At 35.4% G+C, this 144,179-nt stretch overlaps 10 protein-coding genes across 16 annotated transcripts in view; 5 read left to right on the top strand and 5 right to left on the bottom strand.

Annotated features, from left to right (window-relative positions):
• The window catches only part of LOC124535524, a 113,818-nt gene extending 78,428 nt beyond the window's left edge, over nucleotides 1-35,390 (top strand). For all 3 annotated transcript variants that reach the window (XM_047111739.1, XM_047111741.1, XM_047111740.1), the window contains 2 exons: nucleotides 32,267-32,357; nucleotides 32,437-35,390. In XM_047111739.1, the coding sequence (XP_046967695.1) occupies nucleotides 32,267-32,357; nucleotides 32,437-35,103 (2,758 nt within the window). In that variant the 3' untranslated portion in view covers nucleotides 35,104-35,390. The remainder of the gene's footprint in view (nucleotides 1-32,266; nucleotides 32,358-32,436) is intronic.
• LOC124535526 (interferon regulatory factor 2-binding protein 1) lies at nucleotides 23,915-30,182 on the top strand. Its single transcript, XM_047111745.1, has 4 exons — nucleotides 23,915-24,785; nucleotides 27,014-27,247; nucleotides 27,621-27,862; nucleotides 27,974-30,182. The coding sequence occupies exons 1-4, from the start codon at nucleotides 24,119-24,121 to the stop codon at nucleotides 28,097-28,099; spliced, it is 1,269 nt and encodes a 422-aa protein (XP_046967701.1). The 5' UTR covers nucleotides 23,915-24,118; the 3' UTR covers nucleotides 28,100-30,182.
• A 764-nt stretch (nucleotides 35,391-36,154) lies between the features above and the next one.
• LOC124535525 (acid phosphatase type 7) lies at nucleotides 36,155-47,028 on the top strand. 2 transcript variants are annotated; one of them, XM_047111744.1, is made up of 10 exons: nucleotides 36,155-36,510; nucleotides 37,760-37,954; nucleotides 39,182-39,303; nucleotides 39,594-39,778; nucleotides 40,788-40,988; nucleotides 41,363-41,481; nucleotides 42,493-42,628; nucleotides 45,525-45,586; nucleotides 45,986-46,077; nucleotides 46,797-47,028. In XM_047111744.1, the coding sequence occupies exons 1-10, from the start codon at nucleotides 36,390-36,392 to the stop codon at nucleotides 46,866-46,868; spliced, it is 1,305 nt and encodes a 434-aa protein (XP_046967700.1). In that variant the 5' UTR covers nucleotides 36,155-36,389; the 3' UTR covers nucleotides 46,869-47,028. The 2 variants fall into 2 exon arrangements, with proteins under 2 accessions (XP_046967700.1, XP_046967699.1); XM_047111743.1 differs by lacking the exons at nucleotides 45,525-45,586; nucleotides 45,986-46,077; nucleotides 46,797-47,028 and adding exons at nucleotides 43,123-43,184; nucleotides 43,869-43,960; nucleotides 44,116-44,377 and having other exon boundaries at nucleotides 36,158-36,510.
• Nucleotides 47,029-48,011: 983 nt separating this feature from the next.
• LOC124535800 (juvenile hormone esterase-like) lies at nucleotides 48,012-50,703 on the bottom strand. Its single transcript, XM_047112155.1, has 3 exons — nucleotides 50,450-50,703; nucleotides 48,352-49,643; nucleotides 48,012-48,227 (listed from the first exon to the last, which is right to left on the bottom strand). The coding sequence occupies exons 1-3, from the start codon at nucleotides 50,627-50,629 to the stop codon at nucleotides 48,032-48,034; spliced, it is 1,668 nt and encodes a 555-aa protein (XP_046968111.1). The 5' UTR covers nucleotides 50,630-50,703; the 3' UTR covers nucleotides 48,012-48,031.
• A 6,679-nt stretch (nucleotides 50,704-57,382) lies between these two features.
• Nucleotides 57,383-59,282, bottom strand: LOC124535765 (terminal uridylyltransferase Tailor-like). Its single transcript, XM_047112088.1, has 3 exons — nucleotides 59,066-59,282; nucleotides 58,682-58,837; nucleotides 57,383-58,586 (listed from the first exon to the last, which is right to left on the bottom strand). The coding sequence occupies exons 1-3, from the start codon at nucleotides 59,076-59,078 to the stop codon at nucleotides 57,544-57,546; spliced, it is 1,212 nt and encodes a 403-aa protein (XP_046968044.1). The 5' UTR covers nucleotides 59,079-59,282; the 3' UTR covers nucleotides 57,383-57,543.
• Nucleotides 59,283-60,698: 1,416 nt separating this feature from the next.
• Nucleotides 60,699-68,211, bottom strand: LOC124535604 (speckle targeted PIP5K1A-regulated poly(A) polymerase-like). 2 transcript variants are annotated; one of them, XM_047111870.1, is made up of 6 exons: nucleotides 68,058-68,211; nucleotides 66,996-67,155; nucleotides 66,076-66,144; nucleotides 65,300-65,545; nucleotides 64,246-64,404; nucleotides 60,699-62,546 (listed from the first exon to the last, which is right to left on the bottom strand). In XM_047111870.1, the coding sequence occupies exons 3-6, from the start codon at nucleotides 66,122-66,124 to the stop codon at nucleotides 60,862-60,864; spliced, it is 2,139 nt and encodes a 712-aa protein (XP_046967826.1). In that variant the 5' UTR covers nucleotides 66,125-66,144; nucleotides 66,996-67,155; nucleotides 68,058-68,211; the 3' UTR covers nucleotides 60,699-60,861. The 2 variants fall into 2 exon arrangements, with proteins under 2 accessions (XP_046967826.1, XP_046967825.1); XM_047111869.1 differs by having other exon boundaries at nucleotides 67,850-68,181.
• Nucleotides 68,212-69,735: 1,524 nt separating this feature from the next.
• LOC124535559 (V-type proton ATPase catalytic subunit A) lies at nucleotides 69,736-77,077 on the top strand. 3 transcript variants are annotated; one of them, XM_047111799.1, is made up of 10 exons: nucleotides 69,736-69,885; nucleotides 71,797-71,897; nucleotides 73,064-73,176; nucleotides 73,339-73,566; nucleotides 73,695-73,832; nucleotides 74,097-74,248; nucleotides 74,391-75,108; nucleotides 75,218-75,354; nucleotides 76,098-76,287; nucleotides 76,361-77,077. In XM_047111799.1, exons 2-10 carry the CDS (start codon nucleotides 71,816-71,818, stop codon nucleotides 76,451-76,453), a joined length of 1,851 nt encoding a protein of 616 aa, XP_046967755.1. In that variant the 5' UTR covers nucleotides 69,736-69,885; nucleotides 71,797-71,815; the 3' UTR covers nucleotides 76,454-77,077. The 3 variants fall into 3 exon arrangements, with proteins under 3 accessions (XP_046967755.1, XP_046967756.1, XP_046967757.1); XM_047111800.1 differs by having other exon boundaries at nucleotides 69,843-69,993; XM_047111801.1 differs by lacking the exon at nucleotides 69,736-69,885 and adding an exon at nucleotides 71,416-71,474.
• Nucleotides 77,078-78,570: 1,493 nt separating this feature from the next.
• On the top strand, nucleotides 78,571-90,638 carry LOC124535878 (girdin-like). Its single transcript, XM_047112278.1, has 18 exons — nucleotides 78,571-78,738; nucleotides 78,917-79,354; nucleotides 79,497-79,599; nucleotides 79,669-79,701; nucleotides 79,806-79,832; nucleotides 79,945-80,129; nucleotides 80,257-80,418; nucleotides 80,887-81,095; nucleotides 82,279-82,385; nucleotides 83,448-83,560; nucleotides 83,948-84,044; nucleotides 84,459-84,571; nucleotides 86,104-86,181; nucleotides 86,496-86,618; nucleotides 87,000-87,143; nucleotides 87,815-88,026; nucleotides 88,804-88,936; nucleotides 89,803-90,638. The coding sequence occupies exons 1-18, from the start codon at nucleotides 78,637-78,639 to the stop codon at nucleotides 89,896-89,898; spliced, it is 2,475 nt and encodes an 824-aa protein (XP_046968234.1). The 5' UTR covers nucleotides 78,571-78,636; the 3' UTR covers nucleotides 89,899-90,638.
• A 1,529-nt stretch (nucleotides 90,639-92,167) lies between these two features.
• Nucleotides 92,168-118,788, bottom strand: LOC124535741. Its single transcript, XM_047112053.1, has 3 exons — nucleotides 118,440-118,788; nucleotides 97,967-100,536; nucleotides 92,168-92,327 (listed from the first exon to the last, which is right to left on the bottom strand). The coding sequence occupies exons 2-3, from the start codon at nucleotides 100,534-100,536 to the stop codon at nucleotides 92,213-92,215; spliced, it is 2,685 nt and encodes an 894-aa protein (XP_046968009.1). The 5' UTR covers nucleotides 118,440-118,788; the 3' UTR covers nucleotides 92,168-92,212.
• Nucleotides 118,704-134,016, bottom strand: LOC124535877. Its single transcript, XM_047112277.1, has 6 exons — nucleotides 133,580-134,016; nucleotides 132,754-133,038; nucleotides 130,767-130,883; nucleotides 125,476-125,592; nucleotides 124,893-125,029; nucleotides 118,704-118,822 (listed from the first exon to the last, which is right to left on the bottom strand). The coding sequence occupies exons 1-6, from the start codon at nucleotides 134,014-134,016 to the stop codon at nucleotides 118,704-118,706; spliced, it is 1,212 nt and encodes a 403-aa protein (XP_046968233.1).
• Nucleotides 134,017-144,179: the final 10,163 nt, after the last annotated feature.

Below are 144,179 nucleotides of genomic sequence, written 5' to 3'. Positions count from 1 at the left end.
TGATCGTTTTAGAATATCATATGAAAAGTTGAACTCCAGCGGTCAAAAGAGCTTAGGTTAATTGCCGTACACCTCGTGTGTGAGCTCACAATTAGCTGTGGTGACTCGTCATGTCTTTCAAAATAATTGTACCTATTTATAGATGACATAGTACATAGTAAAAAACAAAGTCGCTTACCACTGTCTGTCCCTATGTATGCTTAAATCTTTAAAATTACAAAACGGATTTGATGCGGTTTTTTTAACAGATAAAATTATTCGAGTGGAAGGTTTTTGTATATAATACGTGGACAATATAGTAAAGAAACGCTGTCAATTTTAGAAGTTTCTACTGTGATGTCGTAATTAAACAAATTCTGTAATATATTTAGTAACAGTATTGCAACCATGCCAAGCCATGGTGGGTCGCTAGTAGACGATAAAAGACGTAGAATTTTTTCCTTCTAGGAAAGATAAAATTATCCGCTTTTTTTACTATTACTCTATTGATTGATGGAAACCATGTTAAATACCATAGCTCTAAGTGTACCAACGGCAGGAAGTAACTTTGTTTTAGATTATGTATAGATGTATTCCATTACGTATCACTATTATCCTTTTATTTTAAAATAAAATTAGTTGTCACCTATACTGGGGTTTCTAGCATAATGCTTACGATTCACCTCGTGCTTTGCAGTGAAGGAAATCTTCACGAGGAAACTTGCTCATATGAATATCTGAAATGTAAGTATAGCATTTGTATTCACCAATCCGCGCTCGGGGGGCGCGCTGAATCTAACTCTTGGTATTACTTAACAGTGCAAATGTCCCACGTAGTCTATTGGTGATAGGATTCTCAAGACTAACTTTTCTGAATTTATTACTATAGATTTCGATTTGAAGCTTTAATAGCAGGTTCGAGAGATATAAGTAATTCCTTTACTAACAGTGTGGAAGTCGTAGTACCATCAGGTGACCTAAATACTAGTCTGCCCCTCTATTACAAACGCAATCGAAGAATAAGAATATTATATGAATCCAATATTCATGAATGTACCCAGTTCTGTACGTCTATATCTAATCAAAATTGATTTAAGATAGTAAAATTCATACAAAATTATCCCTTCCACTTTCTCCGTTGAAGTTGAAACTTTTAAAAATAATTTCTCGTGCCTACATCGGGAGTTAGTTAATTAATTGGATAATTGGTAGTTTCAGAGATCTCACGATGAGTCAGTCGCAGGTATACCGCTAGATTTATTTATTACTAGTTGTTACGATGTGTTAGACAAAAAAGTAGCCCATATCCTTCCTTGGAGTTCAAGCTTGCTTCACGCTTAATTTCATCAATTTCGGTTTATTAGTTTTGTCATATGAGAGCGACAGACAGACAGACACACAGACAGAAATACTTTCACATTTATAATATTAGTACAGATTATCATCAAGATCGTTCAGACAGTACCAAACTGTTATTAAATAATTAGAATCGTGACTTACACTTATAATTACTTATTTGTTTATGATTGTCTGTCTGCGGGTATTTATCGTCTGAGACAGACGAGCAAAGCACACTCACAATGATATTTCAATGTAATTCTATTATAAAGCAGTACACAATATAAATAACCTACATTGTGTTCAGAGTAATGTTAGTGTCCAATATTTATTTAAAAATAAATAAAGTAACAGCCTCGTCTATTAATATAATTTAAAGAAAAGCACAAAACTGTGTCATCAATTACAAGATCCCTTTTGCGTGTAATTACATTGGCTCACTCACTGTTCACCGAAATACAACAATACCAAGTATTACTGTATTATAAGATGACTGGTAAGTGCGCTAAATCTAACCAGAAGCACAAAGCTCCACTACCAGAAGCAAATGTATCCTGGGACTTATACAGTCGAGCGCAGGCTTATCGAGGTAATCCAAGGCTTTATCGGGAATGTTATCTCAATGAGACCTTTAGTATTCCAAGTGAATTCGAATAAATCAGATGAGGCCACTCGTTACATATAAAGCTTCTTATGGATTTAATCTCTTGTCTTATTTATTAAACGATTGGAGTGACACTAATCCGTTCGTGTATTCGTCTACGTGAGTTATTTATTGTTTCCTTGACTGTGATGGACAAACAGCTAACGATGTAGGACAAAAGGATTTTTGAAGTGCTTGATTTATATGTTAAAGATTAAGTTAAATATATGTAAGTCGTTCTTATAGATAAATTCCAGGCTTTGTTAATTCTTTGCTTTGGTTTAACAACTGCATAGTTTAGTATACGCTAATGAAGTCGATACTATTATAAATAAAGGTCGAACTTACGATTAATGAGAAACGAAACAGGTTTTAAGACCTCTATTGTCTGTACTGTTTCATTAGTCTATTGGTTAGCCTAAAAAGATTTAGATCAAGACGTTTGTGTTCAATCCTTGGGTTGGGTCAGTAACGAGCTACTGAGTTTTTTGTCCGGAAAATTATCAACCCAAAATTAGTAAGACATTAGCGATTTTCCTAATACTAAACGTCGGTTAATAATTGCTAATAGCTCATATTGGTTCGGTTTGCCTAGTTTGTAAGTCCACTAAAACTGTTGAGATTGGGTGTTGCATTCAAATTTCAGTGAGAACGGTAACCCTTCAGTATGTTTATTTCTACATCAAATCTACTCGTTATTTCTATATCGTAAATAAATTTAGATAATGAAACGACTTCTTCAATACATTATTTATAAAGTAATTATCTGCAACCGTCGACTAGCCTAGCCCTAATACTCAAAATGTTGAAACGTTTCGATTGTTGAACATTTGGCAAAATTTACATAAAAAACCGATTAATATAATTCCCAATGTCGTTTAATTCTTTGTACAATGCGGTTGCCGCAAACGTCACGGCCAGAAACCGGTCACGATTAGTGTTCGCGTAGCCAAAAACAGATGGCTTGTTACCGAAACTGGTCTGCAGAAGGTCATCTACTTACCCGCTATTATCGTTTACTTCGTGTTTTGAATTCTCGTTTCCCGTTCAAACTTTATAAAAACACTATCTGTTTATAAGCTACCTCGTTCGACACAACTGTAGCCAGTGGTGGTAGAATAATGGAAATATCTGCACAGGGACAAGAGTCCTGTGCCCAGCAGCAAATCATCATATATCATATAGAGCATATGCAAGCGTTCTCAGGAAGTTTTCCGTGATAAATTATAAGATAAATTATTGACACACATGTGAAAACGCATGTGGAGCTCCTCCGAAATGTAACCCGCCATCTTTGTTTACACTATTATCATTGGAAATTTTCAGTTCATTAATAATGAATATAAATGACGGCAAAAACTGTAAAAGTAAACCATTAACTATTGTGGTATTTGTAAACAAATTTAGTAACGACTGGTACTAAAATACCTATAAAGTATTGTGGTATTATTCTTTTGTATTCAATTGTCTCTCGTTTTTGGAAGTTTAGGTATAAAAATTACCCTTAATCCTTCCTTGAGTTTCAATCTTGCTTAATACCAAAATTCCTCAAAATCTGTTTAGTTTGACATGTATAATATTACTATGGACTATGAACTAATCATACTTAACCATCGTTACCAGTGCGTATCTATAACAATTTCAGCTCAAAAATTTGTAAAACTGTGGTCATCGGTCAAGCGGTCTCGAATCATTTCAATTTAACATATGTAACAACACCCGTATTAATAATAGTTGTAATTAAGTGATGTATACATAATATATTAACATTAATAAAATGTTGATCCTATGATATTGTAACTATGAATATAAATGACAAACCGGTACCTCGGAATTTAAAACAAGTTCGCTGGAGCGCGTTTGGTCACATGCTCTCGTAAGGAAATATTAAAGTATATACATATAAGTATTATATAAAGTGATTTGCTTACTGTGTGAAATAAAACTGGGTTAAATGATATTTAAATCATTTTTTTTTTTGGACGACAATTATTTATTATAAGATCCAAAGATAAAGTATAGGCCGTTTCCTGAGAACCTTCTGATTCCAAGGTTTGTGAGAAGTAAATATACTCCTTGAAATTTTTCATCGTAATTTTGATTATTTTGTAAATTGGTGTTGAAAATTGTTTTGTAACAATTTTTAAGAGAAAATGCCCAAATAGAGATAATACAAAATGCAAGTTCTATTCCCTATTTTATACTGGATTTCCGGGATTTTTGCCTTAAAACTCCTGGAAATATAGGAAAAATATTTATAGAAACCGAATCAGATACAATTTATATTTATATGGCCTGACTTGTCTAGTGACTAAGCTAGCTACGTGACCTTTAATCTATATGTATAACAATACCGTCTGAAATTCTTAATATAAAACATAATTATATAATTACTAAATAAAAACATCTTTCAAATATTAAAATCAAAGTAAATTTAATAATACCACTGATAAAAAGATTAATATCCTATCTGAAGGCACCCAAATACCTGACGGTTCGTTAGTTACACGGTTAATACATTATACATTATTAATATATGAATTTATTCAATTACAAGACCCGAGACCGGTCGTTGGCTCACAAAAACAGTGGTGAGAAAGTGGTGATGGCTACGGTGGGAGCATTCCCACGGACTTCGACGAACTGGCACGACCCGGCGTTCAGTTTTTGCCGAGAACGATGATGATGAAATTGTGTGCACCCGTACAACATGAGTCGTGGTTCGAACGAGTGCGTGTTTTTCTTATGTAATAAATAATATTGCTTTATATACCGAAGGGTATTAACAATTAAAAACAGCTATAATTTTTTTTAAATATATTTTTAATTATAGATAGTAGGACTGGTCTTCGAACCTACTCATATTCTTTTAGTTTTACATTATTTAAGTTATAATCTAAAAATATCACATGATTCAATCTAAATACAATAATAAAAAAATACACGTATAAGCGTTACATCTATTTGAAATCAGGCATAGAAGGCTTTGTCTTATTAAGAATCGCCGGCTCCGTTTTGGACGCTAATTGGAGTAAGATTTTCCAGTCAGTTTGTTCCGCACAATGGCACGGGAACTATTTAACATTTAAGACAATCGGCGCTCACGCAAGCAACGCACGTGAGAATTCCTCTAGTTAGCACGTATTTTGTTGATGTGAAATTGTAGTCAATTCTGTGAAAAGAATACCTTCACATTTATATATCGACCTTGCAACATTAACATAATTATCATTTCGCAAATAGTGTTCAACTTTAACGCAAACTCGTTCGAGCGATAAAAATAACCGGTCCCACTATCCTTAGCGAAGCTTCGCAGCGTTCGACTACTAGTATCGGCAATATTATTCGAACCAGCTGTTATTTAACGGCATTCACAAAGTATGTAGGCGAAATTAAACACGAGATACGAAGGCGCGCGAAGCGAGTATTCATACAGTTCTAATTATGCAACGCGCGTCGCGGACGAGCGGCCGCGTCGACACGTTCGAGAATCAAATCTAAATGTCAAGGTGAAGGCGGCGCGAAAGGAAACGCACGGTGACGTCAGCGCCGCCATCTTGGACAACGACAGTTCGGTACAGCCGCGTGTACAGATCTCTAGTTTTATTTAGGACGGTAGACAATCAATGCGAATCTTCATTCATTGTTCGAGCGCTAAATATAAATGTTACGATACGTTAATTTTCACGCCGTTCGTGCGAAAATTTGTGCAAGACGTTACCAGCTCGAATTGCCAAAGTTATCTAGCCTCAATCAGTGATACGTTGAGCTCTGGCCCAATTACCCTGCTGCGTCTGAGGCGCTGCCTTATCGCTTGCTTTGTTTTAGTTTTCGAATGTAACAGAAATCACTAAACGTATAATTATATTCAAGGTATTTCGTTAATTATATTTTTGCTCAGCATTCCAAATACGATCGCGCGTTCAATAAAAAACCATTCACTTCAATAACAACAGAGTTCGGCCTTGGACTTGAATAACCTATACAATCGTTAAAAGAAACAAGGAAAACAGTCGACGTGGACTTTATAAGTCACGAAGATGTCACTATTAAATAAATAGTTTACATTAATCTCGATACAAAAGGAACGCTCAGAGAAAAGAAATTCTTTTGAATATTTTAAACAAGTTGTTATAAATGAAAGCAGAAAAAGTTATCATCATCACAATAACTCTAGAGGTTCCATAGAATTATGTTATTATTATTATTTTAGTTATAATATGACAAAATCTTAGCTTCCTATGTTGGTGGCGCATTGGTGATGTAAGGGATGGTAAATGTTTCTTACAGTGCGAATGTATCAAACCACCAGGCAGTCAATATTTAAATTATAATGAATGTGGATTTGATCATAATATGACTTATTTCATCAACACATGTTCAAAAGTATTCTTTATATTTCGTATGATGGTTTAATTTCAAAACACACACCGTTGCATAGATACGGTAGGAGTATTGCAATACAACAAACACAGTAGGACCCCTCGAGCACGTGCCTCCTGAGCGATAGTTTCAAGAGGCGAGCTGATGTTCCGCTGTCACGTTTTTAAGGTCACGTTTCAGATTATGAAGTCACCGCCGTTGTGTAAGTCCTTTCATCATCATTATCTTTTATTTATGTACCGTCGTTGCTAGTGTTATACTTATCTTTATTTACTTAATTATATGCTTATTATTCATCATTTTAATTGGTTTCGAGACGAAATTCGATAATTACTGTTATTTTATCGACGAAAAGCTGAGGCTGCTGTGTTCCGGTTTAAAGGTGAAAGTTGAGTGAACCATCATAATTACAGACCATAGACCATAGACCAGGGCCATAATACCTAGGTCCCTGTGGATATTCAAAGAGTTTATACAACTAAAATTGTGAGAATCTTTGGGTCATTCTGGATATTAAATGTGCTATTATGTATCACATGGGATTGTTAGAGTCGTCAGATTAATTTTCCTGGTAAATATAAAGTTTGTGAAATGTATCTTATCATTGATGATTGAATTTCTGTTATCATTTTTAATTCAATAAGCCCCATAGTAGTTTCCTGTGTAAATGAGTCAACAGTAACAGTTTCTTTGTCTGAACTCAAAAGTATTTGAGCACGACATCATAATATTGTGTATAAGTGTAGCGAACGCTTTTATCAAATCGTTTCACAATCAGCGGCGTGTGGAATTAAGTATTCTTAACACGATTCGATATGGCAGCGAACGATAACTAAAATATGTACCAAAAAAAGGTCTCTGACATCAACAAGATCAGATAGCGCGCGATAAAATCGTACTGTGTGCGATGGATTGACGCAAATGATGATTATCTTATCGATAACGATACATTCGGTGATAGCGAGATCACGAGTTATTTCCTAATACGAATAGCGACAGTGGTATACAACAACCTAAAAATAACTCAAGAAAAAGCGGCTAGTGCTGTGCCTAGATGATATGTTAAATACATCGATTTGTATAAATTAACAGAAGCCAAAACTAACAATCGATCCATAAACTAGTTTGCCAATGATTTACATAAATAAATAACATATATTGATTGTGTACAAGTAAAACCAATCTTGTATTTGGTATTGATTTAGTTGTAATATGACGTCATCTCCTTTTTAATATATAATAATACTAATAATATATGCGAAAGTAACCATATGTCTGTCTGTTGTACTTTAAACTGCTGTAAACAAGAAATCGAATTTGATGCTGAAATTTTATATAGAGCTAGTTTAATTTCTAAGAGAGGACATAATTTTTTTATATCTAAAAGTAACGACAGATCACTAGAACGCGAACGAAGCCACAGGCAACAGCTATAGTTGTATGTAAATTATAAAAACAAAATGAAAAATGATTAATGTTAAATAAGGTCACTTAATTAACTTCGATACAACAACAGATAAGGGTATTGCAATGTTTTTCGCTCTTATCTAAAGTACCGGTAACTATAAATACACTGTTATAGTGTGGTGATACTCTTGTAATCGATGTCACGTAACGTACAGACGTAATCGTTAACCTTATATCGTGAGGCGGTGGCGTCAGACGATGTTCAAGAACTTGTCGTCTTCAAGTGTGTAGAGTCCCTATTGCGTTACTGTCATTGTATCAAATGCCGCTTTGTCTATACATATAATAAAATTGGAACGTCTGTTTGTAATATTAAAATAGCCCTTTTTACTCAATGCATACACGATATATATAGCAAAATAACATTTTTTACAATTTTTGTGTGTCTTTGTTTGTTCCGGTTAATCTCGGGAACGGCTTGACCGATTTTGGTGGGACTTTTATTAACAGATAACTGATATAATAAGGAGTAACTTAGGCTACAATATTTTTTTTTGTTAAATTCAAACGCGTACAAGGTTTCGGGCACAGCTAGTATTATAATATAACTTTATAATAGAATTCTTATATCCGGGATACGTACGAACTTACGCCTGACTGACTGAATTACTGCTACTGCGGGAGATCGTACAAGATTGGGTGCGTTAATAGATCTTATATTCCCTTATTGTCACAATTACTTTTTGCTTCAAGTAATTTTCAAAACTATTTACGGTCTCACGGAACAATGGCTTTAGCTGTAATTTAACGAAAGTGTATCAAATCTGGACAACATTCTACCATAGAACTGTTAAAGTTGTATTTTGTTTTCAAATGTTGAAAATGTCGATTAAATATATAAGGAGATCGTTTTCCACTGTCCAAAACATTTGACACACGTCACATTTATCTGAGCTGATATCATCGTATCCCGTTATCAACTATTTGTAGAAGAAATACCTACGTATTGCGTCGATCTGTACATAAGAATATTTCAATTAAAATTAAGTGTTATTGTCTTGAGCTTGTAACGTGATTCCCTTTACAATGTTATTTATGAATCCATTTAAGTTACATCTTACAACGAAAGATCAATTCATTACGTCATATAAAATACTAGTTATTAATACGATAAAATAATATGTATATATATTATATTAATTTAAAAATCAACTTTATAAATTGCATTATTATTGTGACTTTACTTGTCATCACAGAATAAATAATCTAAACAATCCGAATTTAGTTCAGCTGATAATGATTTTATTAACGTTTATTGTTGGGTCTTACCAAAATCGTAAAGAAAACTTGCATCAGAATCGAAATTCAAATATCCATTTAAAGTTGTAAGTAGCATCGCAGCTTAAGACGTAGGCGATAAGGACGGCAGGAGTAAGACGATGTACGATTGGCTGCAATTCGTGTGAAGTCGGGGCAGGTCGCTACCAAGTCGACGAGAGCTTGTATTGCATACATCGTCACAGCACGGCGTGTCCGCGTGCCTGATAACGTATCAACCGGGAACTTTCCATTCGCGTATCGCAGCCGTCCGACGTAGTGACTTAACGGTTTGTGTATTTGCATACTTGGCGTTTCGTCTAACCGGATGTTTATAAGACGTGATAGTGTAATCGATATCACGATGTCTTTCGATTGATTAAATGTGGGAGTGTGCAATAATACTTATTATATCTGCAAAGCATTTTCCTTGTTTAATCTTTGAATACGTTGTTCGATATTTGCTCGTATTACGTTTTCAATAAATCTTAATCTGTTTAGTTATGCTTGTACCTATGTGCTTATATATTTAAGGCGTAAAGGTACCGAGCTGTAGAAAACCTGAGAGATTACGCTCTCCTTTTAGGGTATACATTGTTTAAACCATAAGCAACGCGGGTAGAGATTAAGAAGTATATATTTATAATACACTAGTTGCCTTCTTCGACTTTGCTCGCGTTTTAAGGGTTTGATCGTCAGGTAAAGTCAAAAATTTGTCATAGAGTTCAAGCTTGCTTTACCTAATTTCATCAATATCGATCCAGTGGTTCGCCTTGCCGTAAAAAATCGAAAACAACATTTCTTTAGCTGTAAATATTAATAAAGATTGTTACCGAAATTGTTAAATCGAAATATTCCTCCATTTGGTTAGAAGTCTTGTTATACTTTCGTTGTGTGGTAAAAATATAAGAATAAACTACAGCGACCTCGAGAATTGCAGTGTCGCGACTTGGTTAACCTGGCTCTAGCTGGAATAAGATACTGTTTGATAATTTGAGAGGGTTTTTTATGCTATTGGTTGGTGGACGAGCATATGGGCTACCTGATGGTAAGTCTTACCTGGTGGTCACTATCGCCAATGCTCCACCAACCTTGGAAACTATGATGTTATGTTCCTTGTGCCCGTAGTTACACTGGCTCACTCACCCTTCAAACCGGAACACAAAAATACTGCGTACTGTTGTTTTGCGGTAGAATATCTGATGAGTGGGTGGTACCTACCCAGACGGTCTCGCACAGAGCCTTCCATCAAGTAGAGTATAAGTAGTTTTAACATATTAAATTGTATTTTAATTAATCGATTATAATTCACGTTTTCTATGCACTGAGTCGTCACGGCTCTATACAATGTAAATATATAAATAAAATAGACCATACATCAATGCGACTGACGTCTGCCTGTCCGAGTATTATCAAACTCACGTGTTTCTATATTCGCTCATTTCAAGGGCGAACGAATCGAGGACACAGCAGGGGACACGCCAAATTGCTTGCGTTAGATAACGACGTGACATAACTTTAATGAACAACACTTCTCACGTGACAAGTCACGCTGTAAACCGTCTTCGGAATAAAGCATTCATCAGCTATTGACAACTTTCATGTCACGATTCCCTGAGATATGTTTTGGCGGGAAGAAAGGATTGACGGTGTGAAAAGTAACTTTACTACAACTAAAGTAATAAAATAACTATCTACTACAAGTTACTCGTTGATGGCTATGAACTTCATTAAACAAGAAAATGTATAAATGAGCCCTTATCCCAGAATTTGTAAAAAAGGACAGCCAATATATCTATATTATCGTTTATTTTACATCTGTAAAATCCAAACTAATATTGAGTTTAATTGCATAGCACACATAGTATATGCACGTAATATTTACGTAATCGTAAAAAAAATTCGTTAGGTTTTTGCATTTATTGATATTCTGGTTACATAATGAGTCGATTAATTCTCCATCGCAAACACAAAGAGGTAAATCCACACGTAGCTATGAGTTCATCGTTTATTTTCCTTGAGGAAAGCCATCGACACTTGCCAAGTTCTTGAAACGTTACCTACTATTTACATTTTAATATTAAAGACTATGAAATTAGTGAAATGCATTATAATTTAAACGATAGTAAATTATCTTTTTTTAATTCGTTTTATGAGTTACTCTTATTAATATCAATTTGTTATTTGGTTATTATTAGATACTCGATGTGGTTTGGTTACAGATTCGTTCAGGCACGTGCAGTACTGTCCACTCACTGCCAAACAACCGTATTCTGTGTTGAATGAGTCGATCTTATTTGTAGATCCCGCTGCTAGTGACTCATCTATGCCATAGAATGTAAGAACTCTTCTAGATCTGATATCAACGAGAAAAAGTCAACATAGCATCGAGTCGCCCATTTGCTTCTCTGCCTACCTAAATTCAATTAAGAAAATAAAACGTTTGCATAGTTTTGAATACAGAACGCCAAACACACTTACCATATATTCCGGATAGATACGAAGCTACCAACTCGCAAGTATAAGCAAATATATAATGTGTTATTGTGATATCCGTACAAACATCGATTATGTGCATGAAGTTGTTCTATTCTTATTTTTGATCAAATCCAAAATCAATCGATAAAGGTTTCTTTCAAACCTTATAATTCTTGTCAATCAATCAAGGCGAGTCGTTGGAAAGACAATTCAGCCTGCTTGTAGTGGTCACTACAAGGACATTAGGTCAATAAGAAATATTAAATAGTCCTCATATAATAAATGCGCCATCAACCTTGGGAACTAAGATGTTATGTCCCTCGTATACGTAGTAACAAAGACTCGGAACAATAACTTGTACTTAAGTACAATTTTTTTTAGTCTTCATTCCTGATCCAGTAAGAGGATAATATAAAGTCAGAGATAAAATGTAGATTTAAACGTCTCATTTAAAATGTAGATCGGATATTTACAATAACAGTCTCAGCTCGACGTCAAGCTGATCCTCAAAGCAGCTGAACTAATAGCATCTGTAAACAAACGGCATCTTATCTCCGTACCTCGTGTTCGTTAGAGGCACAAAGGATGTGCCTGTTTGCGACGGACGCACCCTTATCGCCGATATTTAACCTCTACGATTGTCAGTGAATATACTAGTCAACATGCTATATTTTCTGGTAGTACGACTAAACTAACATTTTGTGTCCAAATGTAAAACTAATTTGAATTGAATATGGATGTAATTGAATAGTTTTTGAGTTGCAAACTTGTACTTATACTATAAGATCTGTTACACGTTAATACCAATATTGATACCAGTGTTTGTTCAATGGTCTAAATTGGATATATCATTGAAAATGTAAAGTATGTAATATGTTTATGAATTTACTACTCTTATTTAAATTGTGTTTCACTGTTTTTTCTTTGCTTATTATAGATATACATATATATACATCTAGGTACGTTCATATCTGGTACAGTCATGAAGTACAAGTACTTGATAATCTTAACATAATGTATCAAGGTATATATTTTGTCATTTCTATATTTTTTTAGTTTTATATGTCACTTGAAAATGGAAATACTTTGTATATATTCCGGTTTGAAGAGTGAGTGAGCCAGTGTAACATAAAGGACATAACAGCTTAGATTTCTGATTGGCAGCGTTTTACCAGAGCCAGTGAAAAGGCGACTAATCAGCGCCCACTCGCTCATCTGATTACCAAAAAAAATAAAAATAAACAACAACCGTTCGTAACTCGCCCCTTAGATCACACACTGCGCAGGTACAAGGCCCCATTCAGTCTGTTGTGCCTAAACGCTGTTAGTTTGTTTTGCCGCATTCCTTCGACGGCAATCTGATTACCGAGAACTTTGTATCGCTGTTTGCAAAGAAGCATCAGTAACTGATAAGCTTGTTTGCGCATATCTTCTTTTACATGTAACGTAACTACTTTGATTTTTTGAATAGATGTTTGTGCTAATATGATGCTGACATTTTGAACTTAAGTTTACAATAGAAATCTTTTTATTAAAATTGCTATAGAATTCTGAATTTTTGAAGTGACACCAAAAAATGATACCTCATTGGTACGAAGGCAGAACGCATATATTTTATCAGATGCTGATGGCGTCTAATCTGGATTACCACCGTTGAATATTCATATGTTTAATTTGTTTTTAAAATTCATCTCACGCTCGCTAGTGTAGAAAAACATCGTAAGGAAACCTTCACGTGTATAATTTCAATTAAATTCTGCCACATATGTCTATAGTATCCACCTTCTCAAAGAAAGAAGGTTTGAAGCAATTCTAATGCAGCTTGAGAAGCATTAGCCCATCAGTGGGATAGCTTGACCTTTTTTTAAATCTACTACCAGTTTGTCAAAAGATATACCCGAGAAGAACTAGAGAAAGAAATTATAAAGAACTAAATAACAAGTTAAACCACCTCTTTGATTTTCATATAATTTTATTTTATATTCATAATCAGTTTCAATTTGGTTTGCTGACCATATATCGCAAGCGGATACGGCGCACAAGGCCCCACACTGTCTGGCCACACACTGAAAACACTCAATGCTGAATTCTGGGTAATCAGGCCTTTTGGATTATCGCGTTTCCTAGAACTAAATGTTATAATTTTCCAACAAATTCATATGGTAGGTTTATTTACTCTTTAGCACAGTAACGCTTTATACCATTATACCTTATAGTGTTTTGGTTCTAGGAATCTTAGATTTACAGATCAACAGTGAGATTTAATGTTGTCTTAAATTTTCGCGATTATTACACATTTAAATAAAACTAGTTATAACGGATTTTGATCGCGTATATTAATTATTTTGGACATCCCGACGTTTCGAGCACTTTACAGCGTTCGTGGTCACGGGTAGACTGACCTGACTGGTAGTCAAAATAATTAATATACGCGATCAAAATCCGTTATAACTAGTTTTATTTAAAAGGGAGATTTAGTTGAATATAATGATTTTAATTTTAAATAATTTGCACTTATTTAATAAAAACTAATAACTTTAAACGCCTTGCTTTGTGTAAAGGATTTGAAGTATACTCTGGTAGAGTATCTTCAAATCTCCTACAATTCTGGTTGGTGAATACATCCACTTGCACGTTACCTGCAATGTTTTCCTTTATAATAGAACTGGAAATGAATTATAAATAAAAATTAAGCACTTTAACTCAGTGCTTGCCCATGATTCAAGTCTTGTGATTGGGCCATTACGGCTATAAGTGACTGCTATAACTAACATAACATATAATGGCTTGCAAAATATAATAATGATAGATTCAGTAGTCAAGATGTAAAATGTACCCAACCTGTCGTATGTATCTACATTCAACGTAATCCCATAACATGATGATTAAGAAATAACTGTTTTAATAAATAACATTAATATTGATAAATATAATATTTTAATTAACATAAAGATTGAAAAATATATCCGAGTCAAGAAAAGGTATTAGTGTAAATAATTAGTAAATCTACTAATCTATACATAAATAACGAGAGTATTGATTGTTTAAGTTCTAACGACTGGCGAAAATTAATATAATTTAGCTAAAGTGTCAGATAAATAAATTTGAATAACGGACTGTTGACAACGAAAGCAAATTAAATTGATATGATCATGACACAGAAAGATACTAACGACGGAGTATCGAAAAAAAGTATTGACGCTATCTTAAAATCTTTAAATAGTATTTCTAGATTATTTAACGAAAAATTTCCGTTGTTTTTTTATGACCAACCTTTGTACTTTGTACTTACCGATTTAATACAATTTAAATAAATGTTGTATACAATTTTGATTCGTGATTATATTATCATTTAGTATATATAAAGTTATTTAGAATGTATATAATACAACATAAGAGTATTTATTTAAATAAATATTTTCAAATAACAAATCAGTACACCGGCTGTAGTATTACGCTACAACTGAGATGCTACAACCGGGCCAAGGATTCGTTGACCGGGTCGACTGCCGGTTATTGATCCTGCCTCCCGGGTACAGATGACAGCTCGCGACCTCTCAGGTTGCGGCGCAGTGTGCTAAAGGCGGCGCAAACGTCTTGGCACATGTCGCAGTTAAATGTCAAAACGTCTAATATTCTGTGAGAGAGATTCATAATATATGAAACGTACATCTTTATTTTTAAATAGATAAGTATAGCACTAAATGCCGTGTTATGTATCACACCTGTGGCTCGCTTCCAGCTGGTATGCGAGCGAGCGCGCGCTACTAGCATAACGTAAGATTTTTGATAACGCGTATGCTAGTATCATGCTAGAAGATCGCAAGCGGTTTTGATTATCTCCCTTATCAAAATGGAGAGAGTGATTCTCACATAATTTACATTACATCACGAATTTCTAGTAAATTTCGACTGAAAGCGCATGCGTAGAATTCCAGGGAGACTTTATGACGTGTTTCTAGAAGATGACATGCCAACTAAATGCATCTATAATGGTATGATATAGATTACCACAACACACCTGGACACCCAACTTACTGAAAAAATGACAGATTCTGACCAAATTGTTGGCAAGTCAAACAATGACGCAAATTAGAATCACTGAACTGTATGAGATAGAATTACGAGGACACTTTCTTTAAAATTTTAATGTAAAACGTAAAACAGTAATAACGAATATATATTAAGGTGTTAGTGTGTAGAGCTTCAAGTCTGTGGAATGTAAAGAGCCTGAGTTCTTTGAAAGAAACCTCACAAAAGTAGGCCAAGGGTGACCTCACCTGAACTGTGTACGCGAGAGTACTTACCTCTTCCGCACGTGGAAGATTTACTCCTTTGAAAATGTACTCGTACGCTACGAATTGCTCTTTTGTGATCTTATGTTCAGATTCAAAATGTAGTTTCAACTCGTATTCAATCTTACTTGTTTAAATGCAAAAGATAAAGACACATCAATAAATTTTAACTTTTTATAAACTACATAATTTTATACAACTAGTGACACGCCCTGGCTTCTCATGGCTGCAATTTATTTATAAAGGAAATGCTATGATATTATATAGTATTTCGGAATAATGTGCTTTCTACCAGTGTCTTTTGGGATGTAATAACCTCTTTAGAATATTAGTATAGATTATCAAATTGATCTGATATGGACCAGCAGATAGATCCCAAATCATCTTCAAGCTCAATGATGAAAAAATTCTGGAGTATAAATCCGTTCTCCAAAAATTACCCAATTCGCCAGCATAGAATTCAGTTTGCGATGAAAAGACTTAAAAAATTTAAATTATCAGATAGCTGAGTTACAGTAGCTATTGCAAAGTAAAAGGCGTTGTTTTGGTAAAACGTTAATATTGTGGATATCATATTAACAAGACAATTATTACCGTTAAACCAGTAAGAAAGCGCAGAGTTCACACATGATATAAAAGACGTTTTTATTGTTCGATCGTTCTTACATAAGTACCTTTACGTGAACCGGGAGACGGGTGTAAAGACCGGGTCACATCGGGAATCGGGCCAAGGATTCTGCAGCAGATGATATTGATCCGTCGAAAGGAGCTACGGGCCATCTTCGTGCAAACAGTTACATGTCCTATGCTGAAGGGCATAAGAGCGATGATGACGTATTTAATGTTAATACACGTGTAAGCCTGAGAGCATCAACCATATTTTTTGTGTACTTTTATTGTTAGTATCACATTGCCCTTTAAATCATTTTCGAATTTATAATGAAAATAATTGTTGAGCTTATTTCATTGGCCTTAAGATTTAAAATAGCTTGTCACCAAATTAGAAAGTTTTAATATATTATTTGAGCATCAATAATAGGAACGCATTTGTTGTTTTTTTTTTTTATTATTGTATTTTGAAAATTTTCGTTCCATAATTTAAAGTTCAGATTGTACGTAGATGTGTGAATATTTCTCTATTCGCTTGACAAATCTATTATAAAAATATCATTATAATAATATACCTATTCAATATTAAATATATTATTAAATCATCAGTAGAAAATTATAAGGTACTTAGCGTATAAACTATAAGCTAAAACCGTGGTTTCAACAACAGACAACAACAGCAGCCTGTACATTCCCACCGCTGGGCCAAAGACCTCCTCTCCCTTTGAGGAGAAGGTTTGGAACATATTCCACCACGCTGTTCCATTGCGGGTTGGTGGAATTTCTATGAAATTTGTCACATGCAGGTTTCCTCACGATGTTTTCCTTCACCGCTGAGCACGAGATCAATTATAAAGACAAATTAAGCAAATTAACCGTGGTTTCATTCACGAGGAATTCAGCTTGTGACGATAGATGTTCACGCACCTGTAGTTGTTCTACTTATTAGGAATAAGTAGAACAACTACAGGTTAGCATCCTCGAAGGATGACAAAACCTATGTTCTTCCTCAGAGCTCAAGCTTGTTCATATGCAGTTTAATCAAATTTGGTCCAGTAATTTGTTATTGATAGCCGAACAAATGGACATATCGAATCCTTTTCATATTTATAATATTGGTCATTAGCGAAGTGTTTATTCATTCATTTATTACGAAGATTATTTTATAAATACTATATGTAGAAATACCTAATTATTTTTTTATATAAAGTTTGTTAAATGCAATTTGCAAAGTACCACATATATGTCGTGGCTATAACATCGAAAAGGGTTTTTCCATATAACAACATCACACTCAATTGTTTTTTTTCCTATATAATGCACCGACTTCGACATATAGGTAAATAATACAATATAAATACCACGTTTATTATTAAGTTAAACATAGTTTAAGTATGAAGAACTCTCTAGAAAATGCAAATCCAATATATATATCCAATATATATAATAAGAAATCAAAGTGCACTTAAGTTTCAGATATTAAAGAAACATTAACCATTTATAACATCGCCAATGCACCAACCTCGGGAACTAAGATGTTATGCCCTTCCTGTCTGTAGTGACACTGGCTCACTCACCCTTCAAACCGGAACACAACAATGAAAGCTATTTCAAATATGAACATCTAACAGGGTGTAACCGAGGCGTGGAATTTGAGGAAAAAAATCAATAAAACACGCCGTGGCAGGGACGAAACTGCGGATAACCGCAATAACGTAATAGTTTTACTATCGACAGCGACGTAAACTTAAACACGCGAATGATGCAATTATTCATTTAGCTAGATGAAATAATAAAATAGTTCGTCTTTCGTTAATCTCTTATCGAGTAGTTCGACTGCGATATCAGCGCATCGACCGTTGCTCGGCGCCGAATCGATGCGACCGACGCATGCTCAGTGCGGAGGCATCTCCGCTCAATACGTGGGACTACGCGCCACCCCCCATTGCATCGCCCGAGGTAAACGACTCGCGAACGTTATGATAGGTCTAGAACCATACATATTCGACCAAATGTGATGCGTAAGAATAACTCGCAAATCTATTCGGTCAATGTCGTATCCCTGTGATGTTTATATTTCGTCATACTTACCTTAATACTATATAAACCATATACTTTTCATATTTAATGTGACCTCAAATGTGTCCATTTTTATTTGTCTATGTTGTTCATCTCTTATCGAACAAATAACGTTAACTAAGTTCAAATAACCGCTATCGTTATGATTTTTACGTGTTCTAATTAAAGACAATTCTGCGAACAATCTATCAAATACAATCGAACGATACATGTGTTATCAGAGCGTGTTATCGATTGTATTTTGACGTAATGACTGTTGCCGTGCGAGCTTTTCAAATGAAACATCGCCTTTCCATTCATTCATTCGTTTTCAAAATCCATTGCACGAGAATCATATATTACATAATTGGTCTTATCAAGTTTATAAAATTACACATTTCGTAGAAAAATCACTCACAAAGGACTCAACTGTTTTAAATAGTAAATTTTTTTTTAAGTCGCAGGCATTATCTGCTTCGTCATTTTACGAAGCTTTAAAGAGTAATCATCTACTAGTGGTAGCCCACGAGTTCGCTCGCGTTTTTGGGGTGTAAGTTGTCACGTGTTAGGCAAAAAAGTAGCCTTTCTTGAAGTTAATTTTGCTTCATACCAAATTTTATGAAATTAGGTTCAGTGGTTTGGTCGTAAAAGAACATACAGACAGACAGAGTTACTTTGATACTTGATTATAATATTAATATAGACTAAATGAAATCAAAATTTTTTTACTCAAATACTCTGCACTTTTGAATCGCCACATTACATTATTGAGTTGAAGTCACTGGTTCGGAAACCGTAACCGGAAAGAAACTCAGTAGTTACTCTTATCCACCACGTAATTACAGAGTTATTTTCAGAACTGCTACGTTTCTTTTTCTTAAATATCCTATTCTTTTTGGTTATATTGAATGGCTTGCTGTTCATGACCTCATTCCGATAAATATTAAAATGAGTCTGCCAGTAAATTAGTAGCAGCCCTTATTCGAAAGTTGGTTACATTGCCATGCTATGTAAAGCAGTTGGTCCTCTGTTTGTTCTCTCCCCGATCGTGGCGATTGCCTTCCCATCGAACTATGAGTGGGAGAGAGAAGGGAGAAAGTGCACCATTGTTTGCGCGAACACTTGTGCACGAACATCTACTACGTAGTTAGCTAGTCTGAGCTGGTAATCGCCTCCATGTCTCTATGGCTGAATCAAAATCAAACAGTAAAAATTATGGTTAATAACCATAATCATCAAATTCAATCAGCGTTGGCTATTATTTTTACTTGGTCAATCAATAAATGAAAGCATTGAACGAAATATTCCTTATATAAATATGCTCTTAAAAAGACTTTTAAGAGCATCGCCATATTGCAGTAATTAAAATGTTCGAAAAGTATATTATACCGAGAAGAACCAACAGGTTACTCTTTTTCATAATTTTAATTACAGAGAATGTCTGTAAATTACAATCGAATTTTGGTATATCCTAGAAATCAATGCATACAAAGTCCGTGCTTTTTTATATTTAATATCCACAATTATCTAAGTACTTTGAGATTAATATAATAAGATTTTGAATTCTTCTTGTTATTGTTTACATCGGTTTACCCGTATCTCTTTCGGCAGTTCTCGGAATCGTGACGTCACACATCGCTATTCCCCTTATGCCATTCTTAAAGTAACTCGTTTCGAGATCTTCACACCATTGTAACAATGAGTGCATTTCAAGGCTAAGCCGACATGAGTCATAGTTAAATAGGTTTTTTTATGTTATACATATTTCTAGCCGACGTTATTTACTTTTTATATTATCTTTATATATATATATTTTGCAGTATGGCAATACTATTGATATCAAAATATTTAAATATTTTTTAAAAATATATATATTCTAAATTCAAATAGCGACCTAATGAATCAAAATGTACTAGATTACATAGCTATTGATATAAGTAAGGTAAATAAACAGTGACACGTGTTGGGGAGTGGACCCAAGCATGCGCCCTGCGCTCCCATCGATCCGGCGGACCCGAATCGTCTATAGCCACCGGAGACAGCTCTGGTATCGTTGGAACAAAAGAAACTTACACAGATAATCGAGATAGGAAAATGCGTGTAATCGTTACACTTCATTTTGCAAAACCTTTAATATTAAACTAAATGTATTGGAAAAGTATTACAAAATTTGCAAAGCTGATAAAATGATGTTAGAAGTTGTAGTTGCTGGTGACTTCGTTCTCGTTTTACGGGTCGATTGTCAAGTGTTGGACATAAAGAAACCCTTTGAAGTTCAAGCTCGATTGGTATTAAATTTCATTAAATCAGTTTATCGGTTTGGCTGCTAAAGACCAACAGACAAACAAAGTTACTTTCGCATTTATTATAGTATAGATTACAAAATATAAGATTTAATTCTGTCATACTATTTAAAAAAAACACGTTTAAAAAATAACGTTACAGTAAGTTATTTATGTTAGAGTAGCGTTACGTAAGAGTTCATTACTAAATTCTACAGATCGCCAGCTCACGAAAATCAATACCCCAACTGGTAGGGCGTATCGCCCATGTAACGCTCACTCGACGCCAACATATGTATATATATTTTGATCATACCATAACACTCTTTCATCGTTACTTGTAACTTAAAATCACATTCTATAATTGCTGCAACAAATTCAGAATGCATAGTTACGACTAAAGAATTATTATTATATAATGATACCACTGATTATATACATTAAAAGACAGAGTTCTGAATTTTTCAAAAAATATATAATCATAATGTTACGTTTTAAAAAAAACCGTTAGACACAGCTTAGGTCATACTAGTTTTCACATCAATTACAGTTCTGATGTAATCTTCTTAAAAAAATATAAGCACTGCTGTTGAATATTCATAGTTACGTTACAAATAATTGCGTGATCTATATAATAATGTTTTGATATTTACTACTAATGTAAGTAGTAACGTCGCTAATCCGGTTGTGTGTCTGTGCCCTCTCAGTAGATGTAAATAAACATAGCTGGCACGTGCTGCTTTTTAAAACGACAGACAAGCTCCGCGCAGGCGCACTGCCGCAGTGGTTCATTGCACCGATAACTGTTATGATTTAGGTTTAACTAAATGTAAACTAGAATAAATACAAATAAAACACTACCCTACACTTACATATTTTTCTTTTCGTCTTAATTTTATTGTGAAACAAGTTTATTCAATTAACATTAGTATATTTTAATTTGCCAACGTACAAGGGACATATCATCTTAGAGGCCATGGCGATGAACAAGAAAATCCAGTAACACACTGGTCTAGAATTCTCATATAGTTCTGTATGTCTATAGGCAATAATGATATAAAATTAGGTTGACATTTGCTTTGCCTTCAAATTACTTTAGTTGATTAATGAAAAAGTGTCTAAGTAGTCCAAAACTAATCCATATGCCGTATTTGTATGTCACTTCCCCGAAAGTTATTGAGCCATAATATAAAGTACTTTTTTCATCTAATTAACCCATTTATATTATGATGGTTTGCTACATAATCTGTATTCATTTCTTTAATGTGCAGTCATATTAAGTTGTTCAGTTTATATTTTGAATGATCAGATACCGCATAGCGTGTTCAATATTGACCTTTTAACAATTATGACTATACATATTTTGAGTCGTTTACTGAATATCTATCAAGATTATGTTTCGCCGTGCAAACTAATATGTCATATATTTATATTCATGTATGAAATGTATAGCAAGTCAGTACATTGAATTATCCGAAGAAGTCCAGGACTGTGCGTGGAAGACGAAAAATCAAGCGCTATGGCATCTTATGGCAAAGGATCATGTCCAATAGTGAATAGCAGTTGGCTAATAATTATGACATTATATCATACGAAGCAAAGTACGTACGTACGTAAATTAGGTAAATTATTTAGGCGCCCAACTTCATCTGCTCCTTTTAAAGTTCTACATACAAGCGAATTCGCAATCAGCTAATCAGATTCGACTCAGTTTTATTTCATCACAAACAGAAAGGTAACCAAATTTAAGTAAAAGTGAATTAGTTCAATTGACTTTTAGTTAAATTGCTAAAAATGACGGGGTTTTTCAAATCACACAGGATATTTGTAAGTTAGTCATTTCATTTTATTTTATCAAATAATAAAAAGATTATGTTACTTTAAAATCTATAACTATAGGTATTCTAGAAGTGATTAACAAAAGACTTTCATTTTCTCAAATTGTTTTGTTCTTAGGTATATACATTCTTAAGTACATACATATTACACCAATAACGTCCGAAATATGATAAGTTTTCCAATTTCAATATTGATTCAACGAAAAAATCGATGGGTAAAGAATACGTTATAATATTGCAAATTTTAATTGAGCTCGTCTCTTTAGCCGTTTTTACCTTAACGTTTTCGATACCACCGTAGTCTTGATTATACCTGACCGCATAACTGTTTTTCCCGATCTTACGCATACAAAAAGCGATGAGACTTCATTATTATTAAAACACAACATAAATGAGCGGCAACATGATGGCAAATGCGACGTTGCCGCTCTGCACGCTCGGCTGACTCGTCACGTGACGTCACGTCTCAAGATGGCCGCCACGCCGTTCGCGTTACCCCGCTCCCGTCTTCCAGCCGGATCCGATCGTACTGCTTGACTTCAATAATAATAATAATTTAAAACCCAGCCGCCTTAAAGGAAACCGAGTGAGAATAGATTGAAATTTAATGCATCGAGCACGTCGGCTGTACGCTTAGCACTAATTGTTATTCTACAACGGCAGCTGTTTACTTTCGTTGAATAATATCGGTTATCTTAGCGGACTCTATGATTTAGCGATTGAATTAATATTATACTTAATTATTTATTAGTTAGCGCTGGAAGACTTCATTTAATTTAACTTGTAATTTTAAACTTACAAGTTTTCAATATTTCCTTTGTTTTGATATTTTGTTTCTATTTTTATAAAGTACCTACCTAACTGTTGATGCATGAATCACTTTTGTTAGTAAATTGATGTATGATATACATACCTGCTTATGCTGACTAACGTAACAACATTATCTGTTTCCGATTTGATTACAACGTAAACGTCGGTTTTTTTGCGTCGGGTTGTCAGCCTTATTAATAAAAATATGAAATTATGATTCAAATAATTATTCGAATTGTAATACTAACTACTAAATGTAACCCAGTAATGTTACTCCATTTGCTGGTTTGTTGTGCATGCACCGGGTTCGTTATCGCGCGATAAGTACGGTAGGGTTTGGAGGGGTATGGTATGGGGGCAAGAGGGGCGCATCCGCGTCGGGCTAACGGCTCGTCCTCGGCGCGTCGCGGTGCGCGCGCTGACGTCACCGCTCGATAATGGCCGCCGCCGCCCGACCCCCCGCGTACGCCGCACCCGTCGCTGCTCAGCTCAGTCTTTCTCCGACCCGCTAACGAAGCGAGTGCCTCACCGTCGAAAAGCTAACGCGTTACATGTGATTCTAGTGTTCCCGTGTACCATGGTGACAGTGTTTTTCGTTACGAGTAATATAAATCTGTGACAATTTTCAAGGGGAGTGACGACGGCCGATCTCTCGCACACCGTATTCTATCCGGCGGCGAGATGTCGGTGATGCAGAAGCGCCAGCACTGCTACTTATGTGACTTGCCCCGCATGCCGTGGGCGATGTTACATGAATTCTCTGAAGCGGTATGTCGAGGATGTGTTAATTATGAAGGTGCAGATCGGATTGAAGTAGTTTTGGACACAGCGAGACAATTAAAGCGCGCCCACGGCTTCCAAGAGGGCCGTGGTCCCTCGCATGCCAAGGGAGCTCATCGAGCGCCATTAGAAGCACATCAGAATGGAGCCGAAACAACAGCTCGAGGTCAACCTGCTCCACCGGCCCACCACGCACCATCTACTGGATTTACATTACATCATTCGAGACCTGCAAATGCAGGTCTTTTGGCAGAATACGGTGGTCGAAGGGAAGAACACGAAGGCAGGCGACTAGCACATTTGCCGCTTGCTCATCTCCCAACGCACGGTGGAGCTCGACTAGCTCCTGGTCTAACACTTAAAAGGCCAATTGAAGATGATGACCACCAAAATCACCACGAACCTACAAAAAGGCTCTTGGAGGAGCATTCTCGTCCACCACTAACTCGTGGTGACTCCTTGCCTGCGGTTTCATTGGCTGCTCCTTTTGCACCTGACCGCGTTTTCAAGCAAGAAAAACACCCAATGCGGACACCTTCGTTTGATGCATCCTCGTTCAAAACGAATGGTAAGTTTGCCATTAACAACTATATTTTTGTTATTGTTTTAAATAATTCTGCTATTGCGAGTAATTTACAAAAGTCGTTATTACAAATGTAGTGTTGTTGCATATTATCGGTGACATTTTAAATTTTCATGTCCTATTTATTTATTCATTATTTAGATAATTGAAACGAGGTAATGTTAAAATATGGAAGATCTCAGGATAATCATAAAAATTGTCTCGAGAAAGCGAAAAGGTAAACAAAATTTGAAAAAAATAACGAAATTCTCAATAAATTCCAAAATTACTCGCCTGCTACAAACAACTAAGTACGAAAAATCGTAATAAATATATTTTTCTAGTCTTAAAAACAAATACAGGTAAACGATTTTGAGGTGCATAGTATTATTTTTAAGCGTCTTTCTGTGCAAGCAAAACTTATGTCTGATGTAATATAGAAAAAGTTCTAATGTTTATCAATAACAGTAGACGTGAACAATATTTAAATAGCTATTTAAGTCACGCTTCGCGCGATAAGAACGGTGATAGTTATGTGTACGTGTTCCGTGGAGCGATGCTGGGTGTTTTGCGCAAGCGTTCGTTCGCCAAGGGATTCATATCTAGGTAGGTGCATTAACTCGGTCCATAAATACAAAACCGGTCCGACTGGTTGAGCGTTCTCGAAAGCGAGCCCGCGCTCGCGGCCTCTCGCACACAACCGCACTACGCTCAAACACCCACGTAATGTAAACGCGGCACCGCCGGCACCGTGCCGTGAATGCATGCACGACAGCGTTCGGAGCGGCAACGTCGCGTGACGACATTTTCGCTCGCGTACGTATGTAGGTAGGCCGTCGAGCGAAAAAATATAGCGCCTGCCTACGCTTGGCAGAGTCGCTCGACCACATTCCGTTGGCGTGTGTGTAAGGAGCGCGGCGCGCCACGAGCCGCCAGCCAAAAAGGTCACCGCGCGTGACGTCACCACCGCCATATGGGCCGCGCCTGCTGCACTGCCCTCAGCCCGACCATCACTCACGCCCTTTCGCACGTTACTCTAATAAATTATCTGTTTACGTTCCATTTCATTGTGACATTTGAAGCGTTGTGTTTCATTCGCAGTAACATGTCGATACAAAACACCAACACGTACGTTACCCCAGTACGTTTTGCCTGTTACAGTTACCTTTTTTTTCAAGACCTTTGATATTGTAAAAATTGCGGGTAGTATATTACAAAACGTTAGTTTAGCATAAGGTTTTGAAATGGCTTGTTTGATAGATTTCTGTAAAATTTTGCAACATATCCATATTTACAACAATGTTAGAATAAGTAAGGCTAGAATTCGAAGGATAGGCATCAGCTTTTTTATATAAACAAACGTCCAATCCAGAATTTGCAATATTGTCTTATGATTGCTTTTTTCTTGTCTGAACTGCATTCCTCTTGACAATGTAAGAATGTATTCGAATATATAATAGACGAAGTAATTATTACTCTAGTGGGAAATGCACACGTATGGAAATCGCACCGGGAATGCGACGTTTGGCAACGCCGCGCTTGCGATACGAGGGCTGCACATTCAAGTGTGCAACTCGCAAGACACACTTATTACTTACCTACCCGTCTACCGGCTCGGTTGGCCCAAAAAATCCAGCGCTACTCTGTGACCAAGCAATGACACATCGGCGCATGCTACGTAAGCGCGTAATAACACACAGCTATTTATAAGCCCGTATGTGCGTGTGTGTACGTGTGTTTACTATCCGCCGGTCCACCGCAAACGATGTGTCATCCAACATTGAATGTGAGGTTATTCGGACAAATTGAAATGATGTCGTTCGAGCGCGACAGCGCATCGAAAGTGGCGCTGTATACATATTATTGACACGCGCTCCATGCCAAGAATTATTTAAATGTTGCCAAAATAAACGAGCAGAATGACGTTTTCATACGAATGATTAAAGAACGTTTTCGCTTTGTTACCGACAGATTTTATATAAATAACAGTAAGCATGATGCAATACGTCGCTTTGATTTGATAAATGCTTGTAATTGTAACAAAATACGTTTTATGTGTTATTTTCCTTGACATATCCGTTTGTTAGTCGATATAATGATGTTATCTCATGTTTCTGGAACTTTAATAACGACTTTTGTAATATTCGATGCAAATAATCTTGAGTTTTACCTAAATAAAAGCTTTCTTGACATTTTCGAATAGCAAACACTATATGGAATCGGATTTCTTTTAGGATATGCTAACAGCGCTCCAATTACAAACGGCTCGGCGGGATCACCACTTGGACGCACGGCTGGCTCGCCACCAGTTACAGGAGCGGGAGCCGGTCCTTCCCCGATGGCCGCTCTCATGTCTGTGACGGACACACTGCCTCCGGGCTCACCGCGTTCAGCCGGAGGATCACCTCCCCAGCCGCCCCCACAGCGTTCCGCTAGCCGCTCGAGCCAACACTCGCCCAATTCATCAGGTAAGACTTGTGTGAAAAATTATGAAAACAAGTCATGAGAGAGGAAATCGTAGATATCTAACAACGAACTGTCATAAAAGCTAAAAGTCAATGAACCTCGGAACAGAAAATGTTTTTAAATTCAGACAAACTCTTAATCGGTGTTGAATCGTTTGTCACGGCTATCGTTTCGCCGTGACATGGTCGGACTCGGGCGGGCGTCCGATGGCCGCGCCGGCCGAACTCGGCGAGGCGCCCGACGACCGCTCGCACTCAAGCTACAGTCTGCTGACCAAAGCGATACTATAATAATCAAACGTGACCTCTATGACTAGTCGAAAATGATAATATGAATTAGCAGACGGTAGCTAAATATTGTCCTCCGGTCCGGCAGGGTCGAACGGCGGGCGGCGGTCGTCGGGCTCGCGACATGTGTCGTCGACGACCTCGGTATCGTCCACGGAGGCGGGAGAGGGCGCAGAGGCCGCCGCGCCCGCCTCCGCGCCGCTGCTAAAGTGCACGCTCTGCCAGGAGCGTCTCGAGGACACGCACTTCGTACAGTGTCCCAGCCAACCCCACCATAAATTCTGCTTCCCCTGCTCCCGGGACTCCATCAAGCGACAGCAAGGATCAGAGGTGAGTCTGACTTTCGGAGTCGAAATCGTTCGCCACTTGAGCGTTCTATACATTCGTTGGAACCGCTTCCTTCATCGAATGAAATATACTTACAAAAACTTTCGTTTTCAGGTATACTGTCCCAGTGGAGAGAAATGTCCCTTGGCAAACTCGACAGTGCCCTGGGCCTTCATGCAAGGCGAAATCGCCACGATCCTCGGCGAGGAGTTCAAACCGAAGAAGGAGCGTGAGACCTAGGGCCGCGCGACGCAGGCCCGACTGTATCTCTTGTCCCTCCCGCGGCGGCTCTGAGCGCCGGGAGCGGCGCCCGCGGGCGCGTGGCGGACGGCCGCCTGTACATACTGTAAATACGTAGCGGCGGCTATGCACCGTGTTCAGCGTACTGGGCGGCGGCGACATGCAATATTCTGAATATAGTACATATCCGTTTTCGAAGGTTTTATGATTATCGTCCTGATACTTTGGGGGTCGTCGTTTTCGCGAGGGCGAAACGCTTCGTTCTGAAGTCGTTCTCGACGGGCGTGAGCGGCCTCCGCGGACCGCACTTGTGTTGATCGGTGGGATTTCTTCGGATGCCATTTTCTTAGTTACCTTTAGGTTCCGAACCATAGTTGACTTGGCATTTATTTATATTGTGATTCTATACACTATACGAGTATTATGCTATATATGATCATGACATATTTTGTGTAGTCGAATACTGACTGTAAAAATGTAGTTTCTCGGATATTCGAAGCGCATCGCGCCCTGTACAGATATATTAGCTCGATGCGTATTGTATTCGTCACGTTCAGCGCATGGAAATAGTCTTTACGTTATATTACGAAGCGATTTATTCAGAGTGGCTCGAGTTCCGTTACTGCGTTTCATTCGGCGAAAAGATTCGGCCCGGAAGCGACTGTTTCTTTTGTCGTCGCTGTGAGATTGGGAATCATTCAAAATTGTAGTTATTTATGGTTTGCTCCTCGGAGCTCTCGTTTGGGTTGTTTCGTAAGGAGGTGCGCAGACGAGCGCCGGCGGCGGCGTGCTAGTCATGTGGAGTGCGACGCCCATCCGCGAGTGCGCGCCCGTTATAGGAACTCTTAAAACTCGCTGCTGTATTGTATAAAGTGAAGTAATTATCATTATATTATTATTATATATGTCATAATGTTATACCGTTTGTAGTTGTCAATTTCGAAGGCTATCAGACGACGGCCGGCCGGCTTTGCATTCTGCTTTCGCTACGTCGGCCTCGGTCCCGGGCTTATGAAGCCTCGCGCCGAAGCCTCCGGCCCGGTCCTGGGTTCTCGTTTCTCTGTGTCTGTAGTGTCGTATCTGTTGACGAGACGCCTCGTGTCTTTAAATACTGCGTATTTCAGAACATACAATCAAATTGATATGTCCATTATTTATTTTAGTGTTTCTTGTACATATACGTACGTTGTATATACTTTTGTCTACTTGTAAATATTTAAGATAACGTTATGGTACGGCCGCTACGCTGTCCGGTCAGTATTATTAAGTACCGTCAAAATTGTAGTTATTTATAAACATCACATTATTACGTGCTACGAGCTGAATATTCTATTGATATGTAAACATTTCCGCTGTCACCGCGCGGATCTGTGTGTTTATATATTGACTTGTTTTGTATATTTCTATCAGACTCATATCGCATGCATTTTTTTCTCGGGTGCCCGCGCACCTCTTGCTATGTTTAAGAAGATACATAATATTTAATCTTTCTTTTGTACTGTTTGATACGTTCTTTGATGTTCTTAATTATTGCTTTTGAAATTGTCATAACATGAATTAACACGTATAAAATGGAGTTTTTTTTAAAGTTTTCTGATAGATTTCGAAATTGATCGCGATCAATGAATTTTGCCCGTAAACGGGCTTGTGGGAATAAAGTTCGCCAATGAATGGCCAATAATGAAGAATTGTGAGCACAAAGTGTGCGTCTTATTTTGTTTGCCTTTGAAATGTTAAATGTAAGATGTGTAATTATAATAGTTGGTTTAGTTCACGACTAGTAGATGTTACTTTCTCTGATTAAGAATTATATGTTTTGATAATAAAATAAATGTTTAACGATAATGGAACCCTGTCAATGCAAGACTATACTAATACATTTTTAAATATTTCAATAGACTTGCATTTAACATCTCAAGGAATAATAGTCCGCCTTTATGAATAGGCTTGTTTGTAGACGGTGGAAAATCACCAGAAAAATAATATGAGACTTGTATCTTTCTTACTGTAAGCAGCAAATGAAATGCTTCGATTAAGACGTTAATGTACATGTTGGTGAAATACAATTGATGTGATTTTGTAAGATTGACCTTTTATTTATGACACCGCACCAGATCACGAACCTATCCTTTCGTCGCCTGTGTTTCGGGTAATAAACCCTTTGGCAACGCATTGGCATTATAACTAAAACTTTTATAATGCAAATGGGCTTTAAAAAGGATAACCTGTGATATCCCTTCCTTATATATTCTCTTCATTTGATAATAAAGATTATTTTATTTATTATTACAGTAAAACCTATCCCATGTCCTATGAGTATATTCCAGACAACGATGGTGGCCTCGAAATGATCGCTATGTAGCGATAATAAAACTGCCTTTTATTTATTTATTTTCGGCAAACATACAGCATAGCGTTATACACAAACATTTGATACCGAATTAAGAAACATAAGCTCACAAAGTTTCATTAAAACATGAAGCGAGCCTACCAAGAACAAGTAATCAAAGTATATAAAATAAGGCTTTTTAAAAATAAATGCCTCTACTCTTATCAAAGCTGCAACAAAGACAGCTTTATTGGTATTTTTGAGATTTTATTGGATATTGGATATGGGTAATCTGTTCTACGAGTTGTTCCCCCGGAATATATATTGACACCTGCTTGATTTGGTTTTGAATCATTTTTATTTTTGACTTACATTTTCTTTATGTACTGGGTAGTTTTGCATGCTCCATATGCACATATACATATTTTGAAATAACTAAATCGATATAATAGACATAAATTCAGTAATATTTCGACAGAGCCAATGATGTTCTAGTAAACAGATATGTTATTAACGCGCAAAAAGTGAAGACTAGCAAACGTCCCAATTGTAACGTTTGCCTTTAGTCGTTTTACGTAGTAATACGTTTTGTGTAATTAAAACATCTAGTTATCCCTTTTACTTATTGTTTTTATCAAGCTATCCTTTTTACTTGTAACGAAATGTAAAATAAACGGTCCCCGGCGCGGCACACTTTTTTCTGTTGTTTAGTATGGGTATAACATATCTGTTTATTAAAATGTCATTGGACAGAGCCCTCTAGATTTTGATAATAGTTCCAACGACATTATTTAAGAAGAAATGGATTACAACATAAGCCAGGATTCAGTAACTTAATGTGATTTTATTTTTGTTGTACTCCCCATGTGGCCGGTGTACCGTCCGGAAAAGTGCACATAGTCTTTTATTTTGTACGTAATACTTTCTTACTTAAGAAATGACGAAATTCCAAACGAAATTTCACTCTCAAATTTTCTCCCAAAGGGATTAAATTTTGTAAGCTCTTTAACGACTGACCGTTATTTATAAACGAAAGCCTTTATACCAATTTTCATGTTTCTAACTTAAAAAATAACGAACTCCTACCATCCCAAATATTCAACTCCAATTTTACCCTCTTAGGTGAAATTAAAAAAAAGCTTAATACTGATTTCAGTATTTGTAATAACTTAAATAAATGACAAAAAACCACGTTAATTCTTCATAATGATGATGAAGAAGGAATTTCCAAGTCACTCCGTCATTTTCGATTTTTTTTAATAACGTAAATTAAAATCAAAATGTTTTAAAAATAGTAACACATAACAATTTCTCATTACATTTACAGTCATTGTAGAAAGCCACTGCCAAAAAGGACAGCATTAATGTTTTTTTTTTTAATTAAGAAGACACTTTTCTAATGACATTTAATAATTACACTGTTACATTGGATAGCTAAAAAATCTGTAGCTCTTTGTGATTCATAAAATTATTGATCCTCTTTGATCTCACAATGAAATAGGAAGCAGCTAGGTTATTTTCCTGTAAAACTACGAAGATTAAGTAAAACTTCCTATTAAAATATATTTGTAAGGTTTTCATTAATACTGTATACGAAATAATATACTCTTGGCTCAATATTTGATTAAACTTTATCAATCAACTTGTCTCTCTCATCTGTATAAACTCAACAATAATTTAATACCATCAAACATACTGAAAAAATAAACATATTTTGATCTTGCTTGTATTACTTTAACATGTTCGCCTTGGTAGAACTTATTTTTCGATTCGTAATATGTATAATTGAAGAAAGACTAGATGGACCTAAAATAAACGAGTAAATTCCTTGTCGACAGAACGCAGCGGGACAGAGAGGATGCCGGAGCCGCTATGTTTGACCAACAGATGAGACCCGAAGAAACTCGTTATCCAGTCGATCGATATTTGGTAAGCGAAAATAAATATACCGCCCAATACAATTGAATTATGCATTTCAGCTTACTAAGAGTTCCATTTTCGTTTTCAGGTTGAGAGCAGCAAAAAACTTGATATGATTAACATTATAGATGATGATATTTGGAACTCCGAGCCAGCGTTAAAGCCCGAAGACGAAATTATTTTAAGAAAGTTGCATGACATGCTTCAATCGACCGCGGACGACTTAAAGCAGCTTTCGGGAGAATTTTCGAAATATCATGGATTAGATGTTCAAAAGAAAACATTGCCAATGCCTTTAGATGAAGAATTTAATGAAAAAGTTCATATTGAAGAAGTTGTTAATGCTAAATTTCACGGACACAACATAGCTGAAACTAAATCTACACCAAATAGAATGCATAAGGATGTTGTCGATGGAATTATCAAATCGATAGCGAATCAGCGGAACACTAAGCAGTTCGTTAACCACGGTGTTCAAGTTAATGAAGTGCCAATAGTTAAAAAATCATCTATTAAAAAAAAATTGGGTGTATCGCGCACCAATGTAGTTCAAATTAATGAAACCCTCTCTAAACCAATAAATTCGCCTGATTCTTTTATAAATACTAAAAACAAAAATATGAATTCCTATAGTGAAATCGCCTATAAACCTGATAAGTGTAAATCGTTACCAGTTAAAACCCCATTACAAATACAAGAAATGCCAAGTATCAATATAAGAAGTGAATTAAAGGAACAGAAGGTTTTACAACTTGATATAAATCCCGAAAATAAAGACATATGCGAAAATAATTTCACGAAACACAATGCTTTAGTCATCGAAATGAAGCATGAGGACACACCTAAGCCGGTTTCTAGAAATACATTTACTTTTGATCATATTCAGCTCAATGCCGCAAACGATAAGCCAATAACACGGAAAGTCTCCAAAATGTCGACTTACGAAAGTTGTGAATCAGCAAACAACAATAGTTCTGATTCGCAGGATAATTTAAGAAAGCAGAAAATAAAAAGCACGATAACTTTAAGGGCAACTCGTCGTGCAAATCTTCCAACTGGCCCGAAAACTAGAAACGATATCGTGAGTAAAAAAGATATAAAGCGTGACGGTAAAGTTAGTGTACATGAGTGGCAGAAACGGTTAAAAACCGTTTACGGTGAAACATCAAAATTAAAAAAATCTGGAACTAAAGTAACAAAAGTTTCTCCCAAATTGTCCAATAAACAAAAAAATCCATCTAAACATAAAATAACACCAAATGCCTTAAATAATACTGAGTATATACCCTATTCAAAATTAACACTAGGAGGAGTCAACGTAAGTGACATTGAGAGAGAAATTTCTAATATACCTCATAGAGGTGATATAGTTTTGAGTCTCATTTTGGATAAAATATTAAGCAGTCGAGAAAATTCATTTCACATAGATAGTCCTAGAAAACATAAAAATAAAAGCCCAAAAGTCCTCACGACATCTGATGAAAATTTATTGCAAGACGTTCTAAATATTGAAAAGGAAATAACTCGGACCTCTTCCATTAAAAATGGTAACATTGATAATAAAATATCAGATAATGGACAAATTAATCTAAACAATAGTTACAGAAAAGGCGATAGTTACGACGATGATTTCGAAGATGAAAAATCAGATGACTCAAATAAAACCCAAGCAAACGATTTTGAATCATTAGGTAGTAAACCATCTAACAATTCTAAGGAAGATAAAAATAAGGATCCCACTGTCACACCAGAAAACAAAACAAATCAGGATGCTAATGTACACAATAAAACGTTTACGAAGGTATCAAATCTATCCTTTAAAAATACAGTTGATATATTTGAATTTATTCATTCCGTTGACACTCAGGACACGGGTACCCAAAGCAATACAACAAATAAAAGAACAATTCAAGAGACTCAAACTTCTTCTAGTGATGATAAGCCTAACATTCAACCGATTCATAACGATTTATGGCCTTCTTCAATTGATCCACGCGGCGAAGTTGAAAAAATGTTTAAGCTTGAAAAAGAGTTTATTAAAAAGTTAATCATTGATGAATACGGTGACTTATTGGAAAAAGAATTCAATAAACCTTCGACTTCAAAAAACATAGATAACGATAACAGTGACAGAAACGTGTCCTCCTTTCAAAAGAATACGCAGACGTCACCGGCTCACGTTAAAAGCGTAATGACGTCACCGACTAGAACTAAAACAAGGACGACTTCACCCTTTGCGTTATCGTTATCCGTTAATCAGCAAACTAGTCCAATAGTGGTCGTCTCAAATGATGAACAGTTGAAAGTTGAGATAGAAAATGATGAGGATCTTGGCATATCGGTTAATTTGTCGTCACCTAGATTCAGTTTGCGTCTGCCTCAATCTTCTCGAGAGGTTATTTCTAATATTAAATCTGGCCTGTCCAATAACAGAGAACAACCGAACAATTTGCGAAAAGGTATATTAAGCAGTTCTAGTTCTGTTGATGGCGATTACTCTTCATCCGACATAAGCAGCTTAGGGGAAATTCATAAAATGTATAAAAGAAGGCTTAGGAAAAGTAGAATTCCGTCGCTATCTGAAATAAGTTCTTCGTCACCTTCTGTATCTAGAAACTCTAAATATAGTTCGGATTTCTCTAGCGCTGTTAGGCCTTTGAAGAGCGAAGGCGAGGCTAGCATAGACAAGAATAACACCAAAAGATCTAATAAACAAAGTAAAAGTGAAGGAGAAATGAGTTTTGGACAACTTTAGCTGTCATTCGCGCTTGTAATTCTTGTAGGCAGCATCCGACATATTGCATTTTCTTCAGGCCTTATAATTAATTCATTTTTTTTTGTAACGAATCAAGCGTTGCCTGTAATTTTTTTTTATTCACCTAAAGTACAAATCGGTTATCGCATATTTACTTGTGATATTTTTAATTTTAAATAGGATTAAGAATACTTACGCGAGAATATATTTTAATATGCCATTTAGACATAATATATATAGATTTTAAGGATTTTTAAAATATGTGACATAATAAAGAGTTTTTATTACTTTTTTTTTAATTTGACTACGTCATTATTTTAGATTCAAAAATGTAGATATTTTACATGTTGCTTATTTATAGAAGAGTGTTCTACATAATATTTCGTTGGTGATTTGTATCGGCGAAATTTAATGAATTGGAAATAAAAATTAAGTGATATTTTAAAACGAGTAAATTATTACAGCCTTTATTTGTTTCTTACACCTTTAAATACTTCTCTTGATTATACAATTGCCCTAAAGAAGATTTTATGAAAGAGGATGAGTTTTCTTCAGCTTCTTAGTCACGGTATTTTCAACTAAGGTGAAAAGGAAACAAAGGCGTGTCTTACAATGTGTATCGATTATCGACGTATCAAATTACGGGCGATTGAGGGGTGCAATGTTTATTTTCATTACTTAAAAATATCTCATGATAAAAATCACGATATATATGATAATAGCTTAAAAGAAACAGCAAATATAGGAAAGAACCTTTATAGTAAACAAAATTTCATATTTATATGCTATTGACTGTGGAGTAATGCCTTCGCTGCAGCTTAATCAAGTGGAAACTAAAAAAATACTATCATCGGAATTGTAGTAACATATAAAATTTCATTTATATAAGATAAGAGGAAGTGATTCTAATTTAACTTGCAAAATTCGTCCTAAATAAACATAGCGAGTTAAATAAAAAAAAAAAAAAATTTGAAATGGCAGTATAGAATAATACACGTGTCTTGTTGAAGAGAAAAAAAATAATAATTTGACAATTGACATTGACAGATCTAAGTCAATTTAAATACAATAATACGAATTTTACTATTAGAAACGCTTTGTTGTTTTAATACAGACAGTAATTAGTTAGCACTTTTAAAGTAAACAACTACAAATTGGCGTTATTTTCCGTTGTTAGCTATTTTATCAGTTCGCGTTGCTATTTAAAAGTACGCAAATTTAATGTAATTTAATTCTTAAGTGTTCTCAACGTAATGATATTAAGTTGAAGAACTGTAAAATAAATAATGAAGTCTTTTATATTTATTTTATTACTGAAGTTATCGTTAGGAGAAATAACGCCTCGCGCTAGCCCAGGATATGACTGCGAGTACTGCCAGCCAGAGCAAATACATATTTCATTTGGATGTAAGTAATTTAATTAGTAAATAAACATGATAGTTTTGTATTTAATATGTATATGCTACTAGTTTTTCCTTTGGTTATAAAACCATAATTAATATAGAACTAATAAAAATTGAATATAGCTGTTGTTACTTTCCAATTTGATAGTTATTGTTGATCTGAATTTCTTGCCGAGTCTCCTCGGTAGAATCTGCATTCCAAACTAGTGGTAGCTTCACTTAATATGTTTTCTCAAATAACTATTAAAAAGTGCTTGTAAAAGCCTAATTGAATTAAGTATATTTTGATTCTGATGAATTTAATTTTACTAATATAATATAATTTAATTATCTTTAATTTTTTTATCATGATGTTGATCTAAAATATTAAAAACCCTATAAAAACAACAATTGTTTTATTAATAATAGTTGCTATTCAATAAAAGCAGTTCTTTCAGTTTTATTTTTGCGTTATGTTTATAAAGATGTTTTTAGTCACTCAATGCTTAAACAAATATAAATGACCGGATTACAGTGATAACCCCAATATCGAGGCTATCATAATAAGTGATGATAACATAATTATTTATATTTACTACCATTTCCAACAAAGAATGGTATCTAGGATAAATCTATAATTATCTGAATATTAACTTTTTAAATGAAGCTGATTTTTTTTTAGATATAAGCTACAATCTTTATTTTGAAATTGTTGTAGATTAAATATACAACATTTTTTTTTTTTAATATATTGCATAACTATGAACCAATTAACTATGACACTGCCCCTTGCTATTTGTGAAATATTGTTGTATTACAAATGAAGATATATTATTCAAGAACTGTTTGTAGTTAATCTTATAGTGGAATTATCACAAAACACTTGTGATATTGAAAAATACGGTATGTTTTGAATGTTTCCTTTTGTCATTGGAATGGACTATAGGTACCTACATAATACTGTAGGTAATATTACTTATGATCTTTTAGATATCTTAATCAAGGTCATTTCACTAGTTATGGTATATTCATATTACATTGTAAGTTTTAAATGGCAGATTGAAAAAAACTGGTTTTTAAATGATTCAATGAGCATTATGAATCTTGCACATTGTAACTAAATGAAATTGATATTACTTTTATCATGTGAATGCACACATACAACATCAACGCAAACAGACACACACACTTAGCCAAATTAGAATAAACATGTTATAGACACTTTATTGTCTCTAGACGAAATTAAAAATGCGTCAAAAATCTTTTATCGACAGCGAAACCAAATGACATTGTCGTAACATGGACGACGTTTAATAATACTAACGAGTCGCGAGTCCAGTATGGGGAGGGCTCAATGGACCTGGAGGCAGTGGGCACCAGGACCCTCTTTACGGATGGAGGGAAGCAGCGTCGGAAGATGTGGATACATAGGACTCTTCTGCCAGATCTGAAATTTGACACCAGATATGGTAAGTACCGAGGAATCGTTACTTATTCGTCATCTATCTTAATGCCATAATTAAATGCCATTAAAATAGTTTCAATACTTTTCCTTTCTTTTTCCTTTCACAATAGGCTATTTGACAATGCAAAAAATAAATTGTGAGTTATTGTAATCAGTGTATTTTATGAATTAAAAAATGGTCATTTACTAATGAAAGTTGAAAATAATACTTAATTTATTCAAAAATCCATAAATAAAAATGCATTTTTTCAAACGTTTGTCACACAAAGCGACACAAAGCGCTCCTGATTGGCCGGGCTTATGATGAAGTCACTTTCTTGTAAACTTTGCTTTTCAACCGACTTCCAAAAGGAGGAGGTTATCAATTCGTCTGTATTTTTTTTTTTTTCTACTATATGTACCACAGATTAAAATACAGGAAAGTTACGTCACCGACCCCATTGCAGCGCCATATTGTCCAAGTAGCGTTTTTGCGCGCTATTTAAATATGGAATTTTTAATATGATATTTTTCGGCAAATATGTACTAGAAATAAAAAACACAACTTTTACTTAGTTCCTTAACTTCTACTAAATAATATAAAAGGGATTTTAAAGACCAGTCCAATAGACTATTAGAATAGACTTTAATATGTAGACATTACGACTATACTTTATGTTGTAAACCAATACTGTATCACTAATAATGCAATGTTTATAGCATTATAATATATTTTTTATCTGTTACTGTTATTTGTTCTGCTTCTGACTATAAAAATATAATTTGCGAACAATTTAATGTAATAGATAGAAAGAATTAGGACACTTGGTAATAATTTACTTTAATATAAAAACAGCTCGTTTTTTAAACAATCAAACACTTATAAGTCTTTATTTTATTAAACACGTTATTGCCCTACACATGAGTTCATAAGAGAATCCAAAAAATATTGGACAAATTTTGCGCAAGGGCTGCCTTATAAGTTGAAGCGATCTTTGGTGATTTGTGAACAGGCAACCTTTGGTGATGAAGCTCAGAATGAAAACGTAAGTGCAGGTACAAATAGAGAGAGAACATAATAACTATATAATGCACACTTAAGTACATCCTAATAATACATACTTAACTATATAGATTATCAAAATATATCTTCCCGGTAGAAAACATATCGGATTTTTCCATTATATACATTAATGTACTATTGCTGCGTCTGATGGTTGCATGAAAGATGAGTGTAAGTAATCAATTGCAGTGTATCACGCGGGATCGGTATTCGGCTGGTCGGAGCAGTTCTCGTTCAAGACCGTCCCGGCGGGCGAGGACTGGGTGGTGCGCGCCGCCATATACGGTGACATGGGCAATAAGAACGCACACGTAATATTACTCTGGATGTACCTAATTATATTTACTGTCTCAAATTTTATATGACTTTAGGCATCTTTTTAATCGATCTTAGCACACATACAACTGAGAAATATGTACCTTTCTGAATTGTGTATAATTGAATTCATGAGGAATCGTTTTTGAGTGGTTCTCGACTTAATAGAGTAATGGCGTATGAGGCCTTAAATTGCAATTTCATAAGTTTAAAAAGAAGACCTTCTAACTTCCGAAACTGTTTAGTAAAAAAAAGTTGGTTCCAAATAAAAATGGCTATGTTCCAGTCACTATCCTACCTTCAAGACGAGGCTCAACGTGGTCACTTCGACATGATCCTCCACGTGGGGGACTTCGCCTACGACATGGACACGGACGAGGCGCTCGTGGGGGACGAGTTCATGCGGCAGATTCAGCCCCTGGCTGCCGTCCTGCCCTACATGACGTGCCCCGGGAACCACGAATCCAAGTAGTAAGTCCAGTCGTTTATAACATTGTTTTTCTAAGAATAATTAAAAGAGTTACTTTGATTAAAAAGAAAACGAGTCAGATAGAAATCATAGGTGTTTTTTTTCTAATTTGTATCTCACTGAGCAGTCTGGCGGTTAAACTGTTCTAACGAAACGATAATTATGAATCTTCACTTAAGTATACCGGTTTTATTGCATATAAAGGCATTTTGTGCTCAATTTAGTTCATTAGATGCGGGTTCTTTTATATTATTTAAATATCCTCCTTTTTCAATTTATCATAAAGACGGATCTTTATGATAAATTTAAGATGACACAAAAAAAATAAGCGAATACCGTCTCTCTGTTTAAATGCGATAACACCAAAAGTCGCCAATGAATCTCTCTTGCCGTTTTTGAAAACGTAGTCACCAATGGAATGAGTTGATTCGCAGGGAAGGCTCGGCTTTATAATTAATTAACTTGGGAACTTGCTGAAATACTTTTAATGGCGTTTGGCACATTCAATGCACTGATATTCTTAGAAACACTCGAAACAGTATGGTTTGCCACATCTAGATACGCGGCAGCGTGTCAAAGCCGATATATTGTAACCTTCGCACGTTCTAAACCTGTAACTTGTCAGTTTTCATTTTATTATTTCGAAAATTTGTTTGCCCGTGGAAACTATCCATCGCAAGTAATAATTCGTATATGAGAACTAGCCGAGTCAGACCTTAGGCTACAATATATTATCCTAAGATATGGAAATAAATTATGTTTTATGTAGTTATAAATACATTCAGGACTGGCCATTGTACTTGGCACACATTTAGATCTCACTTCTTTTGTCGTTGGAGTCAACAACCGAGGCTTATATCTTAATATTGTACTTGGCTTGCATTTTACATTTATGTTTTTGATGGGATTAAGCTCATATCATTTTATGTAGATCCTCATCTTATTACCCGTGCAAATCCGGAAAGAGTAGCATGTTTTTGTTTAATTCTCGTAATTTTTTCTTCGTTCCAGTAACTTCAGCAACTACCGTAACCGGTTCTCCATGCCGGGGCCCTACGAGAGCATGTTCTACTCCTTCGACCTCGGCCCGATACATTTCATATCGATTTCCACTGAATTTTATTATTTCCTCGAATTCGGCTTTAAGATGGTCGCTAATCAGTTCCAATGGCTCGAGGAAGACCTGTTACAGGCCACGAAACCGGAGAACAGGTAAGAGTTTCAGTACTGACGTTAAGAGAGAACATTTTGTTATATGTTTCTAAAACAGCCGCAAGTTCAAAGCTAGATAGATATATAAAACGACCAGTCTTCGCTGTCATATGTATGTGGGTAGTACTTAAAGAAGCCTCTAAATGCTATCTAAGAGCTCGCAGTCTGTAGCGCTGGAGACACGTTAGATTTTGTGTTAAAATTTATTTTTTACATAAATTCAATTAGGTATATATATTTATTTTATTTATTATATTATGTTCAAGTTGAATAGAAATTTCGTCTGCTCCGAGGACCTAAACGTCCTCGGAGCATAGTGTGCCGGTGGCCTAAGTGGTAGCGTCAACGATATCCGGGTAAATCTGGGTCCGCAGGGCGCGCCGGCCCTGGATAGTGCTGTTCGGCCACCGACCCATGTACTGCAGCAACTCCGACGACATCGACTGCAGCGTCGAGTACACGCGGAAGGGCCTGCCCTTTTTGGGCCTCTACAGTGAGTGCCGACTTCTAATACCTTCTAATATCGTTCATGGTCGCGAGTGTGCTCGTGCTCATGGTTGCGAGTGTGCTCGTGCTCATGTATGGCGAGTGTGCTCGTGCTCATGTATGCCGAGTGTGCTCGTGCTCATGTATCGCAAGTGTGCTCGTGCTCATGTATGCCGAGTGTGCTCGTGCTCATGCTCGCGAGTGTGCTCGTGGTCATGTATGGCGAGTGTGCTCGTGCTCATGTATCGCGAGTGTGCTCGTGCTCATGTATGCCGAGTGTGCTCGTGCTCATGTATCGCAAGTGTGCTCGTGCTCATGTATGCCGAGTGTGCTCGTGCTCATGCTCGCGAGTGTGCTCGTGCTCATGTATGGCGAGTGTGCTCGTGCTCATGTATCGCGAGTGTGCTCGTGCTCATGTATGGCGAGTGTGCTCGTGCTCATGTATCGCGAGTGTGCTCGTGCTCATGCTCGCGAGTGTGCTCGTGCTCATGTATCGCGAGTGTGCTCGTGCTCATGTATGGCGAGTGTGCTCGTGCTCATGTATCGCGAGTGTGCTCGTGCTCATGTATGGCGAGTGTGCTCGTGCTCATGTATCGCGAGTGTGCTCGTGCTCATGCTCGCGAGTGTGCTCGTGCTCATGTATCGCGAGTGTGCTCGTGCTCATGTATGGCGAGTGTGCTCGTGCTCATGTATCGCGAGTGTGCTCGTGCTCATGTATGGCGAGTGTGCTCGTGCTCATGTATCGCGAGTGTGCTCGTGCTCATGCTCGCGAGTGTGCTCGTGCTCATGTATCGCGAGTGTGCTCGTGCTCATGTATGGCGAGTGTGCTCGTGCTCATGTATCGCGAGTGTGCTCGTGCTCATGTATGGCGAGTGTGCTCGTGCTCATGTATCGCGAGTGTGCTCGTGCTCATGCTCGCGAGTGTGCTCGTGCTCATGTATCGCGAGTGTGCTCGTGCTCATGTATGGCGAGTGTGCTCGTGCTCATGGTGACGAGTGTATGTACCTGTGCGGCGCAGGCCTGGAGCCGCTGCTGCAGCGCTTCGGCGTGGACGTGGTGGTGTGGGCGCACGAGCACAGCTACGAGCGCACGTGGCCGCTGTACGACCAGCGCGTGTACAACGGCTCGCTGCGGGAGCCCTACCGCAACCCTCGGTGAGCCCCACACTCGACACACGCGGGTCGTCTCCGCAGCGCCAGTGGGAGTGGTGTAGTCTCGGTTGGGTTAACGAAAACAATCGTTTGGAGTTCTGTGCGGGTTACGCGGGGTTCGGTTTGAGGCTCTGTCGGTTAGTTTGGTGAGTTGATGCAAAACAAAATCGAAACGATATCATTTTGGTGAGTCACGGAGTCCCTATAATTTATTATTTTATCAGTACTCTCTCATCACACATCCGTTACATAGTATTAATACTACGCTAGAGGAATCTCGCGTGATAATTGAACTGAGCATCTTTTAATTTGAAGTTAAAAATATTTAATTTATTCCGTAATGATAATTTGAACATTTCGCTTGAGATTTTAATTACAGGTGTCGCAGTTTCATATTTGTAACTTGAATTTAGTATTGTAATGCATTCATTTCCAATTAAAATGTACAAGAAACACAAACTTAGTCATAAGTTTGGTTGTAACGACTATGTTTGCAGAGCTCCCGTCCACATAATAACTGGCTCGGCGGGCTGTCAGGAGGACACGAACAAATTTAAAAGTAAGGAACCATGATTTTCAATCTGCTTCAATACATTTATAATTTCAAATTGTAGGCAAATAGAAAAACAAGCCATTTGACACTGCCACCTAGATATTTGCAGTGTTAAAAATAATACTAAGTAATAGGTATTCCTATTATACATCAGAACTATGTTGTCATCTCCAGCATTTTAGTGTGAGTTTTGTTACGCATTAACAATGATTTATAGTATCAGTTCCACTAAGAGTAGATGACGCATACTCTCATACATAACATTTGAAATCTAATAACGATATCTGATTTAAGATTTCAGAACTTTGGCCCCATGTATAGTACGACACAACTTAGATGTCGCATCGGTAAAATTCGTAAAACCGATCACATCCGAATTGAGTACGCTATCCCAAATTATCAATATTTATTTCTCATGCGAATATGATCTTTGCACAAACGTAATAATTTGTAATATCATATGACCTAATATATTCGTCAATTTGGAGCGTCGATTTACATACACTTGCTTTCTCTGACGCGTGAATCTATAGCGACGAATAGCGTCGAATGGCGCGATAGGGAGCTTTTTCTATTGGTCGTGTAAATCGGCAGTAATCGGTTTTATTTTCATTCCATTGCATTTTCCGATGCTACATCTAATTTGTGTCGTACTATATTTAATTGTAATCACGTTACGTGTGCCCGCAGAGCACCCGCCGGCGTGGTCTGCGTTCCGCTCCAGCGACTACGGCTACACGCGCCTGCGCGCGCACAACCGCACGCACCTGCACCTCGAGCAGGTTTGGCCCCCCCCTGCACCCGCACCCGCACCCGGGCCATGCCTCGGAGTTACATCATCATCATCTCCTCCCTTTATTTCCAGAAAAGTGCTCATTTACTATTTGCTAGCTCCATGTTAGTGTGCTATATGTAAAGATTGAACGATTCGTTTCAGGTGGACGTCGACCTCAAGGGTCAAGTCGTGGACTCCGTCTGGATAATCAAGGACCATCACCGGCCCTACGACCTCTCTTAGGGAGGCCTCGTGTTGAATCTCTCTGATCTGGCCGACACCCAAAGAACATGTGATAGTAGAGTAGAAGGAAAATCATATCAGATTAAGCGTTAGGATATATCGGGGAATCCTCATTCGGGTTCGATGCTCACTGGAGGAAATAATATGAATATTAGATTATATATTGATACAATTGCCAGTTTAAAACACGTAGATATTTCTTTAGGTTGATAATTAATATAATCAAAATAAGTAATCATATATCATAATTATACTTATAATGTATCATGTACTTTATTATTTTTCAAGAAATATAGCTATTTGAATAAAACCGTTTTTTATTTCGTCATGAGTCGTCGTCCATTATTACTTTATATGATTCAGGATCATGTTTGTGGTTAAAATGTTAAGTTATCGATGTGATGGAAAGAAAGCAGAGGCATCGGTTTTCTTTAGTGCAAAATTCTTTCTGTAACCATCAATTTCGACGTTTCACATCTGAGCGTCTCGTGACGGTTATATTTATTTTAGTGTTAAATGTTCCATTTCATTATAAGTTCTAAAAATAATAACGTTGGTAGAACCGTGTATACCCCGTGTAACCCAATTCATACTCGACCATGTGGACTCCCCAGTCAGTACATACATATAACTATAGTTCTATGAAATTTTAGTCACGTACACCCGAACTGGTAGGGTATAACAAAACAGTAGTCATGAGGAATCCTCTAGTACATACCCAGGGTATCTGATAATAATAATTCAATCCACTTCTTTTCTCAAGCAGATAACTACACAATACAACAATGGGCGGAAAAAAATGTCCGTCTTTATCATAACTATATATCATCATCCTCCTGCCCTTATCCCAATATTATTTGGGGTCGGCGCAGCATGTCTTCTCCTTCCATACTTCTCTGTCAGACGTCATCTCACAAGTAACATTCTTTCTACCCATATCCTCTTTCACACAATCCATCCATCGTTGCCTTGGTCGTCCTTTACCTCTGTATCCGTCCACATCCATGATCAAGGCTTTTCTCACAATATGTTCCTCATTCCTCCGCATTACATGCCCATACCACGATAGCCGCCTTCCACATAACTTCTCGGCTATCGGTGTCACTTTCAAACTTCCTCTTATGTACTCATTCCTTACTTATACATTCGCGTAACACCAAACATTCCTTTTAGCATTCTCATCTCGACAACATGCAATTGTCTTTTAGTCATCCCTTTTGTAACCATAACATAACTATATATATTATACATAATTCACATGTAAACAAATATGCCATGCAAATGATGATATTAGTCATTTCCATTACTGATCAGCAAGTGCGTTGCAGCGCGCCGGTGCACGTGGTGACGGGCTCGGCCGGCTGCCAGGAGGGCCGTGACCACTTCAGGCGTGAGTCCAACTTCTTAGTTCTACCATTTATTTGCAACTACATACCACTCTGAGTAGGGCCACTGTCTACTGTTGTGCGATCTACTGAAATAGATATGATACTTATTACAATGGACAATGTTTTATATTTTGAATTGCGTGCGAATGGGCCAGTTTAATTACAAACATAATAACAATGTGTAAAATAATGTTTCTTTAAGTGGACTAAGACTTTTAACTGACTATGGCTATCAGTTAAAAGTCGTCCAGGCCTTTCAAATAGAGATAAAATCTTTGAAGATAATACAGGTGAAGCAAAATAAATTTTGTTTTTCTTTCCGAACCGGTGATAGTAATTTAACAATTAATAAGTAATTACGGTAGTGTACCTTGAAATAAATATTAAACGAAACGTTGCAGGTGAACCGTTCGGATGGTCAGCGTTCCGGTCGCAGGACTACGGGTACACGAGGTTCAAGGCCTACAACAAAACACACATCAACTTCGAACAAGTCAGTACTGCAACTAACATATTATTCATAAGGGCCCTGCGCACACATGGGGGCACTAGCCTGGGGCCCTTCTTGTGAAGGAGCCGCGAGAGGCTTAAACTGTATTGTCTGTACTAGCTGCACCTGAAACTTCTAACCCCTTTATACCCCCTTAGGGGTACAGTTTTGTAATATCCGTTCTAAGCAGATGATTTATTTATCTGTAATAAATCTCCCTGTCAAATTTCAAGTTTGTAGGTGATATAGCTTCTAAGATTTGATGATTAATCAGTGACTGGTGTTTCACTTACCTATATATAAGTATGTATAATGTTATTGGCAGTGCACCGCATATTGGAGGCTCCGTGAGGTAAAGAGGAGACTGCTAAAACGGTTAAATATGACAAAAACAATTTAGTTATATTCTACAATATGAAACACTCACTAAAAGTCACACACTCACATGCATATGTGTTATGTCACATATAATGTGTATTGTTTTAAACTACTGCTATAATCAGTTACGTTGAAATCAAAGCTTAGACATTGATAAAATAATTATAGATTTATCTTGTTAATTTAATTAAGAGATTACACTAATTTATGATATCTCACAGAAACCACATTTAAAAGATAATTTTAATTATCTTTTAGTAAATTATCATGATAAGTAATATTTCCTAAAACCAAATATTCATCTCTTTCGGTTGATATTAATCATTAAGTTTGTTTCATTTCAGGTGTCAGTAGATCTTGGCGGGCAAGTTATTGATGAATTTTGGCTTATTAAAAACGTTACAAGAAATTTTTAAATATAGTTTTAAATGTTATAAAACTACTAACCTAAGATATTTTTGATCATAGACAATTTAACACTTTAAGTTCAAATTTTTATCTTTTGCCTAAGTTGGCAATTTTTATTTTTATCATTAATATATTTATGTTATTGTTACCACCTGCATTGTTATATGCTCAATGTAAGCATATAAGGTAAAGCATCTTAATTCTCAATTTAGACAATGTGTACAAAAAAAGTTGTACACTGCCTTTATATTTTAAAAAAAGTATATAATTTTAAAACTTTTGAAAAATGACATTTTATTAATAATATAATATAATTTAAATTAGTAATAGAATTAAATAAATATATGTAACTCTTGTTATATGTGAAATGAATAATGTATTATGTTGTTATATGTTCAATTATTTATAATTATTGTTATCTTTACCATTAACAGTTCTGTATATTTTGTACGATATACCTTATTTATAATATGTTTAGATACCTACATACCTCAAGTAACCCACCGCTATAATTTCAAATTATTTTATAAAACTCTTCCTTTAAGGAGAAATATTACAATAAAATATTTATAACTGAATGTCTTATTTTTATTTACACTGGAATTTAAACTGAATACTCAGATAAGTTATGCCTATAATCGATACCAGAAGCTCACAAATCTCTCCAGCGTTACTGACTGACTGACTGACAGATTCAGAAAATCGGTGTCTAAAAGGTTTGTTTGCTTTAACGTCGACAAAAAGTTCATGAAAAAGACTAGAATTTTATTAATTTTAATAAAAGTACAAAATTGTTTTTATTGTGATTTAGAATTCCAAAAACATTAATATCTAGTATTGAATAAATTTATTATGTTTTACGCTTCGTTATCTCTTCCTCCTTCGGTGCCTTTTTTTTAGAAGACTTAGTTTGTATCAATTGGTATATCATTGTAAACTTATCTATATTGATCGGCAGTATGTAAATGCCGAGTCTGAATTTCAATGCTGGAAGACTGTTATAGTAAATAGTAGTTAAATAATACAATAACATCATAATAATAACAATATGGACATGAGAAGAGACTTTCTATTTAATTATTTATTTTTAAGAAGTGTTCATATTTAATTGCTTATTAATTAAGAACTAAATACTCAGAATGCATTTGTCCTGACATGTTCAATGATTTTATCAAAGCTCATTGTGCATTGTGGGGTGTGAAGGCATTATGGGATGCCGGTAGTGTTTTTCATAGATTTCTTCCCATAGTTGACACCGGACTGAGGGCGATGTGTCACGAAGTTCTGGGTTCATCTTCAAACACATATGAGGGGAACCCTTCTCCCCTGCTGTCGGCCATCTTGGTACCCACTGACTTTCAGGCTTTCTATATAACAAAGGAAGCATAACATATACTTTTACTATTAAAATAAAATAATAACGCCGTTATTTAAACTTGAATGAAATAGTGTCGTACCTAATATCGTTAGTTGATATTTAGAAAAACTCACCCTGTTGTAATAAACTTTGCCCAAAGGTCCCGCATCAAGCCCTTGATTTTTTTGAAATCTTCGGAGATCGAACTTTCGTCCGAGAGGGTCATGTTAACTCCATCCATGACAGCATTCGTTTGAGCGCAATGATTCGCTCCGCGTACGTTTGTGTACGGTATTAGTGGTGTGCTCTCGTCGACAAAGGAGTACTCATACAAATATATCTGATTATTCCCCGCTTTTACCTGATTTTTCAGTGTCCGCAACGTTGGACACGCGAATACAATATCAGTGAATAAATCAACGTGTTCTATCACTGTGTTGTCGGATATGGGCTTGTCTCCGAAGTAGAAACGCCTTACCCTATTCGCTATATCGTGTTTCTCTTCCATATTTTTAAACGTTAAATCACTGGGCATAAAGTCTGTAAAGTTGGCGTTGAGTTCATCTTTTGTGTGATCAAAAAGATCGATACGGAACGCTCCTTCCATCTCAGCAAACCCATATAATATGGGAAGTTTGAGAGAGTTACCACTCTTGATTATGTTAACGGGACTGTCTTCTAGGAATCTCACTTGTCCAACGTCGCGCTCTACGCACGGCGCGGTTAAAAACTCTGAATCTGTTCTATACAAAACATTAGCCGATTGTAACAGATCATAAGGAATTGTTTTAAAAAAATCTTGCAATTCATTAATATCGTCAACATTTTCAAAACCTATACTTCGGGCGTACTCTTTAGCGTTTTTAGATGGATCCATTTGTACACTAAATGGTGAAATATTAACACCGCTCTCCGCAATAACCTTATTAAATAATCCTTTTGCCATTTTCGATAGTATTATGAGGTCGACCGACGCTGAGCCGGCGCTGTATCCGGCTAGAGTGACGTCATTAGGATTACCTCGGAAACTTTTAATGTTTTTCTGTACCCATTGCAACAATGCCACTTGATCCTTCATTCCTGCGTTACCAGGAATATCTTTCGTGCCCAAGCACAGAAATCCATGCGCTCCAAGCCTATAGTTAAATGTTACCGCAATTATGTTTCTATTATTGACGAACTTTTTCGGAGTGACGTAATTCCCGTGGCCAACGATAAAGCCGCCACCGTGAACGTAAACGACGACCGGCAGGTCTTTCTTATCTGTATTAGGCACATAAATATTTGCAATAAGGCAGTCTTCTTGCATTATTTTGTCCTTCGGCAGGAATCGGTCAGCCACCGTAGGTGCTTTAAATTGTGGACATATAATTCCGTTGTCTACAGCTTCCAATGTCTGAACCCATATCGGTGGCGGTAGCGGTTCCTAAAATTAATTTTGTAACCATAATCATCACAGATAAAACATTTTTATAGTTGATAATCCAAATGAAAATCTACTTATTTTAAGTACTGAAACTTCGGAATAGTCATTTACAGGATTGTATTAAATTAGTTGTTAACTGCAGCTTTACTCGCGTTGTAGAGGATGGTAACTTTCATCACGTCCAGTGGTAAAAGTGGTAGGCCACGCAAGAGCAATAGACAGTGTTACTGTCGCATTTATAATACTCGACTCTCGGCACTCCGTTTTAAGAGTCAACCTCTGTCGGTACAAAATGGTATAAACTACTTTATGACTTTCAAAAATATGTAGAAGAAAAAAGGGTAGGAAATATGGTCCATTTTGGAATAGCCTATATCTACAAAATTACATAATTACTGACGGTGATGCTATCACGAAATTCTATATCACCAGCTACCTATAGATAACGACTCGACGCGTGTAGCAGTAAACTTGCAACTGTTGATTATGCGATACGGATATTTCCCATTTCTATAGCTCCTCCGAACTAGTTTACGCGATCTCATAATTTTTATTTTTACTTTTAATCAAATTAGTACTATACAGTGACAGTCTACCCTTAACTATGAAAGCAAGGTAATCTTTTAATTAAAATCTGGCTTTTGTTTTCATATAATTATATAATTTCAATTATAATTTCAATTATGAACGTCACAATATATTAAATAATCAATCATAGTCCATAATAAATAAACGATATATAGAACTGATTTTATAATAGTAAAAAATAAACAATTTAGATTAAAGTCTTAAGATACAAAGATTACCTTGAACCTTTGTGGACCGGTTGGGGCCTTAGCGTATGGAATACCATAAAAAACAAATATGTCCTCGATAGGGTCTTTGTAGCCTCGTACAGGGCCCTGTGTGATTTCCACCAATCGAGAATCTAACTCCGATGTTGTTCTTCCCAATAGAAACAACAGACACATAAATAAGTACCACATCTTGTCGTGGAATTTACACAATTAACACACTCATTTACGGAACGCGGTCTTCGAATAATCTTTAGATAGATAGCAGATGTAAGATTTACGTATTACCTACCTTATTATTAAGGTTCCCCGGTAAACTAAATTAAGTCTATTTCCTTATCAAAATACACGAAAAAAGGTGTGGTTCCTTATATTTTATATTTATTATCCATACTATTTTTTTACGAATAAAACTTATAAACTATTTTATAGTTCTTGAACCTCGAGAAGGGACATGGCGACTTTTTATATCTGTAAAAAATAACTGATGACCTAAATGGCTAACGAAGCCGCGACCTAAAAAAAACCTATTATAAAAGAGAAGTCATGACAATTGGCAAGGAAATATAATTGAAAACTATTGCAACTCAAACTTAGGTTCAATTTTAAAGTTGACCTAAGTACCAATTTTAATTTTTATGTTATCAGCATTGTGTGAACTTTCGCCTCATATCAAATTTTGTTAATTTAACAATAATACGCTTGTGGTTCTTTGGTATCGTAGCTGCTGAATGGATAAGCCGAATTTTGATTTAATTTTTTTTTTTGAAATCCAGAAGTTAATCTAAATATTATTGTTCTCTTGATAGGTAAGACAAATAATTATTTTATTTATTACGTTTTTAAGTCGTAATTAATAAATAGAATAGATATACACAATCACAAATTGGCAATATCCGAAAGACGAGAAAAAGCTTTTCTTTTCCGAATAGTACCTATTTAATTTGTCAATCAATAAATAAGTGTATTGCTTAATATTGAATAAAGAAAACTGATTTGGTTACATCAAGAATGTTTCCTCGCTATGAATTGAGAGAATATGTTCAACTGGTTAAAGCAACACTTTTGTAGTTTAGTTGAAGGGGTATGAACAACTCATACTGTTCTTTCGATACAAATTTTGTATCTTGTGACTTCAATTATACAATAACATGCTATGCCTGATCCTTTGTTACAGCAATATCTCGCATCAACAGTATGCTTAACTAATCATGAACTTACAGCAGACAAATATAGTTTGAGGTAATTAGAATGGGTTTAATGAATAGTTATATATGTATCAGGGTTCGTGGAAATATATCATGACATATATCACGATTTATATCCATTGATTTTTATCATGATATATATATATATATATATATATATATATATATATATATATATATATATATATATATATATATATATATATATACATATATATATATATATAAATTGATTTTTTCCTGTCTCTTGAACTACAAATTTTGTAGATTAATGTTTACCCTGGCAACACGTAGCGAAAAACTACAGTTCATAATAATTTAGATTGTTTCCCAAAATGGCAACCTCATTTAAAGTAAGGGAAATCCCCTTTAACTTACGTACGGCTAGCTTGTTATTGAAATTCAAACCGTAACTTCATATAATATACGGTTTATTTTACGAGGTACTAAAAAAAAAAGGTATTTCCTCGAGCTCCTAGCGTTAATAATGTTTACCTTTTATGATTTCTTGATAACAAATGAATAATAAAATAATATTGGTTGATTTATCTCACAAACAAACGAAGATTGTTGCAAATCGGGAACATTCAATGCTATGCAGACGACAGTACCGTTGATACCTTATAACTGAAACAAACTTGTGTTTAAAATCGATTCTTCGTTAAACGAAGTCTCGAACTGCCGGCCCCAGTTCAATCTAGTCCTTTTCAACCCCAAAAACCGCAATTTTGCGCGTTAACCGCTAAAAAAAGACCATTTGTCGTATCTCCATGTTTTGAGAACTTAAATACTTGGCGTTGATATTTCGAGCCTCGTTCAGTTCCGCGGTCAATTGGAAGGCAAAGCCAAATTGCCTTCAAAAACGCTCGGTGTCTCGGTGGCTCGCCTAAAACTTTACAAGGCGCAAATTCGGCCTTACATGGAGTACTACTCTCACCTATGGGCGGTTGCTCCCCAGCACCAGCTCCTTCCATTTGACCGCATCCAACGTAGAACGGTTCGAATATCGACGATCAAGCCCTTTCCGATCTCCTTGATTCTTTGAGGCTTTGCGTAGCGATGTTGGATCACCCTGTATCTTCTTTTTTTCACGGGGAATGTTCCGAGGAATTGTTCGGATTAATCCCGGCTGCTGAATTTCACCTTCGGACATCTCGTCAAAATTCGAAGTTTCACCCGCACCACCTTGATGTCCGAAAATCCACAAAAGCGCGATTTCTTAGACATTTACTGCCTCGTTTTTCCGAATCGAAACGACATGGGAACCTTCCAGAAAAGAGCGTACTCCTTTCTTAAAGGCCGGCAACGCACCTGCAATCCCCCTGGTGTTGCTGATGTCCTTGGGCGGTGGTAGTCACTTTCCATCAGATGAGCCTTTCTCAGATTCTCTCTCTCAGGCACTAATTCTTTTATTACTTTTCTTTAATAAAATTGTGGGATTTCGACACTTGTATTGTTTGACAAATACCTTTCACATGTTTAAGTGTTTACAAAATGAAACTCGTTTCGTTTTCTTAGCCTGGATATATATCAGATAAATATACAACAACAACAACAATAACAACAACAACAGCCTGTAAATTCTCACTGCTGGGCTAAAGGCCTCCTCTCCCTTTGAGGAGAAGGTTTGGAACATATTCCACCACGCTGTTCTAATGCGGGTTGGTGGAATACACATGTGGCAGAAATTCTATGAAATTTGTCACATGCAGGTTTCCTCACCATGTTTTCCTTCACCGCTGAGCACGAGATGAATTATAAAGACCCAGGCAAGCAACGCTGATTCATGTGCTTAATTTAAGCACATGAATCAGCGTTGCTTGCCTGGGTTTGAACCGCCAATCATCGGTTAAGATGCACGCGTTCTAACCACTGGGCCATCTCGACTCTTAAATATAACTCGATAAATATAAAAACGTCGGATTTTTTATATTTGTTATGAAAATAGGATTTTTTCTAAGCTTGATATGTATATGTAAACTTACATATCTACCGGCTCCAATACTAAACACTAAACATCTAGGATCGAACGACCCAATCAAATACACAAAACGTCCTTACGTCCTACACTACGTTTGCCGAGACGCGGTCTCCACTCTAGAACACGTTTTCCCCAACGGTTGTCGGTTCTACGACAAATATGACCAGCCCACTGCCACTTCAGCTTACTAATCCGGTGGGCTATGTCGATGACTTTGGTTCTTTGACGGATCACCTCATTTCTGATGCGATCCCTCAAAGAAACGCCGAGCATAGCCCTTTCCATAGCACGCTGAGCGACTTTAAGCTGGTGGACCAGCCTTGTCGTGAGTGTCCACGTTTCGGCTCCATATGTCATGACGGGTAGGACGCACTGATTGAAGACTTTCGTCTTAAGGCACTGTGGGATCGACGATGTTAAGATTCGACGTAACTTCCCAAACGCTGCACAACCCAGCTGAATTCTTCTATTCACCTCGTCCTCAAGGTTGTTTCTACCTAATCGCAGAGTCTGCCCGAGGTAGACATATTTTAGAACAACTTCGAGGACGGTACCATGTATCGTAGTCGGTTCCGGTAGAACATGTTCATTGAACATGACCTTGGTTTTATCCAAGTTCATCCGTAGGCCGATACGCATAGAAGAATCAGCCAGCTCGTTCAGCATTTGTTGTAGGTCCTGCAGCGTTTCTGCCACGATGACGATGTCGTCTGCGAATCTCAAGTGAGAGATGTATTCGCCATTGATGTTAATGCCACGTCTTTTCCAGTTCAGCGTCTTGAACATATCCTCCATTGCATTAGTGAACAATTTGGGGGAAATAACGTCCCCTTGTCTCACTCCTCGATGCAATGGTATGGGATTTGTTTGCTGATTCTGTACTCGGAAGGACATGGTGGCAGCTTCATAGAGACATCTCATCACTTGGATGTATCGCCAATCAACTTGGCAACGCTGCAAGGACTCCAGAACAGCCCAGATTTCAACCGAGTCAAAGGCCTTCTCATAGTCCACGAATGCAAGACACAGGGGCCGATTATACTCATGGGACTTCTGTATAATCTGCCGCACTGTATGGATGTGGTCTATGGTGCCGTATCCGGTCCGAAACCCGGCCTGCTCCGGGGGTTGGAATTCGTCGAATCTTCGCGCAAGACGGTTCGTGATCACTCTTGAAAACAGCTTATAGACGTGGCTCAGTAGGGATATGGGACGATAGTTCTTCAGCAGGGTTTTGTCTCCCTTTTTGAAGAACAGGACGACCACACTCCTACTCCACGCCTCCGAAGTTCTCCCTTCGAAGAGGACAGAGTTAAAAAGCGTCTGAAGTTCCCTAAGTACTGGTTTACCTTCCGCTTTTAATAGCTCTGTGGTAACGCCGTCCTCTCCAGGGGCTTTTCCATTTTTAAGCTGTCCAAGAGCAGTCTCGATTTCGCCAATACTGACTTCAGGCAGGTCTTCGGAGAAATGGCGTGTTAATGTAGCTCTAGGATCCTCATTTTCGGGATCAGGTTGAGATGCATGCGGTGCGTATAACCGGCCGTAGAAGTCCTCTACTTCCGAAAGTACTGCCGGCTTAGAAGAAACGACTTCTCCACTTGCTGTGGTCAACTTCGTCAGGTGGCTCCTTCCAAGAGATTGTACGAACACCTTAGACCCCCGATTCTGCTCAATAGCTCTTTCTATTGCAAGAGTATTGGAGCACCGGAGGTCGTGTCGTACGCGCCTGCTGATCTCTTGGTTTAATTGCCGTTTCTCTGACGAAGTGACAGGTGGGTTTTCACGTCGTTTCTTCATGAGCCCCAAAGTCTCTTCCGAAAGGTTCGACTTCCTGCCCTTACGCTGCATGCCACAATATCTCGTGCCTTCTTCCCTGAGAATTCGAACTACATTTTCGAGGTTCTGGTTTACGTCAGTTGTAGTTTCCACGGCAGCGAATCGGTTCTCCAGGATTGACTGGAACGTTTCAGATCCCGCAATGGTTTGGAGCAGCTTTGGTCGGAGCGTGGACTTCATCAGACGGGCGCGCTCGGCCTTAAAATTGATATTCAGAGAGCCTCGGAGGAGTCGGTGATCACTACCGGTATTGAACCTGTTAATCACTGAGACGTCTCTGAATATATGCCTCTTGTCCGTCATTATGAAGTCGATCTCGTTTTTTGTCATAGTGTCGGGGCTTTGCCACGTCCACTTCCTTTGCGGCTGCTTCTTGAAGAAGGAGTTCATCAAGAAGAGCCCCTCCCGTTCGAGGAAGTTGACAAGCATTTGCCCCCTATGATTCCTGCTTCCAAATCCATGGGGTCCTACTACCAATTCGCTGCAGTTCTGTACTCCCACTTTAGCGTTGAAGTCCCCCATGACAACGTTGTAGTGGGTTTTCGTGGTGAAGTGGAGGGCCCTCGATATGTCATCGAATAATTCTTCCACTTCATCGTCCGAGTGTGTCGAGGTCGGTGCGTACGCTTGCACCACCTTGAGGCTGTACCTCTCGGTGAGCTTTATAATGAGGTACGCTACCCTGTTCGACACACTGGAGATTTCCACCACGTTGTCAACCAGGGACTTATTTACCAGAAACCCAACGCCACTTTGGGATTGTTGGTCACCCTCTCGGAAGTACATTAGGTGGCCTGATTCGAGGGTTACGGTGTCCTCTCCCTCTCTACGGACTTCACATAGCCCTAATATGTGCCACCTAATTTTCCCAAGTTCTACCTCAAGTTGCGCTAGATGCGAGTCAAGCCGTGCGTCCGTTGTACGTCGCAAGGGTCAGTCGGTTGTGGTGGCCTCCCGTAGCCCGGTGATTCTTAGCACCCCCCGTCCCGCCGCTACCATCGTCGCCACCATGACGAGGAATAGCGGGGCTGCCGGGAACTGGGGGCCGTGGCTTGCGTGTGTGCTGCATGTGGAGGTTGTGCCCATAATCGCCACGCTGGGCAGGCGGGTTGGCGATCGCAGGGCGTAGCTTCTCGCACCGGTGACGCTGCTGCCCGTCACCGGCCTGTGGTATTTAGCTACGCCTATTATATTGATGGTTATACCGCCATCAGTCGGTCGCCAGAGCCTCGTTTGCTGGTCGGCAGGATGCACCACGGGCAGGTGAGGTTGGCTTGGGGCACTAAGGTGTAGTTTGCGCCCCCTTACATCCCAAAATAGATCATTAAGACTGAGATTAATAAATAAATCATATTAATCATTAAATGAATACTTTTTAGAAAGAATCGCCTGGAGTTAGGCTCGGGTTCCATCACAGAACACTAATTACTGTAAAGAAAAGCATTGTAAACCTATTTGTTTGAAAAAGTATAAGAGTTTCATGCCGTTTCTTCTCGCTAGAAGCTGCTTTCCCAAACGGTGGTAGTGCTTAATTATTGACGATTCAAAAATGCTTCATTGTGCAGTTTACTTGAACAAATTGATTTCATTGATTGAAAAAAATTAGGTATGTCTTTATTTTCATAAAAACTTTCCGTTCGTAAAAAAAAAAACCTTTATTCCAAAAATCGAGACATTCCTTACTGACATCGTGCTACTACACACTTTACTTAAATGAACCCACAATTCAGTTTGTGTCTCAGTTCCCAAAGATGGGATCCAGTCCCCTCCCATCTCAGTTCTCAAGTATGGTGGCGTATTGGTGATATAACCACTTACCATCAAGTAGGTACGTCAGTATGTGGTCAAGTAAATACACGGTATTAAAAAAATTATGCCTCAGTTGGGACATGTATAGTCTATGTCAAATAAAGACTAAAACACATTTTTTAAGCATGATTTATTACTTATTCTTAATCAAAAAACAATATGAGACTGTTAATAAATAATGTAAGGTGTAATTAACACATGCATTGAGTTAATAATATTCCGTTAACTCGTTTGGTCAAAATAGTTTATACATTTCAATTGAGTTGCTTTATTTATCTGTTAATTCCTTTATTTTTCCCTTTAAATATATTTTTTGTAATACATTTTATATTTTGTCGTAGGTTCTGATTAACTTTGTACTGTTTCTTGACTCCATTGAATGTTGCAGGTTTCTTAGGTTTGTTTTTAGCAGCCGGAGTGTTATCTGTTCTTAATAATAATGTTTTGAGAAAATTTACTTCATTATTGTTATTATAAATATCTGTTGCTCTATTGAAGTGAGACATTATGTGTTGTGCTAATTTAGGATGCACAGCAACTGCACAGTTTCTGTTGTGCTCAAATGGGTCTTGCACGCACAAAACAGTGTCTAGTCTTATTGGTTTACATTGGCTACTCTTTGCTACATTTATTTTATAAAGTGAAAACTCTGCTGGCACTGTATCTAATTGTAAAAAAACCTCTCTTTCCACTGGCTTACCAATAAAAGGACATATAATATATTTAGAATATTTAAAATTATTATAGTATTCAAAAAACCCTCCGAGCAATTGATATAATGTTTCTTCATTATTATTCACATGATTAACTTCACGATATGCTGTATTCCAGTTATCTACAAGGTGTTCATCAACATTTTGTTGTAAATGTATAATGGAGGGCAAAATATTCTTTTGCTGTAAGTAAAACATCACCATCATCGTCAGACAATAATTTGGCATCAAGTTAAGACCAGTCAGCTTATGTACCTTGGACCAGTACTTAATAAGAATTGACAAGTATAATATTCTATTGTCTATATCTAATAAATAAGCAATTAACTGGCTATTTCGCACTCCAGCGGAGCTACTAAAGTTTAAATCACAGCATCTTTCTGTTGGAGCGTGATAAAACTTAACAATAGGCACTTTGGCATTGGTTATTGCAAATAATTTTTGGAATATCCAATGACGCCTTCTCAATATATTTCTAGCTTTCATAACAAATGATGCATTTGGAGGATAGAGCCACCTCGGGAGCTGCACATAGCAATCTATATCACTTGTTTTTATTCCAAGTCCCGTGACTATTGAACCAAAACCGTTGACAATGCAACCTGCAACATAATTATTTTTATTAAGCACTGAGGTAATTAATAGAAAATTTATTTAAAGAATATATAATTGTAATTAATAGAATATATAATTGTACCTGGCCAAACTTCATTAAAAGTTTTGTGTAAATCGTCCAACAATATTTGCAAATTTTCCACTTCATGCTTTGTAAGTCTCACATGTTTCATTATTTCTTGAACCTGTTCATCAAAATCGCCCTCGAACGATAGCTTTGATGTATCATATATACTGTCTGTAATGTTATAATAATTGTATATCAGATATAAGCACGAGTTTCACCACGGCTAGCAATTTGACCCCTCGTGTGGATCTAAGTAAAAAATACATATTTAAATAAACACTACTGCCATGGTATGTAGTAACTACTAAATTTATTTATATATTATTTACTAATTCCATTAGGTTTTCTAAAAATTACTGCACACAAGCAAATATAGTAAATAAATATGATTATTTTTACCATTTGTTTCCATAATCACAATTCTTAACAAACCACTTTTAATTACAAAACGTTACTGAATATTTATAAAATCAATTAAACATAATTCTAATATTGTTATTGTTTCACGAGAAATTACAATTATAATATGCATCCATTGATAAATAAAAGTTTATTAGTATAAAACTATATGTATGAAGTTATGAACTGCTGATGACATATTAGTGACAATCTACCAGGCTAGTGGCAACCAATGGCAATCAACCACAGAGAACATATTGGCCATTAATTATTGGCATTAAAAAACGGGACTTCCATCCTTTAGATACTCTGTTATGACCATTTTATTTTATTACATATACTTAATATATTTTATAATAACTATTTAATTAACAAAATAAAGAAACTATACTTTATAAAAACAAATCTACATTTTTCTAAAAAGTTAAAGTAAAATAATTTATAATTTTTATTAATGGTTGATGTTTGTTTTCGTAATTTTTAATTTCGTTTTAAAATATTTTTATTCCATTTAGAGTGAAACTGATAAATAAACACACTTTCTTTAATTTCCTTTCCTATCGAATATAAGAATAATAAGGGTTCGAAAATATCCGAATAGGTTTCGCGGATATTTATCATACATATCAATTGATTTTTTCCTATCTACTGAACAACAAATTTTGTAGATTCATGTTTACTTAAGAAAAGCAAGGTTTACAAGAAAGTAACTTCAATGCATTTTTATTTATTGATTTTTGAATAAATTAAGTATCATTTTCAAGTTTCGTTAGTAGATAACCATTTTTAAACTCATAATATACACTGATTACAATAATTCACAATTTATTTTTCGCATTGTCAAATAGTCATTTAGATATAAATAAATAAATAGATTGTTTTCCAAAATGGCAAACTTATTTAAAGTAGGGGAAATCTCCTTTTACTTCACAGTACGGCTAACTTTTATTGAAATTCAAACCTTAACTTCATGTGACATAAGGTTTATTTTACGAGGTAGTTAAAAAATAGGTATTCCCTGGAGCTTCTAGCGTTAATAATGATTACAAATTAATATTAACATAAAATTATTTGATTTATCTCACAAACAAATGAAGATTATTATAATTGTCATATCCTTTAGAATAGTTGCTTAGCAACGTATTATTGTTATCATTACAAATATATATATATGGAATAAAATACGTTATAAAATTACGAATTATTATTATTTACTAAAAGCATATTAATAATAAATATTTGTTTTTTAAGTGTTCATTAAAAATTACTTTCCCAAATAGATATACACTAATTTCTTTGTTACTTTTTTTTTAATAAAAAATGGTTATAAGGTTATTAGTTTTAATAAAATGTCATGGTTATACTTATTTCCAATATTCCAAAAAAAAGTTTTTTAAAAACTCCCGAATTCTTATTTATCCATATATATTTATAAATTAAAAAAAAAATACCAAATGTATGCGCTATATATAGTTTAATTGATAAGTAAATAAAAAAAAACAGTATGTCCAGTAATTTAATGATATTTTAAGCTTTTTTTATTGTATTAAAATCTGTCAAAGGGGCAAATCCTATTATAACTCAGGCTTAGTGTTCAGGCTTGTGGCGTAAATGGGGGTAAATAAAACCAAAATTAAAGTTAACAACTTCAAAATTCTACATATTTTATATAAAAACATAGTTTCATAGAAAAAAATTAATCACTTAGCTTATTAAAATAAAATGATCATGATAAAATTCGGCAAAATACTATCTATGTAATATATAACACCTTAATTTCACGTTAACAAGGTGGCTCAAGGAGTTACGCATTCTACATTGTCTTTATTGGTGTCATTTGTATTTTCAACCACTTTAGAATCTCCTGCCAAGCTTTTTTCAGAATTGTCTGTCTGAGACATGCTTATATTGAGATCTTCTTCGCTTTTTGCTTTTTTATCTGTGACACTATTTATATCACCAGTTATATTTAAGCCTTCAACACTAATTATAACATCAGATTCTGTACTTTTATCATCGACACTATTTACAACTTTAGGTCCGGTGACACCCGGTTTTTTTTCACGCGGTTTTAGTTCCGGTTTTATTAAAGTAACGAACCAATTATGCATACTCGATACGAAGAATTTACCGAATTCTCGGAAAACGACAGGATCTCCCTCGATTAATTTTATACAAGCAGCCGCATTTTTCGGTTCCTGAGAAAATGTTAAAGTCAACCTGAATTGGAGGTTGTACTGTTGCTTCTCGACGTTTAATATTTCTTCCGTTATGCGCGTTTGCCTCTGTAGAAAGTCTAGATGCATTAAATTGTAAAGTTTTGAGAACTGGTGCCTCTTCCATATAGGTTTGTCTACAACGGCTAAGTACTTCTCCTTCTGTTTCTTCCCCGAATTGTTTGCTTTTTCCTCGATTCTCACTAATTTAATCTTGCATATCTGTTCGAACACCTTCTTCAGAACTTCCGTGATGACCGATTTCCAGTCTGGGTTTATAATGTTTTGTATAATGTGCGGGTAAATGACCACTCGAAATTCAGGATGTAATTTTCCATTTGAAATTTTCGGTTTCTGAATTAGAATCATCTGAAATAGGCCCTTGCAATTGTTGAGTTTTTCCTTATCGTAGGCCGCCGCTGCAAACCTGAAGAATTCTTTAATTTCGAAGGCGAGCCGACTGGTGACCGGCGACGCCACGTTGTGGCAGAGTTCGAAGGGATCCTGAACGCACATCGCTGTCGTAAACCTCATCGGACTGGTCAACCGGTCTCGAATATTACTCACATACCTTCCGAGTTCCTTCGGTAGGAGACTCAGATCTTTGAACAAGTCTTTCTTTATGGGGCTTCCCAAGAATGGACAGACGACCAGGTCATTAAAGTTGAAAGTAGAATAGTACTGAAAGAATCCTCCAAGCAGTTCTGATATAGACGAGGTATTGGTGGACTCGGGCAAGCGGTCGTGGTGGTGCATGAACCCGGTGTTCCAGTGGTCCACGATGATGTCGTTGTCGGCGTCCCGCTGCAGCCACTCAACGGACGGCAGGATGCTGACCGGCGGCTGCTGAAGGTAGAAGATGATGAGCATGGTGAGAGCGTAGTTGGTCAGCTTGCCGGTTCCCGACAGGCCGTGCACGCGAGCCCAGTACTTGACCACCACCGCCATGGGGACCAGTCGAGGGTCGGCGTGGAGCAAGAAGGCGATCAGTTTGCTGTTCTGCGAGCCCAGCGGGGTCTTGAACGTCACGTCGCAGTTGGTCTCCGTGGGGATGTGGAAGAATTTCACGATGGGGGTGTTGGCCCGGGGGATGGCGAGTATCTCCGCGAAGATGTGGGGGTACTGGTGGAGGATTCGCTTCGCTTTGATGACGTAGTTGGCGTTTGGGTGGCGCAGGTTTGGCGGCACGTTGATGAAGCAGTCCGCATCGCTCGTTTTAATCCCCAGGCCCGTAGTTATAGAGCCGAACGGCATAGCCACGCACCCTGCAATCCAACTTCATCATTAACAACCTTTGAAAGCAAATGTACCGACGGTTGGCTCTTGTGTAGGTTTTCTACCATGGAGGTGGCGGAAGTAATACTCGTGTATGTAATTATGTGTATGTTCATGTTTTTATGTGTATGTTCATGTTTTTATGTGTATGTTCATGTTTAATTTTGATACTGTCATTGCGTGGCTACAAGGGAGACAGCTGAAAATCAGCAGAGGGATAAAAATCCCTCATAGCCTGAGCTGTCTCCTTTTGACTGCACACAAGCTTTATATTCATTATATATATATTTATATATTTATTTTTTTCGTTATTATTATATCGTTCTTTGTTTATATTTTTTTTATATCAATTTTTTCTTTATATGTGTGTATGTCAATAAATGTTTTTTCTTTCTTTCTTCTTTCTAATTAAGTTAAACTAAAATATGTAAAAACAAATGATGATTTAACATGTGCTTCATTTGCGTATACAATCTCATCCTCAACGGTGAAGAGAACCTTTGTGAGGAGACCTGCATGTGTCGGAGGTACATCCACTATCCTATAATAAAGTGACGTGTTACGAGAAGGAGCATTATTTTAATGTTGTCTTAAATTTTCGCGATGATTACACATTTAAATAAAACTAGTTATAACGGATTTGAATCGCGTATATTAATTGTGGATGGTTGGAGACTGGGATCCAATTATTAAAAATTTAAAATCCCAAATCCAACATGCAAGACCTAAAGATACAGTCAGTGCCTTCTGCGTGCAACCGGAACGTTACTCAAGATACCAATTGAGAAATCGTTGGCGGTAGTTGCAAATAATATTTTCTTTTGTTCTTCAAATACACAAATGCCACCTTAGTCTACCCGTGACCACGAACGCTGTACTCGAAACGTCGGCATGTCAAAAATAATTAATATACGCGATTCAAATCCGTTATAACGCTGGGCCCTTGGAGTAGTGGTGCAAAAAGTTTCATCAAAAGTATAACACCTCGCCTCCACTGGTGACAGGAGGGCTGGTTCGTTTTTTGCCCAGAGGATCGGAATTGCGATTCAAAGGGGAAATGCTGCTAGCATTCTTGCCACCATTCCACGCGGTCAAGATTTATACAGTAACTAGTTTTAGTTCATATTTGTATATATATATTTAAGCATTTAATGTTGTTACTTCTTATGTTAATAAAGTTATTCGTTATAACTAGTTTTATTTAAAATTTTAAAGATACATGTATATTTAATATTGTATGTATACTTAATAAAAATCTAGTAAATTGAATTTTTCATTATTGTAATATTTTCAATGAATACTATATATCAGCTAGTAGACACTACGGTTTTTTTTTTAAATATAATAATAATAATATTCTTTATTCATAACAAATAATTTACAGATTAAAATGAGTTCCCTGGTTCTTGTGATAAGCAAAAGCCTGTGCCACAACGAACCAGTGTGCTCTTCCATTATTAACTTCTTAAAGGTAAATTATACATGTGAGAATGTAACCAAATTATATATAAAGAAATAAAAACAATAAAAGATAAGGAGAATGAATGCGTGTCTGCTTGTGTGTGCGCGCGCGCGCGTGAATGTGCGTGTGCGTGTGCGTGTGCGAGTGTGTTTGTGTGTGTGTGTGTGTTTGTGTTTGTGTGTGTGTGTGTGCGTGTGTGTGAGAGAGAAAAGATGAATGTGAGGTACCGGGCCAGGACTGCTGCAGTGCTTGCTCCAGGTCGTGGTAGAGCTGTGCCAGTGCCGCCACCTCATCCTGCGCCAGGCGAACGGCGCCCAGCAGCCCGGCCAGCTGCTGATGGAAGTCGCCCGACAGCTCCAGCGCACGAGGCTCCACTATCTTACTCACTGCAGGGCACATTTATATACATACAACAACAACAACAACAACAGCCTGTAAATTCCCACTGCCGGGCTAAAGGCCTCCTCTCCCTTTGAGGAGGTTTGGAACATATTCCACCACGCTGTTCCAAAGCGGGTTGGTGGATTCGGTTTATTTATAATCTTGGAGCTATTCGGTTTATTTATAATCTTGGAGCTAGAGACTCTCTTCGGGATGTTTTTAACAAAGTGGGAATACTTACTGTTGCGTCGCAATATATTTACAACAATATCATGTATATTCACAGTAACATTGATCACTTTGATAAAATCAGTGATAATCATTGTATATGCACTAGAAGTAAGGATAAACTTATAACGCCAAGTTTCCGACTCCGCAAAGTCAATAGATCCTTCTTGGGGCAAGGTATCCGTTTCTATAATAAAATTCCACAGAAATTTTTAAATTTGCCGTTTAGTAAATTCAAATCGTTTGTTAAAAATACATTGGTAGAAAAAGCATACTATTTGATACAAGATTTTTTAGATGATAAAAAAGCGTGGAGTTAATACCTGTTGACTTCCAAGCAGGATACATTAATTGAAATAATTGTATTTAATTAACATGACGTTGTATTTTTTAAATGTTAAAAAAGAGTAACTACTGAGTTTCTTGCCAGTTCTTCTCGGTAGAATCTACTTTCTGAACCGGTGGTAGCTTCACTTAATTGTAAAATGACGATTCAAAAGTGCTTATAAAAGCCTACTTGAATAAAGTTTATTTTGATTGATTGATTGATTGAAAGAATCCAGTATGGTCAATGATTGCATTTCATTACATGTGAGTTAGTAGAGCACTAAGATTGTCCTTGGATGTGAAGCTGGAAAAGGTGTTACGAGTTGACCTCACTGAAGATCCTACCTTTGTTCTTGCTATGCGTGAATTGCCGCTTGGGCGTCGTCGGTTCCGACTTTGAGGAGTACTGCTCAACGGTCAAGAATTCCCCATATATTATAATTTGATTGGAGTCCTCTATGGCACATTTAGCTTCGTCCGCATCTTTGAACTCGAGAACAGCAAATTTGTTATTTATTTTTACAACTTTCACAGTTCCATAGCTTGAAAATATTTTCGTGAGATCCTGAGGCTGAGTGTAACTTGGGTATCCTGAAATCATTCATACAAATACATAGTATTCATACAAATAGTAGCAACTTCTCATTCATCACATATTCAAATGCTAAACAGTAATACTTGTTGTGTTTAATTTGGAAGGAAGCTACACACGGGACATAACATCTTAATCATCTGGGTTGGTGAAGCATTGATTAATATTTCTTTCCACGCCAATGTTTATAGGTGGTGGTGAATACTAGGCATTATACTTACCCATATAATAAAAAAAAACCTTTAGAAAACTCCTACTGAATTAAGAGTAAATTTTGAGTTAAGTTTAAAAAAAAATTGAGATAGACAATGTATAGTACGACACAACTTAGATGTAGCATCGGTTAATTTCGTAAAACCGATCACATCTGAATTAAGTACGCTACTCCAAATTATCAATATTTATTTCATATGCGAATATGATCTTTACACAAACGTTATAACCTGTAATATGTATATAACATGTATATGTATTTTAAATATGTTTGTTTACTCATTATTAAAATAAATAAATATTAAAACGAATTTACCTGTAACAATAACTTTCCTACATTCAGCTGGCTGTGGCAGGGTATCCATATTTTAAGACAGTGAGTGACCTGGGGAGATTAGATTAATTATGGCAATTTCATTGTCTTCCATGAACCATTCACAATGGAAACTAAACTACTGCACAAACACAAGTTGCCTATAGACTATTCAAACACTATCTAACAAAGTAGGAAAGTAAGATAAACTTAGTTTTACATATTTCATAAGTTTTGGTAATAACTCAACTATATAGTGCACTACCACAAGTGTATAAATATATGTTGTAGGTTATTTCTTACAAAATACAATTGCAAGATAATGTTTACCACTTAAAAGAGTTAATAACACTCAAGTATGAGACACAAGTATTTGATTGAGTATTTCAATAAAAATGAACCCAGAATTTTTATTCAAGAGTTCGGCCCAGACCAGCAGAGCAGTGAGGGTTATGTAGAGTGGATTAATATTCATTTAAGTTATTTTGTTAATTGGAATTGAATTAAATGGATTGAAAAAAGTATTTACAAGTGCATGTGATTAATCAAGTGACTTAGGTACTGATAAGCACAAAGTTTCTATAACCTCAGTAAGTATAATATACTTAATAGGTTTTCTGTTAGATTTCATTTATTTAGTAACTGTAAATCTACTACAAAAACAATGAGATGATTATCAACCTTCAAAATACAATGAATTGAAATGAATTTCATTACTCAATTACACTAACTGAACTACAATTCAAAAACACTCAAAAAAAGATCTGAATGATATTCAATGCAGAGTTTGATTATAGTCCGGAATAACACACTGGTTACTTTTATTCCCCATATCTCATACCACATAGTCAGATGAAACCGCAGACAAAAACTAGTTCAGATAATACAAATATAAATATACGAAGATACTTTACATTTATTACCTTTTATAATCTACTTTTAGTTCATTATCATTCACTTGTACAGTGGCCTTGATTTGCTTTTATCTTGAATACATTTGTACTTGTTTCAGGCTCAGTTGTAATTATGCTTAGTGTTTGAAGATTCATTCAATATCATCCAAGATGTGTGCAGCCGTCACAACTGTAAAATAAAAATTTAAGCAATATAATAATTGTAAAGGTTTCAACCTGAATTCATTGCAAGTTTTAATCCTTTATATACTTAATTCAAGATTTGTTGACTTAGATAATTCATATAATTTTGTGTAGATGTTATGCTATATATTTAATCACAAAATCACCTTTTTTGACAATGCCTTTATGCTTTATTTTTGTTGCAAATGTTATTACTAAGAACACAATTATTTCAACTAAATATTACAATGTATTTGCAAACAATGCAACTTAGATATGTGAACTACACAAAATTTTTAAGATTTCACATATATGAAAAAATACTCACAGACTTAAAAAACTCAATATAACATATAAAGTGGAAGGTTTATGTTTAAAGAAAAAGCTGGTAATTTTTTTTAAATAAGGTGTAGTAGTTCAACTTTAAATCTTATTTACTGAAACTATTTTGGCACTTTGGGATAATATATTAGTAAAAAATAAATCAGGCAGTTCTTCTAAAGCACGCAGAACACTGTTTGTAAATATACACGCACATTTAAAGTTTAAAACAACAAAATCAAAGATATTGTGTGCTCCTTTGTTGAGTTTACATATCGTTAACTTTTTTACTATTTACCGGTAATTTTATAATAATTATAAATAACCAAAATTAGCAGTAAATAATATTTTAAATAAAATCAGTATTACTAATAGCTAACCTTATTATAAATTATTCCTTAGTAGCACTGTGTCGGACAAGCTAAGATAGGGTTTTACTCAGCTTTTTATAATACGTCGTCAGCATTAAAAAAGTAACATATGTAAAATAACAATAATAATAATTGTACGTCAAATCGTGGTCTTATCCAAGTTTTAAAGCTTCGACAGTTCAACTACGTTATAATATAATTTAATGAATTAACATACATGTATAATCAAAGTAAGGAGTTACGGACTTTCCAGAAAATTGTGTTCAGGTGTTGCAATTTGAATATTCACTATAAATATAAATTACAAAAGTAAAGAATAATTATTCGTATTGTCAGAAATGTCATTGAGTATGCATTTAAAGTTTACAGCAGTGATGCCAACTCCTACATAATGTTCCCCTATGACCAACTACATTTTCCCCTAAATGTCGCCTAAAAATCACTGAACTTTTTGTTATTAATCCAGTTTGAATAGTAATCTTAATTATAAATTAAAAATTTAAACGGTCTAAAATAAAAGTTGTATTTATGCTCTACTAATATATTATTAAGTCCAGATAATAACAATATAAAATTTATATCTTATGACTTAATTTTTCTTAACTCGAATTTAATTTATATTATCTATGTATTTTTTTGGATACCTCAATTTAAAATATTCTTTTATCATTTTATTTATGAAGAACTATCAAGAAATAATTTTCTTGGCTTATTCTGACTTATAGTCAAATGTCATTGAGATCCTTAAATAAAAGTATTAAAAAAATTATGCAGTTTATTTCACAGTGTGAAATTCACACACCTTTATTTTAAATTTAATACTTTGACGATGACCATTAATTTTGGCAGCGTCAACTTTCTGTACTTTTAAAGATATTACAAAAAGAAACTTGGTCATGTATAACGAACCTTTCGATAACGACCTAAGGTTATCAAAAACATACCATACCAATTCAATTTGAAACCGGTAAAATATTATTAAATTATATTATATCCATATCGAGTTTTTGAGTAAAATATCCATAACATCCCTAATAAAGGAGAAATTCGATATGATATTCTAAAAAATTTTTTTTTATAAATGCATGCATGATTAAGCAACGTTAATACAGTGTGATTTTTAGTTAGTACATTAAAATAGTATATTGTTAACCCACCAAAGATAACTCAAAAACTTTATTAAATACCTATTGCAATTATTATGATTGGAATACATAAGAACTAATATAATCTAGGAACAATTTTATTATGAATATAATTTACTTCCAGGGCCCGATTTATAGGTCCTAAGCCAATAAAGGGCCACCATTATTTTTCAAATAAATAAAACAATAAAAAAATATCAGTTCATAAATTCTGTTTTTTATTATATAGAAGAAAAGAATCATTCTTCAAAATATGTTATAAAATGTATATTTCGATTAAAGACAGACAGACAGACAGAAAAAATAGTTACTGTTAAAACTTGACCGCATGGAATGGTGTTAAGAATACTAGCAGCATTTCCCTGTTGAATCGTGGAGGAGGTTGTAGAATACTTCAAATTCAGCCTGAATAAATATTTCTAGTTCTCCTAACTTAGAAAAAAATGTCTACCTGCTTTAAACACCAGGATGTTTCTATGTAATAGTGACATGTGATTCATTAATTCGACCGTTGATAATAATGATAGAAATGATGAATAATGATCATGAAATGAAATTTATGTTTTGTTTTTGATAGCAGTCCTTATGTTTTATGTGTTAAGTGATTTTAGATTTAAATATAAATTTCATCAATCAATAATTTTTAAGATTTTTTGCTACAACGAATTTTAGAATAAACTATTATTATCGAAATATTTTTTTAGTTTTAAAATTTTGCATTTAAATGCTATAGCTTTTTAGTGTATTTTGGGTATTCAACTAGAAAATCAATGAATTTGACCAAGGATAGTAGAGAAGAGTCATAGACTCAGGTCAGCTGACACAACTTTTATCATCGGTCTTGTGATAAGTTGTGTTACTCCGCCATTCCCCGATCGTCTTTTCCATCTTTCTTGTCCCGTGAGTTGATTTTTTTCATAAATTTGCTTTAATACTGCATATATCATAGTTTTTTTTATGTGCTTGTGTTAATACTTAGTGGACATTTGTATTTTAAGAGTTTTCTTGGTAAGCTTTTGCGTATTTCTGCCATTTTCAAAATTTTCATATACATCTTGTATTGTCACGTAATTATCCTATTTATTGATGTACAATCGGTACAGTTGAGTAATTTTTGTCTACATCTCAGCTATTATATTAATATAAACAATTACGTGTAAAATATTCCATATATTTTGTATGTAAGTACTTTTTGTTCCACCCAATTTCCATCATGTGACTGAGGTGGATACTCAATTAAAGCCTAAAATTTCAACGAAATCAATATTAAATTAACATTAAGATAGCTGATTCTTTATAAAAAAAAAAAAATCAATATTTTTTCTCACAAATTCGATATGGTAAGCATATTTACACTGTATTTCTTTTTAAGAAAAAAGTTAAATTTCAACATAAGTAATCAATTATAAATCTTATTAGATTCTTATTTTAATTACGAAATATCAAATACCATATCATGTTGAAATGGGTTGACCTATTTGTTATTGTATCTGTTTAAAAAAAAAACAATATTTTATTCCCATATTTAATACAGTAATTAAAAGTACAATAAAATTAAATATGGTTAGCTTTTCATGTTTCGAATGTGTGTTCGAATTTTTTGTCCTCCCTTAATATATTTAGATTGAAATTCTCTTAAATATTTGATCTTTGCTCAAAAGAGACAAATAAAAATTTTCTTCCTATAATTTATTATTCTTTAACAATTTATATGGTAAAACGCTGAATAATCTATAAAGGCCATTTATTTAACATAGCTGGGTTTACAATTATTATTTTTTTTATTATATGTTAAACAATTTGTAGTATATTGGTTCATTTTTAATATTTTTATATAAATGAAATGAGTTTATAGATTATTATGTAATGAATAAATTTACCAAATGTTTGATTCTAACTCTTGTTAATGAGTCAAATCTTAAGGTTAAACTATGGAAAAAAAAAATTACATAATTTATTCCAGAAGAACGGTATGTTTTAAGTGTAATTAGGAGCATTACTAAAAACCAAAATGTTGTAATTGAAGTTATGTTACAAAAAGGTATTTTATTATATTACCGAGCTTGTAGAGGTCTAGTTCTGTTACCTATAACTGTTATTTTTTTGTTTTAAAAGTGTTTCTAGACCAATCTAGAACTGCAAATAGGTTACAGTCTCTTAAAAATAATTCCTGTTAAATGGAGTATAAAATTTGTTCTCGACCTTGGCAATTTGGTCCAGCCATTGACTGATTTAGCAAGAATTTTTTTAAAGCCTATTTCATTTGTAGTTTCTTATTCAGAAATCTAGGTTTATGTAGTTACCAATATATTATGTATCTGAGGTAATCTACTATTTTTTTTTAAATAGAATGTTCTGAATTTGAATTGACAGTGATTGATGATTCTTATCTTTTGGAAATAGATAAAGATCAGGATCAGCTGATCTGTCATTCAGTCAGATCATAGGTAGTCTCGTGTAGTGTAGTTTAAAGATTTATTAAAAAAAAGGTTTCTTTTTCTATTGTTTTCAATCAATACTTGCTTTTTCTTTTTCTAAATGTTAAAGCAAAGAATAACCTAGTACTTTTCTATGTAAATAATAAATTAGTGTATTTTTGTATTTATGGTTATAATTTTATGACATTAATATGGTCGTAATATTTTATGTTGATATTTTATTAACATATGAAAACGAATGTTATATTGTACAGAAATAATTTCAAATTGAAAATGGCAGATAATATCAGTAGTGCACAAGTTTTAAAGAGTAATCAAAGTGGTTTGGTGCTAATTGGTGTATATATTATTGAACACCGTCTTATGCTTGCAGGCTTATATAAATCGTCAAAATGTCGAAGGGCGGTTTGAAGACGATCGCCAATGAAGAAAATGAGGAGAGATTCGGATATGTCTTCGCCGTATCCGGTCCCGGTGAGTGTTACTGAAATACTTTAATTTATTTTAACCAAACATGTTAAGTTATTCGACTCATTTCATATCCCACTTCTGTAATCCTCTGTAAACCTCTAGGTAATGGAGCAGTTTTCTCCTGACAAACAGTAATACTCAGTATTTTTGTGTACCGCTTTGAAAGGTCTCTGAGCCAGTGTACCAGGCACAAGGAACATGACATCTTAAAATTAGTTCCCAAAATTGCTGGCTATCAAGTGATGCATTGGCACATTGTCCACCTATAGTTATAAGTCTTTTTTTCAACATAGAAGCATTACTTTTGCTTATTCATTGTCAAAAACCTTCCATCGGTACGGTAAAAATACTTCGGTCCTGGAAAGAACCGGCGAAAGAAATAATTGGACTAAAAATAAATAAAAAAGGCAACTCCCGCTATTTTACAATAATTGTCATTACAGTAAATGTCGCATATCACTTTTTTCCGTTTCACGACCGTTTTTGCGCCGACATTCGATTCGATCTCTTACTTACATAAATGTTGCTCTACTTATCTGTGTATTCATTTAGTATTTAATTTTATAATTGAAAATTAATTAGTTCAATTGAGCTGTATGTAGAGCGCCTAGCTATATTTGATATTTTCTGAAGCCGTATGATCTCCGTAATTTATGCACCCTTATTTGTAAAACATTGCATTTTATTTACTAGCGTACAATGCCATTTAATGTTTTAAATATGTACAATGTCGTATAATATCTAATTTATGAAATATTAGAAATGGTAATGCTACTGACATTCTATCCTATTATCAAATTCTAATCGCTAATGGGAGATAAAATAAAGAAGAATCGAGTTTGATATTTGTTAGGAAATTTCGAAACAATTTTTGAAAAAAATAAGCACTGGCTATGTACCTACCTTACCTTAAAAACCACCAAATACCTTTAAAAGAGCATGTTATGCAGAGAACACCATGCTGTATTGTTAATCATAATTTAATCTTATACATGCAGATTACGTCTTGAACCTCCCCGACATTTCCTTTGATTAATTATAAACAATTGAGAAAAAATAAACTAGCATTCTTGTCCATTAATAATTTGAGTAGTCATCAATCAAAAACGAAAATATTCTCTTAAGCTTGAGAAAAATAATGAAATAATTCGTGTATTGTCTTTGATCAGTCGTCACAGCGGAGAAGATGTCCGGATCCGCTATGTACGAGTTGGTGCGTGTCGGTTACAACGAGCTCGTCGGAGAGATTATCCGTCTTGAGGGTGACATGGCCACCATCCAGGTGAGTGACGATACGTCGATAAATACAGTCCAAAGAGTCATATCATGGGACTGACGACAGCCTTTGAGTATTTATTTGCCTTTAAATTAATAAAGTATGTATTTAAGTAGAAAATATTACTGTTATTTATTGTAGTGTTACTATAATGATTTTCTTCTCTAGGTCTACGAGGAGACATCGGGCGTGACAGTCGGTGACCCAGTACTCCGTACCGGCAAACCCCTGTCTGTGGAGCTCGGACCCGGTATCCTGGGCTCAATCTTTGACGGTATCCAGAGACCACTGAAGGACATCAACGAGCTCACACAGTCCATTTACATCCCCAAGGGTGTCAACGTACCCTGCCTGGCCAGAGACGTCGACTGGGAATTCAACCCACTCAATGTTAAGGTATGAGAAATTTCTAAAGATAACAAAAAAATATATCATGTATAATTCCATATCATTGTTATCCTGAGTTATATAATGTAGTTCCATGGAAATTTCTCAGAAAAGTTATATACTTGTCCGTATTGCAGCCCGGCTCCCACATCACGGGCGGCGACCTGTACGGTATCGTGCACGAGAATACGCTGGTGAAACACAAGATGCTGCTGCCGCCCCGCGCCAAGGGAACCGTCACCTACATCGCGCCCGCTGGAAACTACAAAGTCACCGTGAGTAGCCCGAGCTTGGCCCACCAGTGGTGTCTAGGGAGAATTATGTTCATTCTTTGTAGCAAGAAGAGTTAAATTTGCCCAGCTTTGAGACGTTTACGGGCTCCACTATGGGCCCGCCAGTGGTGTCTAGGGAGAATTATGTTCATTCTTTGTAGCAAGAAGAGTTAAATTTGCTCAGCACTGAGACGTTTACGGGCTCCACTATGGTGACGAAGATGAGTTTTGCTCTCGACCACATATATAACAACACTTGTGCTCCAGGACATCGTGCTGGAGACGGAGTTCGACGGCGAGAAGGCGCAGTACAGCATGCTGCAGGTGTGGCCGGTGCGCCAGCCGCGCCCCGTCACCGAGAAGCTGCCCGCCAACCACCCGCTCCTCACCGGCCAGCGCGTGCTCGACTCGCTGTTCCCGTGAGTAGCGCCCAACCCCCCTCACATCCCCCCCTCCCCGGCCGCCGCCCTCGACTCGCTGTTGCCGTGAGTAGCCCCCCCCCCCTCTCCCCCTCCCCGGCCGCCGCCCTCGCCGTCGCTAATTACGCTTCTCTTTCGCCAGCTGCGTCCAGGGTGGGACCACCGCCATCCCCGGAGCCTTCGGGTGCGGAAAGACCGTGATCTCCCAGGCTCTGTCCAAGTACTCCAACTCGGACGTCATCATCTACGTGGGTTGCGGGGAGCGTGGTAACGAGATGTCCGAGGTGTTGCGGGACTTCCCCGAGCTGTCGGTCGAGATCGACGGCGTGACCGAGTCCATCATGAAGCGTACGGCGCTGGTCGCCAACACATCCAACATGCCCGTGGCGGCTCGAGAGGCCTCCATCTACACGGGCATCACCCTCTCGGAGTACTTCCGTGACATGGGTTACAACGTGTCCATGATGGCCGACTCCACGTCTCGATGGGCCGAGGCGCTGAGAGAAATCTCGGGTCGTCTGGCCGAGATGCCTGCCGACTCGGGTTACCCCGCCTACCTGGGGGCCCGCCTGGCCTCGTTCTACGAGCGCGCCGGTCGCGTCAAGTGCCTGGGTAACCCCGACCGCGAGGGCTCCGTGTCCATCGTCGGCGCCGTGTCGCCGCCCGGAGGAGACTTCTCCGACCCCGTGACGGCCGCCACGCTGGGTATCGTGCAGGTGTTCTGGGGCTTGGACAAGAAGCTGGCCCAGCGCAAGCACTTCCCCTCCATCAACTGGCTCATCTCCTACAGCAAGTACATGCGCGCGCTCGACGACTTCTACGAGAAGAACTACTCCGAGTTCGTGCCCCTCCGGACCAAGGTACCGATAGCTTTAGTTCTAGCATCATAGCATTCTGAAAATTAAATTTTTAATTATATTTTGAACATCACATATAAACATTGATCTCGATCGGTGATGCCGTCCGCAGGTCAAGGAAATCCTCCAGGAGGAAGAGGACCTCTCAGAAATCGTGCAGCTCGTCGGTAAGGCGTCACTCGCCGAGACAGACAAGATCACCCTCGAGGTCGCCAAGCTGCTAAAGGACGACTTCCTGCAACAAAACAGGTAACCTGCCGACCGATGGAGGCGCTGACTGTTGTGGTAGCGGAGTGGAGTCTGACGTGACCGGGTCGTGTGTCCGCAGCAGTGTTGAGCAAATTTAATTGCAGGAACAATTATAAATTAACAATTAATTAATTGTTAATTGTTACTACTACAGTTAACAATTAATCAATTGTAATTGTGGAAAATCACAACTAACAATTATTTAATTGTTAACTGCATTAAAAACAATTAACAATTAATTAATTTTTAATTGTTTTGTTAATTTTAATTAAAAATAACAATTAAAATTACTGCTGTATAATATAAAGACTTGAACGAAGACGACGACTTGAACTGTTTTTGTTTCATACCTACGCTGAAGAAATATTTATCAATGCAACTTTATACTATATAATATAAAAATAAACACTTTTTTCTGTGGAAAGAGAGATTTAGAAAAAATAAGCTTAATACTTAGAGCCTTTGACCACATTTTTATTCGTCTGAAGTCTAATACTTATAGCTTAATTTCCCTAAATCTTTACTAATTTCATTTTGATATACAAAGTTAATTGTTAGTTTTAATTGTTTTAAAAAACAACTAAAAAAGTTAATTGCAATTATTTTAATTGTAAGCTACAATTGACATACGTTAATCAAATTAATTTAATTGCAAGGTGCAATTAAAAGTGTAATTGCAATTAATTTTTTAGTCAATAAGATAATTGACAATTACTTGATTAATGCCCAACTCTGGTCCGCAGCTACTCGTCGTACGACCGGTTCTGCCCGTTCTACAAGACGGTGGGCATGCTGAAGAACATCATCGCCTTCTACGACATGTCGCGCCACGCGGTGGAGTCCACGGCGCAGTCGGACAACAAGGTCACGTGGAACGTCATCCGCGACGCCATGGCCAACGTGCTCTACCAGCTCTCCTCCATGAAGTTCAAGGTGAGGCTCGGGCCAGTGGCCTGCCCGACCGCGCTCTCACTGGCCGAATACTAATCGTGTCATTCTCGTTTAGGACCCCGTCAAGGACGGCGAGGCCAAGATCAAGGCAGACTTCGACCAGCTCCTCGAAGACATGTCCGCCGCCTTCCGCAACCTCGAGGACTAAGCCGCCCCCCCTCTTATCCCCCCCCCCTGTTCGCCATCAGACCACCGCCACACGTCGTATCGACGCGTCGAGAGTCGATATCGGTGGCCTCGGTATATATTGTTTGGGCCGAAGCCTAACTTCGGACTCGATGAAATTAAGAATTCTAATAGATAATTATTATTGATCATATTTAAAATGTTTAAGTGTTACAGTTCGATGTGTAGTGTAATACCGTCGTTGAATTCTACGAGACCCGCGGCCGGGGCTCCGCCCTCTGTACATAGACTCCCTCAGGGCTCTCTCGACGTCCTCCCGAGGTCGCGCTAGTTGTTATTTGTGATTATTATAAATATATTTATATGAACTAACATTACTATTGGCAACATCGTGTGACTCATATTATCGTCCCTGGTGCATTCCACATTATTTTTAGATGTTTCGAAAGGATTTTTTTTGTTTTTATTTATAATCTTGGCATTTTCCGTATATTTTTCGATGTTCAGTATTATAACGAACTGCTTCTAGCGGGTAGCGGCTAGCGGCTAGCTGTCGCGTACAAATATCTACAATAAAGTATATCTTGCTGTTTGAACTTGATACGTGTTGATAGACGAAGTTATTATAAATAAATATTAATTTAAATCTGCTCGTATTATTTATCCCTTCCCATCTAACGTAATTTTTACATATAAAGAAAAGTTTATTGGAAATATGTACTGTTGGAATAAACAAGCAACATCTGCGTCAAGTCACACAACTTCCCTTAAAAAAAAAGGCGGGAGATTCGTAGTTGACACATTGAGATCGCGAATATGATTATTACGTTGTAATGTGATTATTGATGGTTATTTGTGTTGTAGACTAAATGTTTTTCTATTGTGGTAGATTGATTGTTGTTTTAAATTAAAGTTAATTGTTTTAGAGGTTAACCTACTTCCTACTTCTGGTTCTAAACGTACAATATATAATTTGGTACAAGAGTCTAAAATAAACTGACACAGACTAATTGGAATACAATAACAATAAGTCAGGTTATTAACCCTCCTGCCGATTAATATTAACTCAGCTGAGACTAATTCTAAGCCTTAGGAAACAGAATCAAAACGAAGGCATCTGTCATTCGTTAGTACGGTCTTTAGTGAGCCACATGGATGCCACCCGTGATGTGTCACTGAACTGAGAGAAGAGAAAAGCAGAGCGCTGGCAACACTGATAATATACGTAACATCTAAATATTATAGACAACAAATAGTAAACCTTTTGGGTTTCTCTACTGCCCTTTACAGTATGATGTATTGACCCAGAATCGTCATATGTCGAAGTAGGTATTTCAAACATTAGTTTTTATGAACAGAGTAACATAGCCCGCGTTGTGCTGTGTATTAAGAGAACAATTATATGTAACTAACAACTTACTTTATAACTTATGTATTTCTTTAGGATTCTCAGTACAATTTCAATTGTCTGAAGTTTTAGATGATTTTGTAGTAATCTTTAAATTTACTAACATACCGATTGTTTCTTATTTAATGCGCCCCATCGTAAACACGTATGTTTTAAGACTCAGGATGAAGACTGACAGACAACAACTACGATTAGTGTGTGTGTTCTTTATATTTTGGAATTTACTGAATAATATTACAAATAAAAATACGTTACTTTGTTTTTTAAACATATTTTAATCGCTTAGTACGATTGTAAGCAGTATCAGTACGTGCTTCATTCGAACTAACTTTACGGATCCACACAAAAGCTCAGTAGCTCAGGGGTAAAAATTCATAATTTGAAACAATAACAACGCAATCTTGGTCAACTAAGTTTTTTTTTATATAAAAAAAAAAATATAAAACCACAAAGTTTGGCATGTTGCAGCATGGCTTTATATTAATTTTCCTTCGTTTTAAAAAATTCGTCAATAGATCATAGATTTATTGTATTATAATATCCATGTTTATTAAAATAATTAGTCGGAAATTATTTAGGTAAAAGTGTACGTGTTAATTAAATCATATGCATAAAATAGGTATTTCTTTAAACTTAAAAAAAACTCCATCACAATTTATACACTGGCCATCACAGTTTTGTCATTATTACTCTTTGAGGAAATATATCACCTTGACTTACTTTATGGTGATTGAAGTACATTGTTTTGAGAAAGTGTAAGAAAGATTCTGTAAAAGATATAAACTAACTACTACAAAATGCCGCAAGACTCATTGTACAGTGATTCTCCTAATATGAGCGATTCGGCGCTTTTAATAAGTGTCGAGGACCTCATAAACAGAGCGCTCGGTTCTCCCGAGGTAAATTAAAGGGCTAGTATTGAAATCTAATTGCTTAAAGAATAATTTTCAATTTAATTTAGTTTTTGCAATGTTAGCTGATGATACACTCTTTTATCTATCTATCTACATATGTATTTTTACAATTACTATCATACCATATTTTTTCACAACTTGTAAATAAAAAAATTATTGCCAGGAAAATACAGTAAATTTCAAACTGGTTCAAATGATTCTACACATCTTAGCGCGGCAGCAACGTATGCTGGAACAAAGGGTAGAGATTCGAAGCTCAGATTTAAAATCACTACGATTAAAAAGCACCCCTGAAACTACTACGGAAAGTTCATCTTCTAAAAGTCCTCGTTCACCGGCAAAACGTCGGATGGCGGGAATTAAAGAAGAGCGTAGCACAAAACAAGATAAAAAAGAAAAAGAAGGCCATAAGGACTTGGAAAAGATTGAAAAGAAAGAGCAAAAAGAGGTCGTGCAAGATGTGGAAAAAGATAAAGATGCAACAGAGAAACAGACTAAACAGGGGAAAGCTAAAGCCGAGAAAGAAAAGAGGCGCAAAGAAAAAGAGTTAGAAAAAGAGAAACCAAAAGCTGAAAAGGAAATGGAACAAGCTGCTGTAACGGTTGGTGCTGATACCTTTACACATTGTTAATTTACGCTTATCTAACAAAAATGTTACATAAGCGGAAATTAACAAAATACCACGGGCTACCAAATTGACGTCAATAATCTTGATGTCATGTTGGACGTGACTTCGTTTCGTTATATTCTTAATTTTTTATTTCTTTGTTATGTATTTTATTATTTTTTTTTATCAGAAAGAAGCCAAGAAAGCAAGAGTAATGTCAGGCACCATTGCAATTACAGGTTGTTTTTTTAAGTGGTTCATTTTAAATAAAATTTGGATATGTTTTAATGATTAATATATTGTTTTAGAAGCTGAAAGGGGCAAAGAGAAAGTACTTGTAGGTAATTTTATCAGCGGCTATTTACGTTAATTGATCTTAATACGGTCAAAATGTTAAGATAATCTAATCGAGTAAAACATTAATAATAGCGGTTTTGGATTTCAGTGGAGAAAGGTCCAAGTACCCAAACAGGTAAGCTTAAACTTCTGTTAAACTTTTATCAATAATTCTGATACAAATAATAAACGTACTTAACATTTTAATTTATACTACTAACTCGATCTTCTCACCAATACCTCGACAGAAACTCGGGGTCGTGCGAATATAGACGTAGTCACTCAATCGCAATTTGCTCTGCTGGAGGCAGCGGTGAGGGATTTAACGGAGATAGCAGTTCCGAAGCCACTGGAGCTTCCTGACAACGAGAAGCTAAAAAGCGATCTTGCTTCAGGAAATGCTACGCTGCCCGAAGCCATGCAAGCTATGCAGGTGCCACTATATCGTTTTCACTAAGACTAATTGTATATAGTCATTTAGAAAAATGTCCTGTTTCATGTTCAATCTGACGGTTATCGTCATTTAGACCTATCTACGTCGATATTTCTATTTTATATAGGTCACAGCACGTGTGCAAGCAGCTGAAAATGCCATTAATCGTATGACGGGACTGCTGACTCAGCTCGCTGCAGCCGGTGCGTTACCTGACGATATTGCTGAAAAAGTTGATGAAGTTAAAATCGAACCTTCATCCGATGAAACAGATGTCGCCAAACCAGAGGTCAGAGGTGTATTCAGCTAGCGTTTGTAACTATGTATGAGTAAATAGTTTACGTAAATATATGATAGAAAAATCAAATACATAGTTAAGGAATAATAATATGTTTAAAGATATAAACTGAATTACTTGAAATTTTGAAATACCTTCAATATGTATAGTTTCAATGCGATTATCACATTTGGCAATTTCGTGATTTCAGGCGTTTTGGGTTCCTCGCTACTATGTATTGATAAAAAAAGTAGTGTAAACTTCGTTTGAATGATTGAATCGTCCTTTTCGGTTGATTTGTTTTTGTCTTCCCCTATTCTATGCACATTTCTTATTTTATTTACAAAAACATTAGAGAACGGTCTTGATTTTTGCACCCGAAATGTTGTTGGCACACATCTATAAACAAATTCGCTATACTGCTTCTACAGTAATTGCTCTCTCCATTTTCTTAGTATTTGTTTGTTTATAATTTTACAGAAAGCGAAATCGCATCTATCGGTAGTTTCAAGAAAATCCGTGGCGATTGATCCAAAGTCGTCGCAGGCGTCGCGGGCCGATGGAAAGTCGCCCAAAGCCCATTCCGCTCCTACAACTCCCCGGCCATCTACTGCGACCAGCAGACAGTCTGTAGCTACGAGACCTTCTGCACTATCCATGGGCCCCGCAATCACACATGAAGAGTTGAAGTATGTACTAATGCTTTCCATATTTAAGTATTTAGAACTTGCATTTGGTGATTGATAAAATAGGCAATATTTATTTTTATATTGAATTTTCTTGACAATGTTTGTACAATCGATGTATTCTTGAATGACTCCAACCACAAATGTCGTCCTCAAAAGTGACTATAACTTCGCATAATAAATTATAATTCACACATCCAAATCAAAGTGAGCACTAGTTCCCCTCTATCTCATATTTTAATGGGATGGCAAATCCAGCGCATCGGCGATTTTGGTGCAAAATAAGATTACGCGAATTTGAAGAGCGGTAGTGATCTACTACTGAGACATTTAAAACTAGTAGTCGTGCATCTTCGCTCGCGATTAAGAGTGTTGGTGTTGAGTATGTGTTAGGAAAAATAGTAGCCAAGAGTGTTGGTGTTGAGTATGTGTTAGGAAAAATAGTAGCCAAGAGTGTTGGTGTTGAGTATGTGTTAGGAAAAATAGTAGCCAAGAGTGTTGGTGTTGAGTATGTGTTAGGAAAAATAGTAGCCAAGAGTGTTGGTGTTGAGTATGTGTTAGGAAAAATAGTAGCCAAGAGTGTTGGTGTTGAGTATGTGTTAGGAAAAATAGTAGCCAAGAGTGTTGGTGTTGAGTATGTGTTAGGAAAAATAGTAGCCAAGAGTGTTGGTGTTGAGTATGTGTTAGGAAAAATAGTAGCCAAGAGTGTTGGTGTTGAGTATGTGTTAGGAAAAATAGTAGCCAAGAGTGTTGGTGTTGAGTATGTGTTAGGAAAAATAGTAGCCAAGAGTGTTGGTGTTGAGTATGTGTTAGGAAAAATAGTAGCCAAGAGTGTTGGTGTTGAGTATGTGTTAGGAAAAATAGTAGCCAAGAGTGTTGGTGTTGAGTATGTGTTAGGAAAAATAGTAGCCAAGAGTGTTGGTGTTGAGTATGTGTTAGGAAAAATAGTAGCCTGTCCTGATGTCCTGATGTCCTTTCTTGGCGTTCAAGTTTATATAAATATAAACATCATACCAAATTTCATCAAATTCGGTTCAGTGGCCTGGTCGTGAAAGAGCGACGGACAAACAGATACAGAGTTTCTTTCAGATTTATAATATTGATTATAAATTTGTTATAAGGGCTATAACATAATATTATTTGTACATATGAATTCCAAACGTGAGAATAATTATTTTGATTTAAGTACTGCTTTGCGAGCACTGAGAGAGGAATTGTCGAAAAACTTGGACAGTTTGACGATGCGCGCAACGACGGCCGCCGAAAATGCCCTCCACACCGCAATGTCCGTGGGTGAGGAATCGAAATATTATATAAGATTACTTTGGGTTTACAGAAAGGCAAACTGCCGATTGGGCCACCTAACCTTAACTTTGACACTGTAATAATATAATCCACTCACACTTGAACCGAAAGACGTTGTTACAGATAATAATTACATAATAATGAGCAGCTGAGATGGCCCAGTGGTTAGAACGCGTGCATCTTAACCGATGAATGCGGGTTTAAACCCAGGCAAGCAACGCTGATTCATGTGCTTAATTTGTCTTTATAATTCATCTCGCGCTCAGCGGTGAAGGAAAACATCGTGAGGAAACCTGCATGCGACAAATTTCATAGAAATTCTGCCACATGTGTATTCCTCCAACCCGCATTGGAACAGCGTGGTGGAATATGTTCCAAACCTTCTCCTCAAAGGGAGAGGAGGCTTTTAGTCCAACAGCGGGAATTTACAGACTGTTTTTGTTGAACTGGATGGCATTCTCCAATAATATTTAAAAATATTTATAAAGAACTTGTTGTCACATCGTTCCAACCCCCTAAGGGAACCAACCCTTAGGAGGTCGTAAATTCAAATCGTTTATAAAAAATACATTGGTAAAAAAGGCATATTATTAGATACAAGATTTTGTAGATCATAAGAAGCTTGGAATTAATACCTGTTGACTTCCAGGCAGGATACATTACATATATATATTGTATTTAACTAATATGATGGTATTTTTTTAAATGTTGAAAAAGAGTAACTACTGAGTTTCTCGCCAGTTCTTTTCCGTAGAATCTACTTTCGGAACCGGTGGTAGCTTCACTTAATTGTTAAATGACGATTCAAAAGTGCTTGTAAAAGCCCACTCGAATAAAGTTTATTTTGATTTTGATTTTGACATGTTAGGTAAAAGTAGCCCATGTCCTGCCTCGGAGTTCAAGCTTGCTTTACACTAAATTTCATCAAATTCCGTTCATTGGTTTGCTCATGAAAATACGACAGAGTAACTTTCACATTTATAATGTAAGTATAGAATAGAAGCATAGATTGCAGCAGTCCTATTTACCTTTGTTTTTTTTTTCAATTAGCGGATAAAGTGGATGTAGCGCTGAAGTTGAATAATCGCGTCACGGTGCTTTACTCGTTGGTGGGAGATTACTCAGACCAGCTGAGCGGTTTTGATTCGGGATTGACCACGCAGGTAAATATTAGTTTTATTTTTGTGTAGTTTTCAATATTTCCTTTTTTATTTATTCTTATTAGATTATTTACGTTGGATGTTTTTAGGGTTTTCAAAATATCGTCATCAATTGCTTTAAATTTATATAACGGTTAAGGAAGTTAATTTCACAAAGCGTATCTCTTTTCATCGGGTAGCCTATCTGGTAAAGTAACACTCTATTTACATTTATTTACTAGATTGGGTAAAGTTTTCCTTTCCTCTAGAGAAGGCAGTTTGCTACATATTCTTTCACGCTTCAATGGTTCACAATTTCATAGGTTCTATACGATTTTTTTAGTATATAAACTTGTTTCGGTGGAATAAATTTAAAAAAGGAAATTGTTTTAATTTTTGTTTTGTGCTCAGATGCGAAGTTTCCAAGACCAAATTGTCCAGATAAATACGGATCTTAAGAACGGCCTCGCACAGCTGGAAAATGTTAACAATAATGCTGAAAATGCAGGTACATTATAAAGTTAAAAGTAAAGTAAAATAACAGCCTGTAAATTTCCCACTGCTGAGATAAGGCTTCCTCTTCCATTAAGGGGAGGGTTACATATTTTAAGGTTAGGGTATAACATATTCCATCACGCTTTTCCAATGCGGGTTGGTGGAATGCACATGTGGCAGAATTTCGATGTAATTAGACACATGTAGGTTACCTCACAATGTTTTCCTTCACCGCCGAGCAGGAGATGAATTATAAACACAAATTAAGCACATATATAGTGGTGCTTGCCTGGGTTTGAACCTGCAATCATCGGTCGCCTCAGCTCTTACATTATAATTTATATAATATGATTTAAGTATATTATAAGAAACGACTTTCAATAAATATATGTCTGAGCTCAAAGGCTAATGATATTGTTCAACACAGCTCTTATAGAGTTGACGGAGCGCTACCAAGAGTTAGTGACGGAGCTGGAGGCGACACAGCACGCCCACAAGAATCTGACAACTCTGCACTCCCAACTAGGAGGGGAGATGCATGTGGGGAACTGTTATGATTGATTTTAATTAAAATTTTTTTTTATGGTATAGTTTCGCAGACGAGCATATGGGCCACTTGATGGTAAGTGGTCACCATCACCCATAGACAATGTCGCTGTAAGAAATATTAACTATTCCTTACATTGTCAATGCGCCACCAACCTTGGGAACTAAGATGCTATGTCCCTTGTGCCTGTAGTTACACTGGCTCACTCACCCTCCAGGCCGGTACACAACAGTACTGAGTACTGTTACTCGGCGGTAGAATAGCTGATGAGTGGGTGGTACCTACCCAGACGGGCTTGCACAAAGCCCTACCACCAAGTAAAATTTATTGAAATAATTGAAAAAAGAGTATAAATTTAACATTGAAATATATTGTAGGTAATTCGTATCATTCGTAGGTTAAAAAAATCACTGTAGCCGAGAATTTTAAGAAAATATATTTTATTTTAGTGTAAGATTTTCTTCATTTATTTGCTTTTTTTTATGGTATAGTTCGCAGACGAGCATATGGGCCACTTGATGGTAAGTGGTCACCATCACCCATAGACAATGACGCTGTAAGAAATATTAACTATTCCTTACATTGTCAATGTGCCACCAACCTTGGAAACTAAGATGTTATGTCCCTTGTGCCTGTAGTTACACTGGCTCACTCACCCTTCAGACCGGAATACAACAATACTGAGTACTGTTGTTTGGCGGTAGAATAACTGATGAGTGGGTGGTACCTACCCAGACGGGCTTGCACAAAGCCCTACCAACAAGTAAAATTTATTGAAATAATTGATAAAAGAGTATAAATTTAACATTGAAAAATACTGTAGGTAATTCGTATCATGCGTAGTTTAAAAAATCACTGTAGCCGAGAATTTTAAGAAAATATCTTTTATTTTAGTAAGATTAAGATTTTCGTCATTTATTTGCTATGTAAAGATCGCAATTTTTAGATTAATATTTTCTTCATTTATTTGCTATGTAAAGATCGCAATTTTTATTTATTTCTTTTAATATTATATAGCAATAATTCGAGGGACAGCGGACGACTCCAAACTCATTCTATTTTAAAATATTTTTACCTGGATTATAAATATTAATATACTATTTGACGTATATCTGTCCGTGTGTCCGTGGTCGAGCGGTATGTACACCGGTTTTCATGGGTACGCCACTCCGAGGTCTCGGGTTCGATTCCAGGCCGAGTCAACGTAGATTATCATTAGTTTTCTATGTTGTTTTGGGTCTGGGTGTTTGTGGTACCGTCGTTACTTCTGATTTTCCATAACACAAGTGCTTTAGCTACTTACATTGGGATTCAGAGTAATGTATGTGATATCTCATTTTTATTTATTTATATTAAACTTAGATTGCCGGCAATTGTACGGAGTTCAACTATTAGACAATCTGGTATTACTGCGCTAAGTAATATTGAAGTTCTTGTAAATTATGCGATACAGCACTCCAGTAAAGAATAAAATGATAATATGTCCATCCGTTAAACAATATAAACAATTATTGTTTGTATGTAGAGCTTGGTGGAGTGCGTGGAGATGTTACGGGAGCAAAAGTCAGATCGAGATGAGGTCTTAGACGGGCTCAGAGACAAGGTATGCAAGGCAAACAAAATATTTTTATACCATTTAAAACTGAGCTCTTATATAGTTACAGATATACTTAACCCCAGATATATATAAGAGACACTCCTTACTGCTTTCAGCACACGCTTTTCCGCCTTTGTGACTAAAAGCTGAAGCTTAAAAGGAATATATTTGGTCTGAAAGGTCTTAAAATAAACACTCGAAAAATAATTCAATAAGGGGTCTCTTAGCGCAAAACTTTAGAAGTTTAAAATTTGGGTTCATATATCATAGGTTTGGTTTCGATCTGATGACTTCAAGATACTAGTAATTAATATTTGCAGGCGGACATTACACGACTCGCAGGTCTGTTGTCGGAAGAGGAATTCGCAAAGGCGCGCGCGGACTTCGAGCGACGCATTGAATTGTGCCATGACAAATTCCATAAGCAAGAAGTGACCTGGATGGTAAGCAAACCCATACGATAAACAACATACGATATGTAGTTATGTTTTTTGGTCATCAGGTCATTTAAGCTCCGGTGTGAAGGCTTAAGCATTTGTCACAATTGGAGCGTGGGACATAACTGCGTAAATATCAGTGTCAGAAATGCTTAGATGGTGTAGTGTTGTTAACGCTTCTTGTAGGACCTCGTGTTTATGAGACATTTGGTCGTTTCTCTGTGCAATACATGATAAAACTGATTCAATTTAATTATAACTAAAATCCGGCTAATTTAATGCTTTCGCTAACTATTGAGAAATATTTATCCCAGTAGTTACGCTGGGCTTTTATGTTAACGTATCTTTAGTTTCAATTTGTTATTATAATCCTATTAACTCCAACAGACAGCCATCAAAGATCTAACACGAATAACTGACGGTAAAGGGCAGATTGTGGATCTGCTGTCTGCACGTGACGAGGCCCAAAAGGAGCTGCAACTTCTAGAAAATAAGATACGAGTGCTCGCTACAGTGCTGGGAGAACCTAAGGTTATGCAAGACTACGTTCTCTATATATATTTCAGTATCGCCTTACTGAAAAAGTTCATTATCTTTTATCGAAGTAGAGAATGTGCGTTAAATAATTAATTATAAATAATTTAATTAAATAATTAATTATAATTAAATAATTATTAGACAACATCACATAGATTACTCTGATCCCAATGTAAGTAGCTGAAGCACTTGTTTTATGGAAATCAGAAGTAACGACGGTACCACAAACACCCAGACTCAAGACAACATAGAAAACTAATGGTAATCTACATCGACTTGGCCAGGAATCGAACCCGGGACCTCGGAGTGGCGTACCCATGAAAACCGGTGTACACACCACTCGACCACGGAGGTCGCCGGTCGTTGTTTTTTTTTTATGGTATGGGTTGGCGGACGAGCATATGGGCCACCTGATGGTAAGTGGTCACCATCACCCATAGACAATGACGCTGTGAGAAATATTAACTATACCTTACATCGTCACTGCGCCACTAACCTTGGGAACTAAGATGTTATGTCCCTTGTGCCTGTAGTTACACTGGCTCACTCACCCTTCAAACCGGAACACAACAATACTGACTACTGTTATTTGGCGCGTGTTGTGATGTTATATGTCGAAAATTTTACTATTGCTACCAACACGGTAATTAGTCCGGCGACCGCAGGCGGCGCTGCTGACGCGGCAGCTGGCGAGGGGCGCGCTGTGCGGCGCGTGCGGCGCGGCGGCGAGCATGCAGGCGCGCGACGCGGTGGCGGGGCTGCCGCCGCGCCTGCCGCCGCTGCCCGCGCCTCCCGCGCCCCCCGCGCCCGCCGAGGCCCCCGCGCCCCCCGAGCCCTGCCGAGCCGACTTGGAGGACCACGAGCCGCAGCGAGATAGGCACGTAGATCGGTCTTACCAGCCTTTAATGGCGATTTGTTGTTTGAGTAAAATGTTAAGCATTACAGGGTCACTATAGCCGAACGGCTGATTTTCGTTTTTATTTTGACATTTGAGATGTTATACTGTTGTTGTTATTAAAAAATTACGATTTTCGCAGTTACGTTTTCGTCTATAACTATGCCGTATAAGTACGACACAACTTAGATGTAGCATCGGCAAAATTCGTAAAACCGATCACATCCGAATTGAGTACGCTATCCCAAATTATCAAAATTTATTTCTCATGCGAATAATATGATCTTTGCACAAGCGTAATAACTTGTAATATCATATGACCTAATATATTCGTCAATTTGACGCGTCGATTTACATACACTTGCTTTCTCTGACGCGTGAATCTATAGCGACGAATAGCGTGGAATGGCGCGATAGGGAGATATTTCTATTGGTTGTGTAAATCGGTAGTAATCGGTTTTATTTTCATTCCATTGCATTTTCCAATGCTACATCTAATTTGTGTCGTACTATAGATCGGTCTTACCAGCCTTGTATGGCGATTTGTAAAATAAGTAAGATAAGTAAAATGTTAAGCTTTACAGGGTCACTGTAGCCGAACTGCTTATTTTTATTTTCATTTTGAGACATTCTACTGTGGTAGTTATTAAGAAATTACGATTTTCATATTAACATGTCAAGTAACTTTTGGAGCAATTTGTGACAGCAACACATTGAATTTATATGAAAGTGATATTGACGATAAGTCTGGTGTATTAGGCACATGTGTCACCGCTGGTGTGGAGGCTCTCACACGCTTGTTACTGAGGCTACCACGAGGGAGCGCGCCTCTCCCGTGTCGCTGGAGACTGCTCCTACGAAAAAGTACACGGGATACGGGAGCGATGGAAGGGTAACCTGACTTTTACCTGTTTAATTGTATATAATAATTACGTTTATCATTTTAATACATTGACTATAGACTTTAGGAGCTCTATTTTTCAAACTTAAATGTGTAGCGTCCTCATCTATATTGTATCTTGTTTATGCCGCAAAAATTGTGACTCTCATCGCAACCCCTCCAACTGTCAACCTGTGATTGAGTTACGCAATCACAGCTTGCGAGGACTTAGGTTCGAATCCCACGTCCCACAAGACCAATTAAATTTATTAGACTGTATATTCTCGCCTCCCTCCAAGCCTTATTAAGACTGGAGTTAGAAGTCGGAAGTGTTAATTTTTCATGACGGAAAACACTTAAGGCCTGGCCTGCACTTGATCTCTCTGTGATCGCTTCAGGTTGCCTTCCCATAGGCTTAAGTGGATAGTCTTCTTATACCGTGGAATCAGTTAGAAGGACTAAGAGATCCTTAAAGTAAAGTAAAGTAACAGCCAGCAAGTGATCCTTATTGAATATTATTATTATATAAGTGTTTGTTAAGCTTTGATACAGATATCTACGACCTCCGCGGTCGAGTTGTGTGTACGCCGGTTTTCGCGGTTACGTCACTCCGAGGTCCCGGGTTCGATTCCCGGCCGAGTCAATGTACATTATCATTAGTTTTCTATGTTGTCTTGGGTCTGGGTGTTTGTGGTACCGTCGTTACTTCTGATTATCCATAACACAAGTGCTTTAGCTACTTACATTGGGATCAGAGTAATGTATGTGATGTTGTCTCATATTTATATTTATTTATATTTATCTATAAGCATATAATTAGTTATAATGTATAAAATAAATTTATTTCGACGAATTAAACACAAGCTTCGTTATTCCAGCTGTATATGCTGGAAGAAGAGCTGCGACCGTGTATTGAATGCAACGCCTTCGGGGAGGACCGCGGCGCGGGGGACGCGGCGCCCGGCACTGAGTGACCTCTTTGCCTATTTATGTGTCTAGATAAACTGTCAACGCTGAGATCACGTCAAATAAAAAATGATTATAGGCACCGTGCGTAGCGATGACTCTGCCATCTCGTGACTCATATTCAAAACTTTTACCCTCAATTTCAGAAATTCTACTGTCAAACAACGGAAAATATTTCTGAATTATCGTGTTAATTTTTGATAATTTGAGCTGTCGAAATGTATTGTTGTATTTCTGGATGCCGTAATACATCCAAAAACGACTTTAAGGGTGTAAAATTTTACTATTTCCCTAGTAATAGTACTCACATGCCATGGCTTAGGGATAAAAGAGTAAAATGGATAAATGCAGTTATAAAACACACGTAAATATACTTTCAAATATTTAAAAAGTACTATTTGATTTTATTTATATATAAAAATCACCAATTTTGTGGGTAACTGTTTTGGAAGACAGTTTAATTTTCGTCGATCGTTGAATCTAACTTATAACCGTTGTTTCTTTTAGTAGACATCCAAATAACTGGTTCCCATCTAAAAATACCACCATCTGCAGCGCCCATTACTTTCATTGTTAATTGATAAAAAACCATGTTTTATAATTTTGATCATTTAAAATCATATTTACAGACTTGACAGCTGTCAGCCTCCCACCAATGTGTCTAGGAAGTTTCTTTTTTTTACTCGCACGGTGTCTCTACTGTCGGGATTATAACGCCCTCTATTGTTTCTGCCCGGTGCCTATAGTAAGACACAAATTAGATGTAGCATCGGAAAATGCAATGGAATGAAAATAAAACCGATTACTGCCGATTTACAACCAATAGAAGCTCCTTATCGCGCCATTCGACGCTATTCGTCGCTATAGATTCAAGCGTCAGAGAAAGCAAGTGCATGTAAATCGACGCGTCAAATTGACGAATATATTAGGTCATATGATATTACAAGTTATTACGTTTGTGCAAAGATCATATTCGCGTGAGAAATAAATATTGATAATTTGGGATAGCGTACTCAAGTCGGATGTGATCGGTTTTACGAATTTTGCCGATGCGACATCTAAGTTGTGTCGTACTCTAGTTGGTCAGTATCCGGCGCACACCAACATTTGACCCGTTTGTTTTAGATATCTTTGTAGGTCGACAATCTATCTAGATATGTAAATAATCTAAGATCTGTTTTTGGAACATTGAATTTTAGCTGACAACATTTATTATATAGATATTTTATGAACGGTTTTCATAATGAATTGTTTTGTTTAAAAAAAGAAACTTATTGTTTAAAATTTATTTTGTAAAAATAAATAAATAATTTACATCTTTACGAAAGCGTATTTACATCTTACGGAAGCGGTCTAGAATAATTTAAATAAATATATTAAGAACGACTTACAGCTATTTAAATAGTTTAACATTAAAATAATTATTTTATAAATAGATTGAATTAAATATGAAACGCAAACTTTGGATAATATAAGTAATTATAAATCTAGGTTTCTTAAATAATGTCAGAGTTAGCTTTTGACAGAATGTAAGGATTTTTACAAATGGTAACAAAACGGCGGCTATTTTTTAATTCTAGGAACGACGTTCGATATGGCTGACATATTTTTGTAATATTATGATTTTTTTCATGTAACTTATCGACTAACTGTGTTACAATATCAAGGTATCATTATTACTAAACATAACTCTGTTGCATTAGATATTGTTCTTACAAACTTCCATCAATCACAAACGTTAGTCTCTATAAAATAAATATTAAAACTCATTTCAATAAACCAATACCAAATATAAAGTCGCCTTTTTTCATAAAACATTTTGGCGTAATATCAAACTTTTTTAGGCTATCATATCTATTGAAACGAATTGACAATTCTAAACTGTATTTCAATGTCAGAAGGAGTAAAGATATATAACCCTTTCTTTACATATTACATACAACTCACTAATGGCTCAGCTATATTATGCACTACAGGTAGTTGTTGATTAATATAACTATATATGAACCTTAATTTTAGGTTCCAATAACAGCTTTGCCGAAAATCAAAAAGACATTTCGTTATTAATTAATAATGTCCTAAACGCCATTGATTATTTTAGATATCGATAATTGATCACATCTTATCCATTAAATGACAAAGGTCTTTTTAATCTGTACTCCTCTTGGCATTGGAAAACGCTATACAATTGAATATTCTACAAATACTTAATAGTCCTCAATCTACAGTTATCTTAACCTCAAAATGTTCTGTAAACAAAACAATTGGTGTAGTGAAGACTTGGGCGTGTGGGTGTTGGGCGTGTGAGCGTATGGTCTCCGGCTATCGCTGCGTGTTGCAGTGGAACCGGCTGCAGGCGTGGTCGCGGCTGGCGGACATGACGTCACCGAGGTGCGTCGCCACGGCCGCCGCGTTGGCGCTGTTGCCGCGAGATATCCTGCAAACACACCATGACATAAACTTATAGCGTCATCTGATCTATCCATAGTGTTATGTGTGAGTTCTGAGTATTATAATTAGGGTATTACTCGAGTGCCGCGTGTTTCTTATAAAACTCACTAATCCGACTCCGCAAAGTCAATAAATCTTTCTTGGAGCAAGGGAGCAGTTTCTATAATAAAATTCCTCAGACTTTTTAACTTTGCCGTTTCGTAAATTGAAATCGTTTATAAAAAATACATTGGTTTAAAAGACATATTATTCGATACAAGATTTTGTAGGTGATAAAAAAGCTTGGAATTAATACCTGTTGACTTCCACGCAGGATACATTACATACATATATAATTCTATTCAACTAATATTATTGTATTTTTTAAATGTTGTGAAAGAATAACTACTGAGTTTCTTGCCGGTTCTTCTCGGTAGAATCTACTTTCCGAACCGGTGGTATCTTCATTTAATTGTTAAACGACGATTCAGAAGTGCTTGTAAAAGCCCACTCGAATAAAGTTTATTTTGATTTTGTGGTTTGTAGTTTGAGGAACTGGCAGAATGTATGTCACTCTTGTACATATTTTTCTGTTTTATATTGTAGATAGTTGGACGGGAAAATGGACTAGCTGGTGTTAAGTTCTAGCAGTCATAGACAATTGTGTTATAAGAAAGTTACCTAACTATTCTACACATCAACATCACCAATGCGCGGACGTTGGGCCTGTTACACTGGTTCACTCTAGGAAACATCAATACTGAGTATTGATGTTTAGTGATAGTAAATGTGATGATGGTTCGTCCTTACCCGGGCTTGCATAAAGACCTACATATAAGTACATTCATTTCGATACATATAATTAATCAAACATTTTAGTTATTGCAAATTATGCTTATGCATTTTAAAGCTTAGTTTGAAAGTCTCTTGAGTATAGCATCCAAAAGATTGAACTGTAGAGTTATTAAAACAAAACTTGAGACTCATTGATGATCACGATCGTTAAATGACACTATGTGATAAGCGACATTAGCTAAACTAATTCCATTTAAAGGATACACGAATCAAAGTAGCATTTCATCGTAAGTAACTACTTTTGAAGTTTGAACATTACACGAGTGAGACACAAAATTCCCCCCAATACCATTGCCGATAGGCGATTGTTTCATAAACTACTAGGTACTAGTGTATAGTCTTTACTGCGCAAATATGTATCGGCTTTTGAACAGCGCAAACTTTAAATATTTGTAGGTGTAAGTTAGGTTAGTTTTACTACTTATAATGTATTTGTATTTTGTATAACTAAGCCCGTTTACATAATAACTTCTAACTTAATTAAATCTACTGTAAGTTGATGAACTCTGCAAAGTTTCAAGTCAAACGAATAAACGATACGTGAACATATAAAATACATTTTAAGTTCATATTCTTTAAGTATCATGCTAAATGTACAGCATCCATCGATTTGGATTCTATACCTCGAAATTTTAAATTTCATAAATAGAAAACTAACAAGAAAATTAGGAGATACTGATGTCTTGAATAAATGTAGATATATTATATTTCCTTAAAAAAACGGTACTTTATTCTATCTCCTCACTTTTTATCAACGGTGTAATCTTGTATTGAGTAATTTACTTAATAACTGATTTGCATTCATAAAAATTAAGCGTGTTTAATTGCCAACGCTAAAAATATCTGCGGAATTTTGTAGAACCTTGCCCCTGGATGTATTTATTTACTTTGCGGAATCGGAAACATTTTTATTATGATTATGCAGATATATTATGATATTCTGATGTTATATTAAGATTACATATTCCAACTTAATTTTACGTATTGTTTTCCTCACTGATTCTTTTAAATAAATAATTAAATGTACTTAAATTAAATGAGTAGGTAACACAGTGTTGTCAATATCAGCGTTCGATCATTTGTACTTGCGTCTAGAAACGAGATAACATTTCCAAGGAAAGAAGAAAGTAAGGAAGATCGTTTCCCGCGTTTAAGACTTGGGTTCGTATTTCTATGAATCGATGTTATAATTTACTTGAAATAGATATATATTCTGTTCGATTTAATACTACATATAACTTATAGTAACATTTTTTATACACATTTGTCCTTTATTTATTATAGGAATATTTATATTACTAAATATTATGAATTTAAGACAGATTAAAAATAACTGACGAAATGTTAGTGTTGGCGTACTTAATAAAAATGTGGCTTATAACAGATAGATTTAATGATGTTCTTATATGTGAATATGATTTATTGTCTGAGTAGTTGTGGCTTAGAGAATGTAATTTATTGAAAACGATTACAAAAAATACATTCTCTAGTAAAAATAAACAAACTCATTTAAAAACCGCAAAACGAGTTTGGCTTACGAAATAAGTTCACGCTTTTTGCATATGGTATTATAAAATAATAAATAGGTAATAAACACTTTGTTGGTTTCCGCTGGGCATGGGCAGAATGCGGTCGGTTCACTTTCACCGCATTCGCGTATCCGAGTGTTATGTAATTCGGTGACGAGTATCTCAACGCGTCAACGATTTGGCGGCAAACTGTCTGAGGTTGAGGTGACCACAGAAAAGATAATTGTTTTTGTTCACACGGATATATTTTTGGTTTACAGTTTACAAGAGCCCAGTGGTTAGAACAGGTGCATCTTAAAAGATGATTGCGGGTTTGAACCCAGGCAAGCAGTGTTTATAGTTCATATCGAGCTCGGCCATGAAGGAAAACATCCTGAGGAAACATCCATGTGCATAATTTCATAGACATTCTGCCACATGTGTAATTCACCAACCCGCATTAAAACAGCGTGGTGGGATATGGGGACGTTCCAAACCTTATCAAAGGGAGGGGAGACCTTAAGCCAGCAGTAGGAAATTACAGGCTGTTGTTGCTGTTGTTCCAATTCACTATTTAGCCTTCACCTTAGCCCAGCAGTGTGGAATTTACAAATAGGTGTTGTTGTTACGGTTTACTAACGAAATAATTTCAATAAACTGTCGCCAATTCTCGTTGGAAATGGGTTTGGTATCAGATTGACAGCTGACCATGAATGTTAAGCCAATGCAGCTTATAGAATCATGCGTTTCTAGCAAAGGGCTAACGCTAGCAAATATTTAATAATAGAGCGAAGTTTTTAAAATCACAATAAATAATATAGTTATTAATCTGAAAAAAATAAATAAAAGGAGATGAATATTTTTACATTTTTCGTTGTAAAAAATTAGACTTCATAACAAACGTGTAGAAGGTATAAAAATTGTATTCAAGCTTCTGTTAATAAGTAAAATAAAAGTCAGTTATTACGCGATAATACACGAGACAGCATCAACTTGCTAATGAGATAAATCTTCATAATTGTATTCGTAATCACAATGCAGGCCTACTGACACCGTTTCTATATTTGTCATTTAAATAGAAGCTTATCTTGATAAAAATTAACTTGATCATTAAATATTTATATCAATGTAGAAAACTTCACATATTATACATGTATGTATATTTATTATAATAGGTAGGTAATAGGTATATGCGGTCTCATATCTCTTTAAGACATCTTACGATCGACTTCTTCGTTGTTTTTCAAATATGTTCTATTTTCAAAAAAAAAAACTATTGTAACGGACTAATTTTGAAATAGGAAACGAAATACCTTAATTAATTTTCTTTTCAATTCAAAGTATTAGGAGAAATTATCAGAAGTTAATTTTTGAAAATGACTTATTTTGATCCAATTTATAATACGATTTTTCTTTGTTTCGGTATTAGAAAGACAAAGACAATAATTTAAATGTAAATATAAATGATCTTAATCGTCTATTGATAAAGATCTCCGAGCTAAGCCTTTAAGTTTCAAGTGACTCATGCTTACAAAGAAACTAAACTCATTAATCTAATAGGTACATATATAGCTACTTACATTTTAGATTATTACAACTTACTCAATATCTACTTACATTACTTATTAATTTTAATTAATTAAACGTAATTATATATCAATTACAACAAGTGTAATGACATCTTATACAATGTTTTAAACCTGATACCAATCAATATTAATATTTAATTATTTATCGATGTTCAACGTGATTACTTTCACCTTCGAACTAGAAACATAAGTACAAGATAAAAAAATATAGATTATATAATAAAATTGTAACAGGGCCGTGTTCATTCTATAATTAAAAAAAATTAAAAATATATTAATCGCGGAAGACAGTTGTAATCGCTTTTAAGGTTAAAGATATCATTTTAATTAATATTCGTTTCTCGCCAATTCATTTATAATAAATAGAGATTCAGATTAGATTATAAATTTTATAGTTCAGTAAGAAAATCGAATACAAAAACGCGGTAGTACTTTCCGGTAGTAATTCAAGGTAGTGCAAAACGACGCATCTTTTTGTTAATATCTCAAAAGCACTGTCATTGTAATTATTAATAATGTATTAATAAAAATATTACAAAATATTCATTTTGTTATGCTTTTATTGACTTTTGGTTTATAGTCTAATCTGATAAGTTAAAGCTAATTTATTATGAAAAATCCAAAACAACGACATTAATAATAATGATGTTATTATGCTCAGTTTTTTTTGTTGAAATCAACAAATGACTTTAAATGAAAATAGTTGTAACCACACCTGTATAACCAGCTTTAAATATTATACATTTTATCGAAAATTAAAAAATAATTCAACGATGTGCATTGTGAATGCATATATAAATAAATTAAAAACATTTAATATATGTTTTTGTTAATTACGATATTTTTTTTTATGTAATAACTTACTTTCAGTCTCTGTTCTGTGTGTATATAAATTATAGATTTCTCTCGCTTTGCTTTGACTAACATGCAACAACTGTTTCATACATGATTTACAACATAAAAGTAAATGCTATCAGTATAATATATCCTACATGTACCTATCTATAAATATACCTATTAAGTGCATCGATGATTTCGCCATCATCGTGTTACAACTAGACGTAATAAAGTTTGTCCAAAGAATAAAAATGAGATAATAAGAAAGAAGTAAAATTTAGTTTTCCGTATTGTTGTGTTAAGTTGTGGAAGAAAAGTAAGCCAGTGTAACTTCATGAACAAGAGATATAATGAGAATTACTGGTTATAGTTTAATTTACTTCTTATTCGTGTACAAAAACAAGAAATACATATTGGAATATCGTAGACATATTTAATATGTGGCGAATAAATAATCATCTGATGATTTTGAATTAATATTTACATATCATTTTAATGTTTATGTATTTCGAAAGTTGTCATAATATAAAGAATGAGTGTTATATTACGTGAAGAAAGTGTTATCCAACATATTGCGTAACGGGTATATTCAATTGTATTGTTTACTTAGCGTCATCTGACCTTTAGAAAGCTAGGTGAATGCACCCGGAAATACTCGAACGCAGCCTTGGATTTTACTATGTCGCGATGAAAGTGCTCTTTCTCTATACGAATGCAGACGAGCAAAAGTAACACGGACAAGTATATGGTCATCTCCGTCTAGCGGTAGTAAAATTAATTACATACGATTAAAATGCACATAATCTTAGAGAGCCTTCGTAAATAGAACGTGGAGCCGTAAATTAGTAGGTACTTACATTTTTAGAAGAGATTCCATTTTCTTCTCCATTGCAAACAGGGAATCCGAAGACTGCGACGTTAAGACTTTACAAAAGGTAAACTTGGCGCATTGCGAGTCCCTCCAATCCGTCTGCTTCACGAGGTCCAGAGCTGCCGACGTAAGGCTGGACGTGCTCGGGTTACCATCTAAATTTTGCAAGTCATCTGGCATTTCACCGTCTAACGCTCTCTTAACGCTACGCCTTTGTCTAACAAAAATATTCTTATACGGATTATAGATGCTAACCGCGTCTCTTTTCGCACGACTGCCTTCGACATTGTCTGGTGACATAACAACGTATACATTTTCACTCGGCATTTTGTAATTATCATCATAGTATTGCTGTCTGCTTAGTATCTTCCTGTCGATGTCGTATGGAGCGTTAGCAAAGGATCGCTTGTGTTCTTTTTCTATTTCATCTAAAGTATCCTCTTCATTAGCACTACGCATGATATTGACATCCAGCAGTCTGCCAACCGCTACTGCTCCTAATCCTAGAGCAGCACCACCGGCCATCAATCCCAGCGCTGGCAACATTGCGGGAGCCCCTGATGCAGCAGCTGCTACACCGATTTTATCTTGAGCGTATCTCTGACTTTGTAAAGAATTAGACGGATAAAGACCCAAGTTGTGTGATATTTTATGAGTTGCTTCGACAAGGGGATCAAGAACAGGTTGCGTCACTTTAGCGATTGGCTCGATAAGAGGTCTCGTAAACTGGTGAACTGTCTCACTGGCGGTGTTAATCGTGTCTTTCATTGAATCCGTAAATCTTTGCCATAAAGATGGTTCAGGAACTCGTTTTACGTAACCGTAGCCGTAAGGATATCTACTGTGAGAATTGTCATAGTATGAAAATTTATTGTATTCATCTTCATAGTATCTGTTTGCGGTCGGTCCATTGTTTTGACTACGTTGTTGGTTGTAACCATTTATTGGCTCCATCGGATATGGATGAGCGCTTTTAGGTACACTCGTATAATATTTTACTTTACGTTCTTTGTTATCGTAGTTTTCGATATTGTCTCGTGTAGCTTTCGCAGGTTGAATTCCAAGATCAGGATGAGCGTACTGGAGGACAGGATTTCTTACACTTTCGTCAAAACCTGGTTTGGCATTTTTCGGCGTATACATAATTGAATTGGGAAAGTTTACTTCACCTGGATGTTGTAGCATTCGTCTTTGAATGTGACTTTCAGCGTATTCTAAGTCACCATTATGGGCCCGAGAGCTGCGTCCACTGAAATAGTCTCTTTTCAATTCTTGTTCATTAATCTGTTTAATATATTCAATAAGCTTCGAATTTGCCACCTTAGAGTTATCTGCTTTAGTAAAAGGTCCATAACCATTTTTATAGTAATGATTTTCTTTCTTCGGTTTGTATGTGAATGTTGATGGAATGAAGTCATCATTTTCAAATTTGATATTATCGAACTTTGTGAACGGTCCATCTTTCTGCTCAAAATTATCATCTTTGGTAAAAGGGCCTAAATTTTGTGATGGCTCTTCCGCTGCTATATCTGGGTAAACGTCTGCTTCAGGTATAGCTCTTGGGGGAGTGTAGCCTTCAGGGTACGGCACTAATTCTCCGTTCACGACTCTCGCATTTCTCCAAGTTTTCTTATCAGACTCATCGTCAGGCACTCTAATGCCTTGTATTTCTGGTATGCCATCTTCGCCAAGTGTAAGTATTGATCTACCGCGCTTGTTGTTATACTTATCCAAAGCTTTCTTTATATACATGGACTCAGAACTCACCACAACTGGATCAGGTACTTTAAAAGATTTTTCATTATCATCAGACACTTTTGTACTTACTACTTCTATGTACACTGGGTTTCTATCATTCTTTATAACTGGGTTGTGAGGGTCGAATCTGTAGCTTTTGATAGGACTGTTGTAATCCATAAAGCTGGCTGAAGTTATATAAACTCGTTTGTTTTCAGTTTTTTTGTCGTTATCGTATGTTGGATAGTAATTTGAGGTTTCAGGGTCCGCCTCCGGCTTTTTACCATCTTCCTGGATATGAGACTCGGGATAAACAGAAACTGGGGACCAGTTACCGTATTCTGCTTTGACATCTGCAAAATCATCATGTTTGTTTCGGTTTAAATAATAGTCGTAGCCGGCTAGATCGCTGCTAACTGAACCGAAATGAAGTTTTCTCTGGTCCCTCGATTCCGTTTTATTTTTATTGTCGTCCGTACTATTATTGTTATTAACTCTAGCAGTCGTTAGTGTAGTCCGCACAGAAATCGTAGTTGGCGCTGGTGAAGTACTACTGCCATAAGTAGTTGATTTTGCATCTTTCTTCTTGACTATTAATTGTGTTAAATGACCTGATTTGGTTCTCACATTGAGGGTCTGAGTTTCGTGAGGATTCAGACTCCTGGAAACCTTCAGCTCGGTCCGCGTTGTCCGTGAGGGTAGAATGGTGGTTCGGATAGTTTTGGTGGTTGTGGTATTTTCACTGGGATCTGCTCTTGCACTGATTGCGCAGAACAGCCACAGAATGGCACATATCCGTATTTGGCTTACGGGAGCCATCTGAAACAAGAGAAAACACTAATAAATATATGGTTTATAGAAATATTTTTCTAATATTTTGACGCTATTCTAGACTAGAAATGATCAAACATAACACGAATTTTGCACATTTAATAACAAGTGTATACCTCAGTAGGTCACATGTGAATCATGATCTCACTGCCTATGATATTATGCAAGGTGGAATACTTGTCGGCCATGATTTATGCTTTGTACCTGTTATAGAACCAGCTCTGACATAACCATAATGCTTATTATATTTATTCATAAACTTTCTTATTTGAATATCATATTGATGGTAATTTATTTTCTATACAGATTATATAAAGGTGCCGTGTTCGTGTTTTAAACAAGCTAATTTTAGCAACTAATGATATCAATTCATGATTCTTAAAATCAAATCTCATTCAAAGGATGTAACTGTATAAAATATTTCATTGTTCATAAAAAGTGTAGGTATTTAAAATAAGAATGAAATAATGTAGCTTAAATAATATTCTAAGTAAGTAAGTGATGACCGATGTTTTATAGTCTTTACCGAAAGAAACTTCACTTTTTCCAATGGAATGCCTAAAATCAACATTCGAAGCGCGTTCTGTGGCGTTAATGATATCCACCGTGACCAGTGATAGAGTGACAGTTCATGTTTTAAATTTAATGGTTCGATGTTTCGAATTTCACGCATTGTCTTCACAATGACCGAAATTATTTCTAAACTGCATGCCAGCTGCAATGGCAATAAAAAGTGAATCAAATTATATGAAAAAGCTACATTCTAACGGAAAATATTATGGAATACGTAAATTACAATAAAATTAGATATTTTATCAAGACAAGCAATATATGATGATGTCACATATCTCAAAAATAAAAAAAATAAAACTGTTTGGCATAATTGCATAAATAAAGAAATCCAAATAAGAAATTGCGCACAGTGCACACACGTGCATTGTCACGAAAATATAATTATTATTGATGTTGTAGAGTGTTGAATGAAAGCATCCCTTTCTTTTTCAAAGCGATTATATTAGAAAGTAATTTAAGCTGTCATAATGAAAAAAAAGATAAACTTTTCTCCTCTCGTTCATCTCGATGGCATCAAACACTAACTTTAATAAAACTGAATGAAATGAATTCGTTACATTTAATCGGTATCGTCGCAGCTGGAAAACGGTCACACGTCTTAAACAATTTCCCAACACTTTCACTAAAAATCAATTCGCTTGTAATACACAATTTACACGGTGTTTTCACTGCTTATTTTATATCAATTGACTTCTATTCATAAATCTTTCTAATAAAATACGAATAATCCTTTGAAAGAAATCGCTGCATTTGTTGCCTATCATTTTGTAAATTTTGTTAATCATTACGCATCATTTAGTTTTAGTTTTGGCTTTAGAAATATATAATGTTTGATAATCAATTAAATATTTTATCTGTGTATTAGAATTAAAAATGACTAGATTATATAGTCGAAATGAGACGAGGCTTAAGTCCAGTAGTGGAACCTATTTACCTTAATTTCAAAAATATATACTTATTTAGTAAGTTAACTTAAAGTTATTTTTTTTTGCAATTGACAGTATAATTTTAATTTTTAATAAAGGAATTACTTTAATCGGAATAAATAAAAGAAATACTTTATAGTTTTTTCGTCGAAAGTAAACGTTTGTAATAAAAGAAATTGTAAAAAATCTCGTTGGCGTGAACACTTTTTACAATGCAATAATAAATTCTAATAATGATCGATGCGCCGTAATAATTTTTGTGAGTATGTTATATAGAGAAAAACATTTTACAAGCTATAATATAAAAGTGAGAACATTTCTATTTATGTTTCAAACATGGTCAAATGTTGTTTAGGTGCTTGGTAGTAGGGCTTTGTAAACGTCGTTTCGGTTTGTACCATGCCCTCATCAGATATTCTACCTCCAAACAGCACTACTCAATATCGTTGCGGTTTGAAGGGCAAGTGAGCCAGTTATCATAATCAGGTCATGCTCTGACCAATTTAGATCACGGCGATTATTGTACGCAAACACAATAGTCCAAATAATACCAACAGCATCATAATCTGACATGCCCTAGAAGAGTTCAGTACTTAAATATGAGATATAAATATGAGACAACATCACATACATTACTCTGATCCCAATGTATCAAGCTGAAGCACTTGTGTTATGGAAATCAGAAGTAACGACGATACCACAAACACCCAGACCCAAGACAACATAGAAAACTAATGGTAATCTACATCGACTCGGCCGGGAATCGAACCCGGGACCTCAGCGTGGCGTACCCATGAAAACCGGTGTACACACCACTCGATCATGGAGGTCGTCACTTAATACGGCTAGCTTCCTAGTCTAGACTAGTCTGACCCCGGGTTTAAACTTAGAACATCGAGGTTTGCAGCCTTAAAATCCAACTCTAGGTTAACGAGGCCTTTAAATTATTTTAATCATGGACCAGATAGCATCCGATCGTCACGCTGACTGAGTTGTAATTATTTGAGCTTATAGACCTTTAGTGGAATTGAATGATACAGGCACTAAAGTGTCCAGGACGCGATTACTAGAGCGGAGATAATTACAGCATCACTTTGCGATGTTATACAGATTAACTTTACGGTTTTCGAGCGTAATTTAACACCAATGCCAGTCTATTATAATGTTTTGTTTTAAATATTATAATTATGTTTAAACAATTATTTCAACATCTGATCATATTTGGATACACTATTTATTTTGTTCAAGTATTTTGGTAAGGAAGTAAAAAATAAAATTATACTATTCTTTCAGTATGAATATATAATCTGTTATTTAAACTTTTAATAGGCGGGCCGAAATGAATCAAATCAACCGATTTAAACCTCTCTATGCTTCAACGGTCGGTTTCGTTTTTTGATCGATGGTGAAGCATAGTGGCAGAAAGTCACTTTGTTAATAAAACAATTACTCATAAATAATATACAACGTGATATTTATAAAGTAACTAAAGTAAAGTAACAGCCTGTACATTTCCCACTGCTGAGATAAGGCCTCCTCTTCAATGAAGGAGAGGGTTTGGGACATATTCCACAACGCTATTCCAATGCGAGTTGGTGGAATGCACATGTGGCAGAATTTCGATGAAATTAGACACATGTAGATTTCCTTACGATGTTTTCCTTCACCGCTGAGCACGAGATGAATATAAATACAAATTAAGCACATATATATAGCGGTGCTTGCCTAGGTTTGAACCCGCAATCATCGGATTGATAAGATGCACGCGTTCTAACCACTGGGCCATCTCAGTGATATTTATATCGAGGTAAATTTTAACGTAACATAATATTTTATTTCGATTAGTATGTTTGCGCGAAGCCTGTTTACTTTGCAACAACGTTACGGGTTTTGGTCAAACATTGTAATATGTAATAACAGGTTGCTTTATGTACAATGTAGGCCATTTCACGCCTTTGTTTTCTTTTCTCTTTTCATCGTTTCCTCGTGTTGTGTGCGCATGCGCGTGCGATGGAAATCGTTTTCACATGCAACGCGTTTAGAAACTATGACCCAATTATGTTATTGTCACTTAACTTTTAATATTTGGTTGCGCTATACGGTTTTTTTAGTAAAGTAAAGTTAATAGTCTCATGTTGCGTAAATATTGTGTTCATCAAAGTAGAATAATACTTCTTGTACAAGAACAGCTAAGATTTATATTTATTAGTTCCTTGATTTAGAATTAAAATGAAAGGAAAAGTCGCACTAATATTTTAAATGCGAAAGTAATTCTTTCCGCTGAATATAACTAAACTGCAGAACATGTGACGTCTCATAACATTTTTAGTCAACTTTGTAAAGAAGGAGATTTTGATAACAATCTGGGCGCTAATTCTACTAATAAATTATCACTTAATCGCAATCAAATTAAAACTATATAGGTTAAGAATGTTAATACTATTCAGTTGCGAGAAATTGTATAAGTAGAATTGGCCCTCAGTTACGTAGTCAAAGTTGGAACGGAAATGTGTCATAACCGTTATAAGTCAGTAAAATAGGTCCAATTTTCCCTTTCGTTTGTTGTTAATCAAAATCTTCCGTGATATCTCTGTGCCAGGATACTTTACGTTGAAATAAGGAGCAATTAAAAAAATCGAATATTTCAAAGAAATATTTTTAGTATTCGCGTTTCGTTAAATTTATTAATAATTATTGTTATAATTATGTGTGACATAGTAATACTTTTTACAGTTTAATGATTTAATCATACAAACATACGGTAATTAACGTATTAAGAATGTACATATAAAAATAATGATATTTATTATTAGTTACAAGTAACTAATAAATAAAATGCAAATATTTTCTATAAATCGTGTGAGGTTATTTGTCATAATTGAAAAGGTAATTTCCACTATGTGCAAGGTCAACGGCCTGTCCGGCCACCATGAAAGTGAAATCGATGCGCTCGCGCAGGCAACGTCCACGAGATTAATTCTTACAACGGAACTGGACGGTGCCGGCTACGGCATGCGTGTGGAAAATACTGTGCTGTGTACATTTTCTAATACATAATCGTATGGTTTTGTTATTTATTTAGCTTATTTCAGAACCAGTTTTCATAACATAGCGTTAACAGTATATTTTATGTATATTTAAGTATAAACAACCCTAAGTGTTGTGTGTTGATATTGTAAATAAAAAATATTATAAATAATTTGACTTAAAACGTTTGTCAATAACAACGAATTATAAAATTACTATTCATGACTAAACACTATTGGCTAATGATACATTACTAGATCTTAAATTAAATACAAATGAATTGAATTAGTACAGTCACTCCTTTCGCGAGACTTACTAAGAAAAGGATTTTTGGAGATTTTAACTTAACGTGGGTTTAATGAAAACTTTGTATGAAATTCACCCATATCAAGTAAGGACGGACGATGTCTGTCCCTATGTATGCTTAGATCTTTAAAATTACGCTACCGATTTTGATGTGTTTTTTAATAGATAGCGTGATACGAGAGGAAGGTTTTTGTATATAATACATGGGTAATATAGTAAAGTAACACTGATAATTTTAGGAGTTTCTAATGTGATGTCGTAAGTTAACAAATTCTGTAGTATATTTAGCATCAATATTGCGGGTCGCTAGTTAACAATAAAATCGTAAATCGTTTAATTGAATTAATAAATTTCAAAATCCATTTCTCAAAGTACCAGGGCATCATAAATAAAAAGGGCGTTGAGCTGAACGCTTTTCATTGCAAAAGTAATTTGAACCGTTCCATATTGGAGTTACATCGTGATCGTCTACGTACGTATTCTGCATTTAAAACGTTATCTGTTGCAATAATGCAGTTGCAACATCTACTTACAAATGCTCTGAGCTACTTGTGACATTTACTGAATACGGCCTCAGGGTTGGGCAGGATTGTAATTGTGTACGATTTTGTTGGAAATGTATTTTAAAGTAAGAATGATATACGTATAGTTTCATCTACAGTTTGTCAATTTAAACGTAACTGTTACATTTTATTATAGGCTGTTTGTTGGGTTTCCTTGGGTTATAAAAACAAATGATAGTAAATAAAAAGTAAATTTGATATCTTATAGTCTTATTAAGTTTTTAGGCGGATATCAAAACTTTTATTACAAAATCCTATTTAATATTATTTCGTTTAAAGTCGCAAGCTATAATTGTAGTATAAACATAAACACAGGCTAATTGTAAGTTAGGGCGTACGAAGGCATTTTATATAGAACCTTTATAGTGGATAAATGCCGTGCGATAACATTTACCTATCTTGTACACGGTATCTGAAACATATTTAAAATACTTGCTAGATAAAAGTAATAGTACTAAATTAGTTACAAAGGCGTGGCCTATATATAGAAATTGGCGAATTTAATCATAAAAGTTTGTTTGTCTGTGTATACAAAATCGTAATATTTCTTATTTATAAGCATTTCTGAATCGTCAGCATTAAATTGAATATTTAATGGAACTGTCTCTACCGGTTCGAAATGCAGAAGAGGATCGGCAAGAAACTGTTGATAGGTTTTCTGCATAATGAGGTATTTATCTTGTTTTTGTTTGTGTAATCGTAAATCGTTGTGTATAAATAAATAAAAACACGTTAGCTACACTGGCATTATCTTTCGCTCTGTAGTTCTATAAAGACAGGTTCGATATCGCCATCACCATGTATTGCTTGATCGAATTATTTACGACAAGATATCACATTTATAAGAATCATATAAAAACTTGTACCTTACGACTTAGCACTTAACTTGTTTTTTAAATAATAGCAGATGATTTTTGCATACAAAAAAGGTTGTATAGTCAAAATATTTTATTTAATGACAATAATTTTGGTTTGGTTAAGAAAATACCTTCAGTGGTTACATTATAGCAGACATACTTTATTGATACATCTATTTCCTACATAAACAAATAAAATTACCATAACTTCAGATGTTATTTTACTGTTGTATTGTGTATCGATTATACGACTACCGCAAAGTCACACACAATCTTTTATACAAGCCATTGTGTTATGAGGCCAAGGTTCTATCGTGGAAATGCCCATACAAGCGAGCTCGTATATGGCTTCGTCCAAAAACGGATATTACACAAGCGAGGAAACCGAATCGAATTTATGAAAGGCGTGACGTTAGCTTGTAATTACATTGTTACATAAGGAGTCGCGCGAGGAGCCAATTGAAGTATTACACGCACACAACACTTATATATCATTGAAATTAGCTGTCTGTATATCTCGTAATACTTGAACTCGCCGTGCTCATACTGTAGGTACTATACTTATATTTCTATTAGTGTTATTTTGTCATGTTTGTTTCTCATTCGTAATTCCTGTGGACTCGTTTTTGCACATGTAGCAAACACCAAAGGGATCGTTTAAATGGTAGAAGAGTTAAAGCTGCAGCGCCATTTAGTGGCGATTTTGGGTTCGAAGGAGACAAAAAATGCGACAGTAACTGTCTGTTTTCTCTTCGCACTTCTGTTGAATCGATTTATATGAAATTTTGTATGGAGACAGGAAGGACACAGGCTACATTTTCTAATTCACCCCACAAGGTGATAAAAGGGGATGTGACGGTATCTGTGCGCGTAAGTAAAGCCGAAGGCGTTAGTAATACATTAAATAAGATTCACGCGTTCGAGTCACGGCGCCATCTCCTGCACTAGATTTGTTTTAAATAAATTTAATAACGGACCACTATAAAAAAAAAAAAAACATAAAAATCTACTTAGTGCAGATCACGATAATTAATGAGTATTTATCGCAATCACAGCTAGAGTGGGGGGGGGGAGGGGCGCTCGTCTCGATGTAATTACAAACCAAATGAGGTGAAAGCCTTACGCAATGCTAAGCCCGATGACGAATGCTCTGATGTTCTGATGATATTCGCATTCTTTATTTTACTCTTTGACTTTTAACGTCATATCCAATCCATGCATCATTTGTCTCGGCCACTTCAATGTATGATATTTTTATTTTTAAAAAGGCATACACATAAGTACTGCAAGCCTTAAGTGGTGATATTCTATAATAAAAATAAAGCAATACTAAATCTGTTGATGCGAAATTTAAGACTTTAAATGCTTAGTATCAATAATTACGCTAAGCCACTTAACTATTGCTATTTGTTGATACAGAGAATAACTCGCGACGGTGTGGTAACTGCATAAAGTATACCCATAAGATCACACATCATTGATAGAAACAAGGAATTGAGACTGTGAAGCCTTAATAATCACTAAAACTTCTGTATTTGGATAATGAGTACATTCACACAGTTGCTTCTGTGTAATATTAACAAAGATAATTGTCTGTATTACGATACATAATTTTTAAATTATCTCTTCGTGTCGCTCCGTCGTAAACTTACAGAATATTAATAACTAAAAGATAATTAGCACGACTTGTTCTATTGGACAAGCTATGAATACCATTTACCTATAATGTTCTTATATCTTATTCTATTAGCAATTATGCTTATATTTCCCACAGGTTTGTGTCGCATAACACAAAGTTTCAAAACTGATCGTTGCATACGCATGTATCAGAATTTATTTTGATTCATGTATTATACAATATCAGTCACTATTCAGTTTTGTGCCTAATTTTAGGTTAAGTATATTTGGTATTTTAAGATATACATATTCACTGGGGTGTGTAGTTGTGTGTAGGTGTGTTAATGCAATGCTACGTACACGAGATCACACAGACCAGTGAACAGATATGGATTCTAATTAACGCACCTGCCCTGATAAACATCCATTACTTGGCTGTTCTTCCAAGGTATTCAAGTTTCATATGAAAAGTTTCGTCATCTCTGACAATAATATATGTATATATATAAAGGTATTAGTAGAATTATAAGATCAAGTTATAAGTTTGACGTTAGGTACTGGCTATATAATATGCAGTAAATGTTATGTTGACCGTAGAAAACAATAAGTGTTTAATTGACCAGATATTTTAGTAGTAGCCTAGTTTTATGATCTTTGTAGTTTCAACGACCACGTAACGGAAGTGCTATTAGTACCAGCAAGAACGGAGTATATGAAACCGTTGATCCTGCGTCAAATCACTCCCCTCGTGTCAGATTCCCGTCTGATTAGTGAGTGCCACTGAGTCCGCGCTTGCGCTGTCGACATTGACTGTGCGACCGACATCATTTACCACATCACATATAAACATATATAACGTTGTAATTTTAATTGCCCTAAAAAGTTACATCGAAGTTTTGAGGTGAAATCTTAGCGAACATTTCACTTAAAAAACTGTTTGATTGTTACAAGTTTCAAATACTCAATCGGTATTGATCAAATAGACATCATTATTTATTGCCTGTTATAATAGCTGTTTCTAATGTCATCGCGTGTTACATTCTAATAAAACTTGCGTGGCGTGTTACAACTTAAGCATATTGACGTCTATCATATACAATTATACATACGGCTCATAATGTTGTTACACATTTAAAACATTTCTGATATTTTTATGTAATTTATAGATGCTATATATTTTGTTTTCGGAATTGCGTGAATCTTTCTAATAATATGAATAGGAAACTGTGTCTGAAACCAATTACACTTAAACTAGACTGATGCTACAATTAAAAAAATACATTTTAAACTATAAGGGTTACCCTTGATACTAAATATTAATCTCAATAATCATAGTAAAGTAACAGCGTGTAAATTTTCCACTGCTAGGCTAAGGCCTCCTCTCCCATTAAGGACAGTGTTTGGAACATATTCCACCACGCTGTTCCAATGCGGATTGGTGGATAGTGATAGTGGAATAATATGAAACCTAAAATATTAATTAGAGATGAAATTTTCCCCCTTGAAGAAACTTTGAAGAAATGTTTTTTTTAGTTTGTAAGTTATATTTGCGTATTAGAGATTAATTGGACATGACCTCCCATGGTAAGGAGGCACTGTTGCCTATAGATGTTGGTGTTTTCAGAAATATTAACCAATCCTTATATCGGTTATGCAGTCAACCACAGGCACTACCGCTACCATTCTATATGTTATACTACGCAGAAGGTTTTGCAGGAAGCAATACCTCAGTGATATTATTTTTAATGTTCAATAAAAATATTGTTATTAATTGTATTCTTAATAATTTCTTGAGCTAAACTAATATACATATCTGATTATTGTAATGAAAGCAACAGTTGAAAGGTGAATGGCACCGTTCCCACGTGTCGGCCCAGAGACGACCAATTAGGCGTCTGATTAGTTCGATAGCACCTCGGCTCGCGTAATTATCTCCAATGAGTGTCAATCTCTTCCATTCGATGTTACACTCACGTAATTAAACCGTAAGTTTATCGTGTTGATTGATTTTTAAGTTTCGTTTATTTATTTTTTATGTAAGGAAATTTTAGATGGTTTTTATATGTTGTTGTTAGTTTGTGATTGGGCAACGTTAGGTATCACCTTGTCATTTTCTGTCGTCAAATAGTAACACTTAGTAGTGAGTGAATGAGCTTAGAGTGCGCCACTGCCCTAGAGCCCTGTGACCTGCTACCACTTAGTAGCACTTTTGGCAGTCTACCTACTCATTTTATATATAAAAAATCGTTATATTTATCATTGCTTTTATATGGAATATATGGCGGACTAGCATATGAGCCACCTGATAGGAAGTGGTCATCATCACCCATAGACATTGACGCCGTAAGAAATATTAACTATTCCTTACATCGTCAATGCGCCACCAACCTTGGGAACTAAGATGTTATGTACCTTGTGTTTGTAGTTACACTGGCTCACTCACCCTTCAAACCAGAACACAACCATACTGCGTACTGTTGTTTAGCGGTAGAATATCTGATGAGTGGGTGGTACCTACCCAGGCGGGCTTGCACAAAGCCCTACAACCAAGTGAAGTTTATTCATCTGTGACGATTTAGCACCTGTCACCTCGCCTACTTATAATATTTGCAAGACGTAAGATTAATTTCTTAGAGGGTAGATCTAAATTAATGTTCTCATAAAACAATAACGCTAACATTATAAGCCGCAGTTTGTATGAACTGAAAAAAAGTAATTTTCTCTCTCGATAAGCAAAATTTTCACATCGTCAAGTATTTTATCGCCGTTTGTTGTTCTGAGAAGTCTTCCGACTAATTTCAAATTTCCCACGTCGTTATGACTCTCAATTATTATCGAAGTACTTCGCTTTGGATAATTAAGGAATTCGAATGAATTCACATAATGACAGGTGATTAATATTTGTGAAAATGAAAATATTTTTGGTGAAATTTAACAAAACGCACGGTTTGCTTGTTTTTTACGAACCAGTAAAAATTAATGAAGTATATAATTAAGGATAATTACGATAAGGAATTGGCCCCAGCTTACACAAACAATACAAAATCAATATCATACAATTTCTTACACGAGATGAATCATATACACAATGGTCATAAGTATTCTAAATGTAATTAAGTTATATAAAATAATATAAAAATGAAAGTTCCGTTCTGTTGTTAGGAACAAAAAACTATTAATTGAATTAGCATAGAACTTTCACATAAGCTTTCAGTTTCCAGATTGTTATTTTAGTTTTATTTGTTGTTTTTTACGTCTGTTTGTGTTACGTCAACGACGTTGAAGAGAAAATTACTGCATTGCGGTACACGCACGGAATATAAATTCATTAGATTATTTTTTTTTAATTTTATATCAAAAAGAACTAGTGATGACTACGTACAAGATTCGCTATAAAGCACTCTTAGAATAATCCTTGTGTCGTTGTGTTTTAGTTTCCGTTTGAATTGTGTCCGAGCAAGTTTCACTAAACACGAGGGACATCAAACTACAGCCTATGTCTAATGATTGGAAGGTTACGAACAAACCGTTACATATTACGGCCTTCTTAGTATTAAAGTAGCTCTGTCTGTCTGCGTATTTATTTCTCTTTTGCGACCATACCATTGAAACAAACTTGATTATATTTGTTATGTAGCAAACTTGAACTCCAAATAAAGACATAGGCAGCCTATGTCTATTCAATCTCAGCAGCGACAACTATTTTGACATAAAAAAATATCACTACATATAAAATAGCTTTCAGTAACACTAATATATAAAAAAAAATAGTTAAGTCCATATCTATGTATATATGTAAGTAATAAATTAAGCTATTATGTTATTAAAAAATATGCGTTAATGGTAAATTGTGACCTGAATTCAAAAGTTCATCGGGATGAAATTTTCACTATCGTAAACAAAACCTGAGACTTGTTCGTTAATTACATTTAACGAATGAGTTTACTTTTTATTGATTCAATATTGAAGAAGACAAGAATGTGTGTCACTTGGGATGCGATTACGCTTAAAGAGATGGTTATTGGTGTCTCACGAGTGTCTAGCGATAAAGTTATGCGACACAATGACTGGACAATACTAATATGGTATGTGTTTTGGGCTTCTGCTATTATGGCGCCGTTTAACATTGAATATTAAACGATTAATTATGTAATAGGCCACTACACTTACGTCGCTACTGTCTTAAATCTTCCAAAGACACGGATGCAAATATTCTGTATTTAAAAATATCCGACTCATGGCATTTAGAGGGATTATTATGGCGCCTAAATATTTGAACGTTTTATAAAAGTAACCTAAATATTTTCGGAATATATCTAATGTTAGTAAAACCGATCACCGGCACTACATGTACATGTTTTGAGTTATTATTTAGCGGCATTTTATTATAGAAACGAAAATTCTGCCCTAGGAAATAAATTAGATGAATTATATTAATACTACATTTTAAGCTGGAGGTTGTAAACGCGAACAGAGCCGCGGGCAGCTATTTATAAGGCATTTAGACTGTAAATGTGTTCGTAATAATTGGTGACATGCAACTGGTGTACTATTAGATGAAAGTTATTTTGAACTGATGGTAGAACGGAAATTAACCCAAAGTTATTAATTTCGGGATATTTACCATGTTTTTTTATTGTTCACGAGAATATGAGAATGAGAATAAATATCCCGCAATTTATAACTTTAGTAACAAAAATAACCATGTTAATTTAAAATCTTATTTGGAAATTAATCCAGTTCGAAACATTGTCAAATTATTTTAGATTAAAAATGGGGGAGCTTTTATTTTCATTTTAAGTCATTATAGTCGCGGATTAGGGGGTTATAGCTGAGACAATAATAATATGAGAGAAAAACAGGAGACTTTCTGCATAATGTGATTTTGCGAATGGGAGCCAGGATGTTTTGCGCACATTGGGATGTGCCTTAATCCAGCAGTGCTTGGCTGCTCGAGACAAAAGTTAAGTGAGGGTCTCAATACTGCTAACAAACACACTGTCACAATCACAATCGAATTCAGTTTGATCGAAGTTAGATTGGACTATAATCGAAATTGTAATGTATCATATATAAATAAGTAGAATTGTCCCTGAGTTATACGCTGGATTTTATTAACTTTGTGCAATCCTATCTAAGCAGGTACCACCCACTCATCAGTTATTCTACTGCCAAACAACAGAATTTAGGATGAGTGAGCTAGTGTAAGTACAGGCACAAGAGACAAAACATCGTAGTAATCAAGTTTAGTGGCGCATTGGTGATGTAAGAAATGGTTAATATTTCTTACAGTAAAACTGTATATGGGCGATGATGACACCAGGTGGCTCATTTTAATTGTGTAGTACTCTCCTGACAACGGGACTGATAGTTTTATATCAACAATTACTTTAAACGAGTATTAATCGTGAAAACAAAACCTACTTTCCGTGGTCTCAGGTAATAAAATCTTGAAAACAAGTTATAATTGTGCCACCTTCGTCTTGGCTATTATGGAGTCGCCGATGCTCTCGCGGTCGGTCATTTCATCTCATACGAGGTTGTTTGAACGAGACCAGTCTTGTCTGCACTCGGTCCGTTATAGAAGTTTTAAGCGACATCATTGTTGCAACGGGATAGCTTTATGCGTATTTTATAGATGATAAAAAAGCGTGGAGTTAATACCTGTTGACTTCCAAGCAGTATATATTAATTTAAGTAATGGTATTTAGCTAACACGACTTTGTATTTTTTAAAATGTTTAAAAATAGTAACTACTACTGAGTTTCTTGCCGGTTCTTTTCGGTAGAATCTACTTTCAGAACCGGTGGTAGCTTCACTTGATTCTAAAATGACGATTCAAAAGTGCTTGTAAAAGCCAACTTGAATAAAGTGTATTTTGATTGATTGATTGCAATACCGAAAGAACCACGACATAAAGTATTTATAAAAGTTTTTACAATGTTTTCATATTACGAATAATTATAACATATGAAATGAAATTCATGTGTTCATTCAATGTCAGTTATTGTCTAATTATAGAAAGATTAGCTATACGCGTCAATTAACCAACTTCAACTTATGGTAGCACAATGTTCACTTGGATTTTTTATTGATTCCCCGTACATCTTCCCAGCCCCTTTCCACAAAGTTTAGGGATGATTTGCGTCATAAAAAATTATACCTTTACCAGGACTGAAGCTATACTGGTTCACCTGTTTAAGTGTGAAAAGGTTACAGATAGAGTTACTTATGCATTTATAATATAAGTAAGAACCTATGACATAAACAGTCTACTCCTATAACAGGTTATATGTGAAAATTAATTTAATTAATAAATTACGTATTCTCTTCTCGACTAATTTCGGACGCGGCGATCATTCTTAATGAAGATTAGATAACTGCGCAGGTGCTACTTCTACTGATTTATAATGCTTACGATATGTTTCCGATTTAATTCCATTCTTACTTTGACTGTAATTAAACTGGAATATGAATTTACTAGAACATGTCCCTCTTTCGTCTACTCGTAGGCGTAGTTATCGTAGGGCAGGTGGTGGTGCACCCAAGGCCCCGGAGTTCAGGGGGCCCTCTCAACTAAATCTTAAGCTTCTAAAGCTATAAAAACACGACCCTACGCACAAGATTTCTTATTTGGTATCTATAATTTTAAAGAGTAATTATTAGTTAAATAGGGATGGGAAAGAGAGGGTGAGGGCCCAATTATTTTTCTATGCACCGGACCCTTCCTCACCTAGCTACGACACTGACCGCCAGTCTCAGTATAAGCGATGGTCGAACCGACCATTTTCCGAGGTTAAACACTGACTAAATCCAAACTACACTTGTTCGCCTAACTCTTTCTTTCAACTTACAATCATTTTCTCTGGCACGCGTAACCCCTCATCCATTAATCACGGGACAAAAAATAACTTACAGTTATAGTTAATGTGGAAATTTGTGAAACAATAATTAAAGTTTTCGCTCCCATACTCACTTCATTGAGAAAGTCAATTCACATATTTAGTAACTGGTCTAGTTCACAGCTCCTAATCTCTTACACAACACAATACGTATCAATAGAAATAGAGATTGTCAATATATAATACAATATACACTCTATAATTATATAGTATAAGGTTTACTTTGCGTTGTTAATTTGATTTTACAGGAAAAACTCGATTCGATTTTTTGTTAATTGAATACGTTTGCTTTTAAGTTTTTGTTGAGAAATTATGTAAGAGTTGCTACATAATATCGAATTATGTTAAAATGACGTAGATAACATTAATTATGTTTGACTGTGGTGGAGTATTTAATGAGGACAAGATAAGTTATAAAAAAAAGAGTACACAATCATTGATGAAATTTTAAAAGTAATTTTTTTCTGTATTATTCTCGATTTAGAGTAGATTACAATGACAATAAATAAATAATTGCTGTATCGAGAAAATTTAACCTATCAGGAAAAAGAATATAGTAATCTTTTTTTTTTAATTTCGTTTCTCCGACAGTTCATATAGCTTTTATTTGCAATTAACACGTATGGGTAAGGTTGTTTGCTAATGCATTCGTCGTATAGACTTTAGCGTTGACATGTTTCCAGATAAATGTGTTTACATTACAATAAAAACAAAATCGAACTTATCGTAGTCGTGAAGACTGAAGACATAAGTTGTAAATCGTTTCGTTTTTGTTTGGATTTTGCAGTAATATCAAGAAATCCGAGGTCAGCTGACATTAGTCTTAATGAGGTTAATGTGGTAGCAGGAATGTAAAGTGCTTCTACTTGTATGTAAACTACTGTCGAACAGCGATTAATATATCTCACTAGTAGCGAACAGCGGTTTCAGCCATGTGGAAAACAATTTTTATTTTCATTCAACTCGATTTATTAATACTTACATAGTTATTTGGCTTTTTATAATATTAAAGTTTAGTCCATATCGATAAATGACAGTGTGCTGCTTCAGTAAAAGTAAAGTAAAAGTAACAGCCGGTAAATTTCCCACTGCTGGGCTAAGGCCTCCTCTTCCATTAAGGAGAGGGTTTGGAACATATTCCACAACGTTGTTCCAATGTGGGTTGGTGGAATGCACATGTGGCAGAATTTCGATGAAATTAGACACATGCAGGTTTTTTCACGATGTTTTCCTTCACCGCTGAGCACGAGATGAATTATAAACACAAATTGAGGACATATATTATATAGTAGTGCTTGCCTGGGTTTGAAACCGCAATCATCGGTTAAGATGCACGCGTTCTAGCCACTGGGTCATCTTAGTTCAGTAGGTTAAATATTTTTAGAATGGGTTCAGTACATCTCGGTATTTATAATCATTCAAAGAAACAAAATTTTTCTCCACCATTAGGAGTATGTATTGACTCTTGTGTATGGCTAATGCAAGAAAAGTTAAAATACTAAATGACTAATTGCAATAAACTTACAGGATAGTAAATTAAGGAATGCTATACTTTGCTTTGCTTGAAAATGACCATTTCAAGTGCTTAATAATAAAAGTAACAGCCTTTAGATTTATCAGAGTTTGAAATTTATAAGCATGGAATTCCCTATAGGCCGAATCGAATAATAAGAAGGAATATAAATTGTTTGATCAAAAATACGTTCATAGCACCCGTAAAAAGTATATCTAATTGAATTCTCTAAATTTAGAAACGGGTCCTTGGTTATTGTGGTGTGAATCTTTGAAGACCTAGAGCTGTCAAGGTACGTAATCCAGATGTCGGGCAGATGCTTCTTCTCTTAAGGATAAGCCTGGAGCTTATTCTTACTGTTCATTTGATATGTGGATAAAATAGTTGTTCGACAAGTATTTCCAGCATGTGTGAGCGTAGGTCGTTCACGTCAAGAAGGAAAAAATATTTTTTAATTATGCCTAGGGACAATCTTCAAGATGATTTTAGGGTATTGTAGTTTAGTTAGTTGAAGAATTCATCGTTTTGTAAAGAGCTCTAAGGATGTATAAGATTCTTCGTAGGTATTGGTTAAACAGACCAAAAATTACAACAAATTTAGTGCACGTCCTTTCATAAACTTACTACAAATGTCTAGTAGCACAACAATAAAATTTGCAGAGATAATCCTAAACTAAAGGAAGACATTTTAAAACTATTTCAAGTCAAACTCATTTTTAAATCACGCAGTTTTGTTATGGGTAAAATCTAAGTGTAACAGTTTCTAACTGTATAACTGTATATATGCATAATTTCATCACAATTGACGCTATATTTTTGAATATTAATTTGAAATAATAATGGTCAATTAAAGTGAAAGTTCATCATTGACCACAGCTGTGTTAAGGGCGTTATTCCACCACGATACGGCTGCTTCAATGCGGCTTCGTGGATACACATGAGGCAGATTTTTATCTGACATATTCCACGATATTTTCCTTCATTGCTGAGCACGAGATGAATTATGAACACATTTGAGTTTTTTGTTCCTCCGGGTTTGAACATGTAACCCTCGTTTCAGATCCACATGTTCTAGTCACGATGCCATCTCGGTCCGTGAATAAAAGAAATGGAATGATTTCTAACGCTAAACATGTATTATATATGTAAGTATAACATGTTGTATTTTCCGGTCAACGAACTGTAGATAATGCGTGCACTCAGTAACGATCGTGCTCAATAAATGTCAGTTTCCTCAATAGTATAGAATTAAATTAAATTCACGAATACAATTAATCGTGTTTGGTGACGATTTAATAAACGTTTGTTTCAAATGCAATTGAAATTTGATAGTATTTTGAAAAAAAATTTTTTTGAATCATATATATTAGCTTTCAGTTTAGCCTTTTTTAATATTTAAAAGCCATTTTATTAGTAAAATATTTCAAAATAAAAAAAGAAATAATAAGAATTAAATAAAAATCAGTTTTATCGCACAACGTTCTATTGCATACATTCAAAAATCTCTAATAGTTAATTTCGAACCAATATTGAATTGGGAAAAAGTGTTAACACATAATTGTAAAATGTTTAATATTCACACATCGAAGATATTACACAACACTTACCGCTCAATGTGTCCCGTCACGTAGAAAGTGAAAATGTCAGCGGCGCAGGCGCATGCCGCGGTCTCACTTTCCTTCACACACTCTCACTGGCCTTCGAAAATTCTATGAAATATGATCGACCTATGATACTCTATACGTGTATAAAATATTTCAGTTCTGAATTTTCAAAAAAATAACGAATCGAAAATTCAAATTTCGAACAATAAATTCGAACGCGATTCTTCACTGTGTGCGTCTATCTGATTGGTCGTGTACTCGAGCGATTCACTTGTGTGTGACAGTGTGGCCGGCACGGCGGTGTGTGCTGCGCGCGTTGTCAGGTGCAACTGGCGATGTCGGTGAGAGCGCGCCGGCCACTCGGTTGTGTAAGCGCTGGTTCTTCTCTGGAGGTGGAGATCGGAAATTGGTTGAGTTTCGGTTATATCTCGAGGATTGCTTTGATGTGGATATGAGCAGTGATTATTAAATTCCTGTCCGATATATGAACCATAAGGGGTCTAAATATGTTCCTTTCTAGGCTCATTCCTCAGCTCTTACGTAACAAGAAAAAAAGTTAATAGATAAGACCTTTCGCTAAAGTAGCATCTTCACTTTTAAATTTTTGAGTCTAATTTTTCTTTTATATAACTTGAAGTAGTAGAAATGTCATGAACAAATTTGATATGATAAATACAAATATCTACTAAGGCCTAATGGTCCTAGTGAACTGTACCTTAGAAATCTTCACGAAATTAATAGATTTTTACTAATTATCGTGACGCAACAAGTTGTAATACTCGTAAGTCCGCGAGAGTCGCCTGACAGCCTCGCCAGTCTCCGTGGTCAATGTTGATAACTTGTTCATTGACTTTGGGTTTTACATTAAAAATACACAGACACCAAAACAAACACCAATAAAAAGTAAATAAAGAACGATTGAGGAAATATTTAAGGGTAGTCAAGATTCGCTAACCCACGTGATGCAAAAAAAGTAGATGAACTATTACATTTCTGTTACACAGGCCTTTGTAAGTAAAGGTTTGAAGCTTATTTAACCACCCATTTCCAATTCAGATTGGTGGACATACATGTAACAGACATTCATCCAGTAATTAAACGATGTTTATCTTCGCTGCAGACTATTCAGATTAAGCGTATGATAAAGTGATGCTTGTCTGGGTTGTCAACTCATTCAAACATCAGTTCAAAATAACAGACTAAATAATAAATGTCCATGCCCTTTCCTGATTTAATTAGAAGTCATTTATAATATTTTTGAATTGCTTACGTAGATATATTACATAATTTCCTAACCCTGCATGGTCCGCTGGGCGTAAACTTAATTAATAAAAATGAATGTTTCTTTATATCCTCTATGCGTTCCTTAACCATTCATCCGATTGTAACGAAACAATGGCGTGTTGTACAAGCGCCTACGCACGCATACCCCCGTATACATTTCAATACAATCAGATCTAAGATTCATCTCATAAAATTTCGTTCATTGTTGTTTATTTGTCAAAATCTAATCATAGGTATATTGGTAAGTAAAGTAAGGAAAAGTAACAGCCTGTAAATTTCCCACTGCTGAGATAAGGCCTCCTCATCCATTAAGGAGAGGGTTTGGAACATATTCCACCACGTTGTTCATATAAAATTGGCTAATTATAGGTAATTACAGGATTCTACTGATATCGATATGCATTGAAGACATTAATTTAATAAATAATATATATATGATTGTAGTGTTGAATAAAATGTAAAGCTACCACCGATTTGGAAAGCAGATTCTACCGAAAAGAACCAGAAAGGAACTCAGTAGTTTATTTTGTCTACTTTTTTATTACAAAGTATGCCAAAGTAATTATGTAATTGAATTTTCATACATCCTGCCGAGAAAAACAATATAGTTTATTATTTTCATCACCTCATTAATATATGTTACATATAAATAAAAAACCTACTCATACAAATAAAAAACCTACTCAATCATTAAGCATAAACTTGTACCAACTGTTTGCTTCCTCCATTCCGCAACAGTAAAATTTTAAAAATACTTTTCTCTGTCAACTAATAACATTGCCACTAGATAAACTGGTATTCCTTAATTTCGATGCGGGATTAGTAATACCTTAATTAATTTAAGTATAATACGACAAAAATTAGATGTAGCATCGGAAAATGCAATGAAATGAAAATAAAACCGATTACTGCCGATTTACACAACCAATAGAAATAGCTCCCTATCGCGCCATTCGATGCTATTCGTCGCTATAGATTCACGAGTCAGAGAAAGCAAGTGCATGTAAGTCGACGCGTCAAATTGACGAATATATTAGGTCATATGATATTACAAGTTATTACGTTTGTGCAAAGATCATATTCGCATGAGAAATAAATATTGATAATTTGGGATAGCGTACTCAATTCGGGTGTGATCGGTTTTACGAATTTTGCCGATGCGACATTTAAGTTGTGTCGTACTATAACTGAATGAGTTGCTTATCGGTTCTTCACGGTAGAATATAAATTCCGAGCTGGTAGCTTTCGTTCAGTCTAATCATGTGAAATGACGATCCAAAAATGCTCGTAAGAGTCTACTTGAATAAAATATATTTTGATTTGCTTAGAGTATTCTAAAGAAAGTTAGACTTTATTATGTTGATTAATATATAAGACATCTTATTTTTATTAATTTAATAAAGAAAATATGTAAATAAATTAAACATACAAAAACAATATATCGGGTTATACTGATTTCTATCGAGAAGATCTCAATTCTTTTAGAAATTATACGATTTCGTAACCATCGTGCAAATTTCTACATGTTAATTAGTTGAATTTATTGATTTAGTTATATTTAACATTTCTTAAATAATTTATTCAAATGGCGTATTTGGAATATTGAATATTAATAGAGCTATCGAGCTGAAGGCCGCGTCGTTTACAGTACTGGTAACTAATATGAAGATATGTAAATGGATGAAGACCATGACTCCGAATAATATGTAGAGGATATCTGATGGTCAGGTGAATTAAGCAATACGGGAAGTGGGAACCAGTGCATTTAGAAGCCGAGAACAGGTGCATTTTTTTATGTTATAGCTTGGCGGACAAGCATATGGGCCACCTGACGGTAAGTGGTCACTGTGCGCGCCATATACAAATGTGTATGGCTAAGTATAGGCATATATATGGTATACTATGCTAAGATTTATACAACCAATCGAACGACGGTGACGTGTGAGGTGGGCCAATAGGACAGGCCCGGACTTCGCCCCGGCAGCGAACCCCCGCCTTTCGGAGGCACGCGGCGGCACGGCCGCATCTTCATATACTTAGATTAGCATTAGTCCAGCCGGGTGCATTGTGTAAACACCATAAATAAATAATATGTTTTTTTAAAATGTGTTTCTCTTATTATACAGTCACCATCACCCATAGACAATGACGCTGTAAGAAGTATTAACTGTTCCTTAAATCGTCAATGTGCCACCAACCTTGGGAACTAAGATGTTATGTCCCTTATGCCTGTAGTTACACTGGCTCACTCCATGCATTATATTACATATCGCTAGTAGGGCGATCTAAGGAGATGGTTGATTTTTCTTACAGTGTCTATTTATCATCAGGTGGCCTATTTGTCTATATAATAATAATAATAATAAATAAACAGATAAAAGAGATCTAAGTGCAAAAACGATATTTAAAAGCGAAAATAATTATTAATCTTTTTTCATATTACCAATACGCCAAGGTACCTTAGAAACTAATATCAACTTTTCTGTGCTTGTAGAGTAGTAGAGTAATAACTCTGACTCGCCGACGAAACACAAAAGTATTAGGTTTTACTGTAAGGTGGTAAATTATCTAATGAATGAATGGTGATGTACCTTACCTTACCTTACCAAACTTGTTCAAGTTCAATGATAGCATAAATTATCGACTGATGGTGAAACAGACTTAACCGAGTCACAGAGTTTTATGATGTATTTGTCGCGGACAAAGCCAGCCGCGCAAACTGTTACCTAACTACGAAACTTTCTTTATACGGAACAATTATCTAAGCCTCTCGACATGAATATGGCGAAGGGATGAATCATGCTCAATTATTAAGATAAATATCATAATTACGGAGAGATAGCGGACGCGTTTCTACGTAATGGCCGTCAAGCGACCTCGTTAGTGTGTGACTGATTTATTGAAACTTCTCATTAGTGCGTTATTAATTGAATAATTCCTACTTTGTCTTTGCATTGAATATGTTTAACGTTTTCACATTCACTGTCCTTGTATGCATCTATAGCTACCTGGGTATTTGTAGGTACCACCTCTTGAACATTTATTTTACCCTCAACAATGGTGCTTTGTTTTTTGTGTTCAAGTGTGAGTCAGAATATTGGAATTGGAATTTAATTCTCGCATTGCCAGTGCTTAAAATACTTAATCCCCACCTTTATATGGCATAGTAAGGAGTACAAACTACCTCTTGCACCACTATAATGAGCCACAAAGCATTCCATACATTATTAACTTTGCTAATTATCAAAAACTATTACGTAATAATATTGTAATGAACAAACCTTTTAATTGGTACTCGATCAGATTAGAAGACTAATTAATGCTAATCTAAGTTCATAAAAAGATAATAAAAGCCCAGTCACGAATTTCCATTGCAATTGTAAAAGAATCGGCACTTCCGTTGTTCCTTAGAGAGAAAATATCAAGAAAAAAAAAAATCCGAGTCCTATGTTGAACAGCATAGAAATTGTTGAGAGGTTTCTTCGTCGAGAACTTAAGTATGGAATCAAATTATGCTTATTTTTAAATGCTTTGTTACTAGAACTGAATATACAACACGTAAAATTAACAACTCATTAAGACATGGAAACGCATTCAGCTTGCACGATTTATTTATAATCAAGAAATAAATATAGCAATTTAACTAAAAATGTCAAACACTTTTTAGATCCAGTGGTTTTGATTTGGACATTATAGATCTACATCGAATTAAAATACAAGCACGTGGTTTTCAAGCTTTGATTTCCATGTATTCGATTCAGTATATTTGGTTTAAGCATGTTTCTGAAAAGACTAAATATAGCTATGTCTTGTCTATTTTTCTCGGTTGAAACTATATTAGGAATATTAACAATGTGATAATAGATAAAAGCATATAGCAGCCTACTTATATAAAATCATTTTGTTATGTTTTATGACGGTACTACGGGTGTCTTTACCGCTGGCAGAGAGACTTATGGAAGTTTGCGTTGGTAGCGTTAGAATTGACTATGGTTTTTTTTCAGTCTGTATTGTCGATGGTGATCACTTGCCAAGTGACACATTTGCTCGTCTGCCTTTCTAACTAAAAAAAGAGAAACTCCTCCGTGTATCATTTAACATAAAGAGAGCACGCCAAATCTGGAAAGTAGATTTGTGCTTTAATCGCAGCCTTCCAGAGCATTAATTTGACTTTCTCCGCAACACGCATTCATCATGTTACCTATAAGACAGTTTTTAATTGAATTTTTCTAATTTGTATTTATCTTTGGATTTGAAAAAAAATAATGAAAGTCTTTTAAACTCCTCCGGTCTTTAAGGACGGACATAATGTATTATAATTTAATGAATTGCATGCATTAAACGATATTAAATTTGCCGTAACTATTTCTATACTAGGCGACGAAATTCAATTTTGATCACGTGTTTTACAAGGTGCTCTTGTTTTATAATATTAATATTTTATTAACTTTGTATGATCTAACAGCTTAGTAATGTCCCTTTAATATTCTTGATTTTTTTTTATCAATTAGGTAATGAGCCGGTTTGTCTATAAATAAGAGACAAACTCTTATTAATAGACAAACCGGCTAAAGCCTAAAAAATGTCGTATGTTAAATGCAAATATTCGGTAAATTATTTATTTTGTGTATAAATAGTAAGAAAGTTACTATATTATCGTTTTCATATCATTTAAGCATAAAATAAATTTAAATATAATGAAATCTATTCACCTCTTAAATAGTACAATATCGATGAATCTTTAACATGGATTATAATCATGCGAGCTTCTCGTAACTTTATCCTTTGCCGCCGAAAAGTTCGTGAATTATAATTTCAGTTCGCTTCACGGATTGCGATTAGAGATCTCTGTTTAAGATGTCACTTGGCCCTATCTGCTCTACATCTGCACTAATATAATATTTTTTTTTGTTCTTTATTTGAACGATCTCTAAACTGCCAGTAGGATTTGATCATTTGTTTTTCTTTTGATAGTTTAATTGTTGAGAGAAGGAAGGAAAACATCTTTCGAACCTAGCTAGCTACAATCAAAAATATAAGACAAGGTATATTCCTTCCTTTGCCCAGAAGTGGGAAATTTAAATGCTGTTGTCGTTGTTGTAGTTGTTGTAAGTTATATTAAAATAAACAACAAAATAGCATTTATAATTTATTAGAATTACGTAATGAAACCTCGTCTATCGTGGATGGCGTAATGGTGACCACGGCTGTCATGGTGCTGAAATAACCAACTGAGAACTTTATTGAGAGCCTGAGGGTCGTTGCAGGGTATCTTGTAGCATAAGTTCTGTCTGCGTGGTGATGTATCGCTGTAAATATAGAAAAACATTTATAATGCTTAAAACGGAGAAAGAGAGCAGAGGAATGATCGATAATATGTTATGACGTCATGTGGTATTGCATGGTTATCATGCCCCAAAAAGTTTAAGACATATTAACTAACTTTCATCATCAATACCATGGGAACTAAGATATATCGTCACATGTGCCTGTGTAACCTTCTCCTCAAAGAGAGAGAAGACCTTAGCCCAGCAGTGGGAAATTTACTGGATGTTGTTGTTGTTTGTTGTGCTTGCGTTAGCACCTATCATCTTTCAATTCAGAGAACAACAAAACATGCATTTCTTGATACCTATCAAGGTACATTGTTTATAAATTCCTTTAAAAAGAGATACCTCGGTGAATCACCTCTGAATTAAGACAGTTTCATTACTTTCTATCGATATGTATGGGTTCAAGAAATGCTTGCACCCACCGCATGTAGTTTCCATTCGAATGTAATTCACAGAGCAATCTTCGCTTGCATCGTTCGCTGACGGACGGAAGTTCGGCGAGACTTTCTTCCGACCTCCGGGAAATGCGAGATGGAAAACTGTAAATAGAAGCCAGTGTTAAAAATATTTTATCGTCCATAAATTATAATAAAAAAACCACTGAAATTAATGAATTAATTTATACAATATAAACAATAATAAGTTATTTATTTGTTAACGAAAAAACCTTAAAAAATTAATCACGAAGGATTGTACGTTTCAATGATCCAATCATCAACCTTTATTTTTAATTTATATTTAATTATATCACGTAAATGGCTCATTGTGTCATTTACGTGACATCATTATTTCAATATCAAGTGCTTGATAGACCCGAATTTAAAAAGTATACCTTGATTATGAACGAGCTATTATTATTACAAAACATAAGAAACTATGATGTTTCTGTAATATTTATATCTATCTCAAAAATTCGACGGCCTCCGTGGTCGAGTGGTGCGTACGCCGGTTTTCATGGGTACGCCACTCCGAGGTCCCGGGTTTGATTCCCGGTCGTGTCAATGTAGATTATCATTAGTTTTCTGTGTTATCTTGGGACTAGGCGTTCGTGGTACCGTCGTAACGTCTGATTTTCCACAACACAAGTGCTTTAGTTACTAACATTGGGATCAGAGTAATGTATGTGATGTTGTCTCATATTTATTATTATTATTAAAAAGATATTAATTTTGGGGTAGACGATTAATCAATCAAGTGGAATCAGTGAATCTTAACTAAAGATTGTTGAAACAAAACTAACTAAAGTTGAAACTAGAGTGATCACCAGTAACGTTTCACTTGCTTAGTGGTTATAATTCAACTTGTGCTTCAATTACGAAATTGTCACAAGAAAAGATTTTATATATTCCCGATTAAATTCCTACAAATGCGCAATCAAAATGCTCCAGAACTACACCTTAACGAATAAAAGAACTTTTAAAAGAACTTTAGAAAGTAAATTTACAGACTGTTCTTTACTTTGCTTGCATCTACCACAACACGAACCGCCCATGCACGGATAAATACAAGAACTCGTACAGACAGACATGTATAACAGAACAATAAGTTGAGTAAGGGTTCTACTACATCGAACAATAAACATGAAATGAAGAATGCGGCCGTCCTCAAACAGGGGACCGGTCCAGCACATTGTAGTGGAAACTTTATTCGTTTCTTGTAAAATATTTAATGCTGCTTTCACACTTGTGTAACACGCGGATGTAAGTCCTTCCTCAGCGTACATTTCTACGTAATGCGTGGATGTGGTAATTATTACGAATTTAATTTTATGCACCGAGTCTATTTTAAGACATGATTTTGGAGAGGGAAAACTAAAATAGACATAGCGGTCAGTGTCGGCACCTCTCACCGCTGTGGGTCTGTGTTATATGTTTTGTCGGCTTCGGAGGTCTAATGGTTAAATATATGGCTCGAGGTCCTTTAAAATCCAAGCCGAAGAATTCACATCAATGGCATCTCTTATACTGGCTAAACTTTCGTGTCTACTGATCCAGTCAGGTTTACCATACCTTCGGATTATGAGCGTGATAGAGGCATTATCATAATTACATAGTAAGCAAAATCATTCAGCGGTTCAATAAATATTACAAACATTCCTTCCGGTTGGTTTCCATATCTACTAAGATAGTATATTTTAGTAGATATGGAAACCAATTGATATCGATAATTGATAGTTCAACGAAAAGGGCCTAAATATGTACAAATTGTCGCGTGCATCTTAACCGATGATTGCGGGTTCAAACCCAGGCAAGCGCCGCTGATTCATGTGCTTAATTTGTCTTTATAATTCATCTCGTGCTCAGCGATGAAGGAAAACATCGTAAGGAAACCTGCATGTGACAAATTTCATAGAAATTCTGCCACATGTGTATTCCACCAACCCGCATTGGAACAGCGTGGTGGAATATGTTCCAAACCTTCTCCTTAAAGGGAGAGGAGGCCTTTAGCCCAGCTGTGGGAATTTACAGGCTGTTACTATGCACAAATTCAATTAAAAAATAACTATCGTACAAACGATGACCGCGTATGTAGCCGTGAATGTCAACCGCATTTCGCTGTTCATTTGCAATTCCTATTGTCTTTGTGCATATTGAACTGTGTGCTGTCCACCAGTTGAGGCTATAAATATATAAAATGGCCTGCGAGGTATTTTCGTCCAGCAGTGTGTACGTAAGTTCTTCGTTACTGTTTAATATTCAACGCTATGCAAACTACTTTAAATAACATTGCGATATTTGTTTTTAATTTACTTTAGAAAGGTAGACGAGTGCACACAATCCAAGAATTGTGAACCACGTCAATGTACTGAAAACCATGGGATCTGAGCTGTGATATTAATTTATATATTTGTTGCATGAAGGCCAACTGATAATGGAAACTTAAACTGCATTTGGAACTTCCAATTTTCGTTGGAATATTATTATATTCGTTGCACATATGGTGCATAATATTAATAGCAAATATTATAAATAAGTGCCCTTTGCTTACTGGGGTAAAAATGAAAGGAGTTCGTGCACCTTCCCTAATCATAATGGTTTGCGTATAATCGAAAGAGTACGACGGACTAACGGAATCGTAATATATTTAATATTGGAATTTTATACTGTTACTTCCTTTTTCAAATTGTAACGGATCTACCGTTCAGTTAATTGTTAAAACAATAAAACCTGATAGAATAACAGTCAGTAATGAAAGCACCTTCACTCAAATATATATAATCCATTATACATGGAAGCTATTATTTATATAAACCGGAAATGAATGAAACTTTTAAAGAACGGAATCCACCTTTTCATTTCCTGAAGACATCACCCATGCTCTACTGGTTGAGGATAAATCGTCATGATACAGAACGGATTAATATTACAGATGTAACAACGCGGATATGCGCGAGCGCACGCAACGATCGCACGTTAGGTTATGTAAGCGCGGTGGACAGGCGGCCACGAAAGTATTTTATGAATAATTAATACGAATGGCCTACAACTCGATAAGTGCCGTTTTATCGCGTGGCATAATATCCTTTCAGTGTGGACGTTATGTCAATTATTAATATATAAACATATCAGCGATATATTATTTATTATTGATGTCCATCTGGTTCCGGTTTAAGAGAATCGAGTCCGTTTTAAATAGAGAATGTTGCAAGAGTCGATTGTCGACGAATGGAAATGTTTGTTAAATGTAAGTTTTATTTAGCTTTTACAGGAGTACAAACTGCCGATCCAAATCGCCTAGAGCCGCTATACAAGTCAACCAAATAAGGTTGATTATAACCGTTAATAAAATTGTTGGTTTATATATTTAAATAGGATGATGGCATATCTTCATAATTCAGGATAACATTGTAATTATAAAAATATATGTTATTAGTGTAGGGTAAAGAGACCCGAGAGGTTCATTGCCTTGGAGCACCATCAGGGCCCTGTTCTACGGCAAGGCATCTGAAATAAAAGAGATCAGGGCTACCTAATGACGAAAAGGTTAAGTCAACTTAACCACCAGACGTATTTAAATTTTGGGGTTATAAAAACGAACTTAATTTATTTAAATGAATATTTAAGGCAAAGAGGTTTTTTTTTATATTAAAAGAAAAAGCTCTTAACATGTTCCCGATACAGAGTAAATAAAATATTAATATGATCAAAATATATACATGAAATATAATTATGTTATGAGACTGTAAAAACGTAGCCATTAAGCGCTACTCAAGCGAATAAATAATTCATAAAATAAATTAACGTACAATACGATTGTACGAGCGGATTAAGTTCATGAAACTAGAGGAAAAGAGCAAACGAACATTGCGTCCAGCGCTCGTAATAACAGAACGATCATTTTTGATTCACTTTTATCTTTCGTAAAACTACCGCACTCTCTACACTGATTAATTACGGAATTGAATAATCGCGGTTTTGGTTTCACAAACGGATTGTACCAAATTATACATCAAGCACTCTTTCTTTCTCATTTAACGCTACGAATTATCAAAATTACACTTAGAACGCCATTAATTCGATATTGCTATTCCAATGTTTAAAGTTAATAATGTAATCCTAACTAATCGCTTAAATACGAAAGTGAGTTTGTTTGTTTGTTACGCTTTCAAGAAAATTTGCATTTTCATTTTCTTTCTGCATCCCTGATAGATACCTATTTTGTTCTCGCTGAAATGTGTTACGTGTTTCCCCCACATGATTTAAGGGGGTATCCTCTAGGATTCGACGGAGCCAAGGATGCCTATTGAGTCTTAGTACACCTGAATAACCTCTTAAAAACCAGCGGTACCTTCTCCGTCTCTTCGAGGGGCGTAACGAGATCGTTTTTGCATGCTAGCTTGACGGGACTGAAAATAACCCCTCTCTAAAATTACTAAAATACATTTTTAAATCTTTAGAAAGCCAAAAACTATTACACAACATTAAATTCATTCTCGTTGACACCTTTACGGAATAACGGATGCGTTTGTTTACAAGCAATGTTGACAAAACTTAAGTGGTCAGTATTCCTTTTATGGAGAGAACTTTTAACGTACTCTTATATACATACTGCCCGTAAAATATACTATAGTATATAGTATGGAAATGGTAAATTTACAATAATTTAAATATATATTATGTTCATTGCTCAATATTTTATCGGTGATTTATTGACAGTAAACATTACTTTTCGCTCCTGCTGTCTTCAAAATATCAAATCAAATCAAACCAAATTATATTTTATTTAAGTAGGCTTTTACAAGCATATTTAAATCATTTAACAACTATGTATATTAAGTCAACCTGCCACCCGGTTCGGAAAGTGGATTCTACCGAGAAGAACCGACAAGAAACTTAGTAGCTACTCTTTTTTTCTCATTTTTCTCATATTGGATACGTAAATAATTTTCAGTATTGTATCAACATTGTATGAGCTCTTACTGCACTATATGAATAAGCATGGCTGCACCTCTTCAAGGGCTACTGAACAAATATACCACTTTTTAATTTATTTAGATAACTCAGTGATATGAAAACTTCATTTGGGTTTATAATTCGTTCCGTATTCGGCGAAACCTGTTTGGGTCGAATGAGGTTCTATCAGACGTGTACCAGATCGCGTCATAGTTTTGTGATGGAATAAGCTCATTTCTTCTCAAGAGGAAAGGAGGTCACAACCTAGCAGGATAAAATTATGCGGCACTTTAGTATGTAAATGGAAGGTTTGTACTCACTGAGGGTTATTGTCAGTGCTCTCTAGAGTGATGATGCTGGGCGTGAGTGCGGATATGATGATCCCAACAGGTACGAGAGCTGTTATCAAGTTTAATATCTTTTTCCATGGGTTAGACCTGAAAAAGTAGATTATTTAAGTCCATGATTTACTATTACAGCAATAATTTGTCAATCTATTCATGTAATTTCTTCTAAATATTTCAGTTTTGAACCTGAAATAGATTGTTTTTTTTCATAACAATAATTTTATGCTTGTGTACATATGCCATTCATGTAATGTATGAGTATTAAATTCGTGTATTAGACCAGTCTTCTCAATACTTTTACCTCAGAATTGGAGATAAAAACCGTATAAAATATACAAAATTTTATTGTGACATCCAAAACTTAGTCTCAAAACCGATATAGCAGAGACGAGACTACCTTTAACTAAGGTCAAAGGTCACAAAAATATTGTAGAATAAAAAAGTATCTACAACTTTTATTTTAAACATTTTTTATAAAAAATTCAATCGTTCTCGAGATAGAGGGCAGAGAGCGCGCAGTCTGCAACTATGTAGGGGATCATTTAAGGTCAACCGGTAGTCTCAGATCACATCAAGAAGAATTGAGGCAAGCTTGCTTGACTATTAATATTGACATAATAACATCAAAACGACACGATAATATCATACATTATTATTATTATTTTTGTGTTAATAGTTCTGTAAACAAGCTTTCTATTTCGGTTCAGTGAGTGAGCTCACTTCATAGCCCGGAGCTCAGAGCAAATCACTTGCAAATCAATCATTAGTACCGACAGCGGGGGTTTAGCGCTTACTTGTATGGTGATAGGCGTAACGCTGTCTCGTTCGTGTAAGTGGCTTCGGAATGTTGATTATTAATAATGTTAATTTTATTTTGTGTTTAATTAAATTTCGGCCTACATAGCAATGACTGTGACGTCTTTTAAATTATGTATCATGTTTAGAGAGATTATGTCGTACTCGGCCGTGAAAGATAAATTCGGAACGTTAAAAGAAAAACTCTTGGGCTTTTACTCTTTGATCTATTAAGCTGTCATCTATAACAAAAATCATACTAAAATAAATAACCAATGAGATCGAATATGTGGTTTAAAAGTGAATATGGAGTTGAGATGGATCGATGGTTAGAACGCGTGCATCTTAACCACATGATTGCTGATTCAAAGGCAGGCAAGCACCATAGAATTTTCATATGCTGAATGTTTTTTATAATTCTTATCGTGCTTGGCGACTGAGGAAAACATTGTGAGGCAAGCTGCATGTCTCTTATTAGAATGACATGCCGCCACATATCTAAACGCCAACCCGCACTGAATTATAGTGTTGTAATTCTTTGTTGACTTGAATGTATTTGTATGTCACGACATTTATAACAGTTTTTTATGAATTTTTTTAAGCTTCAACAATCTCTAAATGGACATAAACGCCCTTAGAGTAAAGAGTAAAAATCTTTTTTTCCAGTGGTTAGCAAAGTAGACTTCAAGGGATGTGTGCAGTCAATTAAATACGGGAAAGTGTACAGTAAGCAAAGATTGTCGATATCAAGAAGTATATGATTAATACTAATAAAATAGTGAAAGGTCACAATGGGCGCGCAACGCATGGCTGCGTCCATCGATTCATGTATTTATATTAGTATGTAATTATCTACGCATTGGCTGATACTTTCGACAGTGTAACCCACTTTCCGACTGCAGCATTGCCAGCGTTTTGTGAGGGGGTTGCTGGTGTTGATATGAGGTACCTACTCCAGATTAAAAGTACCCTTTGATTCATTTCAGACTATAATCACTAGACCATACTTTCGTCCTGGCGTGTTTAAGTTACAAATGTCCAACCAAACGTTTAGAATTTATAATATTAGAAACAAGATATACGTTCTATTTTATGTATTTTAGATTTGAAATGCATTTATAGGTATATTAAGGATCAAACTTAACAAAAAATTTAAACATCTTACCGTTTCTTTAAAGATGTATCTTTTGAATCCTTAAAGTCTAGTCCAAAATCATCATCGTCACCATCAGAACCGGGTTTCTCTTTGAATGCGTCCGGTAACTTGTAGAGACCACCAGCTGGTATCATCGTCGGCGCTTCCATGGTGGGTTTGGTTTCCAGACCCGTTTCAAACTTCCAGTCCTTGGTTCTCGGTAAGAGATGCTCGAATTTGTAAGGCGAATTGATTGCAACGTTATACGAATTGACAGGTTGTTTGTAGTTTAATGGGAAGAAGTCTCTCGGGGAGCTGTAAGAATATAAGTAGTTTATTTTATCCATTACATACTTAAAATGTGTTGGTCGATGTCTAATCTGTTACTAAAAATATGTCACAACAATACGTTTTATCATAAATAAAATCGATGTTGAATAAATAAGTGGTTAAAACGCGTGCATCTTAATAGATGATTGCGGGTTCAAACCCAGGCAAGGATCACTAAATTTTCATGAGCTTAATTTGTGTTTATAATTCATCTCGAGCTCGGCGGTGAAGGAAAACATTGTATAGAAACCTGCATGTGTCTAATTCTATCTCATGTGAATCCACCAGCATTGGAGCAGCGTGGTGGAATATACTCCAAAACTTCTCCTCAAAGGGAGAGGATGCCTTAGCCAAGCAGTGGAAAATTAATGCTGTTGTATTTGTGGTCGATCAGTGATTCCAAATTATTGTTTATAATTCTTAAGATACAATATAAAATTTTAAAAACACATAGTAACCTCTTTTAGATGTTTAAATAAGGAAATTGCATTGAAATATCTAGTGAAGAATTATAAATTGATCATACCTTACAAACTCTATTGACGGCTTCGAGATATGCGGATTAAATGATCCCACAGTTGCTTGCGTTGGTACAACGAACTTATCTTCATCGTAGAAATCTCCCAAAGGCAGACTCGGCTTGAATTCTTTTCCTTTACTTTCATTTCCAATATTATAGCCGTTATCATTTATATTAATCTTATTATCATCAATATTTAACTTAGACTTTGCATAACTGGCATTAAATTTCCAAGAAGTCGTATCAGTAAGGAGTTTTATACCATTTTTGTGATCTTGTTTTTCTTTTGATGATATTTCGACTTCATTTTTATTTTGAAGTTGTTCAAGTTCTGATTCTTTTAGCGTATTCAAAACTTTACTTTGGTTACTTTCATAATTATTTATCACAGTTTTGTCTCTTGATTGAGTTTGATTAATTTCTTTTTCATTCTTTCTATTCATGTTACCTCTGAAGACATTAATCGCTTCTCTATAATGAGTAACGTTCTCAACTGGATATAACGTAGTGACATTATGATTTGAGGTACTGTTTGCACTTTGAATGACCTTGAGACAGGATGCACTGCTTACAAGACATGCGATGTATATGAGTATCTGTAAAAGTAAAAAGAAATCTGTTGATGATAATTGAAGACGACATATCTGATAAAATAAAAAAAAATGCGCAATTAAAATACTACTTCATAGTTTTTAATAATTTCCTTGTCCAAACAAGAGAAATAGTGGTTACATATAAATCACGAGTCTTATATGACTCATAAGGAAGAAAAGTGGGTAAATGTATTATCTAATTTAACCAAAGTACAGTAACAATTTTTATACCGCTTTGTACGCACTTGTATATACTGCTTTTATATAATCAAGAAATATAATTGTATAACTTTCAAGAGTTTATAATAGAATATTATAATGATGCAGATAGTATTCAAGAGGATAGAATAGCCCTTATTTGCCGTCACTGAAACTGTTCGAGAAAGTGGTGAATAGGTTGCGGTTCAGGGGTCAGGACACTGACCTTTGTTATCGCCTCCGATTTACAAGAATCGTGAACTTGCCTTAGAACTGTATATCATTAAGGACTGCACTTAGCTTGCGTCAACTGTCGAACGTAAAACTCTATAAGTCATAAGATTTTGACGACTTCAATGATACTGGCCTTTTTAACATCGTTTTTTATAAGTAAAATAAAATTTAACTGGTTTCCCACGTAACTGGGACTTTACAAATTATCAATCTGCTGCTTCCGTTTCGTTAATATAAATTGCGGTCAGCAAAACCTAACAATCTAGTTTCCTGTCTGAGTGAGCATTTGCTATGAAACAAAGTCGATTCATCCTACAATATCATCAAATATGAAAAACGATAATGACTTTCGAGTCATTTCGTTGTCTGGATTTCGCTTTCAAATAAAATAAAAGTAAACTTTTTAATCGTGATGTAGTCGCGAGAGATAATGAGGTGACGAGTCAAAGAATTTTAAGATGTCTGCACGTGAAGGTATTCCGCATACCAGGTGTAAGAGGTGTAGAGAATTGTTATCTAATCTGAGACGTTAAACGAATGAGTGCTCTTGAGGCCGTGATGAATGTGGCTTTTGTCGCAGGTGACACAGACTAAAGGAAATGATTTTAAAATCCAGTTAGTTGGTTCAGAAACGGACAATATTGAATATTAAAATACTTTTATTCCATTAATAATGCTACCGCAGCTATAAGGTAAACGGTGTATTAAATAAAATAAGCGTAGACATTTTTGTCTTATTTAGATTAAAAATAAAGCGTTTATGTTATTTATTTCACAGGTAACAAAAAATCGGTCTCGTAGTCATACTGTAATAGCCTAGTCTGTGTACGCGGTCAGTGACTTACTGATTTGGGTGAAAGTGAGCCGAGTTACGCAACGCCGCTTGGTGCTGTAACTTGTGTTTATCATTTCTTCTCACTATTTGGGTCAATAGGATTTAAAATATAATTGAAAGTGCTTAAAATCCTATTTTAATTTATAATTACACATAAAAATAAGGTTTTTTGCTTTTTGATTACGAAATTTCAGTTTTATATTACGTTTACAAACGTAAAGTAAGTAAGTCGAAGATTATGATATAGAGAGTGATTTGGCAAACGTAAACTTAAATTATTATCATTATTATAAAATTTCTGAGTACAATGACTACTAAAACCGCGGTTTTAGTGTTTAGTAAATTTCAAAGTGAAAGTGTAAATGCACGTTACATAACGTTAACATATATTTTCATTGTTCGCAAACAATAGATCTTCTAACATATTATTTACATAACTATGATAACTTAATAAAAAAACTTTTGTGTTTTTTGTTCGTAATATACTTTGCATCACGATGTTTGATTGTAAAGTTTTATGAATGTTCTGAAGGCTCTATTAATGTTAATAGTTAGCTAACTTGAAGATTGTTCGGATACGAATGGATTTATATGATGATTTTATTTCAGTTATTCTACCGCCAAATAACAGTACTCAGTATTGTTGTGTTCTGGTCTGAAGGGTGGTTAAGCCAGTGTAACTACACGCCCAAGGGACATAACATCTCAGTTCCCAAGGTTGGTGGCACATTGAAGATGTGAGGAATAGTTAATATTTCTCACAGCGTCTTTGTCTATGGGCGATGGTGACCACTTACCATCAGGTGGGCCATATGCTCGTCCGCCAACCTATACCATAAAAAAGAAAAAAAAAGTAACATATTAAAAAATGTAATTATTGTGAATATAATTCATAATAACCTTCTCCAAACAACTACTTAGTTAATTGTATCTTAAAATGAACTACTTGAAGTGAAGTTCGATCATTATTGTATGAGTCTCTTCATTCGAAGATACAATATTCCCACCCACCCGCGGCTAAACTTAAAACTTTTTAAGGTAAATCTGTAAACACGAATGAAGTGATAAGGGACCGTACGAATTACGTAATAAAGGGAACTATGTACAAAAAAAGTAAAAAGAGGTTGATTATGAATCAATTCTCTAAAGGTGCGGACAATGCTTGTAAGTTAAAAGGATTACTAAGTTGAATTAGAAAGAAATATATATATATCTACCTACTATCATGATTTGATGGTACATTTCTTATTTCCACCGGTGTCAATTATATTAGTTTTTGGTTTCGGTAAGATTTTTAACTTGGTAATAGAGCTTTGTGCAAACCCTTTTGAGTATCTGATTGGTACCTGATTATTAGTTGCAGGTACTAATTATATATTAAACAGCAATTTTTAGTATACTTCTATACCGTATGGAAGAACTGGTGAACCAGTGACTACAGACACAAGGGACATAACATCTTAGTTATCAAGATTAGTGGAACATAGAAATTGTAAGAAATAAATAAATTTCAAAGAATAAAAAATAATAATTTATTCTTTTGTTTTGCTGACGCTACACTAATGTATGGCCTTAGCTCTAATCATATGAAATAAAACTTCAAACAATGCTGTCTATAAACTATATTGTTTCATTAACGCAATAAAAAAATCACGATTGATGACGTCACATCAACATTGTAAAACGATGACCTGGATTTGTAATTCATATACATATATTATTGAGACTGTATGTCGACGATAAAGTGGATACGTACACATATATGATGCAATATTAAGGGAATATTCTGGAGTTAGGTTCTTCAAGGTTACTATAAGTATAATATGTATCAATATATATTTTGTTATAAGTTGCTACTAATAGGCAGGATCGGATAATTCCGCAGGGTTGTCTAGTGCAAGTCTCCCCTAAGGAGACTAAATATTGGGAATAAATTGTTACTAAAATTGTTGAAACAAAAATTCTCTTGTGGTGATGAAAATGTTTGCTTTGTGGTAGAAAAAAAAAATATGGTAATATATTTCAGAAAGCTAAAACAGGTTAAGGGATATGCCGAATATGGTTAATTATAATTATGTGTTTTGTTCTTGAAACCTGAAAGTTATACCTTCATTCTTTATTTAATCCCTTTACTAAACCCGACGTCATCGCAATTATTAAATAGCGTTACACACAAAAATTAACGTCTATTTATTTCTTAATCTTATAACTCTGAACTCTCACATTATTTCCACCTTAACGTAGGAAATAATATAAATTTCTCTAATTCAATAATATTGAAATTAATAAAAATCCAAAGTTTAATTATTCTGCTTGTACTGACATGAATAGCATAATATAACTTGCTAAAGATACTGTCATGACGGTAACATCGAAAAAACGAGTATCTAACAGCAAGCTATTTGTGATCCACGAAATAAACGCGCCATCATTCTGACGCAGAGTTTGAGAACTACCGAAGTCATTAGCGAGTCGATAATATATCAATTGATGATGATAAGGTTTCATAATGCTCTGGACAGGTGGAGAAAGCGTCGCGGGAGCGGGGGTTTTGGCTTACTCACAACGGTTACGTAACCGCGGAACTATTCTTGTGATCGATGCGACATTCGATGTAGATGCGATAGGAGCTGATTCGTTTGTCTAGCAGCTCACCAGTATAAAACTCGGGACGCCGAGGTCAAGGAGTCAAACCCTAGATCTGGCTGTTAAATTTTCGGATTTAAGATGGCGTCACACCCCAAAGCAATGTTGGATATCCAGATTTTTTATGTTTTACTGTATATCCAAATATTTGTAACCCATATTTTTTGTAAAGGATTGAAAATATTGTATACAAGTTTAACTAGGCTACATTAAATTAAAAAATCTTGCCAGTAGATAATCAGGGAATTTGATTAGTTTTAATTATTGCGTCATCTGATGGTCATTAAAATTTCTAGATGTTTAAGTCCGGCGCAGCTCTCATGCATCGGAAGACACGTAAATCCCAGTTACCGAACTCTCTCCGCTCGTGTCAGATTCCCGTTCCGTTTGATTATGAGACGGAGTGAACGGTGGATGCACTTGCATTTTCCGCGCACACTTTTACTTTGATTAAGGAAAATAAGAAAGGTCACAAGATTGGACTTTCTTTATAAAATAAGACTGACGGTCAAACAGGCCCGCGAAAAATCAAAATCAACATCAATATCAGGCTGTAAATTTCCCACTGCTGGTCTAAGATCTCCTCTTCCTCTGAGATGCTCGAGACGAATTAAACACAAATTAAGCACATTAATTTTTAGTGGTACTTGCCTGGGTTTGAACCCGCAATTATCGGCTAAGATGCACGCGTTCTATCCACTGGGCCATCTCGGCTCTACCATTATATTTACCATTCCTTACACAGTAAACGCGTGTTGAGAATAGGACGTTATGTCGCTTGTGCCTGCCAACCTTTTACCCGGAACATAATAATTGTTCTGCTATTTGGTGGCATAGTATGTGACGTATGTTCCTTAGGGGTCTCGCACAAAGCCCATTATTATTTAATCAATAAAATTGCATAATAGAATAAAAAATATGATTATCTGTATTAAACAGCAGTTTATAAACACTCCGAAAGTTAAACGCTAATCTTATGTGTAAAGACAAGTTCAAGGTGATTAGAACTATTAATCTCAGGTGATTTGTTGTAAAAAGTTAAGAAAAACATGAAAGTAAAAGGAAATGATTAAGTATGTAAGTAGTGCTTATATGGAAGGCTCACACCATTGCTAATGAGTCATTTAAGTGACGGTGAAAGTATCAGGGCGAAAACCTTATTTCCTCACTCCTCATAATCATGGTTAAGCACGTTATGTCTCAACTTGTGTGGCATGCACTTATTACAGCATAACATTTGTTTTTATCTCAGAACAATAACATAAAACAAAGCATTTTTAACATAAAATTAAACAGTTTAATCGAAGGTTCTGAATAAAAGTGGATTGTAAAATTTTATTTCTTTCGTAATTAAACTATCACGTTTACATTCAAGTCCAGAATAAGTAAGTAACATTACCAGCGATATTTTACGTCTGTGTTATATTCAGCGCATACAATTTAAAAGGGATAAATTGTAAGCATCATGGTACTAATCTATTGCCTACTAGACATTTCCGAGGTGTTATTATCATATTATATTTAAATTAACCAATAACCCTCGTCGCTTGACTGACTGACTGACTGAATTATTTGATATAACACATGTACCTGAAGACGAGACTAATTATAATACAAATTAAAAGATACTTGATAGTGCTTTGTGCAAACCCATCTGGGTAGGATCACAGGCTCATAGGATTATCGATTATTATAGATATTTAGTATTGTTGTGTTCCGGTTTGAAGAAAGATAGGAGTGAGTGAGTCAGTTGTAACTTTATGCACACGGGACACAACATCTTAGTTCCCAAGATTGTTGGCGTATTTGCGATGTAAAGAATGGTTATTATTTCTCAAATCAAAGCCAATGTATAGAGGGTGATGATCACTTACCATCTGAGTGGCCTCTTAGCCCGCCCGTTATCATTATTTGTTAAAAAACGCAAGAATTGACCCGGAGTTGAACCTACTGTCATTCCCGTATCGTCTTTACTGATCTATCTTTGCTTATATAACGTTTTTATATGGTTTATTGCAATTAACTTCATAATAATTTACGTAATGACATATGTAAAATATTTACATATTGAATCCCCAAAGTATACAAAATATGTGTTATATTCTAGATAAATAAAAAATAAAAGCCTGTACGGTCCGGAAAAAAATTGAAGCTGATTCTACCGCTGTTCCATTTATTATTTTCAATAATTCTTAATTAAATAAAGTATTGATCCTGATAAAATATACTTTTACTATTATAATGTATCGACATCAGCGCCAAAATACAATTGGCGGTACTCCTAAAATATTCGGCTGCGAGATTTTATTCCAAACTTTCTTATACAAAAAGTTAAATAAAGTCTGTTAAAATCTGTACTAATATCATGAATGAGAATATAACTATCTGTCTGTCACTCTTTCACTACCAAATCAATGAAACAAATATGCTACAAAACAAACTTGAACACCAAGAAGGGACATAGGGTGCTTTTTTCCCGAACAGATGACAACCAATCCCCTAAAACGTGAGCGAAGCCGCGCGCGACAACTAGTAATTTATAACTTAAGGATTATGTAATGATGTATATTGAATAATAAGAGCAATGCAATTTTATGAAATTATTAATTAGTAAATGTCCTTTTTTATGGTATATCACCCCTAGACAATGAAGCTGTAAGAAATATTAACTATTCCTTACATCGTCAATGCGCCACCAACCTTTGGAACTAAGATGTTATCTCCCTTGTGCCTGTAGTTACACTGGCTCACTCACCCTTCAAACCGGAATACAACAAGACTGAGTACTGTTAATTGGCGGTAGAATAACTGATGAGTGGGTGGTACCTACCCAGACGGGCTTGCACAAAGCCCTTCCACCAAGTAAATTATTTTTAATCTCTTCCCCTATTAAGCTTGAAGCTTGATTTAGGACGTGTGTACGACAAATGACAATAGCCCAATAGGTCAGGACCGTGCTTGCACTTTTTACGTCGTTATTCGGACCCTGAATTATTGTGCTATTGATGCTTTTACATAATAAATGAGACCTTAATAAATACAAAATTTACATATAAAATTTGGCTTACACCCCAATCAATGAATTTATTTTTAAATAACCTGCCTAGTCATAGAAGTACATTATTCATAAGTGATCTTGGTTTGGATTCTAATTCGTGTCTCATTATGTGGCGTACTCTAAGTGGGCTATAGATTATGTCAGTATAGTTTACGTAGTTTCTAAGATAATTTGTAACATACAGATTGCATTATTAATGATTAATCAAAAAGTATAGATGTCAACACTCACCATGGTGTGCGGGGAGATGTCACCATAAAAACTAAAAGCTATGGTGGTGGCGAACCATTTATAACATCTTAAGCGTCTGCTGTCTTTAGGACATTTCCATTGTTTTCATTTGCTTGAACAATTAGGGATGTACTAGTAAATCACGTATCGATATTTTGATTTGATAAAAATATTACTTTAAATTAAACATTTGAGTATATTTGGTATTCAATTTTTATTATACATGTTTCGATTAATTTAAAAAATATAGACAGTATCTAAATCCACTGGAAGTTCAAGAATCATAGGTAGTTATTTTTTTATAACATATTTCTTGCTGAAATCAGCATCTATGATATGTAATAGTAACTTATCTTATGTCTTTACACTGGATTTCATTCATATTCTGATCTGCAGTCATATTAGCTTGTATCTATCTTACATAAAAAATATTTCTATTATTACACGTATTTACACAGTAATACTAACATATAAAAATATATTTATATATATATTAATAATACGCAAACTAAGACAATAGATATTGATGTGGGGGTTATACCTTCTCCTCTTCGAGAAGACAGAGACACAATGTTACTATCATACAAATATGTAATTAATCGATATGAAGTACAACACTAAAGCAATTTACCGACGATCACGAGCGCGTGCGCAGTATTGTTGACTTCATTGTAATTATTTCCATGTACGCGTAACTCCAGGTCATTATTACTTTTTTTCTTAAGCAACAGCAACGAGGAAATGTGGACTAATTATTATTTATAGAAATGGTATTTTATATAGAATGTTAATTTAACCTTATTCGAATTTTCAACTTTCTAGCTTCGACGTACGAATTTATGTAACGCTACGTATCGCGGCCAATTTGTTTACAAAACGATTTTTTATCTTCGGATATTGTAAGCTTAAGTATTAAGTTAAAGTAAAGGTTTGGTATATTAGGATGTATATTACGACAACCAAAGTTTGATCGATGCGAATGTTTTTATTTAAAACATATTTATATAAAGATTTGAAATAAAAACATGTTTCAACGATTTCATCCATTTTTTAAAAGTAACTGTGATAAACATAAAAAAAACATTCAAATCAAACAAAAGTATCTTTCTCTAAATGTTGAGAATAGAAGAATGAAAAAATGAAGGGATTTCTGCCTATTTTAATATATCCTTTAGATATATGTTATAATCCTCATAGGTCGTTCGTTGTATATAAAAAAATTAACATTTAACGATCGTATTCTTCTGTGAGTTTCTCAAATAATTCATAAATATTATCAGCCTATCATGCAATAAAAATAATTATTTTATATCTTCACTCTATTGTTTTTAATATTATCAATTATTTGGAAATCAAATAATTTTGTTATCAAATATGATTTGCAATAAGTTCAATCGTTTTACATAGGAAACATGTTCAAAATAAGAACATAATATAATACAAAATTGACTAAAATAAAATGGTAATATTATCAAAATTAAATTCATTTAGTCACAATAAAGTAAGCTTAAATTGCTTTACATAACATTAGTTGTTATTGTTTATCTCTTTCCACAAAAGACGCGAACGAAATATAATACCTAAAGGCATTCTTCAGTCAAACCTAAGTTGTTCAGATTATATATGGTGCTAGTATTAAAAGGATATCATAATACTATTATTTATTTATAACATCTTACACTCATTAACAATAAGCAATACGCACAGCACACAAAAACATAATGTGTCAAAAGACGTTTTTAATAAAAAGGAAGGGAAGGGAGGACATGAGGCTAGGCAAGGAAAACATAAATTTGACTCAAAACTGGTTCACTACTATTTAATATGGTACAAAAATAATTTAATATAAGACATAACAAAATATTATTTCTACTACTTTACATAAAATGTGTATTGATGGCGAAAAAATTTAATCGTTGTTCTTGCTTTCATTATTTTTATTTTAATAAAGAGATTCGTTCCATTTTACATAATATACAAAAGAAGTACGCACAATTTTAAAGAGGATAATCTCAATCTTCAGAAGCTTTCTCATCTGCTATCAGTGTGACTACTGTATAACATTCCAAAAGATTGGACTTCGAACGGAAGGACTCTCACTTAGTTGGTTGCTTGGTGGTCAAGGAATTGAATTGAACTTCATGCAGCCTCATTTACTCGTAGGCATTAACATCAAGAGGCCAAGAGGTAGAGTAAATGAGGCCGCTTATATTAACTTTATCGATTACTTTCTTTTTTGGTTACTTTTGCTTGACATAAAGTTAACAGCCAAATGACTGAATCAAATGTATCAGCACACGAAAACTACTATATAATGACTTTTTTGGATTTGTTCAGAATGTAAGGCGTGCAAGATTGAGATTAGCACAGTTGTGTACAGCTACGTTATAACTATTGTAGATACAGATATATAGTATAAATCGTTGGGTCTTGAGGATAAATCCAAGTAATATATGGCACAAAGTAATACTTAAATTGGAAACTTAATTCCGAATTCTCTTCTCATTAAGCCCTGGGCGGATTCCGTGTGGTCGTCATAGAGCATTTCCTCACGCCGACTGTTGATAACGGCCGCGAAGTAATAGAGAGTCACTGCAAAATAAAAAACAAATTAATAACGATCATTTAATAACGATAAGTTATCAGTCAAACGATTAAAAATGGGGTAAATTTTCCTGTAAAAATATAATTTATATTTGATTACATGAGATGGAAAAACTGTAGTCTTCAAATCTTCCATGATAAATAACAACAATTACAATTTCATTGTGTATATCAATGCGATGTGCCTTCTCGATACAAAAAGAACCC

Source organism: Vanessa cardui, chromosome 15 (assembly GCF_905220365.1).
Source record: "Vanessa cardui chromosome 15, ilVanCard2.1, whole genome shotgun sequence".
Taxonomy (NCBI): domain Eukaryota; kingdom Metazoa; phylum Arthropoda; class Insecta; order Lepidoptera; family Nymphalidae; genus Vanessa; species Vanessa cardui.
The sequence above is the reverse complement of the archived record's forward strand: the minus strand, read 5'-3'. Positions and strand labels throughout refer to the sequence as shown.

What these genes read in the sequence shown, in the direction of transcription:
- LOC124535765 (XM_047112088.1), bottom strand. An exon ending in TTTTAATGAAGTTTGGCCAG is followed by an intron (nt 58,587 to 58,681) that starts GTACAATTATAT and finishes ATTATGTTGCAG; the next exon opens with GTTGCATTGTCAACGGTTTT.
- LOC124535559 (XM_047111799.1), top strand. Translation starts at nt 71,816, where the DNA reads ATGTCGAAGGGCGGTTTGAAGACGATCGCCAATGAAGAAAATGAGGAG. An exon ending in TCGTGCCCCTCCGGACCAAG is followed by an intron (nt 75,109 to 75,217) that starts GTACCGATAGCT and finishes TGCCGTCCGCAG; the next exon opens with GTCAAGGAAATCCTCCAGGA. An exon ending in GACTTCCTGCAACAAAACAG is followed by an intron (nt 75,355 to 76,097) that starts GTAACCTGCCGA and finishes TCTGGTCCGCAG; the next exon opens with CTACTCGTCGTACGACCGGT.
- LOC124535741 (XM_047112053.1), bottom strand. Translation starts at nt 100,536, where the DNA reads ATGGCTCCCGTAAGCCAAATACGGATATGTGCCATTCTGTGGCTGTTC. An exon ending in ATGGAATCTCTTCTAAAAAT is followed by an intron (nt 92,328 to 97,966) that starts GTAAGTACCTAC and finishes GTGTGTTTGCAG; the next exon opens with GATATCTCGCGGCAACAGCG.
- LOC124535525 (XM_047111743.1), top strand. Translation starts at nt 36,390, where the DNA reads ATGAAGTCTTTTATATTTATTTTATTACTGAAGTTATCGTTAGGAGAA. An exon ending in AATACATATTTCATTTGGAT is followed by an intron (nt 36,511 to 37,759) that starts GTAAGTAATTTA and finishes TTTTATCGACAG; the next exon opens with CGAAACCAAATGACATTGTC. An exon ending in GCCCTTTTTGGGCCTCTACA is followed by an intron (nt 41,482 to 42,492) that starts GTGAGTGCCGAC and finishes TGTGCGGCGCAG; the next exon opens with GCCTGGAGCCGCTGCTGCAG.
- LOC124535800 (XM_047112155.1), bottom strand. Translation starts at nt 50,629, where the DNA reads ATGTGGTACTTATTTATGTGTCTGTTGTTTCTATTGGGAAGAACAACA. An exon ending in CCGGTCCACAAAGGTTCAAG is followed by an intron (nt 49,644 to 50,449) that starts GTAATCTTTGTA and finishes AATTAATTTTAG; the next exon opens with GAACCGCTACCGCCACCGAT. An exon ending in GCAAAGTTTATTACAACAGG is followed by an intron (nt 48,228 to 48,351) that starts GTGAGTTTTTCT and finishes TTTGTTATATAG; the next exon opens with AAAGCCTGAAAGTCAGTGGG.
- LOC124535604 (XM_047111870.1), bottom strand. Translation starts at nt 66,124, where the DNA reads ATGGATACCCTGCCACAGCCAGCTGAATGTAGGAAAGTTATTGTTACA. An exon ending in TAGGAAAGTTATTGTTACAG is followed by an intron (nt 65,546 to 66,075) that starts GTAAATTCGTTT and finishes GAATGATTTCAG; the next exon opens with GATACCCAAGTTACACTCAG. An exon ending in ACTGCAGCAGTCCTGGCCCG is followed by an intron (nt 62,547 to 64,245) that starts GTACCTCACATT and finishes GTTGGATTGCAG; the next exon opens with GGTGCGTGGCTATGCCGTTC.
- LOC124535877 (XM_047112277.1), bottom strand. Translation starts at nt 134,016, where the DNA reads ATGAATAGAAAGAATGAAAAAGAAATTAATCAAACTCAATCAAGAGAC. An exon ending in GATACATCTTTAAAGAAACG is followed by an intron (nt 130,884 to 132,753) that starts GTAAGATGTTTA and finishes CTACTTTTTCAG; the next exon opens with GTCTAACCCATGGAAAAAGA. An exon ending in TCGAATGGAAACTACATGCG is followed by an intron (nt 125,030 to 125,475) that starts GTGGGTGCAAGC and finishes CTATATTTACAG; the next exon opens with CGATACATCACCACGCAGAC.
- LOC124535878 (XM_047112278.1), top strand. Translation starts at nt 78,637, where the DNA reads ATGCCGCAAGACTCATTGTACAGTGATTCTCCTAATATGAGCGATTCG. An exon ending in AGGCACCATTGCAATTACAG is followed by an intron (nt 79,600 to 79,668) that starts GTTGTTTTTTTA and finishes ATATTGTTTTAG; the next exon opens with AAGCTGAAAGGGGCAAAGAG. An exon ending in CAAAGAGAAAGTACTTGTAG is followed by an intron (nt 79,702 to 79,805) that starts GTAATTTTATCA and finishes TTTGGATTTCAG; the next exon opens with TGGAGAAAGGTCCAAGTACC.
- LOC124535526 (XM_047111745.1), top strand. Translation starts at nt 24,119, where the DNA reads ATGTCGGTGATGCAGAAGCGCCAGCACTGCTACTTATGTGACTTGCCC. An exon ending in ATCCTCGTTCAAAACGAATG is followed by an intron (nt 24,786 to 27,013) that starts GTAAGTTTGCCA and finishes GATTTCTTTTAG; the next exon opens with GATATGCTAACAGCGCTCCA. An exon ending in AGCGACAGCAAGGATCAGAG is followed by an intron (nt 27,863 to 27,973) that starts GTGAGTCTGACT and finishes TTTCGTTTTCAG; the next exon opens with GTATACTGTCCCAGTGGAGA.